At 39.9% G+C, this 126508-nt stretch overlaps 2 protein-coding genes across 2 annotated transcripts; one reads left to right on the top strand and one right to left on the bottom strand.

Annotated features, from left to right (window-relative positions):
* Nucleotides 1-7648: 7648 nt before the first annotated feature.
* baf-l.L (barrier-to-autointegration factor-like protein L homeolog) lies at nt 7649-14172 on the top strand (the record flags this gene model as incomplete). The annotated part of the gene is given in 3 exon segments (NM_001095507.1): nt 7649-7689; nt 9637-9767; nt 13375-14172. Coding segments are annotated over 2 exon segments (276 nt in total). The 3' UTR covers nt 13525-14172.
* A 15435-nt stretch (nt 14173-29607) lies between these two features.
* Nucleotides 29608-102170, bottom strand: acss1.L (acyl-CoA synthetase short chain family member 1 L homeolog). The gene is made up of 14 exons (XM_018262870.2): nt 101612-102170; nt 88288-88384; nt 68352-68551; nt 66261-66436; nt 64220-64372; nt 57254-57401; nt 55518-55655; nt 52474-52566; nt 45380-45492; nt 42048-42174; nt 41105-41232; nt 40112-40175; nt 31931-32052; nt 29608-30774 (listed from the first exon to the last, which is right to left on the bottom strand). Exons 1-14 carry the CDS (start codon nt 101982-101984, stop codon nt 30598-30600), a joined length of 2109 nt encoding a protein of 702 aa, XP_018118359.1. The 5' UTR covers nt 101985-102170; the 3' UTR covers nt 29608-30597.
* Between the last annotated feature and the right edge of the window lie 24338 nt (nt 102171-126508).

Genomic DNA, 126508 nt, shown 5'->3' with positions numbered 1-126508 from the left:
AGAGATCTGACAAAGCATTTTTTAGTTCAGTTGGTACGCAGGGGTATTCGGAGGAACACCAGGGTTAAGGATGGGCGTCGACCTTTGTCTTACGAATTGTTGGGATGCATTTTTCAGACATTGAAAACGGTCTGTGCGACAGAAGGGGAAGTGCTGCTATTTAAAGTCGCATTTGCATTAGCGTTTTTTGGTGCTTTTCGGGTCGGGGAGCTGGTTAGTGCAAGCAAAGCACGCCCAGGTGGAATTATGGTGGGTGATGTTAAGTCATTTGAGAGTCGGGTGGAGATTTGGCTGAGGAGATCGAAGACAGATCAACGAGAAAAAGGGGCGTTAGTTCCTCTGGAGGCCATCGGGGGGGAACTCTGCCCAGTTCACCTAATACGCCAATTTTCATTGAGTCGGGGGGATTCCCCGGGCCCCTTTCTTCAGCATGCGAATGGGTCCCCGCTAACCCGATACCAATTCTTTTTTATTTTGCGTAAAACCTTGGGGGAGTTGGGTCTTAATCCGATGGAGTTTGGAACTCACTCTTTTCGTATTGGGGCGGCCACGGAGGTGGCTCGACTAGGTTTGTCGAACAGCTCCATCAGGCGTATTGGTAGGTGGGAGTCTGCAAGTTTTAAGTCTTATGTGCGTTTGCATCAGCTGTGATGCTGTTTCTCCCCCTCCCCTATCCCCATTTCTTTCTTTTGTGGTTCTCGTTTCAGGTTCATCCAGAGTGTTGATCTGGATCATGGGTGATTCATACATCGCCAGGGCGTACCAGCGGCTGAAGAATCGCCGGCCAGGACCACTATTGGGTCTCCGTTCGGAGGAGGTGGTGATACAATGGATGGGGATTGGTGGCATGCGCTGGGAGCAGGTATTGCTCAAATTTTCAGGACAGGTCAGGATCGCTACACCACCGGACGTATTGGTGGTACATTGTGGGGGAAACGATCTGGGTCGTGTGTCCCAGAGGGAGCTGATTCGAGTCATGCGACGTGATTTGGAGCGGATCCTTCAACTAGCGCCCAAGGTGAAAATTGTTTTCTCTGAAATGGTGGGCAGGGTTCAGTGGAGGTTCGCACATAGTTGGGCAGCTATTGAGCAAAGTCGCAGAGTAGTTAACAAACAGACAGCTAGTGCCATTCGAAAGATGGGGGGGTTTGTGGTTCGTCATAAATGGATACCCGCTGGGGAACCAGTGTATTATTTAAAAGATGGCGTTCACTTGAGCGAGGTGGCTTTGGACATCTTTATAGTCGGCCTTCAGGATGGAATTGAGAGGGCGTTCAGCAAGTGTGTGGTGGAGCCCGGCCAGCTCAAGGGGTCAAGCGGCCCGGGCCGTGGCGGGGGAATGCTTGCCAGTGTGGGGTAATGGGGCTGTAGTACCCTATCTGTGGTGGGTTAATGCCTCTCCGGGTAAGGGCCCCGGGTGGTAAGTTAAGTGAGGCCATCTGCCACTACTTGCCCATCCAAGGGCAGCGCCCTGGTGGCCGGCATGGCAGTGGGCTCGGCCACTCAGTGGAGTAACCTGTGAGGCAAGCATTCCCATGATTTACTGTTATATTACAGTTATGTATGGTTATTTACATTTATTAATGTTTAATAAAGCTGCGGCCTTTAAATTCCATCCTGGGCTTCAAGTGTCTTTATTGTTCATGAGGAGTTGTATGTGTGGGGAAGATCAGTGGAACAGGGTAAGACGGTGGCCTTAACACTGCCCGGGTCATACCCCCGATATAGCCATGCTCATTAATGGCATATCGGGGAAAGATCCACTCGTTTGGCGATGTTGCCAAACAAGCGGATCTTTGCGTCTATGGCCACCATTACACACTGTGTAGAACCTCTGTAATAACCCTCTTTTTTCTCATTATGTGGACAGGTGACAAGTTCCTCCCAGAGCTTTAACACTTCTAACTACAATGATATGTGAAGCCTTACTGTCTGGTTCATTAGCACCACAAAGCACTCACTGGGTGCACATCACATTTTTGCACCTTTACAGAAGGTGGGAAGGAACCTTTTAAAGCAGTGAAAGCGGTTTCAGCTTAACCAACTAATTCCATACAAACTAAAACTGAGAGCAGTCACCACCCTCTAGTCAGATGCACCTGGGAGCCCCTGCATCCGATTACTGGGTATTTGGGCAGGGAGGAACACTTTGTAATGAATGAGTGGGCATAAACATTAGGGGTGCTGGTCATGTTTTCTGGCTCTGTGCCTCCAGTGTTCTGTGTTAACAGTGCCACTATCCACAGCAAGCAACATTATACATGATTCTATTATTTACCCTTAGGACCACCATTTACCCTGTGGGGATCTGTATGTGATGCTGTTACAACTACTGCTTGCATATAAAAACGTAAGCAACTGTTCAAACGGGTTCTTAAAAATAACATCAGTTTATTTTTGTTGAAGTCACATGCCATTTCTGAGTGTAAGACAGCACATATTTCCATGTATGCTATAGGTTTGGTGCAACAGTGCAGCAACGTAACAAAATAATCTTGGAATCAGCATCTGAAGCATGCAGCCATTCCAATACAGCCACATGCAGGAGTCCTTATTACTTCCTCTATCTGACCTGCCCAAGACTCCACATCAGTGTACAGCAATGTTCCCTCTAAGGTCATTATTAATACAACATTTTGTATTCTTTCTGACCTGAGCACACAGTTTTTACAAACTTTGCACAAAAAATTAAAATGTTTCCACAAAATAATTTGTTTGCGCACATAGCCGAGAAGGAATTAGAGGGAACATTGTTGTATAGGTAAATTGTTCCCAATACATGACTTTGAAGGCGTGGACCACCACCATTCAATAAACTTTTAGTATGATGGAGACATTCATATTTCTAAGACTATTTGCAATTCATTTGGTATTCATTTTTAACTTTTTTTTTTTTTTTTTAAATTATTCAGCGTTTTGTTCATTGGCTTTACAGTTTGGAATTCCAGCATCTATCTTGTTGCTACAGTCCAATTTACCCTAGCAACCAGACAGGGGTTTGAAGTAGAGAATAGGCAAGGGCCTAAATAAAAAGAGAAGTAATAAAAGGTAACAATATTAAAATTGTATTTGTTTTGGCTACAGGGGTCATTGACTCTCATCTGACAGCTGGAAAGTTAAAACAACTATAAAAACTAAAAAATGGAGATCAATTGAAAAGTTGATAAGTATAAGACATGAAGAAAGTTATCTGAGTCCTGTCTTTCTGATCACTGTCGAAATGCTGAGCAGGTGGTGCAAAATGTCAGTTATATTAGCAGTATGTTTTCTTAGTATGTTTAAATCTTCATAGCATTATGATCAACTTTACATTCATTTATTTTCAAGTTTTTCATTTTCTTTAACAGGTTTTTCTCACATAAAGATACCATCTACAGTAAAGATAAAATAAAGATACAATCTGAAGACCACTAGGGATGTCGCGGACTGTTCGCCCGCGAACTAATTCGCGCGAACATCGGCTGTTCGCGTCCGCCGAATGTTCGCGAACGTCGCGCGACGTTCGCCAATTTGGGTTCGCCTTAGCTGGCGCTTATTTTTGACCTCTCACCCCAGACCAGCAGATACATGGCAGCCAATCAGGAAGCTCTCCCTCCTGGACCACCCCCACACCCCCTGGACCACTCCCCTTCCATATATAAACTGAAGCCCTGCAGCGTTTTTTCATTCTGCCTGTGTGTGCTTGGAAGAGCGAGTGTAGGGAGAGAGCTGTTAGTGATTTGAGGGACAGTTGATAGTAACTTTGCTGGCTAGTAATCTACTTGATACTGCTCTGTATTGTAGGGACAGAACTCTGCAGGGATTTGAGGGACATTTTAGGTTAGGTAGCTTTGCTGGCTAGTAATCTACCTTCTACTGCAGTGCTCTGTATGTAGCTGCTGTGGGCACTGCTTCTGATCTCATCTGCTGACTGCTGTAATAACCCAATAGTCCTTGTAAGGACTGCTTTTATTTTCTTTTTTGTTTTTTTACTTTGCTACTATAAGAGCCCAGTGCTATTAGTCTAGCTGTGTTGGGGAGTGGGACTGGTGTGCTGCTCCTAGTAGTTCAGCACCAACCAGAGTAATTTTTTTTTTTTAATATATATATATTTTTTTTTATTTTACTTATCTTACTGTTCTTTAACGTGTCCAGTGCTGTTTGCTGTTCTTCATAGTAGTGCACCAATAGTAGTGCACTTGCAGGCATTGTTTGCCCAGTGTGTTCTTCAAACAACTGCCACCTAGCTGTGTGAGCTTTTTCACATTCTGTCTAAATATCAATAATAATACCGTCTCCAGAAACACCACCTGAGTGACCTTTTTCAAGCAGCAATAATATATTCCGTATCCACTGCTGTAGTGTATACGTTGACCTTGCAGGCATTGTTTGCCCAGTGTGTTCTTCAAACAACTGCCCCCTAGCTGTGTGAGCTTTTTCACATTTCGTGTCCAGAAACATCACCTGATTGACGTAGTGTGATTTCTGCCCTTTACAGCACAAAACGCAGCGCTGTGTCAACAATGTATTTTTCAGATACATTTTTGCCCTTGATCCCCCTCTGGCATGCCACTGTCCAGGTCATTGCACCCTTTAAACAACTTTAAAATCATTTTTCTGGCCAGAAATGTCTTTTCTAGCTTTTCTAGCTTTCTAGCTTCCCATTGAAGTCTATGGGGTTCGCGACGTTCGCGAACCGTTCGCATTTTTGGACGCAAGTTCGCGAATATGTTCGCGAACATTTTTTCCGCCGTTCGCTACATCCCTAAAGACCACCACACAAAGTGGGCAGATACTGTGTGGCAGCTGAATAACTGGGCTTTTACCACCCAAAGTGTGTAAACAGCAGCAGGAGAAAGACTTGTATCCAAAGGACAAGTAAAAGCAGCTGAGAAAAAGACAGGGGTGGTTTGTTTCCAAAGTATTGAGTAGTGGCAACCAGTTGGCAAAAACAAATTCCTTTTCTGTCTAGCATTTCAGTTAGATTTTAATTCTGCACATTAGCCTTTACCACTTCTCCAAGATGCTGTTCATCTTTAAGTTAACTTCTTAGTATGTTATAGAATAGCTCATTCTAAGAATCATTTCAATTAGTATTATTTTTTCAAATTTTGTTTTATAGTTTTTGAATTATTTGCCTTCTTCTGACCCAATCTAAAAACAAATGCTCTGTAAGGCTACAAATGTATTGTTATTGCTACTTTTTATTGCCGGTACTCATCTTTCTCTTCAGGCCCTCTCCTATTCATATTCCAGCCTCTTATTAAAATCAATGCATGATTGCTAGGGTAATTTGCTGAAACCACAAACTGGAGAGCTGCTGAATAAAATGCTAAAAAATTGAAAAAAACAACAACAAATAATAAAGCATGAAAACCAATGACAATTTATCATTCTCTACATCATACTAGAAATTATTGAATTTTTTGGCGAAAACAATTGAACTTGGTGGACATTTCCAAATAATATTTTAGACAATTTTTAACTCTGAATATAATCAATATTGCAACAACAGTGCCACCCACTGGTCATTTTGACCAGCAGTCTACAGCCAGGCAAAAACAGTCAGGGTTCTGATGCTGCTCTTACCCATATCCTTCCTCAGCAGAACAACATCGGAACACTTCTCTCTTTTCCTCCTGCTTTCCATCAGTCTCTTTGACTATACTGTTAAAGAAAGCGATTAGCAGGTGACGCTGTTGTTACAAAATGAATTATATTGGCAGTTAGTAAAAACTTAAATAGCTTTGAAACTGAAATAAATGAATGAAAATTGCAAATGTGCTTAGAAAGGCATCCTAAGCAATTTTACATTCAGTTTTTCTATTGTGATGTTGCTCTGCTTAAAAAAATAAGTTAGAAGAGTCATCTGATCTTTCACTAATCAGTATTAAGCAGATCAACATCAAAATATCTACATCAGACAGTTAGCCAAAATGACCAGCAGGCGGTGATGTTGCCACCCCAAAACTCACTATATTCACGGCAGGTCTGGACCAGACAGCCAGGCACCCTAGACAGCCCGGCAACCTTTCTCCACCCCCCTCCCCAGTGCGACCACCTGAGAGCACATGTACACACACGTGATGATGGCAGTACTGGAGGGACTCAAGGGCCTGGATTAGGGGTATATAGGCAAGAGATATGTGCCTAGTACCCCCCAGCTTTGCATTCTAGGCACGTGCCGCTTCTAGGGGATTTCCACATGACTTTAGAAGAAGCAGACTCTGCGGTCAAGCCCCCCTCCCTTGACCACAGGGTCTGCTTCCTCTTTAGTTACACTACTGTCTACTATATTGGAAATAAAAATAATTAATGTAGACTGCAAAAATACATGGCAGTAAGATCTTTGCATATTTCCCAATATTTGAAAAAATCTTTTTAAAAAACAGTGTATCTCTAACTGCTGCACTTAGCGTGGCAGCAGACGTTTTAATTTTGGACACGTCCACTTTGTGGCCAAACCAAATACCATACTAAACATTTTATACAGAAACAGTAGTGGGTCCCCAAATTAGGGATGCACCGAATCCAGGATTCGGTTCGGGATTCGGCCAGGATTCTGCCCTTTTCAGCAGGATTCGGATTCGGCCAAATCCTTCTGCTTGGCAGAAACCGAATCCGAATCCTAATTTGCATATGCAATCGTGTGACTTTTTGTCACAAAACAAAAAAGTAAAAAATGTTTCCCCTTCCCACCCCCTAATTTGCATATGCAAATAAGGATTCAGATTCGGTTCGGTATTCGGCTGAATCTTTCATGAAGGGTTCAGGGGTTCGGCCCAATTCAAAATAGTGGATTTGGTGCATCCCTACCCCAAATAGGGATTTGATTAAGGGAAGGTGTTCCCGAAACACGTAAGGCCTATGTTTTTCCACAAAGCCCAGCAATAAAAAAACCTGTTTTTTATCGGAGTGCCGTCCATCTGTTCGTGCCTACCCCATATATGTCATGAGAGACACAATGGTGGCCCCCCAAAGCATTTTATGATAGAACATGAGGTGAGCCCCAGAAATATGTCAAAACAGACACCGTGGTGCCCCCCAAACATTTTATCACATACACACAGTTGTAGCCCCAACGGTGCTCCACAAATGGCAGGAAAATGGGACATGAATGGGGAATTTGGTAGGGTCTGCACTAGGGTAAGGCAAAATATGCAGGTGCCTAAGGTACAACAGTTTGGGGCGCTAGGCATGTACCTGACTACCAAACATGATATACATATGGGTGAAATACAACTCTCAGAAACCCCAAAAGATCTTGACAGTTATAGTTTAACAGCCACAGAAGCACATATGACCCCCCCCCATATCACAAATAGTAGTACTGAGATTGAGAGGCTGTTGCTGCTGCAAAGAGCACTAGAATATGGAGTTTCTTTCTACACCAACCAGTACCGTTGCATGCTGGGTATTGTTGTTTTACATTATCCTTGGTAGCAGTCAACCTGTTAAATAAAAACTACATTACCCAGCATGCACTTGGAGAGTAGGGCCAGGCACACTAGAGAAAGTATGGGGGACTCTCAAAACTTGCCCATAACAAGCGGGAGGGGGAGTTTTTACTTTAAACACAGCCACAAACACAAACAACATAGGTTTGTGTGATGTCATCAACCTATGCTTTAAATAGGAGGTGGGGAGGCGGGGCTTATGTTGGTTTGGTGCCTGACTTATCGGTAGGGTGGAGGTATCTCATATAGACAGGTAGTTTCATGTTAGTAATATGTGGTAACCTGCTGCTAATTTTGCTGTGTTTTGTTGTTTGTGCTGTCTGTGTATGTGCCAGGGTTGCCAGGTTATCAGATTTTCCACCAAATTGGGCTTCTATTTTAAAACTGAGGTGGGTTCTCAAAGTACAAATCCACCAAGGCTAATTATGGGAGCCTCTGTATGTTTGTACTCCGGAAACTTGTCCCACGCTTTCTGTAGGGTGCCTGGTCCTGACTCTCTTCGTGCATGGTGGGTAATGTAGTTTTTCTTTAACATGGTTATATGAAACTACAATACCCAGCGTACAATGGTACTAACTGGTGTAGAAAGAAAGAGTTCTAGCCTTTCAGTCTCAGCTGCATTTGGTAAGCGATTGTACTACTACTACTTTGTAATGTGATGCAGAGGGGCTTGAATGTATTCCTGCTGCTGATCTTAAAACTGTAACTCCCAGGCTCACATGGGTTTTTTGAAAGTGGCTTAACACACCCCTATGTATATCATGTTTGGGGTTAAGGAAGTAATGTTGAATCCATTTCTGCAAGGCCATTGGATAGGATTTCAATCTCACCCCTTTAAATTAGGACGCTTCTGAAGACCCTGGCTATTATATTATATGTCTATTATATTAGACATCCAGTCACTTCAGTCTTTATACATTTTTGCCTAACTAACTATATTAGAAACTATATCCATTTACCCAGTTTTTATTTTTATACTGAACAATTCATTTAAGGTAAATCCCCCTGCCCCCTCAATGAACTGATTAGCACATTCATCATTTAAACTATTGATATGAACTACTTATTATAAAGTAAAAGTAACTGTTTATATGTAAGCTATTACTGAATAATATTAGCATCTCCTACATGAACGTTTCAGCAGTGGAATGTCTAGTTATTGAGCCCCACAGTAACTTTCTTGGGCCCTACACTTACACAATTACGTAACTTATGCAAAAAACTTATCTTCAAAGACACCAATGTAATTTACATTTAAACTCCACTGACGTCCAATTACAAGACTGATTTATTAGCACATAACTTCCATATCATGCAATGAAGGCACAGAGCAGGTGCAGGAAGGATTATAGGGTTAGTCAGTTCATTAGGTGAATTTGTCCTGACTAATTAGCACATTAAACTATTAACTTATGTCCGTAAGAATGGTTGAGTCCATGTTGATGTTAGGCAGGTAAAGTTGGGCCTGTTTAAAGATCCAATCATCCAATCCAGGAATCATAAACAATGTGGCAGAGAGGCATTATGGCCACATCCCCATAAAACTGTCAAACGGCAGATCCATTCTTAGCACATGGATAGGTTTTCTAAAGACCATAACATAACTGCTTTCTGAAAAAGGTACTTGCTTTTTAAATAACAAATAATGTTAGACATAAAAGGTTGAACTCTTTTTCAACCTTATTATATCATATTTCATGGCAGCTAGTTATATACAGTATTTGCCTTACACTTTAAAAAAAAAAATTAAGCTTAAACTCAAAAATGCAATTTATTTTCAAAAACTTGAAGTTTAGAGATTTAGTAAGCAAAAACCTGAAAACTGCGAATTTAAAAATTCGGCACTTGAAAGCTGCCAAGTTTATTTAGAGGTCAATGGGAGTTGTCCTAGGCATTATTTTTAATTAGAATTCTCACATTTGTTAAATTATTTTGAGATCTGTTAAACCCATTGAAAATTATGTTGATTTTAGATTCAATTTTCTAAATAAATAAGCAAACATTCACATTTCGGAATATTTCGAAAGAACTATATAATTCACATTAGATTTTTTATAAATAGGCCTATTGATTACTTCTAAAATTATTCATATTTGGTGTGTTTTAATTAAAATGTTATACTCCTTTTCTTCACTATATGTAGGAAAAGTACATAGCTAACTTTTTTTTTTTTCATTTTTATGCTGCTCTCCTTATACAGGCAAAATGTCTAATACTTCTCAGAAGCACAGAGACTTTGTGTCAGAGCCTATGGGTGATAAACCAATTACAGCCCTGGCCGGCATTGGGGAAGTACTTGGAGGCAAACTAGAAGAGCAAGGCTTTGATAAGGTACTCTTTTTTTTTTTTTTTTTATTGCTTAAAATTGACCCTTAAAGGGGTGGTTCCCCTTTAAGTTAACTTTTAGCATGTTATAGCGTGACCAATTATATGCAACTTTTCAAATGGTCTTCATTATATATGTTTTTTATTGTTTTTGAATTATTTGCCTTCTCCTTCAGACTCGTTCTAGCTTTCAAATGGGGATCAGTGACCCCCATCTAAAAAAAACAAATGCTCTGTCTACACATTTAGTCATTTAGTGTAGACAAAAGTCTACACATTTATTGATATTGTTACTTTTGATTACTTATCTTTCTATCCAGTCCCTCTCCTTCATATAACAGTCTCTCATTCAAAGCAATACATTTGGTAATTTGGACCCTAGCAAACAGATTACTGAAATTGCAAACTAGAGAGCTGCTGAATAGAAAACGAAATAACTCAAAAACCAAAAATTATAAAATATGAAAGCCAATTGCAAATTGTCTCAGAATATCACTCTCTACATCAGTGATCCCCAACCAGTAGCTCCTGAGCAACATGTTGCTCTCCAACCCCTTGGATGTTGCTCCCAGTGGCCTCAAAACAGGTGCTTATTTTCAAATTCCAGGTTTGGAGGCAAGTTTTGATTGTATAAACCAGGTGCACTGCCAAACAGAGGGGCAGATTTACCAAAGGGTGAAGTGGCTAATGTTAGCGGCAATTCACTAGCGTTACCGTCCGCAGGGACATCGCCAGTTTACTAACAGGCGCAGGCGACAATTTGCTAGCAAAAGAGACAGACAGCGATCATTCACACTCTATCGCCAGGCAACTCTATCGTCTGGCGCAGTGTTTTTCAACCTTTTTTGAGCCAAGGCACATTTCTTTCATTGAAAAAATCCCGCGGCACACCACCATCTGAAAATGTGAAAAAAGCTTATATTAACAATATAAGTGATATTGTTAATGTAAGCTTTTTTTTAAACATTGATGCATGAGGCAGAAAGTTGTCAGTAAGAAAGTAGAAGGAAACATATATGAAAAGGCCAATTGAACTTTATTATATCATCTGCAGTGTTTTTACCTGATAAGATTTTCCAAAGCAGGGTAGCGCTGCCCTCTATTTAAGCTGGTTGGGGCAATAGTTCTCTCACGAACACAGAGATTAAATTATTTTGTTATTGTGTTTTTTTGTAATAACACTCCCCCAAATATTTTATAATTGCTGCCAAGACCGTTGGAGTTTTATAAATAAACAATACTGATAATCAAATCTCAAATCTAACTAACTAGATCTGGTGCTTCAGCTAGCAACTGTGCAAAGGGAGAAGCAGGTCACTTATTATTATTTTGTTATTACAAAAAAACACAATAACAAAATAATTTAATCTCTGTGTTCGTGAGAGAATTCTCACATTCATCATTCAAGGCCAGGGTAAGCTTGCTATGCCGGGTACCCACGCTATTGCCCCTACCAGCTTAAATAGAGGGCAGCGCTACCCTGCTTTGGAAAATCTTATCAGGTAAAAGTTCAATTGGCCTTTTCATATATGTTTCCTTCTACTTTCTTACTGACAACCTTCTGCCTCATGCATTGCAGCCAGACAGCTAGAAATATGGTTCTCCTTATTACAGCATGGCTAAGCCGCAGGGTCTGCTTCCTTAATATTTTGATAACAGCACTAGCCGTTCACCTGTCAGTCCGTGCACTTCTGCCTTCTGCCTTCACATCGAAGCTGCGCGCAGTGCAGCCAGCGACCTCCCTGATCAGCCAACCCAGGCACGGCTCTTCTGCCCGCTCAGGTCACGTGACGTCACGTGAAAGGTCCGCGCACTTCGGCCTTCAAATTGATAGCGGCACACCTAACATTAGTTTGCGGCACACCAGTGTGCCGCGGCACACAGGTTGAAAAACACTGGTCTGGCGAATGGACGTTACTCTGCAAATTCAATAAATGCAAATTTTACTGAACGTCCCCTCTTTCGCCAGACTTGCCTTCACCAGCTCAGACCAGGCGAAGTGCACTGTAGTGAATAGATCTTCCTCAATCTTCTGTTACATATTCTGTTAGTGGAAAATGCATCAAAGTTCAAAAAACGCTGGCGTCTTTTCCTTATTTCAGAGTGATAGGCTGTAAAAGACCTTAAAACTTTTTTTTTTTGGTAACTGGTTTTCTCCATACATTTTCTAACATATGGAATATTATTATTATAACATTATTATTAATGTCTTTATTAAGGTTCCCTGGACATGTGCTTTAAAAAGTGTAATTTTTAAGTATATGTAACAATATTTAACATAAAGACGTCCATATACAACCTTAAATTTCCCGCCCTATGCAAATTGACCTGAGCGCAAGATCCCTAGTGAAGTTTCGCTAGGCAGAAATGAACGCTAACGCATCTTCACTATCAAATACTTGCATTGCCGAAGTAGCGCTAGCAAAAAGTCAACAACGTCCCGCGCCCACGACAAAACTCCGCATTTTAGTGAATTAGCATAGTCTGAGCGAATTTTCGCTTGGCGAAGTGGATGATGCCAAATTTTCACTGGATAGTAAATCTTCCCCAGAGCCTCAATGTAGGTTGCAAAATCCAATAAGGGGCTAGCAAATGGCCAATCACAGCACTTATTTGGCACCCCAAGAACATTTTTCACGCTAGTGTTGATCTCCTTTTACATCTGAATGTTGCTCACGGCTTCAAAAGGTTGGGAATCCCTGCTCTACATCATACTAAAAGTTAACTCAAATGCTCAATAAGGGAACTATCATGGCTTCTAAATTTATGGGACGTTATAGTTTTTTGTGTAAGTGCTTCTTCCGTTTTCTTCTAACATGGTTACTGTCTGTTAATCAGATATTGTTTTTAACCCTCTTTTGCATGCTTTAAATCCTTGAGCATGGTCATAATACATATTGACATGAACATTTCACTAAAGCTGCTATAGTAATTTTTTAATTTTGCATATTCTTCAAAGGGAACAGTTAAAGGGGTGGTTCATCTTTAACTAATCTTTGTTATAGAATGCCCAATTCTAATAAATTTTTGAACTGGCCTTCATTTTTATCTTTTTTGAATTATTTGTCATTTTCTTCTGACTCTTTCCAACATTCAAATGGGCGGTTACTGACCCCATCTAAAAAATAGATCCTCTGTAAGGCTACAAATTTATTGTTCTGTTTTTGGGAATTTGCTGAAATCGCAAAATGGAGAGCTGCTGAATAAAAAGCTAAATAACTCAAAAACCACAAATAAAAAAAATGAAAACCAACTGTACATTGTCCCAGAATATTTCTCTGATTATTCTCTATTACTCATACTAAAAGTTAATTTAAAAGTGAACACCCTTTTTAACAGAATAGACTTTCTCAATGCAAAGGGTTGCTGTGCACTATTTATATACATATATAAAAACTGTGGTCTTTTTGGGGAAAGCTGTGGTAGTGGCCCCTTCACTTGCAAATGGATACTCAACACATGAAATGTATAGCACCCCTATGCTCCAAGACCGCCTATTTGGTCAAAAGTTTTGATGTTTTAGTTTCTCTTTTAGAATTGTACATTGGAAATAGCTTAGTTAATATCTGAGAATAATATTAAGTGGAGAATTGTGCTGGATATTATGTTATAGGCTTATGTGCTTCTTGGGCAGTTTCTGATATTGAGGAAAGATGCAGACGACCTCTTCAAAGACTGGTTAAAGGACTCGTGTGGGGCAAATTCACGCCAAGCAGATCTGTGCTCCTCCTGTTTAAAGGAATGGTGCTCGTCCTTTTTGTGATGCAGATTATCTTTTGTCATTTGCTTGTCATTTGATTTACATACTGTCAAAATACATTTTACACACATTTGCTAATTGTTAACATTCCTGTGCAAAATAAAGTTGAAACCTCCAAGCTTATTCTTTATCTGAGAGTGGGATCTTTTCATACAGTGATCACAACTTGCATAGAAAATAATGGTCTACATTAACTTGTGTTCCCATGCTTAAAGGAAAACTATACTTTCAGAATGAATAATCAAGAGAGAGTTTATACTACAAGTGCCTCAAATAATCCTGGCACATTGGCATATACATATGGGTAAATACTGATCCTTTTACATTTTTTTCCCTTCAACCACAATTTTCAACTGATTGGATTACAGTGATGGCAATGGGCGCCGATGGAACGAGGACCACATCAACTAGCCGATGCGTTCCTCGATCAAACTAAAACAAACCTGCCCAATTGATATCTGGCCAATTTTTGGGCACATAAGGTGCCGAATTGGTCTAAAGGATCGATATTGGCAACTTAAAATCTGCAATATCGCAACATAGTTTAAAAAGTAACCACTAGGAGTTAAGCAAATGCTGCTTTCAATAGCAATTGTTATTACAAATAACTTGGAGTACTGAAAATGTTTAATAAATGTTTATTGGAAAGTTGCTTAGCGTTTTCTTTTATTAAGCATTTTTTTATTTTGGGGTTTACTTGCCCTTTGAGGTCTTTAAATGTATGTTGTATTTATCCCAAAGTGAGCGAGGAAGGGTGTCCACCAATCTACACAAAACTGTTCTAGCATATTATTCTACCCCCAGCCCAGTCTCTGAATTTGTTTTGTCTTATACATTTTCCATCAGTTACGTTTAATGATAAAATATGGGTACTGATTGTATCCCAACTGCCGTAATTACTTGAAAAGCATAAAATGATTCCCAGGTCACTGAAAAATAAATGATGATGTGAAAGTAATGGTGATTCCAGGGTGTGAAATCTCCAAAACATAGGCATTGTGTGTTGCCTTCTCTTGAAGGAATTCAGGAATAAGAAGCCAAAGCAAAGGGTTTTCCCTTGAGTTTGTTTTGTATCTACTCTCACAAGGTGACACGATTACACCAAATGGCAAATTTAAAACATTCTCAAAACATTTGAACAAAACAGGTGCACAACCTGACAAGAACACTACATACAGCTGACAGATGGTACGGCCACTTTATTGTAGCTATATTTAGTTACAGTAGTGATAATTAATAACAAACCGTTGTAAGACATGTGTGATTAGAAATCTAGTTTTCAAAATATTTATTCTATTCCAGTTAAGAGTAATGGCAAACATTGGGGCTCATTTATGAACATTTAACAGTGCAGAATGATTTGCACAGTGAACATATTTGCCCTGCGCATGTTTATATTTGTAAAGCTGGACACGATTGGTGCATTTAATGTGCAAAACATAAAATGCAAAAGTAAATGTCCTTAAGAGCTTTTTTAATATTGCATAATTGCAAATATGTATGTGCACACGCTGCATTAGAGTTACGCCACAACTTTAGTGGAGGAGAAAATATGTTCAAAACAGTTTTTGTGAATTTAAATAACTGAACGCTGTATTCGCACGCAACGACCCTGCACAGTGGCCACACTAACGCAAACACCCATCTCATTTGCCAATATTTGTGTTTAATGTGAATTTAATGCAACATTTAGGAAAAACCATGGACATTACAACCATTTGCAAATAAATGTGTTGTGCCATCTTTATAAATTGTTTTGTTGCTTGCACTTATGGGCATATTTATTAACATCGGAGACCGATATATCACAGCTGCTGCTACCCATCGCAACCTATCCGATCTTTGTTCTTGTCTTGTAGGACACTGTTGAAATCTAATTGCTGATTGGTTGCTATGGGCAACATCACCAGTGATGTTTGTCTCGAATGTTAATAAATAAGATCCTTAATCTCCTCCAATGCGGGTGAGGTGACAAATCACTAGCCACTAGTGCAGGGCGAAGCTAGACGGCCATTGACACCCGCTAGTTATTGTGCCTGTGGGGCCCTGATTGCTGTTAGTAGAAACAATCCTATCCACTGCTTGCCCTGACAGGCATGGTGTCAGTAGCTAAAGTATGCATTTTCATGCCAAAATCCACTCCATGTGTGCACATAGCCTGACACCATGCTTGTCTGTGTACTGCAGCAACGGCTTCCATTGGCTGTTACTCCATCTGTGTTTCTACACAGGCTGCTGTGCCATTAACTTAAAGGGGAAATTCAGTTTTTACACCCCTAATATCAAGAATATGTAGCGTGTGCCCCATGCTGTTTTTGTGCTCAGTGTACACATTCATTATTTTATCTGTGTCATAACTTCTCATGTAAATTGCAAAAGGGCTCCCTTGTAATGCCAAAAAAAAGAAAAAAGTTCCTGTGGGTGCATTGCAATTGGAGCACAGTAAATGCTACTTGCAGGTCAAAAAACTTCCATCAGTATAAATAAAACCTCTAGTTTACATTAACAGTCCTTGCTCCTCTAACTGCTGTGCCCATTTGCTAGAATTTAATATGCAGTTGTGGTTTAACTGGGGCTTTACTGAAAAGGGAATATTCTTCTATGCTATATAAGTAGGGTTACCTTAACCACCTGGCCAGTAAAAGTCATGCTTGATGCCAATGTTATTAATCGAAAAAAAATGCTAAAAATATACAAAGGCCGGTATTTTTTTCCAGAAAAGATGGCATCCCTAGCTATTAAGTGGTAATTGCTAGTTAACTGTCGTACTATATGTGTCAGTTGTGTGTGTTTCTAACAGGTAAATTATTTGATACCATGCAGTGTAACTAGAATTTACTGGATTCAACACTAAACGTGACATTTCATTTATGATATGTATGGAAATTGCACATTAATTACAACTCCAGTCCTCCACCAGTATGTAAGTGGAAGAAATGTTAATTGTTAAGTGATGGTTAATGTATAATTAGTGTGGCCACTATGTGTGAGTCCTACGTACAGTGTCAAATGGGTAACCGAATCATGGAGCACCAGGCAGCATTAGGGTCATATTAAAAAGTCCAATTTTATTGATAATGCATCATAAAACCATACTAGGCAACAATGTAAATCAGCCCCACGCTCATGTACAGTGTCGGACTGGGACACCAGGGGCCCACTCAAAAACTTTGACCAGGGGCCCACCAATTAATCTTAGACCAGGGGCCCACTCTACCTCTCCTTTCTTCCTCTCCTCACTCAACCTCTACTCTCCTAGTCTCTTTTATTTACATACTACACTCTTTTTCCAACTATTTAGCCTCTTTGTTCTCATAAAAATAGGGAATGGCCATAAAATAGGCCAAATGTTTAGCAGCATGAGGGCCCACTGACACCTGGGCCCACTGGGACTTTTCCTAGTATCCTGGTGGGCCAGTCCGACACTGCCTACGTAAACTGTGAAGTATAACATTGTTGGTAGTGAAAAGTGAAATGTGGCAGCCATTTTGGCAGTGATAGAGAAAGGGAAAGCAGTCTGTCAGGGAAAGCTGAGGAACCAAAATTGTGCTGCAACTGAGCTGTATGAAAGGAAAATAAGTCACTCAAAGTGGAGCTGGTTAAAAAGGAAGTCTTTAATACCTTGTGTTTTACAGCAGTGATATATTGTCTTTATTTCAAATGTTATCCTTCGTAACCAGTTCTTGTTGCCACCTACAGGTAAAATTGGTTGTAATACAAGCATTTCATTTCACATTGGTTATTTTGGACTGGGCAAGTTATCGATAGATAACGACATGATCCCAGACCTCTAAAATTCAACCATCCTAATTTTCATTTTGTACTTTACGGGCATGAAGTCAGACACAAAAGTAGTAATCTAATAAAGAGAAACCGTATCACAAAACTCTTTCTCTGTTTGTGATTGGGCTCTGCTAATTAGGCTGAAAGTATAGGAGCCTTTTCTGCACGCCTCAAGAAGCCCATTCTCCGTACTAATCTTCTTCATCTCCTCAGTCAATCTCTATTCTCCTAGTCTGTTTTCTTCATACTATAATCATTTATTCCTTTTATTTAGCTTCTTTGTCCTCATACAAATAGGGAATGGCCATGAAATGGACCAAAAGTTTAGCAGCATGAGGGCCCACTGACACCTGGGCCCACCGGGAGTTTTCCTGGTATCCCGGTGGGCCAGTCCGACACTGGTTACATTCAACTGTAAAGATGAACAGAATTTTTTTTAATGAGATGTGGGGGCCCTAGGTTACATCCACCGGCTCTTATTCTAGGCTACTGCTGGATTCAGATGTGAACAGATCCAGGAATATGGATCTCAAATTAAACAAAACAAGAAATATTAAAACATGAAATATTAAAAGAAAATGGAAATAAAAATTGAAAAAAGCTAGATCATCATCATCATTTATTTATATAGCGCCGACAAGATACACAGTGCTAGATGGGTCCCTGATCACACTGGGCCCTTAGGCTATAGCCCAGGTGAGCCTGTCTATTAATCCATTCTTTTAAGAGGTCCTTGTGCACACAGTTCTGAAAATGGGGGTGTCATCATTTAAATCAATGGTTGTCTAATTGCTTGACATAAAATTCCTCAAGCTCACTGGTGGTGGAGGGAAGAGTAAAACATCTGGTTTGCAATTGCTGCATGTGCAAACTGTACTGCACTTGTCCTGATTCCAGATGGGGCAAACTGAGGTCTGGTGCCTAGAACAGGAGCTAAATACAGCCCTGTCTTTTTTAGAGGATTGCTAATAAAGCCACACCTTGGGTGCTGCTGCGCTCTTGGGTTCAACTTTGGTAATAACATTTAACTTAAAGGGGTTGCTCACCTTTGAGTTAAAATTTAGGATAATGTAGATTCTGAGACAATTTGCAATTGGCTTTAATTTTTTTTATATTTGTGGTTCTTGAGTTATTTAGCTTTTTATTCAGTAGCTCTCCAGTTTGCAACCCTATCAACCACACATTACTTTGAATAAGAGACTGGAATATGAATAGGAGAGGCCTGAACAGATAGATGAGTAATAAAAAGTAGCAGTAACAATACGTTTGTAGCCTTAGAAAGCATTTATTTTTTAGATGGGGTCAGTGACCCCCATTTGAAAGCTGGAAAGAGTCAGAAACAGAAGGCAAATAATGCTTAAAGAATTAAAAATAAATAATAAAGACCAACAGAAAAGTTGCTTCGAACTGGCCATGCTATAACATACTAAAAGTTAACTTAAAGATGAGCCATCTCTTTAAGAACCAGTTAACGCCTCGTGCTCCGCAGTTTGACTCTGCATATAGATATGGTTCTCAGGGGTGCTGAATTTGAAAATGCCTGTATTTCCCTACAGACCCTATTGGTTTACCAGGTACAGGCCTACAGACCCTATTGGTTTACTGGGTACAGGCCTACAGACCCTATTGGTTTACCAGGTACAGGCCTACAGACCCTATTGGTTTACCGGGTACAGGCCTACAGACCCTATTGGTTTACCGGGTACAGGCCTACAGACCCTATTGGTTTACCGGGTACAGGCCTACAGACCCTATTGGTTTACCGGGTACAGGCCTACAGACCCTATTGGTTTACCGGGTACAGGCCTACAGACCCTATTGGTTTACCTATTGGTTTACCGGGTACAGGCCTACAGACCCTATTGGTTTACCGGGTACAGGCCTACAGACCCTATTGGTTTACCAGGTACAGGCCTACAGACCCTATTGGTTTACCGGGTACAGGCCTACAGACCCTATTGGTTTACCGGGTACAGGCCTACAGACCCTATTGGTTTACCGGGTACAGGCCTATAGACCCTATTGGTTTACCAGGTACAGGCCTACAGACCCTATTGGTTTACCGGGTACAGGCCTACAGACCCTATTGGTTTACCGGGTACAGGCCTACAGACCCTATTGGTTTACCGGGTACAGGCCTACAGACCCTATTGGTTTACCGGGTACAGGCCTACAGACCCTATTGGTTTACCTATTGGTTTACCGGGTACAGGCCGACAGACCCTATTGGTTTACCGGGTACAGGCCGACAGACCCTATTGGTTTACCGGGTACAGGCCTACAGATCCTATTGGTTTACCGGGTACAGGCCTACAGACCCTATTGGTTTACCGGGTACAGGCCTACAGACCCTATTGGTTTACCGGGTACAGGCCTATAGACCCTATTGGTTTACCAGGTACAGGCCTACAGACAGGACCGGATTTGTGGAGACGCCACCAAGGGCCGGGCCTAGGTGAGCAGGATTTCAGGGGGGTGTCATGTTGCCCAACCACACCCACATTGGTCAGAAACTATTCCTGTACGCCAATCCCCATTGCTCTGGTCCCGATGAAAATTTGATTGAATAAAAGGGAGGGGACGGGGCGACGAATGACATCGGGCCTAGGGTCATCTGCTATTTAAATCTGGTCCTGCCTACAGGCCTATAGACTTGTGATGTGCGGGCTGGCCCGATACCCACGAGTGGGTCAGATTCTGGCCGACCTCGCACCCCCATTTGCTGGTGGCACCACCTTACACTGCTGGCTTCCGACTTCTGGCCTCTGGTATTATAACCGCGCGCCTGCTCGACCCTTTTGTGACGTCATCGGTGGGGAGTTGGAGCCATCTATAAAAGGAACCCGGAAGTCGGGGCGGGCGAGTGTGGAAAGAGGGGGTTTTTTTGTTTTCATCCAATTTCATCCAGTATGCAACACCATGCACTTTAGCTAGTAGTTATATAAAAAAGTATATACAAACCCCCCCAGTGACTAAATAGCCTACTAACAGTTAGTCAACAGTATATTACCATAAATATTTGCCAATACACATTCTAAAACCACTAAAAAGTACAAACACATAATAAATAATTGGTTGATTCAGTTACTAAGTTCACAATTCATATTTCCTTAAAGGTTTTGTTCACCTGTGAGTTAACTTAAAGTATGTTGTAGAGATTCTGAAACAATTTGCAATTGGTTTTCAGTTTTCATTATTTGTGGTTTTTGAGTTATTAAGTTTTTTATTCTGCAGCTCTCCAGTTTGCAATAACAGCAATATAGTTGCTAGGGTCCAAATTACCGCTGCAACCGTGAATTGATTTGAATAAGAGATTGGAATATAAGAGGGCCTGAACAGAATTACGGAAAGGCTGTCTCCCATACACTCCATTTTTTCCAAATAATCCAAATGAAAAAAAAAAAATTCCTTTTTCTCTGTAGTAATAAAACGGAACCTTGTACTTGATCCCAAGATATAACTACTCTTTATTGGAGGCAAAACCAGCCTATTGGGTTTATTTAGGGGCCCATTTACTTAGAGGAAAAATAGTTTGAACTTCGAATGGTCGAGAATCGGCTACTTCGACTACGACCTTCGAATCGAACAATTCGAACTAAAAATCGTTTGACTATTCGACCATTCAATAGTCGAATATCCTTCGATCGATGGATTAAAATCCTTCGAATCGTTCGATTCGAAGGATTTAATCGTTCGATTCGAAGGATTTAATTGTTCGATCGAACGATAATTCCTTCGATCGTTCGATCATAGGAAAGGCGCAAAATCCTTCGACTTCGATATTCGAAGTCGAAGGATTTTACTTCGACCCTAGGTAAATGTCCCCCTTAATGTTTACATGATTTTCTAGTAGACTTAAGGTATAAAGATCCAAATTACGGAAAGATCCATTATCCTGAAATCCCCAGGTCCCGAGCATTCTGAATAACAGGTCCCATACCTGTATAATCTTTTAAAAATCCCATAGAAATGAATGGAGAGTGGCGGAATTTCACTCTAGAGGACTGTGGCGAACTCTAACTTCACTTTTTGATAAATATACCCCTAATTTAATTTTGTTGTGTTTTTTTTAAAAGTCACGTGATGATTTTGTGCTTGATGTGTGTTCAAAAGACAATAAAATAAAGAATTGCGTTTGGAAATTCGCAATGAAAAAAATGCATATAATCCAAATATGTATGTATAACTTTATTTATAAAGTGCTACATGAATATGCAGACCATTTTACAGAGTAGAAAAGTACATACAGGGAGGGCAAGCATCATAATAAATAAGTAATAAACATAAGTACAGGTATGGGATCAGTTATCCAGAAAGCTCTGAATTACAGTATTCCCGTCTCCTATACACTTATTTTATCCAAATAATCCAAATTATTTCCTTTTTCTCTGTAATAATAAAACAGTAGCTTGTACTTGATCCAAACTAAGATATAATAATTCCTTATTGGAAGCAAAACCAGCCTATTGGGTTTATTTAATGTTTACATGATTTTTGAGTAGATTTAAGGTATGAAGATCCAAATTACGGAAAGATCCGTTATCCGGAAAACCCCAGGTCCCAGGCATTCTGGATAACAGGTCCCATACCTGTATAAATATACAGTTCTATGTTAATTAAGACTCATTTTTATGAGCTCAGCGTGTGTTTATAAACACCTGTGTGCGAGAGTGTTAAAAGAATTATGTGTAAAAGACATATCATGATTGTGTTCTAATGGAACAGCTGATTAATAGTTCATTTTGCAGCTGATAAAAACTGATGTTATTGCAATCTAGTTTCCATCCACTAGATATCACTAGAGAACTCCTTATGTTAAAATCTAAGGGAGCAAAAATAATGAAAGCTAATGGGTCTGAGGGGAATTGGAACTGTCTGGTGGGAAGAAAGGGACCTACACTTAGGGGCAGATTTATCAAAATGTGAGTTTAGAGCTTAATAAATAAAAACTCACCCACGTTCTGTTTATTCCTATGGGACTTTTAGAACTGTATTTATCAAAAGGCGAGGTCTAACTTTCACCCATTGATCAATTCAATTCTAAAAACCCCATAAGAAAGAGTAGAACGTGGGTGGGTTTTTTATTTATTAAGCTCTAAACGCACATTTTAATAAATCTGCCCCTTATAGAAATGAGAATTGGGATATTCCTGTGCATACAAACGAAAACATATAACAACAATATGTTGTTTTATAGTATTTTGATAATATTATATAGGGGGTCTCCGAAATAGACATATGTAGGGTTGCCACCTTTCCGGTTTCGACCCGGACCATCCGGTATTTTAAAGGGCTACCCGGGTCAAAGCGTCCTGCCCAGTTTTCCTTATTAGGAAAACCATGCAGGATTCCCTTGATTGACAAGGCGATAGGTCGACCGCTGTATTACAGCCCCATCCCCTGATGACACAACCACTCCCATCAATGTCACGGCCGCGCCGATGATGTCACGGCCCCGCCTCCTGCCCGTATGGAGAGGTGGCAACCCTAGACATATAACCCTAGACGTATAACTATTTTTTGTATTGACATTTGGTCATTTGGTATGGTTTTAACTGCATAATGTGTATATAACATATCATGGGTTTTTTATGTGAACACATTGCACTTTGATATCTATGTATTTTAAAAACACATTATATTGATGAAATGGTGTTTTACATATTTATAACTGAACATTTTACCAGGATATTTTGGTATATGTGGTTATTTTAGTATATTATTTCCATTTGATGGCAAAATTATTATGTAAACATGTTCAGGTGTTTGGGGGACATTGGTTATATATTGCACTGTTCACTTTAAATTTGGAAAAAGTTTGGTCGCTTTCTGTGTGCACATCGTTGTAATGCCTTTATACAGTATATATATATATATATATATATATATATATATATATATATATATATATACTGTATATATATATATATATATATATATATATATATATATATATATATATATATATATATATATATATATACTGTATGTGTATATAAATGTATACATAATTAAAAATTTTTAAATAGGCTTAAAATGCTGTGCCATGGGTGGTAGCATCAAAGGGGGTACGGGTGTGTGTGCAGGGCCGCCATTAGAAATCACAAACATTGGCGCCAGTGCCCCCCCTTACAATTTGAAAAAAAAACATTTTTCAAAAAACTTTGGTGGCACAGGCCTATAGACTATTAAAATAATACATTGGTGGGCAGGGGTTCAATTACAGCTCCTTTCGTGACAATGGTTCTTTTCGCCGCTTCAGGACTTTAACTTCGGCTGTTTTCGTGACATCTGGTCTTTTCGCCGCTTCGGGATTTCCTTTAAGTCTTTTTGTGGCTTCGGGACTTCGGCTGTTCGCACTTCAGCCCCCCTGATGCTGGCCCTGTGTGTGTGTATATCCAATTTTTAAGCCCATAGCCTGCCACCCAACTCTTCTTGGCCTTTAGCTGTGTCAATACATGTGGTAGGGCATATTTATTAAAGAGTATAAAAGTAGAGCTTGCCACAGTTAACCAAAGTGAAACCGTGCAGCTTAGGTGTATATTAATCAAAGAGTAAAAAACAGCAATTTTGAAAAATATGTACAATAAAATACTATACTTTGATAAATGTCCTCACTTTGTGAATACAGATAAGGGATCAGTTATCTTGGAAACCTGTTGTCCTGTAGTTTATTTATTTTTTTAACCTGTCCTTTCACCAGGACTGTCATAAACTGGAGTAGTGGCTTCAATAACAGCCAGCACACTCCTGAACACGCACATACTGAAAACTGTATGCTTGTTAGATAATTGGTTATGGAATTTGTTTTGTCCTTGCAAAGGAATTTTCCTTACATTATTCACTGTTCACCAAGGTCACTTAGAATTTGTCCGGGACACGTGGCTGTCTGTCTTGCTGCCAAAGATAATATTTCAGCTCAACATTCCTGTACGTATTAAAGGGACACTCACACCTTTATAGCTGTGATTTAGGGATTCTGTCACATGAATTTAGTTAGTTATACTAATGTCATAGTTATGGGGCACCTCTCGATAGCCCTTTATTGCCATAACTTTTTTTAAAGGGCACCTATTGCCTAATTTTTATTTCCCCCCACCAGAGGTGCTGGCTAATAGAACCTGCACTCCGGTTGGGGTAAACAATAGTTTTTTTTTAAATTGCACTAGCATTGAAACACCTTTGGGTCCATTTTAGCATGTAAATGAGCCTTGGAATCTCTACTAAAGTAATTTTAAAGGGCACCTGTCACCTGATTTTTATTTCCCCAACAGAACCTGCACTTCCACTGGGGGAACCAATTTTTTTTTTTTTAAAAAAAAAAATCCCACTAGCACTAGGCCACCTACACTGGGAGGGTGCCCGCAACTCGCTTATTATGCACATGAGAGTGCTTGGGCCAAGCAAATAGCATGCTAATTATTATTATTATTATTATTATTAATGCCCTGTGCATTGATGCACTAGTTAAGTGAGACCAACCCTTTTCTTATACAACTTGCTTTGGATTTATGCAAATGCTCCTGAGTAATTGGCATGCATTTTGGTGCACCATGCTCATTTGCCGGGGATAAAACTCGGAACATGGCTGCAGTGACAGTGGAGTTCTGGGGGAAAACATTGCATTCTGGGAAAAAAACATAGGTTTGCATCCAAGTATTGTATTGCAAAGGAAATGATGCTTCGCTTGGCCACAGTGGTGCTGGAATTGTGGGGCATTGTGGGTTAAAAACATAGTTGAATTGCACTTTGCGCACTGCATTTACAGTTGGAGAACTAAACACCTGCTCTATAGTTTTCTTGCTTCTACTGTGCATGATCCTGTCCAGCAGGGTTGCCGGGTCTAATTTTCCAAAACCAGCCAAAGTCAGCTACAAAACCTGCCAAGAGGTATTTCAAAAGTATCCCAAAAATTGCACAATATGCGCAGTGAAAAAAAATTAACTTTAAATTTTCCCATGAAGCTAAATATATGTATGTATGTATATTTTTATTTGTATAGCGCTCCTTGAGGGCAAAGCACTGTACAGCAAAACAATAAATTAGTAGTAACAAACAAGGGGTCATTGAAATAAAAAGTAACAATAAGTGCATTATTAGAAATACAATTCACATAAATATAAAATATAATTACAATACAGATTAAGTGCTCAGTGTCAAGGAGACAAAAGTCTAGAGGACCCTACCCCGTAGGGCTTACAGTCTAAATGGGGAGAAATTCGCCCGTTACCAGGGGCATAACTGCAGAGGGGGGCCCAGGAGGTATAGGGGCCCCATAAGGCGCTAATACATTTATATAATTTCAATAAATATTGGTAAAACAGGTCAACCACTAGACCTTTTGATGGCTATCAGATTTTTGCCCCAAAATTATCTGAAATTGAGCAAAGTCACCGGAAAATGCAAGAATGCTTAAGAGTGACGGGAGACTGGGGTAGATAGCCCAAAATCTGGTAACTCCTGACGTCTACATAAGTCAGTCCCATTGCATGCTGGGTATTGTAGTCTTACATTAAACTTGGCAGTTGGCAAAATGTTAATCAAAAACTACATTACCCAACATGCACTGGGAGACGCAGGCTTGGCAATTAAGGGCAAGAAAAAACTTTGGCTGGTTTCCAAAGTACAAACCAGCCAAAGGCCCAAAAAGTAGCCCAAATCCATACCTTGGCTAGTTTGTACTTTCAAAACCCGCATGGGCTTTAAATTAGTAGCCCAATTTGGCAGGAAAACCAGCAACCTGGCAACCATGCTGTCCAGCGATTGCCAGAAGCAGGATATAACAAGGCAATGCAGGGGGAGTGGTGACATTTAAGTGCAGGCACAGAGGCAGTAAGGAAGCAGAGCCTCTATACAGGAGCTATTAATTAAAACATATATGGGGGGGGTTCTCCAACATGTTGTAGTATGCAAATTTTTGTTAATATTATGGGTTTCCCTCAAAACCAACAGTCATAGCACTATTCTGGGCTTGGTTTTTCATTATGCATTTGGTGGTAATGAAAACATTCTTATATATAATTTGTTTCTGTTTGCTCCTCCTTTGTTTGGATGGTGCTGTTCACCAGGGCCGGGCCATGCCGGCCAGGAGCCCCAGGCTGCGTTTGCCTACGCCATAGGACCACATCACCTCCTACGTGCGTATGCACAATGACCCACCGTGTCACCCCTCGCGTAGGTGAGCAAACAGGAGCAATGAGCGGGACTCTGAAGACCGGACTGGTCGGCAGCAGTGAAAGGTACGTGCCTTGTGCCCCGTGCCTACTCTGCCTACCCCTAGCCCTGCTGTTCACCTCTCCAATAAACTTTTCAATTGTTATACAACACCACAGCTTTAAACATTGCTGAGAGATGAGATGTATGTATATAAATATATCCACAGGCTGAAGCCTTCCCCATCACTTATGCGCTGATACATATTTTCCATTATACGTCCCATGAGTATTTTGGCTTTTGTTGCCATGGCTGCAGCCTAAAAATAGGGATACAGATCTGTGTAAACCAAAGATGTTTTGTTAATGGCAGTGCACTCTCTAATCCTTGGTTGAGACTCCAGCACACGCTTAGAAGAGCTTAGAAGAGTTTGTATGGGAACATATATCTGTTATCTGGAAACCCGTCATCCAGAAAGCTCCGAATTACAGAAAGGCTGTCTCCCATAGACTCCATTTTATCCAAAAACTCCAAATTTTTAAAAATTAATTCCTTTTTCTCTGTAATAATAAAATAGTACCGTGTACTTGATCCAAACTAAGATATAATTAATCCTTATTGCAAGCAAAACCAGCGTATTGGCTTTATTTAATGTTTAAATGATTTTCTAGTAGACTTATGGTATGAAGATCCAAATTATGGAAAGATCTGTTAACCAGAAAACCCCAAACCCCTAGCATTGTGGATAACATGTCCCATACCTGTACCATAAAAGCATTTACAGTCCACAGAATCTGGTACACTTTTCCTAGAAGCTCACAAAACAAATCCAACTGCATCCCTCCCAACTGAGCCGGATTGGCTATAATAAAAGTGAAAAGGATGTGGGCTTTCCAAAAGTAGGTGGAGTTTTGGCCAGACCAAGGATGGGTTTTAGCCTAACTGGGTATAATCAGAGCAGAGGCTGTGGCCTAAACTCTTACAAATATTGGAACTTTGGATGGTGCACACCTATTAAAGCTGAGGGAATTAGACCAAACTATACAAATTGGCAGCAATGGAGCAGGGCAAAGTTATCAATAGAGAAAGCTGCCTGCAAACCACACAGTTCAGATATTTTCATTAATAACCATGTATGATTTGTAAAAACAGACCAGTCATCTTTATTAAAACAGACAGTGGATACACCAATATTTAGAGGCAATCTAGTAAAATTAAGTTATAGGAAAGCTCAACTAATAGCTTTATCCTAAAAGGAACCAGCACAAGCTCTCTACAGGCTATTAGGCTGTATTCTTGGCTGTGCATCTAGATATGCCATATCATTTTTCTTGGTTAGGCAGTAGGCACCCAATTATATCATACTGTGCTTCTTGGCTAGGCACCAGTTATGGCATACCACACTTCTTGGCTAGGCACCCAGTTATGTCATACCATGCTTCTTGTTAGGCATCCATTCATATTACGTCTTGGCTTTGCACTAAGATATGTCATACCATTCTTCTTGGCTAGGCACCCAGTGATGTCATACTTCACTTCTTGGGTGGGCACCCGGTCAAGTTATACCATACTTCTTGGTTAAGTACCATTATTGGCTAGGTACCCGATTATAAGCCCTCTATATGTGCAAATTAACATTCAGACAAAATAAATTAAGAAAAAAAACCTTTAATCACAGAAGTGTAGTAAGCTTAGTGTATCTGCTCTGTACAATTTATTTTATAGGTAATTTTAAAATGAATCTGTATTACTTTTTGCAATATATATATATACACACACAATGTATTTGATTTTTAGAATCCTTCACTGAACAAGAATCATGGAATAATTCTAAACTGTAACATGGTGTAATTAGAACAAATAACAGTTGGTGATGAGTGAGGCAAATTGTGGGCCAAGAGTTTGGGCTGCATCTATGTTCTGCCGATTCATAACACATGTCCTGGTGGCTACCTGAGTTTAAGGACACTCTGACAATATGTATAAGTGATCATTTTAACAATACAAGTCTAATTATCAATTGATTCAGATTCACATTAAAGGGCAACAAAGAAACTATTGCATTCTGCATCACAGCTGATGAAAAATTAGCTTGGTAGCATCACAGTCTATAATAGATATAACCTCACTTTTCTGCTATTGTGTTGATGATCTCTGACAACTCTAACACTTTGTATCCCAGAGCAAAATGAGCATATGCAGTGCCACTGACACTCTAAAGATGGCTAATCACCCGCCAGTCCGATGCTGCCTACTAGTTAAGAACCAAAAGGAAACTATTTAGATTAACTCACTAGAGGTACAAACATCACTGGCTCTTTAACATTAAGGAATCAGAGAATTATTGGTGCTAACCATTTTCAAAATAATAATGTTTTGATTTAGTTTGTGCTATTTCCATTGTATATAATATTCAAATCACTCTGTTTCTGCTTAAATGAAAATGCCACTGACACAGCCAAGCAGTTAAGCTGTTGACAACCACCACAGCTTTAAACCTGAGAATTAGTTCATCTGCTCGAAAATCCTTATCTCTAAACGAGTGCCTAAAGTGCATTTATGTCCAGTATGTTATGTTAATTGATGCCCTGGTTTTCAAATTATTAATTGACTAAGGCTGATGAAACACAGGCCAGTTACTAGAAAATACAACTGATCAGTACGCTAACTGCAGTGGTGTAACTTGTATGGGCATGCAAGCAGCAACATTTTGTGCACCCCAATCTTTCTTGGCCCGAAATACTCCAACCCTCAATCTATCTGTACTCATTCTCTTTATGGGCTTTATACTCCTACCCTCCCATGTGTCAATCATACTCTCACCTCCAGTCTAAGTCTCTGACCCCCAATCTTTGTCTGCCCTTCTGCCTCGTATGTATTAGTCTTTCTCACTCCTATTTTCCTGCAGTGTCTGAGTTAAATGCAGCAATTCTTTGCACCTAGCGTTCCTTTTATGTTCTAGGCCTGTAGGCCCCAACCTTTTTTACCCAATGTAGAAAGAGTTGGGGAGCAACACAAGCATGAAAAGTGTTCCTGAGTGGTGCAAAAAAGGGCTGTGATTGGCCATTTGGTAGCCCCTATGTGGACTGGCAGCTACAGGCTCTGTGTGGCTGTACATTGTTTTTATGCAACCAAATGTTGCCTATTAACCAGGAATTAAAAATTTTGAGGCCAGCAGGAGCAACATCCATGGAGTTGGTGAGGAACATGTTGCCGGGAGCCACTGGTTGGGGATCACTGTTCTAGGCAGTCACTCAATTCCCAACAGCTTCTTTCAGTTCCTTGTCTGATAGTGCCTGAGCTCTGCTTACTGGTCACCAAACTGCAAACACACACCCCATTTCCTGCATAAAACTCAGAGAGCCCTAATTTTACAGGTTGCAGCTGTTCTGGTTCCTGGTAAATCCTACTTGTTCCAACTACTTGCTGGGGGGCACTGTATATCAAGCCCAGAGCCTTTGCTCACGCGTAAGCCCCGGTGGGGTGTTAATTCTTTTCAGCCCCTTAAGTTCCCCCTATAGTTACAATACTGCCCAGTGAAATTAAATCACAAAGGAAGCATGGTATATAGCTAGTTATCTGATTGCTGCGTTTGCTAAATTATCTCTCATTAGATAAACATGCCAGAACAACAGTTATCTGTTTTCAAATCACACACAAAATTTAGTGCAGCTGGGACACCTTCCTGAGTTACATTAAATACATTACATTCAATAAAAATCTGTGTGTGATTGGAACAAGCCATATTGCCCTGGTCTGCATATCTCCTGTGAAGTTGGCATTTTGCAGTTGGTGCTGTATATGAAATGAGTGTAGGTACACACTCTTCTAAAAGCAATTAAGTGATGAAGTTAGACCATTCAAAGGTTTTGTTTGGAGTCCCATGGATATTCATTAATAATAAATAAAAGGGGGGATTTGGTGGCCCATGTGTTGCCAGCTGATGATTAGCACTTACTGTAATGTAACATATTACAAGCCTCATCAATAAGTTAACAAAATAAACATTACAAAAATGAAGCCTCTATTGTTGGTTTAAAGGCTTTTCAAAATGGAAAAATGTTGATGAGAAACCCAGATGACCTAAAGACTTCCTACTCCTTCTGTTACAATGTGCTATAAAAGATAGCTGTGACCCCTTTACTGGGCAATCTTGGCTTCATTGTATTTTTGATAGGCCTCCAGTATTTCATCGATGACACCAGGATCCTCCAGTGTGGTTATATCCCCCAGATCCTCTGTTTGACCAGTGGCGATTTTTCTCAGCACTCGTCTCATGATTTTTCCAGAGCGGGTTTTCGGGAGACGTTTAACCATCTAAGGAAAACGGGGACATGTCCAGATACGTGTAATGAATCACATCATATAATCTATGGTACATCTGTTAACTCTAGATCTTGAGGGATGCATTCATACATGGTACAGATCAATGCACAGCTTAACCCTATACTCAAATGTATTACATCATATTAATTGTTGCTAATACAGGACACATTTTATTTAATCATTCTGTTTAATCTCCCATTAGTTAAGAACGGGTTCTGCATCTTATTTGGTCAGCCAAGGAATTGTCCAAATTGGAAACTCCTTGGCTTGGTCTGCTGGGTTGTTTTTTGGTACCACACATTGCGACTAATGGACCCTACTGCATTAAATCTGAGTATGATGCTATGTCTTTTTTTCAGACTTCAAATCAAGGATAAAAACAGAAATGAATAGACATTACCATAATATAGGTAGATATTAGGGCAAAAGCTCCAGTAGAATTAGTAGTAGTTGTTACTTTTTGATTTCCTATGTTTTGAATATGTGTTGTTGATACAGGTATAGGATCCTTTATGGAAACCCATTATCCAGAAAGCTTCAAATGACGGAAAGGCTGTCTCCCAAAGACTCCATTTTATCCAAATAATCCAAATTTTTTAAATTGTTTTCCTTTTTTTTCTGCAATAATAAAACAATCCAAACTAAGATATAATTAATCCTTATTGGAAGCAAAATCAGCCTATTGGATTTAGTCTGAAGATCCAAATTATGGAAAGATCCCTTATCCGAAATACCCCAGGATAAAATTCTGGATAAAATGTCCTATACCTGTATATTGTTGCTTTTTTAAGGCAGCAAAATTTATATCTATCCAAATCAAATGGGTGGTAATATGTATAGTCTTCAAATGCAATTCTAGCCCTCTCTTGCATTTTTGAAACCTGGAAGTTGAAGGTTCCCAGTTCCCAGTTCTGAAGCTCAAATAATTGGCAGGTTTACAAATTCATGGTTTTACTATTTCTGATCAACTTGTGAGCTTATATTTATTTGGTCCTCTCAGCTGAGAATTTTTATCATGTGCCTGAATGGCCTTGCAGTTTACAGTGCTTACACAGTGCTTACTGTTTTATTATTCATTATGATCATTTACATAGTCTATTTATGTTAATCAGCAGAATGATTCCAGTACATAGCTAAGTCTACTCACCAGAATATGGTCAGGAACAGCATATTTTGCTATTTTAGTGGCCACGATTGCTTGCAGCTCTTTTTGAATAGCTTCCTCTGCTATCTTGAGATCTTCCTTTAATACCACAAATGCGAATGCACCTAGAAGACAAGCCAAAAAACATCCTATGAGGTAAAATCAAAGGAAAAACCTCTGGATTAAAAATCAACTGTCTAATTTCCAGCTCATTAACAGACAAAGCAGGAGAGTTAGAAAATTGATACTGATTTTAGGATGAGAAATGTCAGCATTAACCATTAATTTAAAAGAGTTACAACAATGAAAAGATAAAGAAAGAGAAGTGAGACACTGAAAACATTATTTATTGCTGTGTTTTCTACTGTAGGGAAAGAAATGTTTATTATTGAGGAATAATCAGATAATACCTAGGGGACCTGTTGGATGACCAATCAATGATTCTCAACTAGATATCTTTGGGCAAAGCAGTCAAATACACTGGCCTGTTAGCTGCTAACTCGGTCTGAAGTGAGTCATATACTTTTGATTGTCCGTGTATTGCCACAATAAAAAGGTATAAGCAGTATGTTACAAGTTAGTGCTACATAGCACCTGCTACTATCAGACTGTGGTCTTTTCAACTTTCAACTTGCTGAAGGCAATAGGTTGATCATTATTATAATCATCATTATCTTCCTCAATCTATCTCCAACCAGTGGCTCACGTGCAACATATTGCTCACCAACCCATTGGATGTTGCTACCAGTGGCCTCAAAAACAGGTGCCTTCCTGACTTGAAAGCAAGCTTAAGTTGCATAAAAACCATTTTTACCACCAACCAGAACCCCCTTTAGTTTGTCAGTCAACATAGAGGCTTCCAATAACCAATCACAGTCCATATTTGTCACTCCCAGGAACTTGCATGTTGAACTTCAACATTTTTTTCATCTGAATGTGGCTCATGGGTGAAAAAGGTTGTTCAACCCCTGATCTAAATGGTTAGGGTTCATTTGAAAACAGTTGGTGGTTTACCGGTATGATAAGTTGATGTATGATCATGATCATATAACATTTGCCATTTCAGGCATACTTAGACCTTGTATCATGGGCTTACCTATGTCCTATGTTACATACTACTGTTCTACAACCACAACTTAGTTTCCATCCAAGGATGCCTGCTGTTTTACATACAAATGAGTAAAGGGTCTATTTATCAAGCTGTGTAAAGTGAGTTATGCTAAAAGAAATGGTTTAAAATAGAGGACTTATATAGTGAATAATTAGTACCCCCTATTGTAAAATATAAGGATATTATAAGTTACAGAGGAGTTCCATGATCATACATATGTGTTTTTATATAGGGCATGGAGGTGACTTCTAATATCCTTATATTTTACAATAGGGGGTACTTTATTCACTATATAAATAAGCCCTCTTATTATAATTATTATTATAATACACAAGTTTCAGTAAATTATGTGACAGAAATGATATCACTAAGCTCCGATTATAACCAATGACATCACTAAGCACCGTTTATATTAAGGATATAAATTACAGGATATTCATTGTGTATTATAAACCATTGTTTATTATCAATCAATCTGGTACTCCTGGTGAACCTAAAATCACAAGTGCAATCACGTTGCTCACCTCTTACCCCGGTTTGAATCACCTCTTGTTCAGAAAAAGTGCCATCCTTCCTTTATGCTGAGCAACACGCCATAATCTTTTTTTTCCAACCAGGTACCTCTTGTACTTCGGGCTGCAGTTTTTTTAAAGAGGAGTTCTAACCCTGGGGTAGGAGCTAAGCTACTATAATGACTATTTGTCATTTTCAGAATGAACAAAACAAATGGGAGCCTTCACCTTTACTGTGACCAGGGCTGGATTTAGTGGGCAGGCACCATGTCCGGACTGAGAATTAAAATAGGCCCTGGCATTTCAGGTGCACAGAGGCCCAATCAGCCCCCACCAGCCCACTAAATACTGACTTTCTATGGGTCCTTGTAGCAGCCCCTCTGGCATTTGCCAGAACCCACAGATTGCCAGTCCAGGCCTGGCGGGCACCCAGAGGCCGCACGGTTCTAATGCTCGCCCATATACCCCCCTCCGGTGCGAGCGCACATGCGCACCTGCACTGGAGTACTGGGGTGCTGTGCTCCCCGCTAAGCAGCTGGGCGGCATGCCGCCCCTATCATTCTGCCGCCCTAGGCCCGAGCCTTTGTGGCCTCGCCACAAATCCGGGCCTGACTGTGACATGTAATGGATGATTTGATATGTACAGGTATGAGACATATTAACCAGAATGGTTGGGACCTGGCGTTTTCCAGAAAAGGGATCTTTCTAAAATTTTAATCTCCATACCTAGTCTACTAAAAATGATTTAAACATTAATTAAACCCATTAGGATTGTTTTGCCACCAATAAGGATTAATTATATCTGAGTTAGAATCAAGTACAAGGGACTGTTTAATTATTACAGAGAAAAATTAAGTCATATTAATTATTTGATTAAAATGGAGTCTATGGGAGACGGCCTTTCCTTAATGAGGAGCTTTTTGGATAATGGGTGTCCGGATAACTGATCCTATACCTGTATATATGTATATAGACAGATACATATATATTGTATACATTATATGGTTTTGTCTCTGTCTGTAACTGACCCTACTTGTTTTAGAACTCTAGACGCTATAAAAAAACATTCTAATCGTTTTCTTATCAGGCATTTAATTACTGTGTATACAGCTAAAGAAACAATTATGAGACAATCAACATCAATTTAATGAATGTTAGTGAATGCCATAGTGTGGCTAGAATCCAGGGATCAGTAATATTTACAAAGAACTCTGATTTAGTGATAACTGGCTTATGATTAAATTGTATCCAGAATCTAATTTACAGTAAAAGTGGACGTGCATTGATATTTGCAGTCAAGTCTATTATCAGGAAAGAAAAGTAATAAAAGTATCTAGTTAAGGTCCAGGGCACACGGAGCGTTGGCGCCACTGATCTCAGACTGAGTTTTTTGGCAACCCCCACTCTGTGCTCCTTCACTCAAGCAGAAGCTGTACTTTTCAGTGCAGATCAATGGAGCTGGAGTGGATCCGCTTTTCTAAGCAGTGGAGCATGTCCCCTCAACCTAATAAGTAGCCTAATTAGTAGTTTGGCCTCTTCCCAATTGGTGCATGGCCACTATTTTTATTTACACTGTATGTATACAGGGAGGCACATTTATCAAAGGTCAAATTTCGAATTCATGTGATTTTTTAAAAACTCCCATAAATTCGACCAATTGAAATTTATTAAAAAACTAGAATTTTTAAAACTCGGATGAATTAAATCAACCAAAAATTTGCATAGAATTCAGAAAGGCTGCAAACAACTCTGAATTGATCCCTGGACCTCTCCCATTGACTCAAACAGCAATTTGGCAGGTTTTAGGTGGCGAATAGTCGAATTTGAATATGATAAATCTCGAAAATCACAATTGAATTTTTTTTAAAAACTCGAATCAAATTTGAATAACGCCATAGTTGAATTTGACAGTTTTGACCCTAAAAAAAACTTGCATTTAGAATTTTCAATTCGACCCTTTATAAATCTGCCCCTTCATGTTACAAATTTGTATTAACTTTGGTAAAAAGTACCTTAAGGTGGCCATAGACACACAGATCCGATCGTACGAATCGAGGATTCGTACGATTTTCGTACGATTTTCGGATCGTGTGTGGCGTGTCCCGACTTCTTTCGTCCGGCGGAGATCGGTCGTTTGGTCGATCGGTCAGGTTTGATTTTGACCCGACCGACATCGGCCGAACAATCAGATTACACCCGATATAGCCATGTTTGTTAATGGCATATCGGGGAAAGATCCGCTCGTTTGGCGATGTTGCCAAACGAGCAGATCTTTGCATCTATGGCCACCCTTAGGCTAATGTCAATGTAGTGTTTTGTCCACCGGCAGAGAAACCACCAATTTGGTTCCATATGTAAGCTCTGGCAGTAATGGCAACCACGTGTCAGTGTGCAAACTGCTGGTTTTGGATGGAGTGGATGGACAGGGTAGAAGGGGCCACACACATTATGGCTGCCTTAAAGAAATACTGACACCAAAATATAATCTTTTTTTATATTTATTATAACATATAACATTATATGCTATTTATAATTTTGCCATAAAAGTATTTGCCTGATGCTTTTACATTTCTTTTCTTATCCCCAATGTTCCTCTAGAAGGGGGCTGCGAAATATGTTGGCCCTCTATAAATATTTGTTTATAATAATAATAATAATAATTTATGCAGCAGCAGTCTGTTAGCATTAGAAACTCTAACTGAAAGGTTGAGAAGGGACAAGGAACTTCAAGTAACAATTAATTACAAAAGCAGAACTATAAATCAAAAAACGATCAACATGACCTATAGGTAACTTTTGATGTAGATTAATATTTTGAAAAATAAAATTTGTAGTGTCAATATCACTTTAATATTGTTACAATGATTTCTGTAGAGTGCATGTGGCTCATCTTTATTCCTCATCTGCTATTCCACCATGAACTGGCTGACATGCTGCATTGGCAGATGAAATGTCCTAACCTGCTCAGTTCTGGGAGCAGACTGATAGTAATAGTACATTGATATCAGGCAGGCTTGGCAGGGTATCGTGCATGTACTGGTATTGGTAGGTGTATCGGCAGTTTAAAGGAACAGTAACATCAAAAATTAAAATTTTAAAATTATTTTGAATTAATAAAAATATAATGCAGTGTTGCCCTGAACTGGTAAAACGAATGTGTTTGCTTCAGAAACACTACTATAGTTTATATAAATAAGCTGCTGTGTAGAAATGGTGGCAGCCATTCAAAAGAGGAAAGGCTCAGGTTATACAGCAAATAGCAAATAAGTTATGTACAACATAATGGTGTTATCTGTTATCTTTTGAAACCAATGCCCCGGTCAGGAGACACTTATACCAAGGAATGCTACTATGCAGGGAAGCACACGTCTTTTTAAAGCAGAGACATGCGCTGTGATTCGGGGAGATTAGTCGCCCGGTGACAAATCTCCTCTTCTTCGGGGCGACTAATCTCCCAAATTGCCGGTGGGATTGCACTCGGATGGCTTCGTTTTCCGAAGTCGTCCGAAGTTTCGTCTTGAGGTGACTGTGGCTGACTTTGGAAAACGAAGAGCTCCGAATGCAATCCCCATGTTTTTGTAAATACATGTACTTGCATATATACTATGAGACGGGACCAGGGAATGTGCATTGATTAATTGGCCAAATTAGTAGCACTTCCATTGTATTTAAACACATTTTTACTTATCCTTGGAGTGAACCCACAACCCCCCTGGTGTTATCTATTTAACCTGTGCATATAGCCTTTTTTCAATTTTCACCATTGCTACACAGCAGCTTGTTTATATGAACTATAGTAGTGTTTCTGAATAGATCAGTTTTACCAGTGCAGGGCAACAGTACATGTACATATATTCATTACTTTAAAACGCTCATTTTTTGGTGTCACTGTTCTTTTAATGAGAAAATTCGTGTTTTTCCTGCCTCTAAGGTGGCCATACACCTCGTTTGGCAAGTGGATCTATATTTGATATGGCCACTACTTACATTCATGAATTTACTTTCCAGATAGCTTTTCACATAACCAAAATCTAATAAGACAATAAGACAATCTGCTAATAAGCAGCATTAATGGCAGCGAGCCATTAAATGTGTGAAGTCAATGTACTGTTGTACTTTATTAGACTTCCATTGCAAAGAGTTGTGTGGAACTTGCTTGATTTAAGTCAAATATTAACAGTAAGTCCTTGCTTAGCTAACCATCATGGAAAAAGTATGCTTAGTGCTGCTGAGGTGAATATTTATATAACTTTCTTTCTGCCATTGTAACCTGAGCCCTTTACAGCAATAAATTCTGACATAATAAACATGCAAGAACACCAGAAGATAATATAGTTTGTCCACGGGCAATGGGTCACATAGCAAGATCTATAATATCAAAAAAATAACCAAAGAAAACCAGGGAAAGTAAGAAACTTTAGAGACCCTGTTAACTTCAAGCCAACCAGTTCAGATAAAGTTATAAATGCAGGAATAAAAAATAGCTTTTAATCTAGGTAATTTAAAAAACAAACAAAACAAACACACACACGCCACCGCAAACGATACCAAACAAGACTTCATTAATGAAGTGGTGGAAGTCCGAGACCGTGTCCCTAAAACACACATTTAAAAGCCAGGCAATAGGTAGAATGGTGGGCTGTAAGTGCAGTTTACAAGATCTATAACATGTCAAATGCAGAGAACTTACCATTTAGGGCAAGGGTTCACAAAGCTTCTCTCCAACTGCAGATTGGAGAGAAGCAGATAAGCTCAAATCAGAGGCTTCCTCTATCTGCTCTGGAAGTCAATGATTTGAGCAGACCTGCTTCTCTCTGCATGCCATATTCTTTGTAAGCAGCTTAGTAAAACTGCTGTATCACAGCAAATATTTTTATCTCTATCTCATCTCCTGCGCTGATGCACTCACATCGCTTCAATTTCTGAAGTCGCCTGAAGTTTCCTCGTGAGGCGACTTCGGAAATCGAAGTGCTGCTACCAGGGAGCTGTTATCTTGTGTTAGCGAGCTGCTATCTGGTTATCTTCCCATTGTTCTGTTGTTAGGCTGCTGTGTGTGTGGGGGGGTAGCAAGGGAGGGGGTGATATCACTCCAACTTGCTATATTTAGAGTGACTGAAGATTATCAGAGCATAAGTCACATGACTTGGGGCAGCTGGGAAACTGACAATATGTCTAGCCCCATGTCAGATTTCAAAATTAAATATATAAAAATCTGTTTGCTCTTTTGAGAAACAGATTTCAGTGCAGAGCACTATTAACTGATGCGTTTCGAAAAAAAACAACACATTTTCCATGACTGTATCCCTTTAAGCAAATAAATGGGCAAGGAAGCAAGTTGTCATAGATGATGTGAAACTTTAGGAGACAGTTGATGTCTATTTGTATGACTGTCTATTTATGGATGAAATCTACTTTTTGCAGAATCCGGAAAGTCCTGAGGAAAGTGTAGAAAGATGAATGATCCCGTTGAGTTCTATATGAGATCTCAACACACTGAAGCTAATCTGAAGGACATGGACACAATGTTTAGCAGAAGATTTGCTCACAGTAGTCAGATCATGGAATTCTTCCAGCTCTGGGTTCATTAAGATGGAAATGAGGAGCTGGCAAGTGAAGCATGAGAGTGTTTAGCACTAAAGAGGCAAAGACTTTGGCTGCTCCAGAGACTATAAAAGTTATATATTACTTATTTGATACTTCTCTAAGTGTGTTGTCCCTAGAGTATGTAGAAAACATAAATAGAACAATGCATGATAATGTATTATATGTGTTATTTTCAAGAAGAAAGAACATCAGTTGATTTCAATTTTACAATTTGAGTATACTAATAACAAATATGCAATGGATAGCTAGGTCAGCCCCATGATGTAAATCTTCAGATTGAAGTGTCACCTACATTAATAATTCCTCAAAAATTCAAAACACTCTGCGCACCCACCCCCAGTCCAGCATTATCCTCAGCCTCTGTCATCCCAACAATGCAAACTGTGCAGTTCCATGATTGCTGAACTGGGGGTTGCAAAATCTGTACCTCAAACTATAAGAGGACCGAGCCTCTATCAGCTTGACTGCTAGATTTGGGATTCCAGCTGAGGAAGATGTATCCGGCTATGGGAACATGGAGAGTTGTCTCCTGTAGACTGAGAGCAGTGGAGCCAGCGCTCCAAGTGCCATGGGCCTAAGAATATAACACTATCAAGTTTTCGCCTTTTAGTAATAACAAGTCTATTCCAATCACCGAATCATAGAATTCTGCACCAAACATATATAAGGGGTCATTTATTGTGACCTGGGATGCAAGTGGTAGAGCAGTGGTGCAAAGTGTTCCCCTTAGTGCTGATTTAGAAAGAACTTTAGCCCAGGATTTGGTTAACCTCTGCACCTAGTGAAGGATTGGAAAGCTGACAATAGCCACAGAGTGCAAAAATATCTCTGTAACAGCAGTAAGGTTTGTTTATGGGGGTGCTGTAAGCTGACCATTAAAGGCACAGTTACTATACATCATTTTAAGTAACAATAATTAGCAGTGTATTTCTGGCTTGTGTAAATATTAATTCTTACCTTCTCCTTTAATTTCATGTGGATACCCTATTACGGCAGTTTCTGGCACATCTGGATGTTCATCCTGTAGTGAAAATAATAAAGATTATCAGGGAAACTGAACTCCACTGTAAAGTATTCAAATATTAGAGGTCATAAGGGCTCATTAAAGCCAGATAGAGTAGCAAGTGCTTACTAAATCAACATAAAGGGATTTAAACTCCCTTGGTGCTCTAGGACTTGCCTTTGGAGCCTTTATAAATGAGGCCCCTAGTACTCAGTGCTGCACCTTGAATTGAAACACATCCATTTTTAGGCACGACTCAATTTCACACGACTTTGAATTGAGGCAATTTCTAATGTTATGCCCCCTCCCACATAACAAGAATATGTCCATGTTACAGAACACTGGTGTGCCATTACCTTATAGTAGATATTTTGGCTGATTAAATGAAAGGTGCCTGCAGGGTTTGAGAGAGCTGTGGCATAAGCCATCATCTTGTAAGTGCAATTATTACAGATATTATTTTTAATATTGAACCATATGTACGCACTGACTCCTGATTGATAAGGGATCTGGCTAAATCTCTTAACTTTCTGTAAGATATGGACAAATTCTTAATGTCATTTGTGACCCTATAGTTTAACTGCAGATTTGTTGAATATGACATTTAGGTTCTATATTGCTGCTAGTGTAGATTCTGCAGTGTGAGTCAAAGGGTTAAACATCATCTTCCCACAAATATGTATTGTGTGAATCTAATTCCTCAGCAAAGAACATGGAAAACAGAAGGAAACAAAATAAGGCTACCTGGAGAATGACTCTTTATTCAGCATTTCAATATATGTTCCTTGCTTGCAACACACACACACACTTCCCCTATTTATTTATATCACACTCTAAAAGTGCAATCTCCTCTCTGGAGTGCTACCATAAAAAAACGAATATATTTATCTGTACATAAAATAATTCTAATTTGTTTCAAAATATGTGAACAAATTGTAGATTATTACCATGGCATCTTCAATTTCTGCTGTGCCCAGGCGATGCCCGCTTATATTTATGACATCATCCATTCGGCCTGTTATTTGGTAATAACCGTCATTTGACCTGTAGGCTCCATCTCCGGTGAAATAATGGCCTGAAAGATACGGTAATATTGCTTTATATCTGTCCTGAACATACAGAAAGCAGATCCCCTTTATGAATGTATCCAGAATAATGTAAAATTATATTGCTAAATGCTGTATATACATACAAAAGTAATTACTCCCATGATCAACATTAACAAAATATATAAGGCTCGTTTTGAAAATGCATTGTCTTTTTTTAATTAAAAAAATATATTTTCTATCATAAAGCAATGAATAATTGCTTTTTATCCTTTCTAGGAAAATCATCTGGCTCCCCCCTTAAATCTGAACAGTTTGTGGATCTGATCCCAATTGCACTGAAAGGTATGGGGTCAGCATGTGCACAAAACGCAACGGGTTGCCTGGCGCAACTTCGCATCTTAGTGAATTTGCCCCATAGACTCCATTTTATCCAAATAATCCAAATTTTGAAAAATGATTTCCTTTTTCTCTGTAATAATAAAACAGTACCTTGTACTTAATACAAACTAAGATATACTGCAATTAATCCTTATTGGAAGCAAAACCAGCCTATTTTTATTGATGTTTACGTGATTTTCTAGTAGACTTAAGGTATGGAGATCCAAATTACAGAAAGATCTGTTATCCAGAAAACCCCTGGTCCCTAGCATTCTGGATAACAGATCCCATACCTGTATTACTATATTTACTTTAACCATCTCTGATAAAAAAAAATACTGAACTTAAATTTAGGTTTGTAACTATTGGCATGCCCAAGTGATATTTGGTTGGTTGTACACAGAGACTGAAACCTTTACAATTACCAACCACTTTGCAGACTTGAAGGTGTAATAATCCTTACCTGGATATGCTTTGAAGTAAGCATCAACAAATCTTTGATGATCTCCATAAATGGTTCTGGCCATTCCAGGCCATGGCTGTGCAATACACAAGGCCCCAGACACATCACCCCCTTCTATAACTTTTCCCTGCAAATCCAAATGCAGTAAACAATAAGAAACGTGTCTATGATTGTATTGCTGCTGAAGCTCTTTTATGTCTACATCAAATAAAGTTCTGCATGAGAGTGCAGTGGAAATTTAAACACAGCATGGCGTCATTTACCAACGTCCCAGATGCAAAGTTACGCCCATTAGTAAATCATTTACTCTGCACTTACATCTGGGGCATTTGTGCATTTGTATCCTTGCACTTGATTGAGTGGATTCAATGAATGCATTTCATTGTATTTGGTGCAAGGTAGCCCTGTCCTTACCATGTGCCTGCATGGTGCTCCTTAACCTGTGCATCTGAATAGTGTGCATATTAGGGGTTTGGGATTAGGGGTGCCTATATGCCCTCACAGCTTGATTCTTACACATACAGCACTACTGAATGCAGGCAGCACTGTACTCATGGGGAGATCAGAGGTCTTTGCACTCCATTTTGGAGCACAAAGGCCTGCTCCCACAGGTGCATACTGATATTGTAAAATTTATTTGCACCCAGCCCTTTATTAATAGAATGTTATGGCGTGGTTATCAATGTAACATGTCTTGAAGATGAGTCCCTCTAGAAGGTATGATGGGCCACTCACAGTATGCCACCTACTATTTTTCCGAATGTTAAAGAACCAGTAATATCAAAAAAAATGTTGTTGGCATACATTAAAAAAGACAAATTAAACTTTAAAATCGCAAAGTCTTTACTAAGAAATAACTTACCGAACTCCGCTTCCGCTCCTCTTCAGAAAAGGCGTCATGGCACCGATCCATTGTGCAGCGCTCGATTTCTCATCCCTGGCTATCTCCTATAAGGAAGGCAGGGAGGAGAAATCGAGCACCGCACGATGGATCGATCGCTTTCAGTAAGTTATTTCTTAATAAAGACTTTCAGATTTTAAAGTTTCATTTGTCTTGCTGTTTTTTAATGTATACTAACTAGTTTAAAAAAAATAAATAAATATGTTTCTGGTCCTTTAAAGGGATACTGTCATGGGAAAAAATGTTTTTTCAAAATGCATCAGTTGATAGTGCTGCTCCAGCTGAATTCTGCACTGAAATCCATTTCTCAAAAGTGAATTTTTAAATCTGACATGGGGCTAGACATGTTGTTAGTTTCCCAGCTGCCCCCAGTCATGTGACTTGTGCTCTGATAAACTTCAGTCAGGGCCGCCATCATAAATCGCAGGGCCCATATGAAAAAATTTCCTGGGCCCCCTGGGCTGAGCCCACCACAAGCCCCACCTACAGGTCCGCCCTCCACACCCCACAGGTCTACCCCCCACCACACACTAAAAAAAAAAACATTGGTGGCTATGGTTCCCACATGTTAATTAAAAAATATTGGTGGTCAGGGCCCCCCCATTGAAAAAAACATTTGTGGTCAGGGCCCCCCATTAAAAAATATTGGTGGCTAGGACCCCCATGTTATAAGAAAATTGGTGGCCAGGGCCCCCCTTAAACGTCCATGTAAAAAAAGTTGCCCCCCCAGAAGTTTAAAAAAAATTGGTGCCCAGAGCCCCACCACACAACAGGGACCACAAAGGGTTACCTTTAGGGGGCCCTGCCATGTTACACTTACTTCATTAGTGTGGCCCACCTGCTGTCAGTGAGCTGCCAACTGCAGAAGGGGAGTATAGGTGGCTTCATCTTCTACCAGTCACAGCATTTTCTTCTCTTATTGGTCACAGAATTTCAAGTCCTGGTAAAGCTGCATGGTGATTGGATGAGCTGGAGGAGAAGTTCAAACCTCAGCTATCCAATCCCTGAGCAGCTCAACCGGGACTTAAACTCAGTGACCAATAAGGAGAAGTAATGGACAGAAGATACCTCCCCTTGTGCTCCCGCCCTGCCTTCCCGAAGTCAGCAGCTCTCAGAAAGCAGGGAGCCCGGCTAATCAAGAAAGTGCGACATTGGTGGGCCCCCCTTACCCTCAAGGCCCCATACAACTCTCCCCCCTGATCCCTCCTGATGGCTGCCCTGACTTCAGTCACTCTTTACTGCTGTACTGGAGTGATATTATCCCCCCTTTCCCACCCTGCAGCTTAAAAACAGTACAATGGGAAGGTAACAGCTGCCTGGTAGATCTAAGAACAGCACTCACTCAACAACACAATAATAAAAGCCACTGGGACATATTCAGTTACATTGAGTAGGAAAAACAACAGCCTGCCAGAAAGTAGTTTCATCCTAAAGTGCTGGCTCTTTCTGAAAGCACATGACCAGGCAAAATGACCTGAGATGGCGCCTACGCACCAATATTACAACTAAATAAATGCACTTGCTGGCTCAGAAATTACATTTCATATGGTAGAGTGAATTATTTGCAGTGTAAATAGTGTAATTTAGAAATAAAAACTACATCATAAAAATCATGACAGAATCCCTTTAAGGAACATAGTGGCATATCAACTGCCGATGAACCATATATAGGCTGACATGGCACATCGGCAGATAATATTTGTAAACTTGCCCAATCCCTGGCCCAAACCAACCAATATGTACATGTATATTGTTCAGACCCCAATACACATACCAATAACTTTATAAAACATTGTTTTTAACGATATTATTGGTGTGTTTTTTGCTAGTTTGCAATCCCTGCAAGTTTGTCTTTGAATGCTGGCAATGAAGATTATTGCAATTTATTGCAAACTTCTGCCACTCAACAACTTTCTGTTGTAGACAAATACAAGAGTCCTCTGCACTCAACCCATTATCAATATATTTAAGACAGAGACATTTTGTGCATACTGCTACTGAAAAATGCCTTACCCTTTAAACAAAACAGGGATTGTTTGTCCATATATTGCAATATATTTAAGCTGGCCAACTACGTCAAAGTCATCCCATATCTGGCCAGTCCTATGCTCAATTTTCATCTGATTCATTAAGAATTCTATTGCTTCGTTATACATTTTACAAAGGGACTAAGTTTTACCTGCAATTTACTAGCTGCTTTCAAAGTAAAACAATCCCTGTTTTGTTTAAAGGGTAAGGCATTTTTCAGTAGCAGTATGCACAAAATGTCTCTGTCTTAAATATATTGATAATGGGTTGAGTGCAGAGGACTCTTGTATTTGTCTATATGTATTTTGTGGTCACAGCCACATTGCACCCCCACCTAATGGTTTTAAAAATTAGTGGTGAGCACAACTTTCCCTTGTTTGTTATAACTTTCTGTTGTACTCACTGTCTCATTTAGCAGTGTAGGCTGAATCCCAAAGAAGGGTCTCATAGCCATTGCTGGTATAACTTCAGCATCTTGCTCAGATGGGCGGGGAGCAATGCAGATTCCACCGGTTTCTACAAAACGATATAGATTCTTTTGGTAAGGGAAGCAAAATAGGCGTTTCAGATTAAATATGCAATATTATCATTTTTTTAAAAAATCTATTACTTTTTAATTCTGTTTCTTCATAAAAGTATCACAAGAATTATGAGAAGGCCATCTCTCATAGGCTCCATTTTAAACAAATAATTCAAAATTTGTAAAAAGATTTCCCTTTTCTGTCATAATAAAACAATACATTGTGCTTGATCCCAAGATATACTTTCAAATTTGAGTATTTACTTTTAGTATGTCATAGAATGGTTAAGTCTTAGCAACTATTCAATTGGCCATAATTATTTCTTTTTTTTAATGTTTTTTATTTGCCTTCTTCTTCTGACTCTTTCCAGCTTCCAAATGGGGCTTCACTGACCTCTTCTAAAAACAAATGCTCTGTAAGGCTACATATTTATTATTATTGCTATTTTTTATTATATATTTCTATTCAGACCCTCTGCTATTCATATTCAAGACACCTATTCAAATCAATGCATGGTTGCTAGGGTAATAAAAGTACAATATTATTGGTATGTGTATGACCAGCATTAGACCTAGTTTACACTTGTTTCAAAACGCAAATCACACACTTTAGATCTCAGCCTGTGGCTGTTTGCAGATGTTGAGACTTGATGTTTACCAATGGCCTGTTAATAATGAATTCATCTAATAAATGTAATAACACCTCCATTGTACTTTAATCCAATTTTTTCCTCTGAGGCAAATGCCCTCTCTGTGGTTCACTAAAAAACACCCCTGCTGATGTATTTTAGCATCACTACACACTTACTGAAGTATTTGGCTTTTCTTTTAATAAAGTGCTTTCAGTAATCCCCTGATTTAACCTCTTCCTACTGCAATGAATGACATTCACACTTAGGGGCAGATTCACTAAGGGTCGAATTTCGAAGTTAAAAATACTTCGAAATTCGACCCTCGAATTGAAATCCTTCGACTTCGAATATCGAAGTCGAAGGATTTAGCGCTAAACGTTCGTTCGATCGATCGAAGGATTTTTCGTTCGATCGAACGATTAAATCCTTCGAAACGAACGATTCGAAGGATTTTAATCCAACGATCGAAGGAAAATCCTTCGATCAAAAAAAGTTTAGCAAGCCTATGGGGACCTTCCCCATAGGCTAACATTGACTTCGGTAGGTTTTATCTGCCGAAGTAGGGGGTCGAAGTTTTTTTTAAAGGGAAAGTACTTCGACTATCGAATGGTCGAATAGTCGAACGATTTTTCGTTCGAAACGTTCGAATCGAAGTCGAAGGTCGTAGTCGAAGGTCGAAGTAGCCCATTCGATGGTCGAAGTACCCAAAAAATACTTCGAAATTCGAAGTATTTTTCATTCGAATCCTTCACTCGAGCTTAGTGAATGGGCCCCTTAATCTTTCATCTATCATTTACTTGTTAGCTTGACTCCATGAATCCACATCTCAACTAAGCCAAATAGTTTGCAGCTTGTTGTATTGTAGAACAGATCTAACTGGCCTTAGAATAGGTTGCTATCTGACATATGATATATATATATATATATATATATATATATATATATATATATATATATAAATATATAATTATTGAACAGCACAATACTGTTTATTGTTGTATTTCTTCTATTACGGCATAAAAAACACACGCAAAACTCCTTAGTGTATGGAAACATTTATCAAGAACTGAATTTTAAAAAACAAAAACTCTCTAACATTAAAAAAGTGTTAAAAGTACAGCTCAAGATGCTGGAGAGCCAAATAAAAATAGGCAACCCGGGGCAGAAGAGGTACCTGCTTGGCGCCCCTCCACTTTTGTGCCCTAGGCATGGACCTCTTCTTCCTACTCCTAGTTCCGGCCCTGACTCATGAAGTTTTGCCATCCAGTCAGGTTTGTATTCTGTTTGTTTGGGTTTATCTAAGTGGAAATAAGGAGAAACTGTGTCTCCCCTCACTTCTGCATCTGTTGATATCTCATTCATGTGCCAGCTAGAGACAACAGCAGATCAATTTCTCAGTAAATATTTAGAGCAGATGACATACTATACTAGAACTATATGAGAACTCTCCTGGCAAACGGGAACAGTCATCTGAAACAGGGCAAGCTGAAAATTGCAGAAGTAGAAATGTACCGGCCTCCATATGTGAGAGGTCCCATGATTCAATGATATGTTGGTCATGAGTGAAATGCGTAAAAATGGAATAACATTATATATCTAGTATATAGATCTAGTATCCAGCAGGTTGCAGGCCTTATCTTATGTCTTATCTTATGTTATATTGTCTATATTTTACTCCTTTTAATATTTTTACAAAACTTTTTTCTGTCCCTTCCCACTTTTGACTTCTGGTTTGCAGCAACATCACTTCCTGTTTAATGGTGGTCGGCGGGTTACGGATCGGGTTTGCGGATAAGGCAGTTGTGGGTTGGGTAGTGGATCAAAGTGGGTAAATATGCTGGTTGCACTTCGGGTCGCAGGTTGCAATTTAGGGTCGGGGTCTTATAAATTGGTTCTGTGCAGGACTCTGCCTGAAGCTACCCTTAGCTCCAGGGTTCCCACACTGCCCAATGAATTGAATGCAGATGCGATTCTTAAAGCAAGCTCCGAAAATGACACATCCCCCACTCTAAAAATGCTAGACACAACTTGCACCTATTTCACGTCAAAGTGCAATACAATTGCAGTGGGCACAACTCAGAGCATGGCCGTTTTTGCACTGGATTTATGGGGGAGTTGCACTTTGCACACAGCACCTGTGTTAGTAAATGATCCCTTATACCTTTTGCTTATAAATCATCCTTCAGATTATGACCCTGAAAGCAAAAGCACCAAGAGCAGCCATTTTTAACAACAAGCAAAGCCACAGTAATATGAATTCATTTATTTAGAGGAGGAATTATCCTTAAACTTTATCAGGAAAGAAGCAAAGTGAATGTATAAAGAGCTTTGCGAGGCTAAATTACTTTTATTACACAGCATTAAGGTATTGTGCCCATTATCTGCTTTCTGAGATTATGTTGCTCTTAAACCAAGACTCTTAATCATTTTCATCCTACGAGCTTGAGAATTAGATACATTCTGAGATTTGAACCATCTACAGTATCCGACTTAATTGATCCATTTATAAAATAAACTCTCCTGTAGCCAAAATCATCTCTACAAATCTATACGTAGTACATACGAAATCATAGTGTTCTGGCATGCCTGCAATAAAGTGCAATTGTTGTATATGGGCTGCATTTACTAAATTAAAAAAAAGCATTAGATAAATCTCTGCAAAGTAATTTGACTAAGTACATGCAAATTAGACCACACTAATTACCGTAACATAATCGTTCCAAATCTACTTATATGAAGCTCAGCTGTAATTGGTACAGTTGGAAGCCTTATGCCTATCCCCTTGCAATTAACTTTAACCCTTTTATGGTATGAGTGTAGCAATACCCAGCGGCATGTATTTTTACTGACTCTTTTCTGGTGGTGCAAATAGGAGTACTGTGCCCTGCAGGACAACCGCGTAGGAAGATGGGGAAGATAGTGATAGAAAGGTAAAATAGTGTCAGTTGTTGTTGTGCAACTTGCAGCCTTTTAGTTGATCTTACAATACAACTCCCACTGAGATTGTTCTGTGGTTGCTGCACTTTGGATGTACTCTGTAGACTAATTTAATAAATGGTAAAAGCACTATTCATCATCTAATAAGGTAAGTCTATAGTTTTATCTTCTGGTTAATGTGTAAGAGATTTTGATGGGTGGCGAGTCATTCAAGAAAAGAACAGTTATTGTGACCAAACCGTAATTGAACAGGCAGGAGCGGGACAGAGCAGGTGCAGAGACATGAGCAGATGCAGAGACAGGAGAGCGATAGAACAGACATAGAGACAGGAGTCGGATGAAGTGGGTGTAGAGACTGGAGCAGGATGGTGTGGTCATAGAGACAGAACATACGCAGAACAAGAACAGGACTGGAGAAGGACCAGAAAAAAAACAAAAGGGTGAGAGCTAAGGACTGGCCAGAGTGCTCAAGCTACCAGAAGCTAATGTTCAGGCAAGGAAGTGATGTAGGAGATGGAATTAAATAGGACTCGGCTGGTTCTGATTGGTTGACCAATAAGGTTGCTGGGATGAGATGGGAATTTGATGTGTGGTGAGTCCTTCAGGCAAACAACAGGTATTATGACAATCAGGAACTGGACAGGCAGGAGTGGAAGTAAAGACAGGAGTGGAATGGAGCAGGATGGAGTGGTTATAGAAACAGTATAGACTCAGAACAAGAACAGGACTGGAGCAGAACCGGCACAGTACTTGAGCAGAAAAAGGACAAGAGGGGCGAGAGATAGGGACTAGTTAGTACTGGCCATACCAGGGATGACTTTGACGTAGTTGGCCAGCTTAAATATATTGCAATATATGGACAAACAATCACTGTTTTGTCTAAAGGGTAAGCCATTTTTTGGTAGCTTAAGGCACAAAATGTCTCAAAGTCTTAAATGTATTGTTAATGGGTTAATGGGTAGAGTGCAGAGGACTCTTGCTCCCAGAAGCTAATGCTCAGGCAAGAAAGTGATGCATGAGATGGAATTATATAGTTATATAAAATTCCAGTGGTTTAAATAATGCACAGCTTTGTTGACCAATAAGTCTGCTAGGATGAGATAGGAAAGCCAGGTGAAGAGGTAATAATAAGAGACTACACCAGCTGCTCTCCTGGCCTAGTGGTTATGGAGAGCAGCCAGAAACCTGGAGGTTCCTGCTCGATTCCCAGCACAGACTTACATAATATCACTCAAAAAATGACTTAGAGATGATTAGGAGAGTAGCAATAGTGCAGGGGATTTGCACTAAATCTTCTTAGAATTTTTTAAATAATATATCTTAGGAGTAGCACACACACTCACAATCGCACATACACATGCTTTTCATAGCTCTGGCTGTGCTGATTACAGTATATGACATTTTAAATTAAAATAATACTTTTAGTTGCAATATCTCATCTACCCTCATTAGGCCTGGTCTTTTTTGCTGTCTGCCGTTTAAAAGAAGAAGCGCCATCTTGTATCAGTTGTTATGCTTTTCTGACTATTATGCTCACTTTCACCCTTTACCTGACCAAAATGCAAACTTGGTTTCAATCTTTCACTTATAGATCCATTGAGTTGTCACGTTATGCTGATAAAGTAGAATTCATTATGTTTACGTTACCAAGGGTGAACACCTTTGTATGTATTCAATCTGTGTGCTGCAAATACATATATTGTTCACATTAATGGCTTGAATAGTACAGTACCAGAGAGAAGTTCAGGTACGATATCCATTAGTAACATTTGCTTTTCTGCTTGGCAAGAATAATTGTAGATTTTTTACTTGTCAACTCAATGATACATCTAACATCATTCTTATTGTCCTTGTATGTCAATATACATTCAAGCCATCATTTAGATTATATAGTCTTTATTCTATGTGTTATTGCTTTCAGATGCTGCTTTACTCATTTGATTGATGGAATGGATCTTTATTTCGAATTTGCTTCATTTATTCTTATGTTTTCTATTTGTATAAAACGATGGCCCGTGGCACATTTGCACTTACATTGCTCTAGCCCTCTCAGGAACAAATATGGCAATCCAAACAGCAGAACTCCAACCCATATAAAGCTAACACACTAAAACAGAATACATTAGGCACTTTAACTGGTGGTTGAAAATAACCACTTTTGGCTCATCACACCCCAGTGACATCATGCCAATGGGTATCAAAATGAATAAAAAATTTAATGTGATAAATATGTGGCAAGCAAATAAGATTACTGAAACTGGTATATGCCCTTATGCTTTTTTCATGTGCAGTGTTTAAATGGGTGATTCACCTTTAAGTAAGTTATAAAATGACTAATTCTAAGCAACTTTTCAGTTGGTCTTCATTTTTCTTTTATTATAGTCTTTGAATTATTTGCCTTCTTCCTACTCTTTCCAGCTTTAACCCCATCTAAAAAGGAATGCCCTATAATGCTACAAATCTATTATTAATGCTACTTTTTATTACTTATCTTTCTATTCACGCCCTCGCCTATTCATATTCCAGTCTCTTATTCAAATCACTGCATGGCTGCTAGGGTAATTTTGACCCGAGCACCCAGATTGCTGAAATTGCAAACTGGAGAGTTGATAAAATAAAAGCTAATTAATAAAAAATGAAAAACAAATGCAAATTGTCTCAGAATATCACTGTCTACATGATACTAAAAAAAGTTCATTTTAAGGTGAACAACCCCTTTAAGGTTACTTGTGTATCCATGAGAAAAATGTATATATAATAGAGGGGAAAAAATACATACATACATAGATTTATTAATCTTCTAGATGTGTTTTACATGAAAATTTGAATTTTTGAGTTGGTTTTTTTGGTGAAAACTCACATTTTCTGGTTAAAAAAAACCCTCAAATTTTAAGAGATTTATTATACCACGACCGTGGAAATAACTTGAATCCAAAGATTCACCATCTAAAACTTCATGTAGGAGTCAATGACAGAGGTCCCTTGAACCATTAGAAGATGTTAACAGCCTTCACGATGTTCAAATTTTTTTGGAGAGGTTTGCATGAAAAAATGAATAATTCAAGCAATTCAAGTTTTTTTCTCACCAAAAACTCAGGTTTTGGGACTCGAACTTGCAGAATCGGGTTATTCCCATTCAAGTCTTTTCTTAAATAAGATACCATTATAAGTATAAAAAATTTTAACACTCAACCTTTAATAAATAACCCCCTAAATATGATGCTAGCACACTGGACCATTTTACTCTCATTTGTAAGCAAGAGCCCGAAACGCTCTTGATATTTCACTTCATTCTCTCTATTAAAATCTTTACATCAAAGAGGAAATGTTTGTTTCAAAATTTTAAATTCTATAAAGTGAGTTGAATCCTATATCAAGTAGTAGCCAAGTTCCTCCATATTAAATTACCTGTTTGCCACCAGGTATCCACCAGTGTACATCTCTTCTCTCCCACCACTTCATGGAACCATTCCCAAGCCTCGTGGTTTATTGGTTCACCCACTAAAACAAATCACAAAGGTAAAGTCAGCTCAGTGTCACCATATTGTCTTGATCAGTGGTTGGTATGACTAACCACATGCATAAGGGCAGCTTTTTCCACATCATGTGATGCATACCATATCCCATTGCTGGACTACTAGATTAACAATGATTTCTAGTGTTACAATAAAGCTTGCTGGGATTCCTGTACCTAACTGGCTGTGAATAGAACAGGTGTACAGGTTGTTAAACTCTGGTAACCTCCATTGTGACTTTCTCACTCAATGTTACAGAAGCCTTTGGAATTCGACAATCGTTAAACTTGTCGAACCCAGTCAGTGGATTTAACTCTTTTATTACCACTGCATCACTCTGTGTTAGCTTCATATAAACTGTTTGTCACAAGGAGAAAATAACAGCAATGTTTGTAATAAAATTTTCCCTGGCAAGAAAAGAAAAAATGTTTATAGACAGTAAAATGACACAATACAATGCTGGTTATTTTAGGCCATCTTTATGGAGAGTTGTATTTGTAGTACTGTTTATGTCAATGGATTCTATGAAGCCAAAGTCAAACACAAATGCAGCTTTCTCATGTTCAAAGAAAGGACCAGCACTATAACGTTGTGTCCTTTATTGAGACTTTTATCTAAAAAAACATGGGCTGCACTGTGATATTCAATAAATAACACTGAACGTTTATATGGCCCTTTCTATGAATAAATGCATAACTTTCAATTGTGCACCCATCATTGACTAAGTCAGAGGACAATTTGAGCTATGATAAATCTACATACTATATAGGGATGCACCGAATCCACTATTTAAAACATTTTTTACTTCCGTGTTTTGTGGCAAAAAGTCACAGGATTTCCCTTCCCTCCCCTAATTTACATATGCAAATTTGGTTTCAATTCTGCCAAGCACAAGGATTCAGCCGAATCCAAATCCTGCTGAAAAAGGCCGAATCCTGGCTGAATCCCTCTCCGTTGGGCCCTTCAGAACTCCAACAAGCATAAGATCCTCTGCATATTTGGATCGATCAATCGATCCTGAAGGTTAAAAACTCCAAAACTAAAATCACACGGTAAAAGGGCAGGGGGAGAGCACAGCTTTGCACATTTCGTGACGTAAGGCTTCTGAAGAAATGACTCGTATTAGTCACAAAACGCTTAAAGTTGTGCTCTCTCCCTGTCACACTGAAAAAGGGCAGGGACAGAGCACATCTTTATAGGAGAATTCAACCCCCCCTATAATAAAACCCACTACTCTACATAATCCCCCTCCCTGCTCCCACCCACACAGGTGATAACTCCGTTAATTGCCCCATATCCTGTAATTACCCCTCATTGCAGAGTAAGCGCAGCGGGGGTTAACAGGTGCCATCTTATTCTCTTTGCAGACAACCGTGCAAGCGCCAAAAGCAACGGAAGCAGCTGAAGATCCGGAAGAAGACCCGAAGATTAGCGTAGAGAAGAAAATGGTGCCCATGAGCTCTGCTTACTCTGCAATGTGGGGTAATTACAGGATAGGGATTATCACCTATGCGGGCGGGAGCAGGGAGGGGGTAATATGTAGGGTAGTGGTTTTTATTATATGGGGGGTTGAATTCTCTTTTAAGCAGTTCATGACTGATATTAAAGCACTGCGTATCTTGACAGCGCTATATAAATAAATGATGATGATGATGATGATGATACGAGTCATTTCAGATGCCATGAAACACATAAAGCTGTGCTCTCTCCTTGCCCTCTTTCCGTGTGATTTTATCATGTCTGAATAAAGTATTGGTATTTGTTTCCTCTGTTGCGTTGGCTATGGGAAGTTCACCTTTATTTTTTGTAGTTACACCACAAAGCAACATTCTTTCTTTCTTAGTGGCAGTAATTTGGGGAAGGCTTGTTTCAGTAGGATAACAATACTATATCTAGAAAGGATAATACAGAATGGGTTTGTTGATTTGGAAGTGGAAAAGCTTGCCTTGACTGCACAGGAACCTGACCTAAACCTAAATGAACACCTGCATGATGAACTGGAACAGCAAGTGCAAGCTAGGCCTGATCACCCAATATCAATTCTCAACCTCTTTTTATATAAATATAATAAATTGTACCAACAATGTTCTAACATCTCCTGGAAAGCCTTCCTAGTAGAGTAGAGGTTAAAGGAAAGTTAAGCAGCAAACTGAGGGCCAACTTCATATTAATACACTTGGTTTTGGAATTACACAGTAAGTGTCTCCATAATTTTGGCTATATAATGGAAGTATGGTTTGCAGATAAGCAACACAAGTTACCTTGTAGTGATTCTACAATATGACACCTAAGTTTGCACTGCACCTAACACATCATAAAAACAATAATATGAAAAAGAGCTAACCCTTCTGCATCAGTGACCACAATTTGTTAATTAATCAGTTCTGCAAAATCACTGTCCCGTGTTGTAAACTGGAGTCCACCCAAAATGCAGCAATTGGAGGGCTATTTAAGTTATATCATAGCACGGCAGAGTTCGTTCTAGCAGAGGAATGTCAGATAATATGCAGCAGTTATTTGCATATGTCTTGTGACTTGTGAAAGTGACTGGGTGACATGTTATCCTGGCCTCAGCAAGAGTGAAGACTGATTAGTAGAACATTAATCATGATACGACCCCACTCTCACTCTCACTACAGTAACGACTGGTAATTACTGCCATGCCCCCCCCATATAAATTAACATGCTAGCTAATGGAATTAGAAAATCAGCATGTATGTAAGCACTGCATTTAAATGAATAAGCAGGCATACATTCTTGATTCCCATATCCATATCACTTGACAGTGGTCAATATTTAACTGACGTTGGTTAATCTTTAACTAAAGGACATTATGAACATTTATAGTTTCCAGTTAATTCAGTATGAATGACTATAGATTGCTTGCTGCATAACCAACAAGTTGTGAGACAGTATAACATAACATGCAGTACCTACCTGATCCTAAAGTTTTCAAAGAAGATCTATCGTATTTCTTCACCCATTCATCGCCATACTTCAGCAACAGGCGAATCGCAGTCGGTGCTCCATAAAACTGGTTAATCTTTAGTCGTTCAACAGTCTCCCAGTATCGACCTGTACAGAGACCATTGACATTTATATGAAATATTAAGTCAACCCAAGGACATTGTTTGCAAGGAATATGTTAACTGGGCATCAGTCTTTTTAAGGGGAGCTTTCCTCAAACATAACTTTTTTCTTTATTATCTGTTGCATAAAAATTTCAACCCATGAAGATGTTGTTATTAACAGGTTTCCATGGGGAATAGTACCACCCTGCCCTAAACTATCATTGAACACTTAGTTTTTGAGCTAGAACATTTTCCCAAATAAACCATAAAACCATAAAATGCAAAAAAAAACCTAGTTATGAATCGTTTTTTTAATAATAAAGTTGAGTAGAGTGTTCTTGGGAAATCTGCTATGTATAATTTGCATTTTCAGCAGCAGGTACCAAACTGCATGCCATCAGAGGTAAATTTATTCTGTACAGCAGTGGCTTATGAGCAACATAACCCCAACCCCTTGGATGTGGAAGCCCCTACACATAGGGGCTTCCAGTAGTCAATAACAGCCCATAATTGGCACCCCAAGGATTTTTTTCTTGCTAGTGTTGCTCTGCAACTTTTTTTACATTTGAATGTGGCTCATTGGTAAAAAAAAGTTGGGGATCCCTGCTGTACAGGCATGAATAGAACAGCTCTCATAGGGGTATATTTATCAAAGAGTGAAGTTAATAGTGAAGTTCCGCCACTAGAGTGAAATTCTGCCACTCTCCATTCATTTCTATGGGATTTTTATAGGCGTATTTATCAAAGGGTGAACTTTCACTTTCACCCATTGATAAATACGCCTTTCAAAATCCCATAGAAATGAATTGAGAGCTGCGGAATTTCACTCTAGTGGTGGAACTTCACTCTTTGATAAATTTACCCCCTAGTGGCAATAGTTAATTTAGCCTAACAATTAAGAAGTTAAAATATGCCTTTGACAATGCAAATAAGAGAGCAGCTCTAAACTCCTCCGCTCTCTACCCACGGTCTCTTAAACCTTCCTTTGCCATGAACAGCAGTCATTGTCTGAAGTACTTCATCTCCTGACTGTAAGCTCTACTTGAAGACCTCTCCACCCAACTGGTATTTAAAGAATATTTTTCACAAATAAGCAGTCTGCACTACCTGACTCACTTACTTAATTCCAAGTGAAAGAATCTAAGCCCACCAAAGTTGGCTCTGCCTCACCCATTCTACTGGTCTATAAACATGGGTAGAAAGAAGATACCATATAGCACCACTTTCTTTTTGCCTTTTCAGGAAAACCTTAGCTAATTCTACTACACCCCAGCTTGATGCAAATAAAGTTTTACTTCCAACCAAATAATCAAATTTTCTAATTACCATATAGCACTCATTAAAGAATTTCCCTCTAGGTTTCCCTTGAATACTACTTCTTACTCACCTTACAACTAAAGAATATTCTTGGCCTATTATTATGCTAGGGACAATCTCCCTCTATAGCCTCATGTTTCCTCTACACAAATAATTTTAACCTCCTTATAAACTTACCTACAAAAAATCCCCCTATCAATTGTACCACCAGCTTTTCAAAAAAGTTTTTTTGATCTATTGGGTCTGCGTGATTGTAAGCCATTAAGAAGAATGATACATTCTTACCTGGATTTGGATATGTTGGGGTGCTCTCAAATAGCACAGTTGTAGCCCCATTGCAGAGAGGGCCGTACACAACATAGCTATGACCTGTGATCCAGCCAATGTCTGCCACGCAACCAAATATGTCTCCTTGTTTATAGTCAAACACATACTATAGAGAAATAGAAAAGGAATGTATTACTAATGAGTAATCATTTTTATGTTATACAGGTATGGAATCCATTATCCAGAAAGCTCCGAATTACTAGAAGGCCATCTCCCACCGACACCATATTAATCAAATAATTCTGATTCCCTTTTATGTGTAATAACAAAATAATACATTGTGTTTGATTCCAACTAAGATAAAATCAATCCTTATTGGAGGCAAAACAATTCTATTGGATGTATTTAATGTTTAAATTATATTTTAGTAGACTGAAAGCATGGAGATCCAAATTATGGAAACATCCCTTATCTGGAAAAGTCCCGAGCATTCTGGATAACAGGTCCCGTACCTGTACTGTGTGAGTTAGTAATCTGTGCAGAGAGGTCTTAAAACTTTGGAATGTGGGCTTAAAAGATACAGGTGATATTTATAAACCTTAAACAAAAAAACTAAAAGTTTTTAACATGGTTTTAGCATTTAAAATTCAGAAACTACAAGATCAAAATAAGTAAAGAAAATGTACTTTTGGCTAATCCTCAGCTAGGGATATACCTGGCAGGTGTTCAGGGCAATTCTGGTTTTGTGACACACAGGAGAACATGAGACTTTTGCAAGGTAATTGTTTTATGGGGTATTTCCCTGGCTCTAATTAAAGACAAGGTAGGCGTAAGTAGAGAAATATGTGCCAAACTGATTTTGTTTTATATCGAATACCTTGGTTATAAATGACATTATCTTTCCTTACATTGTACTGTTGATAAACACATAGAACAAGATATGATTCAGCATTTATGCAACTGTAACGTAAACGGACATCCTTTGTGGCTTAATACAGAGGTAAAGAAGTTAATGGGAAAGAAGAGAAAGGCATTTAAAAACTACAAATCTGTAGGGACAGAAGCTGCATTTAATGAATATAAACACTGTAATAAATGTTGTAAATCAGCAATCCGGAAGGCTAAGAAAAGAAATGAAGAGTTAATTGCGGTGGAGGTGAAAACTAACCCTAAAAAAGTTTTTTAAATATATTAATAGTAAAAAGATGCAGGTTGAGAGTGTTGCTTCATTAAATAATAGTACCAGTATGGTTGTAACAGATACAGATAAGGCAAATGTGTTAAATCAGTTCTTTTCTTCAGTGTATACAATAGAGTAGTCTGGGTTCACAGGCTCACTTAATAACTGCACGAATGGTTCAGCTCAATCTAGTCAGTGGCTGACTCAGGATATGATTCAAAAAGCTTTAATACAAATTAATGTAAACAAGGCTCCAGGGCCTGATGGCATACACCCCCGGGTTCTAAGAGAGCTTAGTTCAGTTTTAGACCAGCCCTTATTCTGATTTTCTCAGATTCACTGTCATCTGGTATGGTGCCTATGGATTGGAGAAAAGCTGATGTTGTTCCAATATTTAAAAAGGGATTACGATCTCAGACTGGCAATTATAGGCCAGTAATCTTGACATCTGTGGTAGGCAAATTATTTGAAGGCTTGTTAAGGGATCACATTCAAAATTTTGTCCTAATGAATGGCATTATGAGCAACAATCAGCATGGCTTTATGAAGGATAGGTCATGTCAGACGAATTTGATTGCATTTTATGATGTGGTAAGTAAGATTCTGGACAGTGGGGGGGGGGCAGTAGATGTGATCTATTTGGATTTTGCCAAAGCGTTTGATACTGTACCCCACAAACGACTGCTTTCTAAAATAAGGTCTGTTGGGCTTAATGAAGGCATTTGCACATGGATAGGAAACTGGCTACAGGATCGGGTACAGAGGTAGTTGTTAATGGGACATTCTCTACTTGGAGTAAGGTTCTAAGTGGGGTCCCCCAGGGCTCAGTATTGGGTCCCCTTTTTTTAACTTGTTCATTAATGACTTAGGGGAGGGTGTTGTAAGTAGTGTATCAGTGTTTGCAGATGACACAAAATTATCCAGCCCAATTAATTCCATCCAGGATGTGGCATCCTTGTAACAGGATCTTGACAAACTGGCAATCTGGGCAGCTAAGTGGCAAATGAGATTCAATGTTGATAAATGTAAAGTCATGCACCTGGGATGTAAGAATATCCAAGCCACTTATACCCTTAATGGGACTGCACTAGGCAAATCCATTATGGAAAAGGACCTTGGAGTCCTTGTAGATGATAAACTTGGCTGTAGCAAGCAATGCCAGTCAGCAGCATCAAGGGCAAATAAGGTCTTGAGCTGTATTAAAAGGGGCATAGAGTCAAGGGAGGAGGGGGTCATTCTTCCACTGTATAGAGCACTTGTAAGGCCCCATCTAGAATATGCCGTACAGTTTTGGTCTCCATCACTCACAGGACATTATTGTATTAGAGAGGGTACAGAGAAGGGCAACTAAGCTGGTAAAAGGTATTGAAAATCTTAGCTATGAGGAAAGACCGGCCAAATTGGGGATGTTCACGCTGGAGAAGAGGTGCTTAAGGGGTGATATGATGACTATGTATAAATATATAAGGGGATCATATAATAATCTCTCTAATGCTTTATTTACCAGTAGGTCTTTCCATCTGACACGAGGTCACCCATTCCGAATAGAAGAAAAGAGGTTCCGCCTAAATATTCGGAAGGGTTTTTTACAGTGAGAGCTGTGAAGATGTGGAATTCTCTCCCTGAATCAGTGGTACAGGCTGATACATTAGATAGCTTTAAGAAGGGGTTGGATAGCTTTTTAGCAAGTGAAGGAATACAGGGTTATGGGAAATAGCTCATAGTCTATGTTGATCCAGGGACTAGTCCGATTGCCATTTTGGAGTCAGGAAGGAATTTTTCCCCCTCTAAGGCAAATTGGAGAGGCTTCAGATGGGTTTTTTTTGCCTTCCTCTGGATCAACTGGCAGATAGGTAGTTAATAAAAAAAAAAAAAAGGTTGAACTCGATGGACGTGTGTCTTTTTTCAACCATACTTACTATGTTACTATGTTACTATGTTACTATGTGACATCTCATGGTCAGGGGCCTATCATTCTTAGTGCATTAGAAAACATTTTTTTGCATTTTTTGCTTATCTGCTAGAAAAACAGAGATATTACAGATTATGTCTGTTTATTATAGGATAATAGACACAACTGCACATAGTGTAATATACATAGAGGTGCACCTTAAACTTCCCTAGCTACATCCATGTAGAATATTAGAAGTCACCTCGGGAGTTTCATGACCATATAAAAACACGAGACTGAAGGCTGAGGTAACTTATAACATCCTTGTATTTTACAAGAGGGGGTACTTTATTCACTATATATATATACTGTATATATGGCCCTGGCTCACATATAGGGGCATATTTATCAAGGGTCGTTTAAAAAACTTCAAAATTCAAATTCAAAAAGACCAACCAAAATGAAGTCGAAGTTTTTTTTGGTCGAATAGGTCCGTATTCTGACCAATTCGAATCATACAAATCAAAGGAATAGTGCAGTCGATCGAATACGATTCCCAAAAATTTTTCAAAGTCCACCAAATAGATTCTAGGAGGTCCCCCATAGGGTAAAACAGCAATTCGGCAGGTTTCAGATGGCGAATGGTCGAAGTTCAATTTTGAAAGAGACAGTACATGATAAATTTGATTGTCAAATTTAAAAAAAAATTTCAAATTTAAATCGAATTTGGACTATTCCCTACTCGAAGTACACAAAAATAGCTAGGAATTCTAATTTTTTTCATTCCAAAATTCACCTCGACCTTTGATAAATCTGCCCCATAGTATTATTGCACCACAGCTTGAAGCCAATATTGAATTCAAAAGATGCAGAAGACCCTGATTAAATATAAAAATAAAAATGACCATATTTCTAGCAGAAGCCGTCCCTAAGCAGTAAAGTAAAATACTATAAACAATCTCCCCCTGTGTCACTATTATAAACCCCCTTGCACTAACATTTTTGACATGACTCAGTTGCACTAATACAGAGGTCAATGCTTGTGGGGAACAGACGTTCACATTCTCTAAGCCTACAGACAGATGTGCAACAAAGTTGTAACATACAGACTCTAAGGCTAATGCCACACGTGCGGCTTTTATAATGCATTTTTAAAATTGGTGTAATTATGTCAATAATGCATACACATTGGAATGGCAAACACTTTCTGGAGTAAAAATGCCAAACAATGCAGGCCAGTGCAATTTTTCGTGTTGGATGAAAAACATAATTAACATTCAATGAGTATTGATTGCAATGTGTGGCTGAAATACACTGCGGTTTCAAGATGGCACCGGCAATTCTCACTGCATCAGTACATGGAGAATAAGTCGTATCCTGCAATGGCTCAATGCATCATGGGAAACGAGAAGTTACTGATGATTGCAATCAATTATAGAAAAGTACAAAAAATGCCTGGTCAATGTTAGGTTCAATTATTGTGTTTATTCACTGGTGTAATTACACTGCCAGAGAGTTTTTTTGTTGTTCAAAAGACCACATGTGGCATTAGCCGTAAAAGGGGTTGTTCACATTTAAATTAACTTTTAGTATGATGTAGAGCAGTGATCCCCAACCAGTAGCTCATGAGCAACATGTTGCTCTCCAACCCCTTGGATGTTGCTCTCAGGGTCCTCAAAGCAGATATTTATTTTTGAATTCCAAGCTTGAAAGCAAGTTTTAATTGCATAAAAACTATGTACAGTATAGTGCCAAGTAGAGCCTCTTGTAGGCTGCCAGTCCACATAGGGGCTACCAAATAACCAATCACAGCCCTTATTTAGTACCCCAAGGGACTTTTTCATGATTGTGTTGCTCCCCAACTCTTTTTACATTTGAATGTGGCTCACAGGTAAAAAAGGTTTGGGAACCCCTGATGTAGAGAGATAATACTCTAAGACAATTTGCAATTGATATTTATTATTTGACTAATTTAGATTTTTATTCAGCAGCTCTGCAGTTTGCAATTTCAGCAATCTGGTTGCCAGGGTCCAAACTACCCTAGCAACCAGGCACTGATTTGAATAAGAGGCTGGAATATGAATAGGAGAGGGCCTGAATGGAAACATGTGTAATAACAATATGTTTGTAGCCTTGCAGAGCCTTTGTTTTTTAGATGGGGTCAACGACACCCATTTGAAAGCTGGAAAGAGTCAGAAGAAGAAGACGGCAAATAATTCAAAAACTATAAAAAAAAGAAGAAATGAAGACTAATAGAAAATTTGCTTAGAAAATACATGATATATATATATATATATATATATATATATATATATATATATATATATATATATATATATATATGTCAAAAGTTCTATATACATGTCAAAGTTCTTAGTGATATTAACAGAATCATCAACGGGGGGCATCAACACCCCCTCCATTATGCTGTGAGTCACCCAGATATGCCCAAATCCCATGTATATAGTACAAAAAAAGACAAAAAGGTTGACATAACTGAAAGAAACGTGTACTATACAGGTCAAAACCTATATAACTACACATTATACATATCACAGTTATAATCAACTCTTAGTGATTTTAGTAGAAACATCAACGGGGGCATCGGTACCCCCTCCATTATGCCATGATTCACCCAGACCCCCTGTATATAGTACTAAAAAAGCCAAAAGGGCTGACTTAACTGAAAGAAACCTATGGACTATACAGGTCAAAACATTTATAACTACACTGAAAGGGGAACTATCGTGAAAATTAAAAGGTAATATAAGTTTCAGCATACAGAAATAATAAAACTTTCTAAATACAATCAATTACAATTCTGTACTGTCTCTGAAATAGTCTAGTTCATCTTCACTATTCATATGTTTCTCTTCATTCTGTCTTCATTCAGGAATTGGGTGTCAGATAATCATTGACAGTTAGATCCAATATATCTTACAGGGGGACTCCTTCTGACTAGAAGATGTATTAGAGCTCACTCTATTAAAATCTCCAAACATCATGTCTCTCTACATGCAGGATTGGTGCAAAAGGCAGTTATTTTGTTAGATTTTGTTTGTATTGCAATCAGTTATTTACAGCGCCGGGCCAACCCAGCCAGACGCAATAGGCAGCCTGGCATGTAGTAGCGCCCCATCGGTGCAAGTGCGCATGCGCAGAAAACTGTGTGCACGCATGTAGGAGAAATGGTGCTAAGGGGAGAGCGCGCACACACAAGTGGGCCAGAGTTGGGACTGGGGACCGGACTAAGGGGTATCAGAGGCTGAGAAGGTATGTGCATGGCACCCCCAAAGCTTTGCACCCTGGGCACGTGCCTAATCTGCCTGCCCCTAGTTCCGGCCCTGGTTATTTGAGTGAGCTCTAATACATCTGCTAGGAAAGGAGCCTCCTAAAAGATATATTGGATCTACTGGTCAATATCTATACAACACCCAACTGCTGCATGAAGACAAAATGAAGAGAAACAGATGCTGAGAGAGGGATAGTGAAGATAAACTTGATTATTTCAGAAATTATGCAGAATATTTAATTGATTGTATTTAAAAAGTTTCTTATTTCAGTATATTACATTTTCATATTCACGTTAGTTCCCTTACAACCTTCAACCTCTTGCCTTTATATGATCAAGGAACTCCTTGGTGCCATCTAATACATGACCATGAATGACCTACAAAACATATTATGTAACTTCTGCTAAATGATCAGTCAAAATTGCTTAGTGTTGTCCCTTGTATGACATAAGCCTGTACTGTAAGAAATAATGTAATTTGCACGTTTGCAAATATAAAAATACTAACATGTAGACCTGTATAAAATAACCTTGTACAGTTTTAATGTCTACAGGCTTTTCTTTCTCTCTCTGTACACCTCTTGCATTGTCAGATACGGTGTATAAAAATGTTCTCCATACCTTATGTGTTAAAGCAGCATACAGCAGATATCCTGCCTGTGTGTGCACAATTCCCTTAGGCTTCCCAGTGCTGCCAGATGTGTACAACAGAAAAAGCATATCTTCACTGTTCATAGCTTCAGGTGCACATGTAGCATCTGCCTTGGCCATCTCCTGAAATCAACACAGGGATAGAAAAGATATTTAGATTAGCACAACAGATCCAAACTTTGATGACATTTTACGTATTATTTTGCAGTTGCGTAGTTAGAACATTTTTTTTCTCTACGATAGTTTGAGCTTCAGAGTCTTCATTGAAAGGCTAGAGTTCCAGTAACATCATTTCTTATTTACACTTTGTACTTGTCTAATAGAAATGCCAAGAAGTGAATTTTTGGCATCTTGTTATTTATCAAGCCAAACCTGGCTATGCACAGGCAATAAAAACAACTAACATGGCCTCTCTAGATGCCTGACCACATTTTATTGACCCGTGTATGACCACATATCTATCAGAAAAGTATAATATTCGGACAAGGACTTTTCCCAATGGGTTCCCTTAGGCCTGTGGTGATCTGGGGGCCATCGATGTGATCAGCCCAATTTTACTACTTGATCCAAAGTTAACTGAGGACCCCAATAAGGACCCCAATGATTTCATTGTTGGCCTCTTGGCTTAATTTGGCACCATGCATGGGTGGCCAAATTTGGCTGAATGCTTGGGATAGGGGACCTTACCCAACAAGCAGATCTTTAAAGTGATTCTGTGATGCTCCAGCAGACTTCTGCTCTGAAATCAGTTTTTCAAAAGTGCACTGATTTTTTTATATTTATTTCGAAAACTGACATGGGGCTAGACATATTGTCAGTTTCCCAGCTGCCCCCAGTCATGCGACTTGTGCTCTGATAAACTTCAGTCAATCTTTACTGCTGTACTGCAGGTTTGAGCAATATCAGCCCTCCCTTCCCCCCCAGCAGCCTTACAATGGGAAGGTAACCAGCAAGCAGCTCCCTGATACAAGATAACAGCTGCCTGGTAGATATAAGAACGGCACTCAATTGTAAAAATCCATGTTCCACTGTGACACCTTCAGCTAGGGCAGAGACACACGCTCTGATTTGGGGTGATTAATCGCCTGGCGACAAATCTCCTCTTCTTCGGGGCGACTAATCTCCCTCGTGAGGCAACATATCCGAAGTCACCCGAAGTTTCCTCGTGAGGCAACTTCGGATGACTTCGGAAAACGAAGCGATCCGAGTGCCATCCTGCCCGCGATTACATTCTAGCCAATGGGAAGGCAGGGGAGGCAGTTCGGGGAGATTAGTCGACCCGAAGAAAAGGAGATTAGTCCCACAGTCCCCGAATCTGAGCGTGTGTTTCTCTGCCCTTACAAAGAGTAGGAGAAACAATAGCCTGCCAGAAACCAGTTCCATAGTGCAGCACTGGCTATTTCTGAAAGCACATGACCAGGCAAAATGACCTGAGATGGCTGCCTAGTGCCTACACACCAATATTACAACTAAAAAAATGCACTTATTGGTTCAGGAATTACATTATATGGTAGAGTGAATTATTTGCAGTGTAAACAGTGTAATTTAGAAATAAAAACAATACCATAAAAACCATGACAGAATCCCTTTAAATATATAGCCAGCATAACTTTAAATTCTGTCAATTTAAACGGGAAATCTTCATATAAACCATGCAGAGCTAACCAGTGTGTATATACTGTACATTAAAGGGGATGTTAAAAAGAGGACATTATGAAATAATAACCCCCTCCTCTGATTCTGCTAGAAGACAAAGTGAAAACTTGGGCTGCCTTAAGCGAAGTGAACTGCCACAAACAAAAAGAAAAAAAAAGTAATGTGTGTTTTACATACACAGGTAATCAATATCACTGACTAATGGTTTTCAAAGCAGGAGTCAGATATCCTAAATACAAGTATCCGTAACCTTAGACCCGGGGTGTCATCTGAATCCAACGTTTGGAATGCAATGGCTTATAACTATGCAGATATGCTATTTTACTTTGCGCTAGTACAGATTTAAACAACGTACCTCTTCAAGTGGTATGTCAAGTTTACCCATGGGGACTTCATTTTCGGTCCTCTGTGCTACAAAGACGTGTTTTATCGAAGGGCAATTCTTGACAGCTTCATCCACAGTCTTCTTCAGTTCTGTTGTTCTTCCACCCCTCAGTCCTTGGTTGAATGTGATGACAGCTTTGCAGCAAGCTATTGAGAGAACCAATTTGCAAAGGCACTTACAAAAACTGATAGAGAAAACTCCATTCTTAATGCATGATAGAGATGAAAAAGACAGCACATGCTACAGATCAGTCTGCTCTATCGTTTACATGCAAATAGGTAGGAAACAACTACAATGTTGTCCAGGGTAGACATGTATAGTAGTATCTGCTTTGAGGGAGAAGTCTGCTGTAGAACTTAAAGGGGAACTTTGGCTTCCAAACCAAAATTTGATAGAGGCCCACATAGCAGAGAAACCCATAAAATAACCATTACAGTTACCTGTTTCTTCAAAAAGTATGAATAAATGCCATTTTCTATGCTGAAATCCAGCTGTTTAATAGTTCTCTCTCTGCATCATTTGAAATCCTGGCAGGGAAGGAGGCAGAGCCGGACCACACTGGGCAGGCACCCTAGGCAACCTGGGCCTACGCGGCGCCGGCTGAGTGTGAGCATGTGCAAGTTGACGCCATCGCGCATGCGCAAGTTTACGCTGGTGCGCATGCGCAGAAGCGTCAATCGGCGTGCGCACATGCGCAGAAGCATCAATCAGCGTGCAGGAAGACGGGGAGTGAGAGGGCTGGACATGGGGTAGGCAACAGAGCAGGTACATGCCTAGCGCCCCCCCAGCTTTGCGCCCTAGGCACGTGCCTACTCTGCCTACCCCTAGTTCCGGCCCTGGAAGGAGGGACTAAACACAAATTGTAACAACTTCTCCACATCTTACGGACAGCATGCGGGAACTACATAACCCACAGTGCACTGCATTATGATCTTCTGTTCCTTATTGAAATCACGTGTGCAGGGAATTGTGGGGTTTGGAGGATGCAGGCTAAGGACAGCTGGCTGTTGATACAAAGTAACAGTAGTCAGCCAGCTCAGCAAAGTAGTCAGAGAGATCAGCAGGAGAGCAGGGGGCTAGGCTTATGGAACTGTTCCAAAGCATTAAAAATCATGAAAAGTCTGCATATTTTTTAATTGATGTATATTGCAAAGTTGTTTGAAATTATGTTTTCTTTTCAAAAAGCTTAAATTATGTTTGTGTGGAGTTCCCCTTTAAAGTGACTTTATTTATCAATAGGTTTGAAGAGGAATTGGCACATATTGTCCTATAGTATCAGGGTAGCACTGTGAACATGTTTAAAGGGGTTGTTCTCCTTTAAATTAACTTTTAGTATGATGTAGAGATATTCTGAGGCAATTTGCAATTGGTTTTCATGTTTTATTAATTGTGGGTTTTGAGTTATTTAGCCTTTTATTGAGCAGCTTGCTAGTTTGCAGTTTCAGCAGTCTGGTTGCTAGGACCAAATTACCCTAGCAACCATGCATTGCTTTAATTAGGAGACTGGAATATGAATAGGAGGGGCCTAAATAGAAAGATACTGTAAGTAAGCCTTACAGAGCATTTGTTTTTTAGATGGGGTCAGCAGTCCCCATTTGAAAGCTGGAACGAGTCAGAAGAAGAAGGCAAATAATTCAAAAACTATAAAAAAAAAATAATGAATACCAATTGAAATGTTGCTTAGAATTAGTCATTCTATAACATACTGAAAGTTAATGTAAAGGTAAACCATCATGTTAAGAGAGGACTATCCTGCACATCAAACTTCAGCTTATTTTGAGTCATTAGGACAGATTTGTGGTGTAACCATGGTGTGACTCTAAATTACCGAATTAATAGATAAAAGACAAAAAGAGGATCATACACCAGCTGACCTAGTGTTCATAAGCCATGTAAATGTCCACTGAAGTTACCAGGGCAAGCTACCTAAAGGATCCTACAGCAAGTGTGTCATTGTAATAGGGGAAGGGATCTATGGATGAAGAGTAAAACAACCTTTTAGAGAACTGAAGATATTTTGATGCTTTATAAAAAAATAAAACATATTACATTTTTACTTACCATCATTGATCCTTCCTGCCAAAGATTCAGCACTAAATCCAGCGAAGACAACCGTATGTACAGCACCAATTCTGGTACAGGCTAACATGGCAGCCACAGCAAGAGGGGAAACAGGCATGTATATAGCCACTCGGTCTCCTCGCTGGATTCCATATTTCTTCAGTGTATTGGCGATGCGGCATGTTGTATTTAGGAGCTCTCTAAAGAGAAATGGTCATTTAACGTTACTACTAAAATAAGATCATTTAACATTCTAAGACACATATCTGTTGCAAATTGTATAGTTACAGTCATCTAATATTTTTTGAAGCAAATACATAAGGAACCAAATTTTGCTCCCCAAGATATTTGGGGTGGATATCCTAGACGTGATTTTCGAAAGTGAAATTCTGCTACAACAGATTTTATCATTTAAGATAAGTTACATACTTTTAAAAAAATGAAAACGTTTTATTTACCAAAAAGAAAAGATTACAAACCAAATCATTTGCCTTACGCGTTTCAATCACCAAATGGTCTTCATTCACGGTCGAAACGTGTAGGGCAAATGTTTTGATTTTGTAACCTTTGCTTTTTGGTAAATAAAGCTTTTTCTTATAGAGAGTGTGCAATCCAGTTTTTAATTTTTTAAGTATACACATATTGGAGACTTTGTTGGACAGCCTCCTGATATTGTGAGTTTGAGTGTGCACCTTCTGACCTTTTGTGAGTTGTATTTTTTTTTTTAATCTAAACCAATTTTTAGGTTATAAACCTAATTTCAAGACATAAGGGCAGATTTATTAATGCTGCTAAAAATGTATCAACTAAATATTGTAAAATTGTAACAGTTTAGAGTCTGCACCTGAATTACTGAGCTGCCAGACTCAAACACCAGAGACAGGAACATTCAACTTTAAACTTAGATTTTGGAAAAACAGTAAAAAATAATTACTGGAAAGTAATTGAAAAAAGTCTTTATTTCTGGGGAACTATCTGAAAACAACTGAACTGAAAAAAGTGTTTTGAACAAACACTATGGGTTTTACTTAATGTTTAAATATTTTTTTAACAGACTCAAGTTTCTAGGTATAAAGAGCCACGTTTTGAAAGATCCCTTGTTGGTAAAACCCAGGTTCTGAACATTCTGGATAACAGGTCTAATACCTGTACTGTGGATACCAGTTCTGCCAAGAATAGGCACTGCCCATCTAACACTACTTTGTATGAGCGGTACTAACTTTTTGAGGTCCATCAGAGAAAGACCATCACATATTGCTCAGGGTACTGCCCATCTAACACTACTTTGTAGGAGCGTTACTAACTTTTTGAGGTCCATCAGAGAAAGACCATCACCAGTGGCGTAACTAGATATTACTGGGCCCCACAGCAAATTATTTTTCAGGCCCCCAAAATGTTTAGAGGTTGACTTGTTTCTCCAATATTTATTTAATTTGTATATGAATTAGGGCCTCATGGGGCCCCTATACCTCCTGGGCCCCCCTGCAGCTGCAGGGTCTGCTTCCTCTATAGTTACGCCCCTGACCATCACATATTGCTCAGGGTACTGTAACAGGTATCAAAACAAGAGCTAACACAAAAAAAAATGAGATATCCTGAGCTGCTGTTAGGCCAGCACGACATAACCATATCAAGTAGACCACAGGTTGAATTCAAGGCAAACTGAGTGCAATCTATTACAATTGTTCCCAAGCAGTGGCGAAACTATATACATAACCCCATATCCCATGATAATCCTGTACAAGTTACACAGTCTTACAAAGACTCCTATGGTGATCTGTTCAACTGCATCAAAACTTGGTCCTTGCCCAGTTGGATTTGCATACCTGCTTGATCAAATTTGGATCATCAGACACCATACAAGGGTCAATAAGCTTTTTAATTCCCAACTTTAGTGTTTAAGTAAATACCCCATGATCATGTTATAAAAGATATATGACAGATTTAATTTACCAGCAAGTTAAATTGTGACCACCCAATCAGCTTTGGTCAGTGTCAGAAATGCTTGCCACTATAGTTATTTCACAAGCAGGCCTCTAATTATAAAAAGGCATTTAGCAATTGATCTCTGTTTTTAAGGGCAATTCAAGTACAGGATTATTTAATGTATTCTCTTAGGGTTTGCTCAACCAGAAATGCTGGGTCTGGAAGAACTGACTATGATCTAGCACAGAGCTGTTTAAACTACTTTTACTTTTGTGTACATTTTTGGAAAGTTTGTAGAAGATACAGGTTCAGCAAAGATGTCCGGCATGATAACGTTAATGGGAAAGTCATTTACACTTCTAAGTATACAGAGCACTTTCGGTTTCAAGGATCTGGCTGTGCTTTCTAGGAATCTGTGCTTTTAGATACAAGGGATGTGCAGTATCTGTTCTGGTTGGGATTCTGAGACTTTTGCTTTGGCAAAAGGTAGACGGTCGTAAATCAGGTAGTATATTGCTGGAAACGAAGCCCTTTATTTTTTAACATAGATATCATATCATTCCATTTAACTCCACTTCCCCTGCTCCCCTTGGTTACCAGGAATGAATTAGCATCCCAGTCACATATCATGTATCTTGCAAAGCAGGGAAAAAAAGAACTGAGGCCAAGGGTTTAAACTGAAGGGCTATAGAAATTGGATAGATCTCTTGAAGCACTTGGATAAACCCATAAACTATATTCAGGAACTGTGAGTATCATCACAAGACTAAGGACAGAAACTGAGGTAGTGATCCTGGTTATGTATACAGCTTGTTAAGAGAGAAATATAAATAAGTGTGCTTCCTATAAATACAGATAGAAATACCGCATGTACATGGTACTACTTCACTGTGCATGATCCCGGGGCACATATACAGGTCTGAACTTGAGGGAAGGTTATCAAGGCTAAAAACTAAAGGGGACAGATTTTAGGTGGTTCCTGGTCCATTTACAAACCATAAACAGCCCTCACCCATTACATTTCCAGTTAAATAAACAGTTACTGGTTTTACTAATTCACCTTGCCCCCCAGCTGAACCTGCTGTTTGATGTTAACAGGGACAGACAGACCTGCTGGCCATATATCTGCCACAGATCAGTGTTCTCTGGTCATAGATAACATCTACAATGCTGCCTCACTCATATCACTTCCATTCTTTGGTTAAAAAACATGCACCTCTGACCCCTGAGTATTCACACTTCATTTATTTGTTGTAAAAGCTTTGACCCCTAGCCCAGGGGCATAACCTCTCATATCTTACTATCTGTATACTTGTTATGGGGTTTTCTACAGCAGCACTAGGGCAAAGGTTGCAGCTTTCATGGCATCACTATCAATAAAAAGGTAAATAATCATGTAATGAATATTTCTTGCAGTGTGTGTGTGTGTATGTTTCTATGTAATGTCTTTCACTACTGTTAGGGAATAATCCAAAGACCGGAGATCACCGAGGTAAAAGGAATAATCCAGGTTTATTATTTATATAATAAACATACACGAGCTCCGTGGGTTCTGATACACAAGTAGGTCAGAACTGAGAAACAAAAGATTGACCACACATTATATACCCTTCAGGAGAGAAACTTCAATGGGAAAAGGCCTCTCTAGGGAGAAAAGGGAGTATTGCCAAGTATCTATCATAGTGTCTCAGTGTACAATTATCTAGTGTTAGCTAGCTATGTTAACGAGAAGGGAGTAACATAGTGGGAGAGCTTCAAGGCCAGGGCACCTGCTAGAAGCAAAAGGATAACATAACATACTACTGATAAGGACCTTCTCAGATGGCACACTGTCTCCTGGGTAGTCTTGAAACAGTTCATAGAAGGGCCCCATGGGCACTTTGAAACTGCTCAGTCTACCTTGGAGGGGGGCTTAGGAATGCGAGGGGCCATCTAGGGCCTGCAAGACTTTTCCTTCCACAATCCCCCGTTTTGTCAGTTCTTCTGACAACCATAATACAAAACAAACAATTAAACATAGCATACCTTATAAATGCAATGCATACAACCTATATGAGAATACATCTGGTATATAATGTTCATACACTGTGGTGGTTCATTGAAGTCAATTTTTAGACTTTTAGTGTTCTTAGGATAGAACAGAACAGGTTTAGAAGAACTTGCCTTTAGAAAAGAGTAAGACAATAAGGAGGTACAGCAAGAACAACAGCAACAAATGGTGTTAGGTAGACAATAGATGACTAGAAGTATGACACCAACACAAACGAGGACATACAGAATGGTATGGAAAATCTTAGCACTGATATCGTGGAACCATGTGGATGGGTCCAACCAGGGGAAGATGGATTGTTCCTTGTGATTGGTTAAAAAGGTGTCCTTCCTCTGCTAAACCTTTACCAGGTGCTTGTCATCAATGTAATTACAACTGTACCTAACCCTCCTTGACTAGCTGGAAGATAATCTAACACTAAACAATGCGGCAGAACTTCCTTCTTCAATTGTTGGAGTTCATGACTTACTATCTTCAAACTGTTGTCATATTCATTAGTAATGTTATCAAGCAACAACATACTAGACATAAGGCTAAAGGCTTTCGTAATGCAACATCTATTTACCTCAGGGGAAGTTAAAGAGAGCTCTTGCCTTACCTTTAAAGATGCACGCTTCATTTGGAAGTGTGCTGGAATCTGAGCTATCTTAATATCTTTAGCTTCCATATACCAGGTGGGATGAAGCAATTTAGCAATCATACATACACCATGGGAGCCTTTTGGTAGCCACGGATAGGCACATTTACCACAAACAAAGTAATAAGGTGAAGGTAAAGTGTAAGGAGGTATAGATGATTAGCGGAACTGTTGATACAAAGGCCATCAGAACATAAGTGTACCAACTTACCAATATCCTTGGGCGACACCGTTTTATGAAACTGGAGAAGTGTCAAATTACCTCAAGGCCTGTTAACTATATCCTGACAGGATAGAGATTCTGCTACGTATGTCATACTGCGAGCTGACAAAGGATAATGTGTACATATCCATCAATCAGTAATAGTGTGGATGCTGTTATAACATACATTTTAACAAAAGCATTATCATTAGGCTCAAACAGTTATGCATATAAGTCTCTTTTGACAACCTTAACCTGATCGGTTGACGACATATTAGCCTCCGAAATTTGTGAGGCTTTTACTTGTGAGTTGTCGTTGCCTGCAGGCTTTATGAGTGCTATCGTCAGCACAGCAATGAAGATAATGATGTGCAGTACGGAGACACAGATGATAAGTCTTTTATCTGGCTTTGGGCCAAAGCATCTGGCACACAGAGACATAATGGTGCTGCTGAGGATCTTCACCCGATGGGGACCTACGTCTTTTGCACTGCACGTTAGGGTCCCTGGGACTTAGGTGGTGGAGGGAAAGAGGCGTTATTATGTCCTACAATTCCCCCCCACTTACACCGCAGGTGGAAGTTGAGATTTCGGTTTCCCTTCAACCTTTACAGCTGTTTCTGTGACTAGGAGTACCTGGAATGGTCATTTTCAGCGAGGTTGAAGATCTTTGGCTCTGTGTCTCCTTATGAGGATCCAATCTCCTGGAATGAGAGCATGTGGTTCCAGAACCAGATCTGGTAATGAAGAATAAACTCGAGAACACAATTTGGTCAGTTCCTTATGTAACTGAGAAACATATTCAGTCATTCTTCCATAGTTCATGCAAAGAAGATGAGTAGAAGGAAAGTACCGAGCCATGCGTGCTTGTCTCCCAAACAATATTTCATATGGGGAGAGTTTACTTAGCCTTTGGGGAGTGTGCATGACAGACATAAGCACTATATCAAGGGCATCTGGCCACACAAGTTTAGTCTCTGCACATACTTTACTTAGCCTGCTTTTAAGAACACCCTTTAGACTTTCCCACTAGCTTGGGGATGATATGGTGTGTAACATTTGATGAATCCCAATGTCTTTGTGCAGATTAATTACATAACCTGTCCCATGAAACGTGTACCTTGATCAGAGGATAATACCTCAGGCAGTCCATAACTGTAGACAATCTCTGCAATTAACTCATTAGCTATAGCTTCATCTGAAGCTTTTACAATGGACCCAGGGAATTGGTCAACACAAACAATTACATATTCATAGGTACAACATTTAGGTAACTGTAGGAAATCTATCTGCAATATCTGAAATTGTTACATTGGTTTAGGTCAGTGTTTGATAGGAGTTGGAATAGTCTTACCTAGATTATATTGCAAACAAATAAAACATAATTATACATATGTGGCTGCAATAGAAGAGAACCCGGGGGCAAACCACATTCCTGACACTACATCACATATCCCCCCGTAAAAAGTGTGGGTGAGATTATGTGAGGCAGCAACCAAATATGGTAACAGAGCACGGGTTCAACAGGGCAATCACCTAAATGCCAAACAAAAAAAAACATCAACATTCGGAGTATGTGTACATCTGGCTTTAACACAATGTTCCTTCTCCTCAGGTTCCATTTGGTCCTGAAGGGCTGATAAAAACAGCACTAGAGGGAACAGGTAGAGTTGGTTCTTTTACAACACATGCTGTAAACATTTTATAACACAATGCTGCTTGCTTTGCAGCTACATCAGCATAGGCATTATCTTGTGCTACAGGGTCAGAGGACCCAGTGTGGGCTTAGTACTTAATGACTGCAACCTGTTTTGTTAGTCGGATTTGGCACTACCGGATGGGCTGCAATAACAACTTCGTTAACTGCTCTGAGATCCTGAACAAACCGCCACTCATTCTTGCCGGGCTTTTTTTAATTGGCAAGATGGGCATATTTACAGGGCCAATCCTATGGTTTAACACTCCCTTATCAAGTAACCCTTGAATTACGGGGCAAATCCCCTATACCTTTGCCCTGGACAGTGGGTACTGTGAGATTTTGGGCGGGGGGGGCCCTTTGGGTCTACTTGTATGGACACTGGTGGGATGGATGATATGAACCCAACATCTGTTGGTGAGAAAGCCCACAAATCACTTGAAACACATTGTAATGTAGGAGGTACAGAATCTTCCTTTCCTTTAGTGACAGAAGATTAGCAGTATCTAGTGCATTGGTCATCTCAGACACTTATGGAGGCAGGACAGGCACAAATACTGCATCCGGATTACAGTATATGGTGCACACTGGTTTAGAAAGGATGTCCCTACCTATGAAACTGTCAGGGATGGAGGCACTTAAAAGAAAGGCAGCTTTTGTGGATACAGGACCAATGGACACTTGCGATGGGCTTGTTTCTGCCATAGGGAGAGGATTTCCTCCAACTCACACTGCCGTGACTACATTACCAGATAATGGCAGGTTTGAGTGAGTCTTTAAAACTGAGCGGGCAGCACCAGTATTCAGTAAACAAAGTTAGGGTCTTTTAATTAATAAACACTTCAATTAGGAGGTCTGGATGGTGATTAGATGTGTTTGGAAATACTGGTACCGGGGCTGCGTCGCACCTTCAAGCAGGATTTATGAGGGATGCATTGGAATGTGAAGGGGCTGCATCTCCTGCAGGGAAAGGGCTTTCTTTGGGGATATGCACTTATATGCATAATGCCCTTGATTATTACAATTAACACAAACAACTGTCTTTTTGTCACGGTTATCTGACCTGTTCTGCTGTCTGTTAGTTATTGTTTCTGGAGTTTTGGGAATTATCCTGGAAGTTGTTAGACTGTTGCTGAACGAGTAACACCTGCTGGGGCTTAAGACAGGAGTTCTCAACTTGTGGCAATGGCAATTATCTTTTTTAACTTCTTATGCTTCCAGGCAAGACTATGTATGCTGAGGTTACTTTGAGGATCATTTAGTAGTCCTACCACAAAGGTAATAGCATACTGGAAAGCAGACTCTTTGGCATCTTGGTTAAATTTGAAAACTATTTCCCAAGAAGTTTCTGAAAGAAAAAAATTGGTGCTTACTGTACTTTTCAGAGCATGTAAACAGACTCCGACTTGGGCTGGGTCAACAGGGTTAGTATCTCAATACATTTTGTCTAACATTTGGTAATCCCCTGGAACACACACTTTTAGTACAAATAATATATTGGTCTAATTAGGCTTATGAGCACCATTGACACACAAGAGTTCCTGTGCAAATTTGTGTGGATTAGTATGGGTCTGTGGAACATCTTGAAAAATCCTTCTAAGATCTGTGTGTTTTTAGTTAGACGCACTTCTGCAGCGTCCCCCGTCGCCCCCCTTTTTCTCTACTTTGTATTGTACGGGCGGGGTAGAGCTTAGCTGTGGGGCTGGGGACAGCCTGCTTGTCTGTATCTGAGCTATAACTTTCAGAGAACTTATCTCTGAGCGGTTTGTCTTTTTGGTGTCAATTTTTTTTTTTTTTTTTTTCACTGTTCTCTATTATCTAACTTAACCCTTCTGCTATCAACTTTTCTTGTTCCTCTCTTTGCTTTCTAGCTTCCTTTGATTCTGAGGCACTTTCCTGACTTTCTAGGGCACATACTTGACCATTTACCTATTTTGCTGCCGCTCTCTTGCTCTTAGCTATTACGGGAAAACAACCCATCATAGAGTGGGGAGGCTGACGGCTCTATGTATGCCTTATGAGTTACAACCACTCAAGTCTGTGGGGCTAAAGCTTCTGATATATCACTGCTGTGCTGCGTATGTACTTAAATGCTTGTACTCTTGTCTGGTGATCCCATGTATCGTTGGGAGGAATGGCAAATGACTTACTCTCTGTAAGTGTACTCCACTTAGGCAAGTAAGCCACTACATCTTTGCCATATTCAACAGCAATCACACTACCTGGTGAATGCTCTACAGTCACTCTGCCTAGCGACTGTCTTGCGCTCACTCTCCTTGGTGAACGCGCAGAGGTGATCAGCCTCTGTTCACAATCCTCCCCGCTAGGGCGAGATGCTCCTAACGGAGTCTTACACTCATTCTGGCCAAATGCCTTAGTGAGCCTATTTCATCTCAACTAAAAAAAATGCCCTCTTCCCTCAAGTACGCAGACTATCTTGGGGTATACTGGGGTATGACCAGGTAAGTTAGTACAATTCTTATAAGCAGCAAGAGTATAGAAAAGTTAGAACTTATTCACTTTGCAATTAGTCCCCAATCACATGCACATTCATACAGGACACATGGTTAAGACAAACATAGATACCTCGAGTGATCACCTTGGGTCAGGCTGCTTGCACAGCAACACCCTGTCCGTTTGGAACCGGAGAAGAAAGGAGACAGAACAAGGTATGCTTACCCTGTGTGGCCACTCCTGTCCCGTTAGTTCTCCGGGTCCTCACTGTGGATGGGTGAAGTCAGCGTCTTGAGCCTGCCCGCATTATCTCCACCATTTTGTTAGGGAATAATCCAAAGACCGGAGATCACCGAGGTAAAAGGAATAATCCAGGTTTATTATTTATATAATAAACATACACGAGCTCCGTGGGTTCTGATACACAAGTAGGTCAGAACTGAGAAACAAAAGATTGACCACACATTATATACCCTTCAGGAGAGAAACTTCAATGGGAAAAGGCCTCTCTAGGGAGAAAAGGGAGTATTGCCAAGTATCTATCATAGTGTCTCAGTGTACAATTATTTAGTGTTAGCTAGCTATGTTAACGAGAAGGGAGTAACATAGTGGGAGAGCTTCAAGGCCAGGGCACCTGCTAGAAGCAAAAGGATAACATAACATACTACTAATAAGGACCTTCTCAGATGGCACACTGTCTCCTGGGTAGTCTTGAAACAGTTCATAGAAGGGCCCCATGGGCACTTTGAAACTGCTCAGTCTACCTTGGAGGGGGGCTTAGGAATGCGAGGGGCCATCTAGGGCCTGCAAGACTTTTCCTTCCACACTACAATGTGGACATATATGAGATTTAAATTTTGGCTATGAACCAGGAACTTCCCTTTGATATTAAAACTGTCTGCGCTACAATGCAGCACAATATCCATGTACAGGTGTGGGCAGGGCCGCCAATCAGGGGGGTACAGGGTGTACTGTTGTACCGGGTCCGGGCCTAAAGGGGGGCCCGGCTGTGCTGCACCTTTCTAAATAGCCGTGTCCCCCTTGACAGCGCCAAAGTCGTGCCGCACCTGCTGAAGTCCCGAAGAGCTGTAGGTACCAAAGCCACAAAAAGAGCTGAAGCCACGAAAGAAGTTGAAGTCCCGAATCCGTGAAAATGCCCGAAGCCACGAAAGGAGCCGAAGTTGAAGTCCTGAAGCCTCAAAAAGACCCGAAGCTACGAAAGGAGCCGAAGTTGAAATTCTTAAGTCACGAGTTCAGTTCTACTGCACACCAATGTGTATTTTTTAAATTTTTTTTATTAAACCAATGTATTTAAAAAAAAATATTCTCTGGGGCCCGATGTTTCTTTTTAACTTGTAAGCGGGGGACCTGGCTTCAATGTTGTTTTTAAAAACTTTTATGGGGGCCCTGGCACCAATGTTTTTTTTAACTTATAGGGGGGCCCTGGTCACCAATTATTTTTTTTAAATTGTAGGGGGGGCCCTAGCCAGTAATATATATTTTTAAAATTTTTATGGGGGGCCCTGTCGACACAGTTTTTTTTTAACCATTTTTTTTACCATTTTTAACGCAGATGTCTTGTGGTCTTTTAAATGTGGTGTGGGTGGGATCTGGGGTGGGCATGGCCCAGGGGGCCCAGTCAATTTTGTTGTACAGAGCCCCGTGATTTCTAATGGTGGTCCTGGGTGTGGGATTCGTTATCAAGAAACCTATTATCCATGAAGCTCCAAATTATGGAAAGGCCATCACGCAAACACTCCATTTTATCAAATTATTTAAATTTTTAAAAATGATTTCCTTTTTCTCTGTAACATTGCTCAGGGTACTGTGACAGCAGGTAGCAAAACAAGAGCAAACACAAGATATTCTGAACTGCTGTCAGGCCAGTACAACGTAAGCATATCAAGCAGGCCACAGTTTGATTTCAAGTGCAATCTATTACAATTGTTCCCAAGCAAAAAAATCTTCACCCACTCCACCCACTCCCTGACCAGTGACGACTTGCGTCCCCCTTCCCCACTAGGGAGGGTTTTTTTTCTTGTTAGCTATAGAGGAAGCAGACCACTGTTCCCTGGGCCCCCTGCGACTGCCAGGTCTGCTTTCTCTATAGTTACACCTATGGTTGCCACCCGGCCGGCACCTGCCAGGGCCGGTATTACAAATTTACTGGCAATGTAGCTGCCGGTAATTTGTAAAATGCTTAACAAAAGGCCTTGCACACGGGTGGAAATTTACCTTTACTTCTTCATCTTCCCCTCGCACTGTGTGGTCCGCCCATTTTACGGTGCGGCCCCCGGTCCTTTTTGTGTCATGCCCTGCCCCTTTGATTCCCGCCGCCTCCCCCGCTGGCCAGTAACATTTTTTTTACAAAGGTGGCAACTCTAGTTACACCACTGTTACCAAGAATATAAGCACTGATGGGGCCCCAAGGGTGAAAAAAAACCATATGTATACAAAACACAGAGCTTCAAACCTTTGAAGTATATTCAGTGTTTGCATTCACTACCTTGTAAAGGAAAATCATTGTATTGTGGGTTATTACAGTTCAGTGACATTTCAAGAGGAAAATCACCATAGCTTTTAATATGTTGTAGACAACACGGCTCATTTATAAGCACAAGCACAATTTCAAAAAGTAAAACTGCATTTAAATGCTATTCACAAAGTCTCGGACTGGGGGGCCCCCTCCGCTGGACTGCTGTTTCGGGCCCCCTCTGCCGTGTGTGTACGCAGGGTGCAGATATGGGCCGGCGGCTTTGTGCTTTTATATGATCACATAACTCCTTGGTGACTAATAATATCTTTATAAATTACAGTAGGGGGTACATTTATCCACTATATAATACACATAATGCCACTATAGTTTTACAAAAGCCTTTCTCTTTAATCTGATAAGCAAATCCACAGTTTCATTAGTTTTACTATGTACTTGATAAACTCTGTAAAACATTGACTTTCTCAGGACATATTCTTATCGAGGTCATTGTTTTACGTACAGAAATTTTATTGCCTGGTTAATTCCTTGCTTTCAAGTGACTTAGGGCAAGGCCAGACGTAGTGTTTTTACGTTGCGTTTTTAAAAAAGCTCCGTCTGACTTAAATACGTAGAAACTGCACTTTCACTGAAACTAATGGAATACGCACTATGGCAATTCTCACAGGGCGCTTGCAAGCTGAAATCCGCCACAGGACGCCAGTATTGGCATTTTTTAGTGGAAACGCCAATACGTCAAAAACTACCAAATCAATAGACTCCATGGGATCTGCAAGTTTGAAACTACACTTTACGTAAATACGCAGCGTATTTTAAATATGGCGTCCAAATTCTCACAAGATAAATGACGCATATACGTTTTTAGGGCCGGTGACGTAATTACGTTGCGTTCTGACGATCATTCTTGCTCCATTTTGCATGCAAATAGTTTTTCTATTCTAAATAGGTTTTCTATTTTCTATTTCCAGCCAATGGAATTATGGGGAACGAGAATAATGAGAAGAGAATGTTGGGAAAAGAAACCCACGTGCTGAAAAACGCTTGAAAAACATTTTTACGCCCGAGTAAGATTCTGAGACAATTTGCAATTAGTTTTCATTTTGTATTATTTTTTGGTTTTTGAGTTATTTAGCTTTTATTCAGCAGCTCTCAAGTTTGCAATTTTAGCAGTCTGGTTGCTAGAGTACAAATTACCCTAGCAACCATGCATTGATTTGAATAAGAGACTCTAATAAGAATAGGAGAGGCCTGAATAGAAAGATGAGTAATGAAAAGTAGCAATAACAATAAATCTTTACCCTTAAAGAGCATTTGTTTTTAGATAGGGTCAGTGACCCTCATTTCAAAGCTGGAAAAAGTCAGAAGAAGGCGAATAATTTAAAAACTATGAAAAAGAAACCATGACAACCAATTGAGAAGTTGCTTAGAACTGGCCATTCTATAACATACTAAAAGTTAACTTAAGGTAAACCACCCCTTTGAGGTATGAACACCAAATTACAAAAAGATACGCTATCTGGAAAACTCAGATTCCGGGCATTCTGGATAACATAGCAAATTGGTGTTGAAAAAACAAAAAGTAATAATGACATTTACAGTATCAAAAACTGTTACAAAAGTATCTTACGTTTGTGTTTTGGGCTCTCTGCGAAAAGCCAATTAAGTTAGAAACTTTGCATCTTTTTCTGCATGTTCAGTGCAGCAGATCAAAGAGAAACTTAGGAAATATCAGTACAAATCCGGGACTGCGGGATCAGCTGTCAAAAGCGGAACTGTCCCACTCAAAACGGAACAGTTTGGAGGTATGTAAAATGGTGCTGCCTGGTAGTGATGAAAAAGTATGAAAACCATGCACAAACCTAATAGATGTCAGTAAAGTTTGGTTCCCAGGCATGTTAATCTCCTGAGACAGGTTGACACACGCTACCACATTATTATGCAACATGTTTAAACGTGCCCTCTCATGGAAGCGCTAGGAATAATCTCGTGGTAGAGTAAATTTTTCAGACTTTGTGAATAGATGTTGCTAGTGAAGAGAGTGTATTAGTGGATAGCTTTGTGCTACTGTATATACACGTGCATGCATTATATCTACTACCACTTTAGAATATTACAATAGAGTTTTTATGACATTTTTGGTGACTTGTGTGTGTCCATCTTCAAAACGTAATTACTATCCTTCTTGTTTATTTATTTTGATCAAGCAGACAGGCAAGATATCTTGCATCACACAATGCTTCACAGAGACTATACATAACTCACCTGTGGATCTTACAATCTTACAATCGAATTCTTGATTTTTTTTTATGGTCAAAACTGTCAAATTCCACTAGGGAGTAATCCAAATTCAATTTGAGTTTTTTTAACAAAATTCTAATTCGATTTTCGCGATTTATCATACTCTGGCCCTTTAAGAATTCAAATTCGACTATTTGCCACCTAAAATCTGCCGAATTACTATTTAAGTCAACGGGAGAGGTCCAGGGATCAAATTGGAGATGTTTTCAGCCTTCCTGATATTCAAGTTTTTTTCGGAAAAAAAAAACCTTGAATCGGGTTTGATCGAATTTCATTCAAATTCGGTTCGAATTTTCGGGTCGTTTCTTCAGAGTTTAAAAAAATTTGATCGAGTCGAATTTATGAGAGTTTACGGGAGTTTAAAAAAACTCACATGAATTCGAAATTTGACCCTTGATAAATGTGCTTCTATGTGATTTTATGAGCTTTGTGTGTGTCACCTTGGTGGGTGTCAGTCTCAATAACTTGAGAACCTGTGACTGCACTGCTAATAGCTACTTACATTATACATTTTGATTTACCTACAGTTGGGCAAGGCTGCCATGAAAAGTAGGGTGGGGAGGCATATTGGAATCCTTAGGGACGCAGCAGATGTAGCTGTCAGATTTGGAAAGCAAATGGGGTTGTGTAGTAAAGGGCAGAGTTTGGGGTGGGTAGTGGGTCTTATATAGGCTCTCATTTCTTGATTGAATGGGGGTTTCAATCTACTTAGTTGGCAGAGCCCACCACTCATGCAGGCTGAGAGGGCAGTTAACTAACAACCCAGGTCATGTGGGAGGGAAGAGCTCTATTAATTGAGTAGGAAGAGGGTGCTATGATTTCCAATGTCAGCCCAGTAGATAGACAATACCATCAAAACATTGCTTCACCAAATGAATGGCAGGTTGTTTATGCAGGCTGCTCCAACTGTATTTGTATAGTCAGGTTATTTCCTTGTATGGTTAATTCAGCTGTGCCCCAGAGAACACAGTATGTAATCTCCTATGCAAAGATTAAATCCCCCCCCCCCACACACACACAATTTGGATGAACCTGCAGGTAAGCACCTTGACAGCGAGGGGCTACAATTTGGCTGAACCTGCAGGTAAGCACCTTGACAGCGAGGGGCTACACCTGTTGCCTTCTACAATTTGTAAAAAGCAATAAGAAGTCAGTAACAGATCACAACCCTCATAATTAGGTAGAAAATCCTTATTTTATTCAATAATTTCTACTGCATTTCTCATTTAATAAAGGGCTATTGCATTTGGCCTTAATGTAACTCTCCAATACAGACCATGGGGTATATTTATCAAAGAGTTAAGTTAGAGATCACCACAGTCCACTAGAGTGAAATTCCGCCACTCTCCATTCATTTTTATATTTGATTTTTAAACGTGTATTTATCAATGAGTGAAAGTGAACGTTCACCCTTTCATAATTACACCTTTAAAAATCCCATAGAAATGAATGGAGAGTGGCAGAATTTCACACTAGTGGACTGTGGCGATAGCTAACTTAACTCTTTGATAAATATACTATTTGCACATATATGTGCAAAGAACACAGGCATCAACCAAAAAAATGCCCTTGTTCTACACTAACACAGGGCACAGCCACATTTAAATATGATAAATGAAAAAACCCTAAATTTGCACGCAATTATAAACAATATCTGGTGTTGCTGTTACATGGTGCTAAAATGTATATTATCTTTAAAAATAGCCCCTTTATTAGAGCTCCCCTCTCCTCTACCCTAAATGAAAGCAGAATACTATATTATTAAACCTAAAAGACACAAGCATGGTTGGATCTCAGGAGATCAATAGCAAACCTCCAGAGATCTCAATCTGCATTCTAGTGGCAATCCTTCTCTCCTACACAAGGTCTTGTTTCCAAGCTTAACTTGACATCTACATTCCAAGCCACAGAGTGTTTTTTTTCTACAGGCTTGGAGAAGAACCCACCTATCTTAAAAGAGCCAAGTCAGAAATTCCATGTTTAAAAGAATTTATTGTTTTTACTAAATTTAGTTGTAAACACAATTGTAGTGTGCAGCCAAATCACAGTAGGAATAGTTTCTGCCTACTAACACTACCATGAAAAGTTTCACATAGATTTATAAATAAATATGATTTATAGTCATATCAGAGAGTGAACCACAGCAAACTGACTGACAATTTTAACAGCTGCAAACATATAGTTGTTAGAAAAACTCTACAAGTTTATATTTAGAATAGTAAGGGGCAAATGTATGAAGGGTTGAATATCGAGGGTTAATTAACCCTCGATATTCGACTAGGAACTAAAATCCTTCGACTTCGAATATCGAAGTCGAAGGATTTAGCGCAAATGCTGCGATCGAACAATCGAAGGATTATCTTTCGATCAAAAAAACTTAGGCAAGCCTATGGGGACCTTCCCCATAGGCTAACATTGACTTCGGTAGCTTTTAGCTGCCGAAGTAGGGGGTCGAAGTTTTTTTTAAAGAGGCAGTACTTCGACTATCGAATGGTCGAATAGTCGAACGATTTTTAGTTCGAATCGCTCGATTCGTAGTCGTAGTTGTAGTCGAAGGTCGAAGTAGCCCATTCGATGGTCGAAGTAGCCCAAAAAACACTTCGAAATTCGAAGTTTTTTTAATTCGAATCCTTCACTCGAGCTTCATGAATCGGCCCCTAACACAACCATAACTCTGATATATTATTGGGCATTGTTGGGGTCGAATGTAATAGGGTTGAGATGAAAACCAGACTATAAGGAATCATAAAGAATATCATACCTTAATAGATTGGTCATCCCAAAATATCATTCCTTTGGTCAGTGCAAGTGATTAAAGAAGAGAATACAGACATAAAAACACATTTTGCATCATTGGTGGACATTTTAAATCTCAAAGATTAGAAACATAGGCTGCATAGTTTTGGGCAAATGCAGCAAAATGGAAAGAATGGTTAGAAGGGCAGAGATGTGGGGGAGGCATAATTGAATATGTGGGAGACATTGTTAGGCACAATAATTAGACCATGCACATTATGTTATGCCCTATCTTAAGTTGCTAGAGAAATCAAAATCCAAGATGTTTAACCACATAACTGAAATAGTATGTGGCTAAATAATACTCATAAATAAACATCCTGCAATGCTATAGTTTTATTGAAGTATCCAAGATTAGTGTGCCACCAGAGGTGAAATAAGGTGAATATCATTTTTGGAAGCATATTCACTAAAGAGTGATGGCCAGCTTTATTTTACCTATTGATAAAAATGCCCCAATGGCTAGGACCACACTACACAGAATCTGCTGCCCCGCTGCTCCTCTTCTGCTGTGCTGGCTGTACCCATAATCATTACTGTAGCTTGGGTGCAGGCCGGTGCAGTGGATTTTGGTGCGAGATGCAAAATCTTGCGTTTCTGCTCCAAAATCCACCGCGTCTGCCTGCACCCGAGCGAAGTAAATGATTCCTGTACAGGCATTGCAGCAAAAGAGGAGCAGTGGGGCAGCGGAGAAACGCAGGACGATATCTGTATGGTGTGGCCCTAGCTCTACAGTGGGATGCCTGGGATAGGTAATTAAGATGCAGCTGCAGCATTACTTTTTTTCTCCCAGGCCAGCGCATTTTTTTCCTGAAAAACATAGTGACCAAATTCACTGGGGGGTTCCTAACGGTCTATTTCAGGGGTCTCCAACCTTTTTTTTACCCCTGAATAACATTCACATGTAAAATGAGTTGGGGAGCAACGCAAGCATGTTTCTGGCAATGCCAAATAAGGGCTTTGATTGGCCACTTGGTAGTCCCTTTGTGGACTGGCAACATGTTGCTCACGAGCCACTGGTTGGGGATCACTGGTCTATTTTGTCCCTGATAAGTAAATTATCCATGGAAATTTTGTAACAAAAGTACCAGTTATTTGTAAATAGTCTTTGATTATTTTATGAGATGTACCAAATCTAGTTATTGTCATTTCTGGCATATTTGTGTTTGATCCCCAGGCCCGGATTTGTGGCGAGGCCACAAAGGCCCGGGTCTAGGCATCACACATTTTTAGCCGCACTTAAACACCTCACATGTAGTGATGGGCGAATTTGCGCCGTTTCGCTTCGCCGAAAAATTAGCGAATTTCACGCGAATTTCGCGAAACGGCCCGTTTTTGACGCCGGCGCCCGTTTTTGAGGGCGGCGTCCGTTTTTTCGAAAAAACATTTTTTGACGCTGGCGAATTTTTTCGGTGAATTTTCGCGGGCGTTTCGCAAATTTATTCGCCTGCCGCGAATCACGCAAATTCGCCGCGAATTCGCGCCTGCCGAATAAATTCGCCCATCACTACTCACATGGAGAAGCAGAGTGGAGAAGCTGGTAGAACGGTAAAATGCTGCGCGTCCAACGTGTGTTCGGCGCGCATGTACATTAGGAGAGGGGTGCAAGAGGCAGCTGGAAATCTGGGGCTGTTGATCCCCAGTGTTCGGACAAAAACTAAAATCCAAACCCAGGAAGGCCCATTTATCAAAGGTCGAATTTCGAATTCATGTGAATTTTTTTTAATTCGAATGTACTCACAATTCGACTGGGAGGTTATTGAAGAAAAAAGTTGAATGTCTAATATTCGGTTGAATTTGGTTCTGACCCAAAAATCCGAATCGTATTTGATATTCAATTCTTATTAGATTTGAAAAAAACCTCAAATGTCAGGAAGTCTAACATCTTCAAATGGCTCAATGGACCGCTGCCATTGACTTGTACGTGAACTCGGCAGGTTTTAGGTGGCGAATATTCAAATTAGGACTGTTTCCATGATCGAAGTGTGATAAATCTCACATCAAGTGGGGGATTAAAATTCAAATGTGTGAATTTTGACACTCGCAAAATTCAAAATTGAATTTACTATTCGACCCCTGATAAATCTGCTCCATATTATGAGATAAATTCAATATTTGGGCAATTGAAAGGGACAAATACTTTTTCAAAGATGATGTTTTTTTTTGTTTTTTTACAGGGCAATCTCTGGAATTTTTTTTTATAAATGCTAGAATAGTATTAATTGTATTTCTCTGGAGTGAAAATGCATTTTGATGTTCAAACACCTGTGCCAAAAAGATACCTACCCAGAAATGTATCCCAAACCAACCATTGTTATTGTATGTATAAGTTTTTTCCAAGTATATACAAAGGGAGGAATATATGGGTTAATTAATTAAATGCAATCTGTACTTGGCTGAGTACAAATGAAAGTATTTAAATCTGCAATCCATTAATAACTTAAAGTTCAATTAGCAGACCATGGTAAAGGAAAGGTGGGCATACAATGGCCAAATGGCGGCATATAATGGTCAAACTGGCTTCTGACCAATCGTTTTCTGGGCCACAATAACTAGATAGTGTCCCATATGGCCATACACATAGGGGTATATTTATCAAAGCATGAAGTTAGAGATCTCCACATTCCGCTAGAGTGAAACTTCCGCCAGTCTCCATTCATTTCTTTGGGATTTTTTAAAGAGTATTTATCAATGGGTGAAAGTGATAAATATTCCTTTCAAAATCCCATAGAAATGAATGGAGTGTGGCGGAATTTCACTCCAGCGGATTGTAGCGATCTCTAACTTCACTCTTTGATTAATATGCCCCATTGATGTGTGAAATCCCTCTCACTGTGTCTGTCAATGTCATATCCATCCAATAAAGGCAGCCATACATAGGCTGATACTGTACAGTATTGAACCAAATGGTCCATGGGCCAAACAGAAGGATATTGTACGAGGGACACCTTTCTTCTGTTCTGTTTCGCAAATATTTTGGCGAAATGGACAGATTTGCCCATCACTAGCGGTCAGGAGTCCAGGCAGCACCAGGCAGAGTAACTGATGTTGAGAGCGTATGGTCAATGGCACCAAGCTACCCAAACAAATGTGCTCACCGCAAGAGATTCAGAGAAAAACAATTTCTGCTAGAATGCAGACACTGAACTGGGTCATAGAGAAAAGCTCTAGTTCATTAACCAACAACAATCAGATTTTTGCTTTTAGTATTCTAACTGCATTTGACCTGTAAAAGCTGCTGTTGGTTGGTTGATTCGTTGGTTTCATATTCCATTCTTATCAGTGATTTTTTTTTCACACCAATGGGCTTGCCAATGAATACCAACCTACATCTAGCATAATCCTTGAAAATAGAATCAATAGAGATACTATGGATGACCAACCTGTAAGTGATATTCACATGAGTCCCTGGTTCATCCCTCTCCCAGATCAAGGCGACTCTTTCTGGACACTGGTGCACATGCTTGTCAAGACAATTCACTAGGGATAGACATAAAATAATTTGTAATAAGCAAAGGTTTTTCCATAATGTGTACAGAGAATATATATATATATATATATATATACAGAGTCCCAGTATATGTATCATAGTATGAATTAGTGTCTGTTTTTAGATGTTAAACAAATGGTATGGATAATTATACAGCCATACTCTAGAATATACCACAGAATATACCATGATATTCTTCCAATAATTAGAAAGGTAGTATCTTGTATAGCCTTACATTGGTATGAGGACCTCTGCCTTGAACTCCTCTACACATTTTTGCATCCGGCTATTTGCTGTCATGTTAATCAGAACAGGACAGACAGACAGAGAAAGATTTCATATATTAAACTGATTGTCCATTTATTGCCAACCACATATTAGTGCAACTGGCCACAAATATTCATAGTCACATTGCATTGATCTCACAGACTGGCCGGATGATCAATTGGGTAACGTTTGGAAAGTTCAGGTTCTGTGCAATGCTGGACTAATCAGTGTGAGGAATCATCATTGCAGTTCTGTTTCTCACACCAGACACTAAATCTAACAAACTCTAACCTTTGATAAATAACCCCCCTAATGTACAGTTGTTCTGCACTGGTACAACTAGTGTGTTTGCTTCAGAAACTTAACTATATTGATATAAACAAGCTACTGCGTAGCCATGGGGGCAGCCATTCAAAGCTGAAAAAGGAGAAAAGGCACATGATACACAGCAGATAACAGATAAGCTCAGTAGGATTCTTCGGAACTTATCTGTTATCTCCTGTGTATCCTGTGCTTGAATGACTGCCCCCAATGGCTACACAGCAGCTTGTTTATACAAACTATAGTAGAGTTTCTAAAGCAAACAAACCAGTTTTACCAGTGCAGGGCAAAAGTACATTATATTATCACTGCTTTAAAACACTTTCACTTTTTGGTGTTATTGTTCCTTTAATTAGATTCAGTAAAGGACGGAGTGGCTAACACTAGCGACAATTCGCCAGCGTTGCCACCCGCAGGTACATTGCCAATTTACTAACAGGCATAAGTGCTAGTGAATGAGACCGTTGCTAGCGCTCGTTCGCACTCTATCGCCAGGCGATTTTGCTCTCTGGCGAAAAAGGTTGTTACGCTGCAAATTCAGTGTGGATTTTACTGAACTTTACCTCTTTTGCCAGATTTGACTTCGCCACCTCAGGCCAGGTGAATTGCTTAAAAGAAAGAATTTTACATACAATAACAAAATACACAGTCAAATTTAGCCACACGACTCTTATAATAATATATATATATATTCTGAATTCAGAAAACCAGTTGGATGACTGGTGAAACGTCTTTAAGGAAAAAAACACAGCAAGTCCAGTTTATTTGACTTATTTATATATTCTCTTGTAATGGTTTCTATTTAATCAATTGTGCATACAGTAAGTGCTATGTACCACACAGTAAACTTCTGGTAGATAAGCAGAGGAGCACCTATAGGCAAACTTGCTGTATACTATGGCACTAGAATTTACAGTATGGAAGAGGCTTGGACGTCACATTTGATAAGATAAAAGCAATGAAGGACAGTCTGACCCAGCTGGAATAAAAATATAAAATGAAGCATGATACTTGCTTGTTTCACAAAGCATACATTAGCAAGAAGGTAGCCATGATTGTTTTTACAATCCAGCAAATGTGCTTAAAATGTAAAATCTATAAGGAAACGTTGCTCCTGACTTGCTGTCCAATTTAGTTCTGGAACAAATGTAACAATTGCACTTTACTTAATTAGGTTAAATGTTAGGGTTAGATCACCTTAAAATTAACCATATGGTGTAGACAGAGGCGTTCAAAGATTATTTGCAATAAGAATATTTTTTCGTGGTTTTCCATTTAGGATTTTGAAGATTGGAATTTAAAGGAACAGTATTCCCCTTTGTTTTACATAAATTCCATGATCAGTTCTTGTGCTGAAAATAACTTTTTTCTATTGTTTAAATCATGAATTTGTTTTGTTATTGCATGAGCTAAACAGGGTTTAAAGGGAAATTTAAGATGTTTGATCCTTGCAAGGTAGATAATTAGATTGCCAGTATATAACCCCCTACTTTCACACTTTGTTGTTACTGTTTTGCAAGCAGGAGGCCCCTATGCAGGGGGATTATCTGTGTTTGGTAATCTAATTATCTACGTCACAAGGATCAAACAAGGAGTAGCTTCAGTTTTCCTGTTTTTCTTATTTATCTCAGAAAAAAACGTAGATATTTTTTATGATAAAAACAATAGACAAAATGTTTGTTCAGCATTAGGGATGAGCAAATTATTTAGCCGCGGAAATTACGCCCATATTCTTCAATCAGAGAAAAAAAATGTTGCGCCCATGGACTTTAATGCATTTCGGCAAATTTTCGCCGGTGGCGAATTTGTGGCGAACCGAAAAGGGTTAAATTTACCCATCCATATTAATCATGAACCATATTTATTGTAGTCTGACCAAGATGTTTACTCATCCTTTAAACTGCTCTCTGATTGCTAGGGCTTAAATACCTAAAACAGGCAGCAGTTTAAAACACAATTTAACATAAACAGTAGAGGGCCTGAACAGAAAGATTAGCAAAAAATATAACAATAATAACAATATAACAGTAATAAAAACATTTAAGTAAATATAAATATTAGAAAAATGGGACTTCAACTCCAAATGACCAATTCACCATTAATGGGTGAATTGGGTGAGGGCACTCCATGCGGCCTAATTCACCATTTATCTAGTTTAAAATATATCCTGTGCAAACCATTCTTAATTAAAAATCATTTAAGCCTTGCAGTCAATCTGTTTTTCTATTGGCAGGGTCAGTGACACCAACAACCAGATATCAGATTTTGTTTTCAGCTGCAGGTAAAAACAAGTCAGAATAATAAAGCTAATATTTTAAAAACCAGAATAAAATAAAAAATTGAGACCAGTTAAAAAAGTTGCTTAGAATACAATTTAGGTCCAACTATAACACATCTATATACAAACTAGTGTGGGATCTGCCACCTATGGATATACAGCTTTACTGCATTTCCCAGCATGGCATTTGTATTTCAATAACTGTCTCTATGCTAGCTGAAATCCATTATTTCTTTGACTGAAAGTTGGAGATCTCCTCACATGTCTATTTTTAGCTGTCCCCTAAGGATCTACAGTAACATCTATTCTCCAAGAGAAATTTGAATAACTCATATCTTCATAGTAAGCTGACAAGCACTTGGCTACATACCCCAGAGTAAAATTACTTTTTATAACAAAAGGAAAATTTACTTATTCACAAAAAAATGGAATGCCTCATTTACACGACATTTGCACGGCAGAGTGCAAAATATAAAGAACAGGTGCAAACCACCATGCACTTTGCAGAATAGCCACATTCCAGCAAAACTTAGTGCAACAACCTTTATGTGCCCCCAGAGCCGGAACCAGGGGTAGGCAGAGTAGGCGCGTGCCTAGGGCGCAAAGCTTGGGGGGCGCCAGGCACGTACCTTTCACTACTGTCTACCCCAGTCCGGGCTTCAGAATCCCGCTTGTTGCTGTGCACCTACGAGGTGAGTGACGCGTGGGTGCGCCGGCTCACTGGGAGGGGAGGGGGTGATACGGTGGTTCAGCGCACATGTGTGAACTCGCATATGCACACACTCACGTAGTGGCGTGCGCTGGAGGGGCGATGTGGCCGGCTGGGTTGCCTTTGGCCCTGTGTGCCCCATAAATACAGTGCTGCCTGCGTTCAGCCTCCTACCTATTCCCTAACTTGCGCTAGTGAAAGGTACAAAGTACAACAACTTAATGCCATGTGCAAGTCAGTGCTTATTGAATGAGCACTAAGGGGCCACTATAACTTGTGACTTTGTACTAACCCCATGGGGTGGTTTGGGTTAGGATCTTGAGGTTGCTAAAAGGGATGCACCGAATCCACTATTTTAGAATTCGGCCGAATCCTTTGTGAAAGATTTGGCCGTATATTGAACCGAATCCAAACCCTAACCTGCATATGTAAATTCGGGGGGAAAGGTTGAAAGAGATCCTAGTTGCAATGTGAGATTAAAAAATATTTGACTTCTTTGTTTGTGTGAATTCGGGCAAATCCTGCTGAAAAAGACTGGATCCCAAAGCAAATCCTGGATTCCACGCATTCTATCTATCTATCTATTTATCCAGTGTCGGGCCTACCAAAAAACCTTAGACCAGGGGCCCACCAAAAGTTGGAAAGCTGTTGATCTGTGATATGTAAAACTATCTATCTATCTATCTATCTATCTATCTATCTATCTATCTATCTATCTATCTATCATCTATCTATCTATCTATCTATCTATCTATCTATCATCTATCTATCTATCTATCTATCTATCTATCATCTATCTATCTATCTATCTATCTATCTATCTATCCAGTGTCGGGCCTACCAAAAAACCTTAGACCAGGGGCCCACCAAAAGTTTTTAGACAAGGGACTCATCTCTCTCTCTCTCTCTCATATATATCATAAATACCAGCTAAATAATTTCATTAGTTTTTACACTGTTTATTGATTGTATATTGCAAAATGTTTTCCATTGCCTGAATGAGTGGTTCATGTACATCATGAATTCCCAACCTGTGGCTCGTGAGCAACATGTAGCTCCCAGTGGCCTCCAAGCAGGTGTTTATTTTTCAATTCCTGGCTTGTAAACAAGTTTTAGTTCCATAAAAAAACCAAAGTTCACTGCCAAACAAAGTCTTCTGTAGGTTGCCAGTTCACATAGGAGCCACCAGTAGTTAACCACAGTTTATAACTGGCACCCCCAGGAATTTTTTGCATGAATGTGGCTCATGGGTAAAAAAAGGTTGGGGACCCCTGTGTACATATGTACATATGTACATACTGTACATAATTAATGGTTGCAAAGAATTTACTGAATCCCTGAATGTCAGCAAATAGTATTGATTTTTATAAACATTTCCCACCCTGCTATAAACATTTTTGCACATCCTTGTATGTAGGTAGGTCCCCTTGGTAAGTGTGACCTGTGCCCATGCATATGACAAGCCTGCTCACTTGACTCTCACTACTGTTTCTTGGCCCCATGATCTATGCCTGCAAAGCACTGGTCTATCAGACCTGCCCAGCTAATGCCAAAAGTAATTGTTCCGTGGAAGTATTTTATGTAATGACTGGCATTATTGAGTTATAAAGCAAGTTAATCTTGAGGGCAAAGTCCACAATATCTATTAACAATTGTTATTGTTGTCTGATTGTCGTCTGGTGCACTTGGATAATGAATAAGCATGATTCACCCATACCTAAGTTAGAAAGAGAACTTGAAATTTGTACCCGGCATTATCCATGACAGAATATCTTAAGCTGGTCTTCGGTGCATTTCGAAGGTTTCACTGTGAATGACAAATCACCCTAATTAAGATAATAAGATGCCTTAAAGGGGTGGTTCACCTTTAAGTTAACTTTTAGTATGTTATAGAATGGCTAATTCTAAGCAAGTTTTCAATTGCCCTTCATTATTTTTCTTTTTACAGTTTTTGTATTATTTGCCTTCTTCTTCTGACTCTTTCCAGCTTTAAAATGGGGGTCACTGACCCCATCTAAAAAACAGATGCTCTGCAAGGCTACACGTTTATTGTTAATACTCCTTTTTACTACTTCTTTTTATATTCAGTCTCTTATTTAAATCAATGCATGGTTGCTAGGGTAATTTGGATCCTAGCAACCAGATTGCTGAAAATGCAATAAACCACAAATAATCCAAAATGAAAACCAATTGCAAATTAACTCAGAATGTCCCGCTCTATATTATGCTAAAATTTAATTTAAGGGTGAACAATCCCTTGATGAAGTCTCTATGCTTAAACCTACAGTAAGCATCATAATGCCCAAGCAGCCATACAGAGCCTGTTTTGTATGTATGATGTCTAGATCACTCAGTTTTAGGGTTCATCCCCCTTGTGTTTAAGTAACATGTTACCTATATTGCCAATGCAGTGCTGGATGTTCATATCTGAGTTGTATGCCGAGGGAAATGTATGAACTCCTTTATTTTGGTGCCTTCATCTACAGCCAAAGCACTTCTGGCAAGAGATAGTTCCTACACCAGATATTTGCAATAAATCTGCTCCGTCCTTGTTATAAGTAATATATTATGTGTTAATGTACCTGGCAGATTTGGCAAGGCCATCCAAATTTATTTTATGCTTCTTCATGACAGCTCTCTGGCAATGGCTGATTTAATTCCCCTAATAAACTAGCTCAACTTTTCAGAATATATTTACATATTTTGTTCTGATTTACAGAATGCACTACTAAGAGCAAGGATCATCAAGAAGAACAAAGCAAGAGGGACTGCTGCTGCTCTGAATCACAATAACATTTGAGGTTTTAGACAGTTTTCTTTTATGATAGCAAATCATAACCACAGCTAGTGCCTTCCAAAATATACTGTCAACTAACTTTTGACTATGGACAGCAGGTTTTGATGAAATTCTTTTGCTTAGGACAGCTTGGTATAGTGGTTTCAACATCTGAAAAAGACATCTTGGGTGTGACTGCTCACCTGCCCCTGCTTAGGTACTGTTTTGTGGACCCCAAAGGGAGGGAACTAGCCCAAGCAGGAATTAAGGCAGATCAGGGGCATGTCTGGAATTAATTAGGCAGTTAGGATATGAGTATGGCTTAAATGGGAACTTTATTTGTAAATATAATTGACAATGAGAGTGGTATTTGTTTATGTCTTGTTGAACTCTGGGTCTGACTCTTAAAACACTCCAGGTCTGATAATCACCCAGGTTGCTTGCAATAAATAATTATTTTATATATTCGTTCATAGGCAAAAACAGTTTTTGTGTGGCATTTTCTATAACAGCACTGCAGTTTTCCATTTAGGAATCAGGGCATGTTTCATGAACTGTTTATGTAACAAACGTCTCTTTCACATCATACAGTTGAAAGGGATTTCCTTGTATTCCAGTTGGGATGATTGAGCATGTGATAACTTGTGCAGCTTGTATGATAAGATTGAAGTTGCTGCATGCAACAACACTTCCTAACAACCGCAGTCAGACTGCATACATTTGAACAAACCCAGAACCAAGCAGCAACATTGGGGATCCCAACGCCACCCACCGCTGCCAGACACAAGCCCACCCCCCCATCTCCGTTAGGTACTTTACTATTGCCTCCACCACTCCTTCTGCCAGACACGAAACAACTCCTTTTCCCACTTTTTTTTTTGCCACTTCCACCAGATCCTCTATCCCCCCCATATCATGCCTTCAAGTAGTGCCCTCAGCAGTTGCCTAACCGGCTTACACCTTGGATGACCGGGAATGCATTAGTAGCCCAGATTGCAACTAATAAGCCAAGCAGATCACATTGTGACTAGTCATATTGGCTCTGAACTAAAACCAACATTTCTCAAGCATTTAGTGCATTATTGTGCATATCTTTTAAGCAGTAATCCAGTTTTCTGCTGGGGGTCCAGGGTAGTGATGTACAGGTCAGGAAAAGCATAACCTGCACCCAGCTCTAGCCTGTAAAACCTTAACCCACACCCAACCCTAACCCACAAAATGTTGCCATTGAATGGACCCGCGTCAAACCTGTACCAGCAATTTCTTGCTATGTTTGCTATTCTGTTTGTGCCTCTGGTTCCAATACAGGAACCAGAACTGTCAGGAGCAGAGAAAGAGTATACATCCCCAGTCTGACCCACACCCAACCCTCACCCGCAGTGGTTGGCCAAATTTTAACCTCAACCTCCTAGCCGGTGGTAAACCTGTGGGTTCCTGCAAGTTTGGGGTCAAAATCAAACATCACTAGTCTAGAGATATAAGAGGTCTCGTGGCAGGTAGTTTGGTAGGTCTGGTCTATTGCATAAGCAGTCATACTACTTTACTACACTGCTTGTTGGAGATGCACTGAAACTGTATAAATATATGAGATATGAACTTCCAATGTAACTATTAAACTTATATAAAACTAAAACCTGGTGGTATAATAAAAGTTGCTACTGCCTTTAACCCCAGTGTAGAATAATGAAAAGCAGATTACTCCTACTATCACTTCTAATCTATTCGCCTTAGTACAGTGTCATATCTATATATACATATTTCACTTCAATAACCTCAAGGTTGAAATGCAGGCTTGAACTTGATGACATTCATTTCTATGCATGATATACTATATGCTGGTTAGGTGTATAATTAACTGCTGTGGAAAGGTTTGGAGGATCAGAGTTATAACGGATTGCTACTTGTTTGAAGGTCTTTACGGAATAGGGTCAAACACACTAGGGGCACTGTAAGACACTAGTGAGCTAACACACATTTGTAATTCTCTATGTATATATTCTTGTTCATTAGCAAATACACATTTAATGTGAAATAATCTGACTAAATAGAACATCCAAAGTTTATCTATGAATATGTGTGCGCAATTGTTTATTACGCTGGCCATACACGGGCCGATAAAAGCTGCCAACAGGCCTAGTCAGCCGCTCATTGGCCCATGATGGGGCCTTCTGATGGGCTACCTCAATCGATATCTGGCCAGAGTCATCTAGATCTCGATCGGGCAAGGCTAAAAATCACGTCAGATCGTGGACCGCATCAGTTCGTTGATGTGGTCCCACAATCCGATCGCCCCTATTGCTTTCATAATGATCCAATCGTTGGGCCCTTGAAGGTGGGCATATCGGGGAAAGATCTGCTTGTTTGGTGAAATTGCCAAACGAGCGGATCTCTATGTGTATGGCCACCTCTAGAAAATGGATGAGGTCTGCCACAGAAAAAATGTCTGTAGGAGTTTTGTGTAAATCTGTAGCACCTTCATGAGGCACAAAGAAACCCACTGACCTCCTAAACTAAAATAATCGACCACCTCTTAATAGTACGCGACAAGTACAAAAAAACAAACTCTTTATTTTCATATGCTTTTCTTAAAAGGGTTATTTACTTTTAGTATGATATAAAGAGTGATATTCTGAGAAATTTTGCATTTGATTTTCGTTTTCGTTTTATTATTTGTGGTTTTTAAGTTATTAAGCTTTTTATTCAGTAGCTCGCCAGTTTGCAGTGTAAGCCGTCTGGTTGCTATGGTCCAAACTCCCCTAGCAACCATGCATTGATTTGAATGAGAGACTGGAATATGCATAGGAGAGGAACTGAATAGAAAGGCGAGTGATAAAAAGTAGCAATAATAATAAATGTATAGCCTTACAGAGCATTTGTTTTTAGAGGGGGTCAGTGATCCCCATTTGAAAGCTGGAATATAAAACTATAAAAAAAAAAAATAATGAAGACCAGTTGGGAAGTTGCTTGGAATTAGCTATTCTGTAACATACTAAAAGTTGACTTAAAGGTGAACCACCCCTTTAAGAACTATCCTTTAGGTAGAAGTTAGGTAAAAAGATAATTGAACAATCTTAGATCTGTGGAGCTCTTGTGGCTCACTATTATGAGGAATCTGCCACTTCACGGTTCCTTAATTTAAAGTAATAGCAATAGAAAGGGATAGCATTAGAGGGAACTTTATTTAAATTGGCTATAGGTGGAAAATTCTTGTAAATGCATAGAGAACTGCATTCAGACAGTACACTGATTGTTACCCCATACAAGATGCAAAACAAATTACTTTGCTAACATTCTGGCTGGTTATTGATATAAACCAACATTTTTTTTTATATCCAGTTTTGGTATCTCCTACATACAGCCACATAATACCAATTTAGATGAACAGATGATGCTTTCAGATCATAGTGAAAAATAGGCCAAATAATAACAATAGCTCTAGCAGCATGGAAAATTATCTCCAGGACAACAGAAGAGAGAAGCCAAGATTCCAACTGTGCTCCAGTACGGCATGTCTGGAATCTCTGTAATGGAAAAAAAACTTTTTTGTGTGTCTGAATCTTTAGTGTTCTGTGTAACTTGGTGTTTAAAAATCAGTCTAGAGCCTCGTGCTTTGGAGGTCATGTTATACAGTTATACAGTGTCTCTTGATTTCACCTTAAAAGCAAACCATGTAGCTAATCCTGACTTTATGCCTATTCTTTTTTTAAAATGAAAAATAATATTTATAGTTATTGATATTATAAAGTATTATTTTTCTTTCACATGTATCTTAGTATTAATTAGTAGAGTTATTTTAACTAGAGATAATGAGCTCTGTATAAACAACACCCCCTCTCTTATTTTGGCTTACAGATAAGCAGAAGCATTATGCAGAGGGATTAGTAACACATTGCTAATCATATTATCTAACTTGGATGGACCAAACGTGGAGTAGCTTTGATTTCCAATAGGTACACATTCTTACAAATGGCAATACTTTGCTAAACTCAGCAGTTTTTATAAAAATGTATGAACATTCTGAAAAATCACCTCAAAATTCCCATTCTGGGCTTCTTATGTCCCACGTGTCATTACATAAGATAAAACATCCTGAATACAAATGCCAAGGGTTTACTGAACTATTTATGCATAGGATTACCAAAATATCTGGAAAGCCACAAAAAATTAATTTACCCCCAGGAAAAAATATATATTTGGAAGGTACACACATGGGACAAATTCAAAATGGGTAAAACCGTCTCTTCTACCGCTCTACTCTTTGCCTACACTAAGTTACTGAGCCGCTGGTGCATCTACTTTCACACAGGGGCGCTCCGCCAATTGGGGAAACTCGCCTCAGGCGGTAGCAAAAATGCTTTTTTTTTTTCAACCCGGAAATTCGGCTCTATTGCAGCTTGATGGTTGATCCGAATTAGGGTTGCCACCTGTCCTGTTTTGAACCAGACAGTCATGTTTTTACAACTGCTGTCCGGTCCGAAAATACCTGCCGTTTTCAGAAGTCTGAAACCGGGCAAGCCTGTTACCTGCTTTCACGGGTGTTGTGGCCAATCACGGTCTGCCATGTCACAGTCCCGCCCCCTTGTGTCACCGGCCCGCCCTTCACATCACTGGCCCCGCCCACTTCAGTCACAGACTCTGGGGCAAATTCACTAAGTGCCGAAGTGCCGAACGCTAGCGTTACTTCGCTAGCGTTTGGCATTTTCGTTACTGCGCAAATTCACTAACGAACGCTGGCATAGATTCGTTATTGTTACTTCGCACCCTTACGCCTGGTGAATTTTCGCTACAGACGTAACTACGCAAATTCACTAAAGGTACTGAACGCTACCTTTTACGCTAGACTTCCTTCGCCACCTCAGACCAGGCAAAGCGCAATAGAGTAGATAGGGATTGCTTCAAAAAAAGTTAAAAATTTTTCTAAGTCCCAAAAAACGCTGGAGTGTTTCTACATTATGGGTGATAGGCTGAAAAAGATCGAAAAAATTTTTGGGGCTCCCCTCCTTCCCCCCTACATTTCCTGACTCATGGCAACTTACCTATACAGTGGGCACATGTGTAGGGCAAAATAAAATTTTTATTTGATGTTTAGAAGGTTTCCCAGGCATTTGTAGTGATTCTACGTATTCCTCCATTGAAATTTGAATTTGGCGCCGTATGCAAATTAACCATCGCTAGCATAACTTCGCTTCGCTTAGCGAATCAACGCTAGCGCAACTTCGCAACCTTACGCTACCCCTGAGCGCAACTTCGGATTTTAGTGAATTTGCGAAGCGCTGGCGAAACTACGCCTGGCGAAGTGTGGCGAAGTGCGGCGAAGTTACGCCTGTCGCAACTACGAATCTTAGTGAATTTGCCCCTCTCTCTCTGTGCCATCCAGCATCATGTGACAACACTGTGGTTCATTCCTAGGTGAAAATAAGTTTGAGGCTTCAGATGCCTGACAAAAACCATGCGTAGTTTTCATGAGAGAGGCAGAGAATTCGCATAACGGCAGTCCCTTCGATTATGTTTAAACAGTACTGTTGGCGTGAGGACCTGTGGGCACTTATCCTGTGTGTGGGGAAAGCAAGTGACCCCTCCTCCTTAGTAAAAACTTTGGCATTAGTGATGTGCGGGCCGACCCGATACCCGCCGGTTTACCCGCAGGTTGGGCAGGTTCGGGTCGACCTCGCAGTGCTCCTCACGGGTGGCGGGTGCGAGTTGAGCTCTTCTCCTGCTCTCCCGCCCACCACCTTCAAATGCCGGCATCCGACTTCAGGGTTCCAGTTTTATAGTGTTGCGTCTGCTCGCCTGCCCCTTTTGTGACATCATTGTGACGTCATCGGCGGGGCGGGTCTAAAAAAGGACCCCCGGAAGCGAGTGCGGGCGGGCGCGGGTATTAGCAGGGCGGGTTAGGGTCGGGTGCGGGTCAGGGAAACCCTGACCCGCACATCACTACTTGGCATGTATCCAGTGGTGTAACTAGATGTTACTGGGCCCCACAGCAAATACATTTAGGGCCCCCAACAAAACAAGGGGTTGTATTTTTTTACCAATATATGTTGAAATTGCTCATTATTTAGGGCCTCATGGGACCCCTATACCTCCTGGGCCCTCCTACAGCCGCAGGGTCTGCTTCCTCTGTAGTTACACCCCTGCATGTATCTAGTCACTATAGCAGTAGGCGCCTCAGAAGAAGTCATGTGACTATGATGCTTTTGTTCTTAAGAGCGGGTTTTTCTTTCCTAACCACACCAGTATTGTGCATACTAAGGCAACACACTCCCACTCCTCACTCATCATAGCCAATCAGCAGTGCGATAGGAGCCCAACCCACGCCTCGGAGTGCAACATAAGCAAAGGAGCTGTCTGACTGCCAAGAAAAAGAGAAGAACGTATTTAACCCCTTCAGCCCAGACACAGCTGCTAAATTCATTGACTAAACGTGGAATTTAATGGTCTCTATTACGTTAGCAGTGCACTGTCTGTATAGATCCCCCCATCACATATCTGCAGCCTGAGCATGTCTTATAAGCCTTAGGGAGCCTCTCCCACCTTCAGTCACCAGGCATATGTCACACAATATATGTACACAGAGCAGGTAATTACACAGTAATTGGGGACAGACACACAGCTATGAAAATTCTGATCATACACACGGTTCCGCCTGGGGAGTGGGACTCCTGGCAGTGTGCCAGTGTTAAATATGACCCTGAATATGTCAGCATTAATATTCCTGCCACTGTGCAACTTTGTGCAGCTGTCACATAATTGTGGCAAGGAAATCACAAAGTAGTTATTTTGCAACTGTTATTTTTTAAACACTGTGGGATTTTGACGTCACTGTTCACACAGCTTTAATATCCCCCATACCATATGGTACTTACCAGATACATTCAGCTGCCCACCTAGAAACCATCTAACCCGTCCTTGTGTGAAGTCACAGTCTTTTACAGTCTGGTAAGGTTTCACCCATGTCAGCCTTTCCCTGGCAAGGACCCCCCAGAATGTCTCCGGGTCTTGCACTGAGAACTGCAGCAACTCCTGGTAGGACTGCAGACTGGACAAAGCAGCTGCTTCTGGCATGTAGGACTGGACATCCCACTGAGGGTTTGCAACTTGTGACTGCTGAATCTTCTGCTTTGGCACAGAGAAGCAATACCTGGCCTCCAGCCTTCTCCAGGGGCAGATCTTGAAGGATACATGATGCTTGTTAATGAAGTGATGCAGAAGGGCTCTGCTGGTCAATTTTGCTGCCATTATTTATTTTTGCCACCCTACTTATTTACACGGGGTTCCAATGCTGCACCTGTAGTAGAGTGGCAGGCTGATGGAGTGATTAGAAAGTTCCACCAGTCTCTCAGATGGAAAAGTTCCAGCGCTGGAGATAGCAGCAACTGTAACACCATCTGCTGTGACGGGGCTGGAAGAAATACCCTGCTCTCAGACTCCTCCTCACTTCATATCCAGGAAATAGAACTGAAAGGTTTTTTTTTAATTGTTTAAGTTATTGCAGTTCATTGTCCCCTCCTCTGATGCCTCTGAGATGGTGCCATAGAGCCAGACTGCTTTAGAGTCTTTGCACTCCAGATCATTTCAGTTTCATTGCTGCCCTGGTGCGGGGTGGGTACACACCCTCTGTACAATGCAATTGTTATCTGCCTGCAGCTGCTACACTTTTTATCATGCCTTTCTGCACTATGCACTGTATATATATTTATTGCAGAGTTTGGCAAGACATTTGAGTCAGATTGCTGAATTCATATTGCTGGTAATGGTAACTGTTGTCACTGCTGTGCCAACTAAAATTATACAGCTGGGGCATGAGCCCAGAACATTGCAGGCTTAAAGACTTCCCCTATGCTTAGATTAATTGGGACCCTTTAAAAGAGTATTCTGTGGAGCAATTGAAAGCAATAGGGCCAAAATGGTGCAGCATTTGCCTGAAATAGTTCCATCTTTTTGCACAGATAAAAGTGAGCGTATTTGCACTACATGTGCGCCTCTTTCTCTCCATGTGTCCTTTCACAGTCAAATAGCTTACTATCCCCTGACTTTCTCTTTGCAGAGATGCCTGATACACCCTGCACCCTAGGGCCAAGATTAGTCACATGTCCCAACAGCAGCCTACCCAGTGAAAAGAAATCCTTCTGCACATGCTTGGGACATTTCCAGGGACAAAAAAAATTGTAATGACAGATTAGTTGGCAGCCACGGAGTGCATTGTTTCCTATACTTTATGGCTAGATATTTGTGGAAACTATCAGCAACAGGCAAAGTGGACTCCCAACACTTCTTTTCCTTCATTCTGCTGCTGGTATATTGTTTATATTCTACCCAAGATATTCAGCCAGTGTTTTGTATTATGTAGTGTATGACAATACCACTCTATATTCATTGTACAGAAAAAGGAGAATTGTCTCTTTATGCACTGAATTGCCAAAAAGGATCAAGTACCAGGGGATGCAGGACACTAGTTGTATTACTGCACTACAACAACCTCTAAGCCCATATTGCAAGCTGTTCCCACTCGGTTAATTTAAATCAATAAGAAATATTAATTAAAGGGGAAAAAAGAAACACACTCTAGTGAAGTAAAATGATGTTTATCAGTTAATTCACAAAACACATACAATAACATGCAAACCGTGCAACACACTTGAGCAGAAAGTTGCAGTTCAACTTCCACTTTCAGTGTATGATGGGTAATACTAATTACTCCTTAAAGGAACAGTAACATCAAAAATGTAAGTGTTTTAAAGTAATGAAAATATCATGTACATATGCCCTGCACTAGTAAAACTGATCTGTTTGCTTCAGTAACACTACTATAGTTCATATAAACAAGCTGTGGAGCAATGGCGGAAATTGAAAAACGGCTATATGGCACAGGTTAACTAATGGATAACCGATAACACCATTAGACAGACAGAGCTTATTTGCTATCTGCTGTGTAACCCGAGCCTTTTCTCCTTTAAATGGCTGCCACCATTGCTACACAGCAGCTTGTATATATAAACAATAGTAGTGTTTCTTAAGCAAACACAACCGTTTTACCAGTGCAGGGCAACACTGCATTATATTTTCATTACTTTAAAACACTTTTATTTTTTGACATTACTGTTCCTTTAATACTTTTTTCATGTGCCCAAAATATTGTTGTGCTCATGATACAAATTAAAGTGAATTACGGTGAATTATAGTTCAGCCTCTTCTTTTTAACTGGGATATAAACAATGTTTCCTCAACCAAATTTGGATTGCAAAGCTCCCTAACACACAAACAAGGGAGTGTAAGGGACAGAGGGGAATGTCTGCGTACATTACCCACCACTCATGAATACAGCACTGCTGAATGCAGTCCTTAACCAAACTTGGATTGCAAAGTCTCCTAATATGCAAATTAGGCGATGGGTGGGGGAAAGGTCTGTGTGCTTTAACCCCCACACCAACCCCTCATGAATACAGCACTGCTGAATGCAGTCAGTACTGTATTCATGAGGGTAAACACAGGCCTTAGTGGTCAGAAACAAAGCACAGAGACCCATGGCAGTTCATGTCGCGAGAACCACAGGGTGCAAAGTGCTAAAAAAATTGCACCCTGCCTTCAAGTTCGTAAATGACTTTTTCTATATAACAGAACAACTTAACACCAGTATTCCTTCAGATGCTTGAGTACACAGTAATATAACAAAGCCAAACATTAAACAAGCTGCCAGGCTTGGGGGAGCACAGTACAAAAGGTTCCTTTCCTAATGCAGCAGTGACTGCAATAACATTTAGGCCCCTAGGGGACAAAACCAGTAGCTGATGCGTTTAAGACCACTGCTATATATATGAGTTTGGAAGAATGACTTTTTTATTTTATAGATACTCCAGGAGCCAATAAAACTATACCTCCCAAACAATGTAGGTCTCTTTAAAAAGATATTACATAAAACAGCTCATATATAAAACTCTGCTTCATGTAAATAAACCATTTTCATAATTATATACTTTTCTAGTAGTATGTGCCATTGGGTAATAATAAATAGAAAATCGCCATTTTAAAAAATAAGGGCCGCCCCCTGGGATCGTACGATTCAAAGTGCACACAAACATACCAACAAACTATACTTGTAAGGTCACATGAGCCAATTAACAGACAGAGTTCTGTCTTTTGCTTCCTCACTTCTTCCTGTTACAGTTAGAGTTGTAGTATTTCTGGTCAGGTGATCTCTGAGGCAGCACAGAAAAATGGTGGCTCAAGGCAGGAGATGTAAAAAGACCAGATTTACTTAAATATAAGTTTGGTAAGATTCTTTAATATTCCACTTAATATGATATATACTATCTGTTGCTTAAGTGTTCATTTTGGGGGTATAGTTTTCCTTTAAGTAGAGTGACATTTGTGGCAAAGACATATTTGTTCTCCTGCTTTTGGAAATAGTGATGGGCGAATTTGCGCCGTTTTGCCGAAAAATTTGTGCCCGTTTCGCTAATTTATTTGCTGGCGGCAAATCGCGCAAATTCTCCCTGCGAATTTGCACCTGGCGAATAAAGTCCCCATCACTAGTCGGAAACTCATTTGCTGTCTAACATGTTTTTGGAGCTATGGGTAAAAGGTTTCTCTATATTTCTATAACCTAGTGGTGAGCTACGGTGGGACTCAGGCCAACTATTAGACATGAAAGTGGGGCTTGAACCTAAAAGGTTTTGAAAACTATTGCCATAATTGATTTGGTATGTCCCCAAAAATATTTCACTAGGGCAGCCCCCACATGCGTAAGAATTGAGTAAGGCTAAGAAAACATTTAAGACTGGCTTAATGTATTATAAATGTATTTGATATATTTTATATGCTGCAAGGCAAGCTACAACCAACAGCATAAACTAATGTTCTTGTGGAATCACTGGTTATTTCAGATAAAAAATAAAATACCTCATAAGCTTGCATCAAACACCAGCATTCCCCTGTGTGCTGACAAGTTTCCCTGTTATTGCAGATCCTACAAATGAAATAATATAAACATTGAAACCTCACATGGTATTTCTGGAACACAACACATGTATCTGTTTGACAGGGAACTTTATGCATTACCTCAGAAGCAACCTCTTTTCCACTATCCAAATCTAAATGTATTTAAAAATGTTTTCCTTTGTCTTTGAATAGTTCATTGAAGATCACAGTAAGATATACTTGGTAATGAAAAAAAAAAAGTAGCTGCCCAATAATTGGCCCTTTCCTGAAACACCTGGTTGATTTTTATTAATACACATTTACAGCACTATTGTTGAAAATTAGGCAAGTTACAGGCTGCCATCTTTAATGACAACTGTTTGATTTTTTTCTATTTTTACAGAATCAGAAAAAAGGAGGTGATGTCTTCTTACATGTCAGCATTTCACAGGGAGATCATTGTACAGTTTCTGTTCTCATATTATCTATTAATAACTGATGTGGAGGTTTCTTCTGAATGCACTGTTGTGGCTTCCGTATACAGTACAGTATAAACTTGAGAGTCAGCATTGTATTCATTAATTTTAATTCCAAATGCTTTATCCAGGGAATGTTTCCCATAGCCATTGGGTTCAGGAAGGAATTTTTTCCCTCTTAAGGCATAATTGGCATTGGCTACAGGCTCGGTTTTTGCCTTCCTCTGGACCAAAAAAGTGGATATATGATAAGTATTTTCAGTTTTATTTGTCACAGCAGCAGTAGGACCTTGCCAAAATACTTTGTGTGAATACACAGTGGGTTGATTGATAGAGATGCTACTACTGCTTGTGCTAGATGACAACCTGCTTGAATTTCCTATCATCTGCAGGTTCGGAACTGGCAGCAGCGCTACTGAACTTCTCTCATGGTTGAAGATGCAGCTCCTGCTGGCAGCAGATTTTGGGCCATCTTCTCTGTAAGTAGAGGCAGCCTGATATAATGCTGATCTCAAATTTTCAGTGAGGAACAGCAGAGCATAGTAGAGATCTCTTATGGAATTCTGTCTTTGAATATTGCCTTAGGTTAGGCTGGCAAAGTCCTATTTATCTGATTAAATGTGAATAAATACTTTGCCCATTTTAGCCCATTTCTGGTATATCATTAAGGTATGTAACAATGGGGTTTAGTGGGAGGACTGAAGGCGCCGCCTGGAGCAGTTCCAGGAGCTCTGGGTCCTCCCCTACCGCGTCGCTCCGAAAATGGCGTCGCTGCCAAAATGGCGGCGCCCATGGCCGCCACGTGGGTAGCGGCGCTGGCGTGATGATGTCAGCGCGCCGGCGCAAGGACGCCAATGACGTCACTATGGCGCCAAATTCAAATATAAAAATGCTACCTAGACGCCAGAATGGCGCCCAAGTATAGGAAACATTTCCTGAGTGTATCCTGGGTTCCCTGTGAGCTGCTATTGCTGAAATCTTGTTCCTGATTGTTATCCTGACCCTTTGCCTGGACTTTGCTGTTATCTGCCTGCCCGTGAACTCTTGCCTGGATTCTGACTGCTCCTTTGATTAACCCTTTGGACACCGCGACCTTGCTCCCTCAAGAGGGCTTCCTCCTCGATCCTGACTATCTCCCTGGATCCTGACTATCTCCCTCCTCCTCCGGCTCCCTGACATTATACTTGGGCCATGGATCCTACTGAGGAAGCTACGCCTGATGTCGGACGAGCGCTCCGCAGACTGGCATCCCGCATGGAGGAATATGAAGCCCAGCAGTACCGCATAGGGCAGGCACTCGATACCCTTCTCTCTCGAGTGCCTCCAGTGCCTCCTGCTTCCCAAGCTGCTGTAAATCCTCCCATGGCGGTCGTCTCGTCTACCACAGGTTTCTCGTCTGGTGAGCCTCGTATTCCGCCTCCTCCTCGCTTCAGTGGGGACCCACAGGCCTGCAGAGGTTTCGCTACACAGTGCCAGATCCAGTTCGAGTTTCAACCCTCGCACTTCCCCAATGAACGTTCCAAGGTGGGCTATGTGTTGTCTCGTTTGGTGGGCAAACCGCTTGAGTGGGCAACATCTCTTCGGGAGAAGAATTCTCCACTGACTTTTGATGCCAAGGCTTTTCTTCAAGCATTTCGTACTGTGTTTGATGCCCCGGGTCGGGTCACTAATGCCCCTTCTCGTCTTCTGCAACTCCGGCAGGGGAACCGCAGTGTCAGTGACTATGCTATTGATTTTAGAACTTTGATGGCTGAGACTTCCTGGAATGACGATGCCTATAAGGCTGTATTCTATCAAGGTCTGTCTATTCGCATTAAAGATGATCTTGTCTCCAGGGAGTTCCCTGACCTGCTGGAAGAGCGTTGTAAAAGATTTCAACCCTTGTTGGCACCCCGCTTCCAAAGACCTCTCTTGCATACTCCAGCTACTCAAGCTTCTACTTCTCCTCCGGAGGAATCGATGCACGTTGGAATGGCTCCTCTCTCTGAACAAGAAAGGCTCCGTAGACGGGTGGCTGGCCTATGTCTGTATTGTGGCGGACAGTCTCATTTTGCGAACTCTTGTCCGGTGAAGCCCACGAGTTCTGTTCCCCGAGGTATATCTAGGGTAACTCATGTAGGGGACACTACTCCGAAGTCTCGAGAGAACACTTACAGGTTTCTCCTTCCTTTACAGATTCGCCTAGCCACTAAGACCATTGTCGGCTCAGCTTTCATTGGCTCTGGAGCTGCTGGGAACTTCATGGACGCTCTTTTTGCCAAATACATGGAAGTTCCCTTATTCCCATTGTCTACTCCTCTTCATGTCACTGCCATTGACGACAGACCCCTGGAGGCTGAATTTATCTCTATGTCGACTGGGGAATTGGCTGTGCAGGTTGGGACGCTGCATAAAGAAAGACTATCGTTCCTAATTATTTCCTGCCCATCCGTTCCAGTTGTTTTGGGTCTCCCTTGGCTGCGCCTGCATAATCCCACCATTGATTGGTCCGCAGGACAGATTTCCCGTTGGAACCCATTTTCCCAGCAGTACTGCCTTCCGGCAGAACCCCTCCAGAGGGTGAATATCTCTATGTCTGATCTGAAGACTCTACCCTCCTTTTACAGGGAATTCTCTGATGTATTCTGTAAGAAGTCTGCAGAATTCCTTCCTCCACATCGACAATACGATTGCCCTGTCGATCTTCTGCCTGGAACCATGCCCCCTAGAGGTCGTACTTATCCTCTCTCTCCAGCAGAGACTACTACCATGAAGCAATATATCCAAGAGAATCTCCAGCGGGGGTTTATTCGCCCTTCCACTTCTCCCGCCGTGGCTGGATTCTTCTTCGTGGAGAAGAAGGATGGAGGCCTACGTCCTTGTATTGACTACCGGGGTCTTAATAAAATCACCGTTAAGAACCGGTATCCCTTGCCTCTGATTGCTGAACTCTTTGACCAACTGAAGGGGGCTAAAATCTTCACTAAGTTGGATCTCCGTGGGGCGTATAACCTTATCCGCATCCGGGAAGGTGACGAATGGAAGACAGCATTCAACATTCGTGATGGGCACTATGAGTACCTCGTAATGCCCTTTGGTCTCTGCAATGCCCCCGCTGTCTTTCAAGAATTCGTGAACGACATTTTCCGGGATCTCTTGGGAAAGTTTGTGGTCGTGTACCTAGATGACATCTTGATTTTCTCCAAGGACCTTGCAAGCCATCGCTCCCAAGTGAAGGAAGTAATCTCTCATTTGAGGTAGAACTCTCTCTTTGCCAAACTGGAGAAATGTGTGTTTGAAGTGTCCAAGATTCCTTTTCTGGGCTATATCATCTCCCCAGAGGGTTTCGAGATGGATCCTGTGAAAGTGTCTGCAATTCAAGAGTGGCCCCTACCGCTGAGCACTAAGGCAATCCAGAGATTCATTGGTTTTGCCAATTACTATTGGCAATTCATTAAGGGGTTCTCTTCTCGTATTGCTCCTATCCTAGCCCTCATCCGAAAAGGGGGTAAACCCAGCTCATGGCCCCCGCCTGCTATAGAAGCTTTTCAATCCTTGAAGGATGCCTTCACTTCTGCTTCGGTTCTCCGCCATCCTGATCCGGAGTTACCTTTCTTCATCGAGGTGGATGCTTCTGAAGTTGGAGCTGGAGCTATCCTGTCCCAAAGACATCCCTCTGATGGAAAGCTGCACCCATGACCCAAAGACGAGGCGATTAGTCCCGATTAGTCTCCAGGCGACCAAATCTCCCCAGAACGCCCAGTGTGGCCTTACCCTTAAGGTGTGTAACAATCTGGTTCAGTGGGATGACTCAAGGTAAAGGCCCGATTTAGGAGTCACATTGTCAATTACAGCACATGCCTCAGTGGGAATCATTACCTCTCTTCTTGATTATATTCAGTGCTACTATATTTGTGTCTGGATCCTTTTCATCTTAAGCTACTGATTAAGCTACTGTAATGTGTGTGCATATGATAAGGGGCCTTAGATTGTACACTGGGGCAGGGATTGATACATAATCACTGTAATGCAATGCATAATGTGTTAGAGCTACATAAAGAAAAGGATTATAATAAAAACATGAAGTTATTCACAAGTAAATGACTAGTTTTACTTAGGAAAATAGAGTAGAATGCTTTGAATAATAACAGAGCTTCAAGTAATTAATGTAGAATGCTTTGAATAATAACAGAGCTTCAAGTAATTAACCTAAGGCATTATGAAATTATGTATGCTCAACACAAGCCATATTTATTGCACTCGTGTTGAAGAAAGGGTATTACTGCTTACAATCTAAAATGAGAAGGAGTAAAGTGGGACTTATTTGCTAACACATTGTAGTAATAGTAGAGAGGGAAATACAAAAGCTTCATCCTTAGAGAAGAGGACTTCTTTCTTTCTCTACTGTGCATGTCTTTAGCAGACTGAAATAGGATATTTTGTAGTTCCAATCAGTTTTCCTTTTATTTTAATAAAATGCCCAGTCCCTGCTGTTGAAAAGCAATCGTATAGCATGGTGCTAGCACCACCAATACTCCATAACATTTTTGGACAACCACATCAAGAGTTCTGTATTCCACTGGCCTCTATGGGAGCATGACACAAAATAGCCCATTACTAAAAAAGAAAATGAGCACACACATTTAGATTCCAATAAAAAAGTGACCCATCTAGGATGTGGAAAAATGTCATGTGGTCATCAGGGATGTATAGTGATCCGGTACTGCTGAACCGGACCTCTCCAAGCTTATTGGCTCACGCATGTGCTATCGAAGGAAGTAACGTGTTCCTTCCTTCGATATCACATGTGTTAGCCAATAAGCTTGGAGAGGTCTTCCTTCGTTATCACATGCATGATCCAAAAAGCTTGGAGAGGTCCGGTGCCTACGGCAGCACCGGATCGCTTTCCCCCTCCCCACCTCCACCACTAGATTTCATGGGAATGTAGGGACCTATAGGATATCCTATCCCTATAGAGTTAATCCCCTACCTTTTGTATGTAGTTCTCTTTTCCCTTGTTATTGGGCCAAGCCCTTGTAACTGGTAAAATGTAACACCCACACCTATTGGACAAAGAGTGTAATGACACTCCCCTGCCACACTGCTATAGTGTTGTGCAGGGAGTGTCCTCTTCCTCTTTGGCTCCTGGTGTCTGTGCTGCTAGGTGTTTCCCATTGAGCCTGGGATCACCATAGGCCCCAGTAAGCATTTACCCCAGAGGGACCTGACACCTTTGGTGCTAAGTCGGGAACCAGGTAACCCCGTGAACGAGGACCAGCTAAGATAGTAAGATCTTGTTATAGTCTCTCTAGGAGAGAAAGACAGAGAGGTGTAGCAGAAAGAGCAGTTGTCGCTCCAACGAGGATTGTAGAAGGAAGTAGCTTCCCACAAGGCCTGTTTGCCTTTAGAGCAGGGAACTCAGTTGATAGGCATCTAGGTGAGCAAAGGACTACCTGTACCCTACCTGATAGATCCCGATCCCCTCACTGTGCAACGTCGGTTGAACTGGGAATTGATGTACACCATTCTGCAATATCCTTTGGGAGTCGCACCTGTCTGACTGTGAACCTTGTACTGTCCAAAGTGATTCCACCTGCTGTATCCTCAGTATATTTGTAAGTAAACCTGTGGTCATCTGCCTCTGGCATTATAAATCTGTGCTCCTGCTTTACCTTTTTAAAGAACCTCCTGGCGTCCATTATTCTATTTTGCACTTATATGCCTGTGAGTTGTAGTCCAACTACAGTTTAAAGGGGAAGCTTCCATTTGGGGAAGGCTCTGCCCTGGGTGAGGATTTGCAATGTAACCCATGCTCACTACCTAGCTGGTCACCCTTAACTCCCATTTGGCAGAATAGGCCAAGAAAGTGTTACAGGAATATATCTTTTTTTTTGCAAAATAATGAATTTGCCATATAGGGATCTAAGGGCCTATATGAGATCAACACAGAGCATCTGCCCAAGATTCAAAGCAATATTTTTGCCACAAATCTCAAAAAACACCATAAAAATACTATAGCTATGTTGAAGGAAACAACATTTCAGTGTAGGCTTTGTTACTCAAGAAAATTGTTCAAGGATCTGAATATGTTTGCAATTGGACTGAACGCTATTAAGGAACCTATTTATTTATTTATTTTTCCATCTGAAAATCCATCAAAGTACTCACAATAGAAAATGTTATCAGAAAGGTTTGTTTATATGCAAACTAAATTATGTGCTTTTTGTGACCTTTTTGTTTTTGCGTTGCAGTCACCTTTACACATATCTAAATGGGTTACCCAGAGAATGGTAAACACATGACTGTGGGTTTCTTAACACACTACAGGAAAAGTACCTGGCACAATTTTAACTAGAAGTGTTGCAGTATAATTACTTGCTGGCATCCCTTTTATAATAAACAAGTTCTTCTCTTGACACATTTCAACATCTTTCCATATTTCCATCTGCATAGAATGATGTACCTAGGGCGCTACCATACAATTTTAAAGATGTTACTCCAGTACAGTGCTGCTAGGGTTGAATACACATATCTGAACCTAATGGAGATAAAACCCAAAAGTTTTTTTGAATACAAATAAATGAAGAAGACACACCATTGGTTACTTTTTATTGTTGGAACATAGACTCGTGTGGGGTGGGGCTGTTGGGTGGATAGGGGGATAACACAATACAGAGGGGAGCCCTGAAATTGTTTTTTGCAGAAGGGCCTGGAAACCTTAAAGGGCAAGTCAACCCCAAAATAAAAATTTGCCTGATAAAAGAAAATATAATTCTACTCAACTTTCCAATATACATTTATTAAAAACGTGCAGTGCTTTTAAAGTTGTTTGTAAAAACAATTGCTATTGAAAGAAGCATTTGCTTAAAGGGCATGTAAAGGCAAACTTTCTTTAATGAAAAAGAAACCTATCTCCAATATACTTTAATTAAAAAATGTGTGCCGTTTTTATAAGAAACCTGACTATATGCAGTGAAATTCTCCCTTCATTTACTGCTGTGGATAGGAATTGTCAGATGGTCCCTAACTGCTGAGCAGGGAAACAATCATACTTATGAACAGCAGGGGGAGCCCCCACCTTACTTACCAGCCATGCAGAACTCAAGCAGCTTTGTTTATGATGATCCCTAAGCAGCCCAGACCACACTGAGCATGTGCACAGTCTTAGTCTTGCAAAGATGTTTAACAAAGTTACAAGATGGATGTAGCCAACTTTGAAAGCATAAATTATTTGTTTGATTAGGCTTGTGGTGCAGTAAGTTCATGTTTATATTTAGTATACAAAATACAGCATTTCTAGCCTTATTCTATTTTAGACTTTACATGCCCTTTAAAGAGGAACTATCGCAAAAATGAAAATTTAATATAAGCTTTATCATACTGAAATAGGAAACTTTCTAAATACAATCAATTACATATTCTGCATCGTTTCTGAAATAATCAAGTGTTTGTTCACTACCCCTCTCTCACCATCTGTATCTCTTCATTCTATAGTCTTCATGCAGAGTTGGATGTCAGATAATCATTGACAGTTAGATCCAATATATCTTATAGGGGCTCTTCCTTTCCTAACAGATGTATTAGCACTCACTCAAATAACTGATTCCAGTACAAACAAAACCTAACAAAATAACTGCCTTTTGCACAAATTCTGCATGTAGAGAGACAGGATTTCTGGTGATTTTAATAGAGTGAGCTCTAATACATCTTCTAGGCAAAAGGAGCCCCCTATAAGATACATATGATCTAACTGTCAATGAGTATCTGACACCCAACTCTTGTATGAAGACATGTAATTGATTGACTTTCAGGGAATGCGCAGTGGTTCGGGACCAGAAATCTACTCCAACTGCGCATGTGCCGAAACTTCCTAAAAAGACAAAAGAAAGAAGATGGCGCCTGTGAACTCCCATGGCCATAATCTGCACAGAGGGGTAAGTAAAAAATTAGGGGCATTTGCCCAGGGGGCAGGTAGGTTGGGGGGGGGATCTAACCAGGGTAGGGGGGGATTTTTTTTTTATTAAGGGTTGAATTCTCCTTTAACCACTAGCCACAACTGCCACCAATTTATCTCACATTGAGATTGTGACCTTCTAATACCTACCTTAGTGTCATCACTGAAAGCATCTCCCCACCATCTGGTACCACTTACCTTGCTCTGACCACTTACCTTGCTCTGACTCTCACATCAAGATGGGGCCAACTGGGATGTACCTCCTTGCATGGCCAACTGGCTCCATCTTGTTATGAGAGGCACAGTAAGGTACGTGGAACCAGATGGGATCTGAATGAAAGGGGTTTTCTGTTTTTTCATAGTGCTATATTACAGCAGCATGACAGGTTTAATGGGAAAGCAATGCTGCAGAGGCTACACACAAAAATTAATTTATTATTCATAACAAAAATGCCAAGGATATTGGGAAAACCAATACTGCATATTGACTGGGTTAAACATTTTAACATTTTTCCTATTGTAATGTTCTCACTTTCACTATAGCAGCATTTTAGCATTTATCGTGAGTGCTAACTGGAGGCATGTAGCCCTGCAGTAGTCCTCAAATGGACTGACCCAGCCAGCCAGAGGGTGCCATAGACTTATTTGTATAAAATCATAATTCTAATGTAATCCAGGCATTGAATATTTGGAATGACAAATAACTGGCCCACAAGAATTTGCAATTTTCTCATAAACTGTGGTATGTTTAAACATATATTTCCTTTTATTTCATGCGATCTGTTTACCAATGAATAAATAGTGAGAACTAGAAAGGGAACTACATTTCTTCCTAGAAACCTAATACGTTTACATCTCTATGTGGTCTAATACTATTTCTAGCTAGCTATCTGACTGGAATTTACTTTTAGTATTTATAAAACGTCTACTAGTAGTGGCAATTAAAACTCCCCTTACGCCATAACGCCTAGAAAAATGTTTCTGTCTGAGCTACCCTTTCAAATTCAGGTAAGTTACTGCAGGATGTTCAGCCTAAATTCTGGGTGCAATTCCAAACCAATGGAATGGTGGAGAAACATAGGGGCAAATTTACTAAAGGGCGAATTTTCACAATACTTTATGCAACTTCATCAGATGTTATTTTGCAGTGAATATGCATATTCATCAAAGTGTGACGTTTCATCTAGGTATATGAACGCTGGCCTACTTTCGCTAGCTAAACTTCATCAGTATGAACTTCTAAGCAAATTCTTCCTAGGAAAACATAATCAACATACTTACGCTTACGTCAATTTAAATATGGCAGGTGCATACAGGTCATACTGTGTGTATATATTTAATAGTGATTGTTGGTGAATTTGCTGAAAGTGGGAACTTATTATTAAAATGTCCATAGAAGCAAATAAAGACAAAAGAGATCTTCTATTGTTCTAGACATGAGTCCATCCTAAAACAAATATGGTATGAGCTTCAAATGGTATAATAACATATATTTAACAGTTACAACTTGTAAACATAATCCCACAATAAAATATGAAAAATGCAAGAGTTTTGTCTTTTCTAAGGCTTTTTTGGCATACAGGATATGATGTCACTGACATAATGATGTTGAGGATGTAGCTACATCTTATCAATTTGCAAGGTATAACCTGGCAAAACAGACTCTGATGAAAATGGTGGCAAATAGGAAAGTTTGCACTTTGATAAATTTGTGGAGTGACAATCTTTCCCCTGAGCAAAAATTCACCTGGCAAAACAGCACAACACTTCTCTAGCGCTGAGCTTTTTCGCTAGCGAATTGTCTGCTTCTCCCTGTGAACTGTCTTTTGATGAATTTTCCATAGGAAATCCCACTTCGCCCTTTAGTAAATCTGCCCATAGAGTGAAATGCACAATGTGGAACCTGTCATACCTGAGAGATGACATGAAATTATCCTATATTTGCAGCATAGAAGGATTCCATGGACTTTCCAGTGTCCTTTTTATATTTTACTTTTTGCATGCTTCATTTATTTTATAGATTATAATATAGGTTAAACAGACAGGGTTGCCTTGAATGTCAAAGCAATAAATTATAGAGGCCAGCTTGATAAAGAGCTAAATACAGCCAAATATTTATATTCTTTAGGCGTCATGTGAAAAGCCAAGGTCAACATCAAAATGGTCTGTGTATTGCTCCTTTGGTGGAATAAGAAATGGGGAAAACTCCCCAACTGTGAGTGGGAGGCTCAGTTCAAAGTTTCACTATTTATTGCACTTTGCACATGGACAACAACTGCAATAAAAGTGAAAACAGTAAATAAAATAGTTACATTCTTATGTTTTCTTAACGCAAGGAGAATTTTATATGTTGTCTAGTTCATCGTCTGATAAAATCAAACTTCTGCAGAAACAGGTCCTTCAGTTTATATATCATCATGTATATATAAAAACAGACCAAGCCAAAACAAATATGCACTGGGGAAGAGAAGTATTATTCCTATAAAAGTATGAATTGATGTAGTCACCAAAAAGGGTCACAAACTTCTTTCATAAACAAGGGCTAAAGGACAAGGACAGGAATCTTTTAAGAGGACCTCAGCAGCATTCAGTAGGACCTCCCTTCAAAGCTTTATGGTGTCCCCAGACTTAGAAATCACTTCACATTAGCCTTGTTATATTGCTTGGAAGATATGCTGCCAAATGAGCGGATCTTTACCCAGTATGCTTGCCTTGAGGTGGGCTATATCGGGTAATCTGATATTTTGGGATGAGTGCCAAATGATCAGATCACAAAGGAATTTTTAGACCTGCACAATCAATATCTAGTCAATTTTCAGGCAGGTATCGGTTGGGCAGGTATTTGAGAGCGACCCATACAAGGGCAGATAAGTTGCCAAACCAGTCTAAAAGGAGGCAATTGGAAGCTTATATTTGCTTGTGTATGGCCACCTTTAGCGATGACACCATGGTCACGAGACACTCATGTGTATCATTACTGATCTTGGAAGGCCACCCTGTGTTCCATGTACAGCCAATCAAAAGCATAATTTTTCCATGGAGACACAATATTCCCAATACTCCGATAAAATGATCAGGGTCAAGAGGGTCGATAAAAAAAGTTGCATGCACAATGAAACACAGTTTTTCCTCTCACTAGCAAGCCCAAATAATGTTGAATAAGCTCAAAATGTACTGGTCTGCCTGCAGTTATTTTATATGTATTCTGCAGTACATCGCTGCGTATCAAAGTAGCACTATATATATATATATATATATATATATATATATATTTATATATATAAAACTATACATACATACAGACTTCTGACTTCCAACAGAGATGAAGAATGCCCATCTCACAACACTGTTCCTTTGTGGATGGATAAAAGCTCCATGGTCTGACATATACCAAAGGAATAAACCCACTTTAACTAGAGAGGGCCAGAACTAGATGGCACCATCTGAAGCTGGAGTGAGACACACAGAAGCGTATTTTTGAGAAGGGATTAAGGATAAATAGAATTGTCTTCCAGCAAATGTGGTTGGATTAAACTGGGTCACCAAAAGAACCATGAACTGGTTTATAGCAGCGAGATGATGCAGCTTGGAGACCAGTAGGTATGGGCAGAATTGGGCTTATATTTTTCCAACGGTGCTGCAGCAGATTTGCAAGCAATACGTTGCTGAAATTCAGTGGAGTGCAGTGTAAATTAGATCGGTAGCTGAAAGGGATCAGTATCAGTGGGTTATCGTGTTTCTGGTTCCTAAACAACATGACAGCTATATTTGCACTTCCAAGAATACTATCAGCAGAAAGCATGTACCTCAGTGACAAAAATATATACATGGTTATTGTCAAAGGACAATGTCAGTTCATACAGAATGTCTAAGCACCTCAGGAATAAATCTCTTAGTTACGATACCATTATTGTATTGTCTCTAAAGTAAAGGTAGCACCTGGTGGATATACAAACATTCTGACCAGAGGAAATATGGACAAAAAGAGCAGAATCTTGCTCCTATTTTGATAAAAATGAGACACAAAACTGAGAATGAGCTAAGGGGGCCCCTGAGCAAATGTTGGACCTTCAAGGGGGTCCTGGCCAAAGGACAGTCAAGTGGAGTTTGAACTGAAAGTTGTTTGCTCTAAAGGTCTCCGGTGTTGTTGAGGGGTGAATCTGACCCGTTTCGATTCTCAGAAAATTCGTGAAATGGTGAAAATTCGCTAAAATACATTTTAATTTTATGGAGGACAAATTTGATGCACAACAATGTTTTTTCACCTATTGGAGTCTATGGTCATTATTTTTGCAGCGAAACTTGGTGAAAAATGTCACTCATCACTATTCAGGTGTTGTTATACCTATGAATGTAGGGGCTGCACCCTCAATGTACTATGCACTAATGGGAAACCTTTTTCTTGTCTCACCCCTAAATTTATTTATTTTTTTTAAATTTCCAAATGGAATTCACAGTCACACACTTAAAGACGGATAAACAAAGTACGTTTTTATAGTCACTGTAGTGAGAAAATAAGCAAATGCCTCAAGTTAATCCTGTGATCATTGAGGCTTTTAATGGATTAAACTTCTTAACCCACGGTAATGGCTGTGATTTGTCTACACTTCCCCTAGATTTAATCATACCTCGTACTATTTTCATTTCTTAGTTGTCTGTAGTAAACTATCTACAGACATTTTGTGTCTGAATGAGGTAGTGCATTAGCATTCTTTTTCTAATTTAACCTAATTTAGGGATATAGCACATGGGACATTTTGTCCTGTTATATGACAATACTAATTATGCACATGTAGAGGTGACTTGTTCACACCTCTGCTTTCAGCCCTTGTTGTATAACATAAGGAACGGTAACAGAGAGGGGCATTTTGACTGCAGCTCTTCACTTTTGGAGGGCAATGTCGGTCACAATACCCATTGTATCAATACCCTTAAAAGTGCAAAGATTTAACAATAATGTTTTCATAAAACCCAATTCTTGACACTTTTAAAAAATATTTTATAACTATACCTTCTGCAGCAATAATAGCATTATGCCTTTGGTGTAAGTACATTCTAGTTGATGAAGTCAAGTGGCCAACAAGGTATGCTTACTGTTGGACCTGTGGCCCAAAAGGACATCTAGTGTATGGCGGCCATACACTGCATGGCTGCCTTTGTAATGTTCCTATTGAAACAACAGCAGCTGGGCTCCTCTCCACTCATCTGCCGGTACACCATATACTACTACATGGAAGTGCATCTGTAGATAAGATTTTCAAAGAGGCTTGATCTCTGAACCAACTTCTATCAATAGTACATGGATATTGGTAAGGATTGTCAGGCCACCAATATAATCAGTCGGTGTGGACGGCAAATGAAATCTGTTCATCCTCAGTTTTCAAGTAATGCTGCAGATTCACATTGGGGATGGTATACTGACTGGCCTATGGTAGGGAATTAATGTTTATGTCCTTGAGCCACTCAACTGTTAATGAGGCTTTGTTTTTTGTGATCCATGCACTACTGCAAGATGAACTATTGCCAAAGCAGTCTGAAACAGGTTCTATGACTTTCAGTATTTCCCTCTATATTGCAAAATGCCTAATACGTCATTGCATGCTCCATCTAGTGGAAGGATGAACATATAGGTTATGGGTTCTGTAAAAAGTAAATACATATAAAAGTAACTACAAATATTGAAGAAACAATAATCAGTGGGGGAAAAAAAATGACACATCACCCAAAGGGTTTAACACTTATTTGGCACTGAATCTGAATGCAAGGTGCATTTACTGTATGTGTGTTTGCCTGTATTTAAAAGGGCAGAATAAAACACTTGCTACAAATTAGCACGGTAAATAAATAGAAATAAATTAGCGGTGGAAATGCAACAAACAATATTTACGTTATTTTTTTTCCATTATAAAGCACTCTTTATACAAGTTTCTTTTATACATGTATGTACCAGAATGCATTTTCGTCTTGAAATTCATGGTTTGTCTGCACACAGGCTAATGTCAGTGCACATGTATAAAAGAGCAGATAGCAGTACATTGGTTTTTCTCTGCCTGCTGATCATCAGCCCTGTGTGCCACTAGTAACATTACAAATTTATTGCTAACAGTCTAAATTCACCGTGCAGTGCTGCAACCTTTTTGCCTCTCCTAGGAAGTGATGTCACTTGGAAATCACACACATATCGCTTCTGAAGTTACTGATCCCTGCCTGCACATGTGCACAAATGGTTCTCTGACATCATGGAACACTTCTGCGCTGCTGCGCATATTGGGGTATATTTATCAAAGAGTGAAGTCAGAGATCACCAGAGTCCTCTAGAGTTAAATTCTGCCACTCACCATTCATTTCTATGAGATTTTTAAAAGAGTATTTATCAATGGGTGAAAGTTCATCCTTTGATAAATACATCTTTCAAAATCCCATTGAAGTGAATGGAGAGTTGCGGAATTTCCATCTAGCAGACTGTGGCAATCTCTAACTTCATTCATTGATAAATATACCCCATTGAGTTTGGCCAGTGAAAGTGGAAAAGTACAGCTCATTATGTAAGTGATGGCAGACTGGGGGAGGGAATCCAAATGCAGTTCTGCACATGTGTCAATAGCAAAGATTTAGGTGCCCCATAGTGATGTGCGGGTCGGCTTTTTCCCGACCCTTCTGAAACCCGTCCTCCCTCCACCTGCGCCTGCCCGCAACCGCCTACCGGCTTCCTTTTATAGACCTGCGCCTACCTGCCCTGTCTATGACGTCACAAATGGGTGGGGCAAACAGGCACAGAGTCAAAAAAAGAAGAACCTGGAAGTCGGAAGCCAGTTATTACATTGTCTGTCCAGAGTGGAGTGGGGGACTGTGGCACTTGAAAGACTGTGATAGTGAGTTAGACTGACCCCACGTGTCATACAGTGCAGGGACTGTACATTTATGATTTCTGATTCTTATATAAAGTTTATCTTTGTTGCTGCAAACTGTGCGTGTTTATTTTTCCTAGTGGCATTCTCCTGAGGTGTACTCCTTAGTGCCCAGTGGGGGAGGCACTGTGCTGTAAATCCCTAGTATCTTTCATAAGCAAGGTTTGTAAAGTGAGTGTGATCCTACCAGAGTGTATGAGTGTATGTAACCAGCCCCAAGATTTCAAATATGATAAAACCAACAAACCATCCATCAGTCCATCTAAATGGTAACAACCAGGGTCAGACTGGACCAGCCCAGATCATAGCTCTAACTAGAGAACTGGTATATGCGGGGGCATAAGGGGGTTGCAGCTGGGGGGGGGGGTTGTGGTAGAGGGTCTGGAGGGATGTTGTGACTTGCTGGGGTAGGGGAGCCCAGTGCGGGGGCCCCTGTGGTGGAAGCCCCAGCATGCCTCAGACCTTCCAGTCCAACGCTGTTAACAAAACTGAAAGGGGCAGGGTGAGGGCTTTGATGCCATTGGTTAGGATAGTCCTTTCTAGATGCTTGGATTACAGCCTGCTTGGAACCCACACCTGGAGTCAGTTTGTTATCCACATCTGTGTTTTACCGGGTCTCAAGGTTTTCCTGCACATCACTAGCACCCACTAATGTTGTCTATCATCTGTCTACAGTATCTATCTATCTATCTATCTATCTATCTATCTATCTATCTATCTATCTATCTGTCCTGGGTCCATTACTATTCTCCCTCTATACTTCCTCCCTTGGCAAATTAATAAATTCATATGGTTTCCACTACCACCTCTATGCTGACGATACTCAGATCTATCTCTCATCTCCTGATCTCAACCCAGAACTCCTAACTCGCGTCTCCTCCTGCCTGTCCGCTATCTCTACCTGGATGTCGCAACGCTACCTTAAATTAAACCTCTCTAAAAACTGAAATGGTTCTCTTTCCTCCAATTAACACCAGTAGCATCCCCGAAGTATCCATCATAGTTAACAATTCCACAATCACCCCCTCTCCCCAGGCCCGGTGCCTTGGGGTTATCCTAGATTCTGCCCTGTCATTCACTCCTCATATCCAATCACTTATTAAATCATGTCACTTCCACCTAAGGAACATATCCAAAATACGATCATTTATCACCCAAGACGCTGCCAAAATTCTTATTCACTCTCTCATCATATCGCGTCTAGACTACTGCAACTCTCTTTTAATTGGCCTCCCCCTCCAGAGACTGTCACCTCTCCAGTCCATAATGAACACTGCTGCGAGGCTCATACACCTCAGCAACCGCTCCTCCTCTGCCTCGCCATTCTGTCAATCCCTGCACTGGCTTCCGTTACCTTTCAGAATCAAATTCAAATTAATGACACTGACTTTCAAAGCACTTCACAACTCTGCTCCACCCTACATCTCTGAACTCATCTCTATATACTCACCCACTCGCTTACTACGCTCCTCTACTGACCTGCTACTCAACTCTTCTCTCATTACCTCCTCACATGCTCGCATTCAAGACTTTGGAAGGGCTGCACCCCTCCTCTGGAACGCTCTCCCACGGTCTGTCCGACTTTCTCCTAACCTTTCTGCTTTCAAAAAATCCCTGAAAACGCACTTCTTTCGAGCAGCCTACCCTCACTCTGCTTAACTACCAAACGCAACACCACATACAGTACCACATTTCTCACCCACTTACTTCGATTTTGCCCACTCCCACACCTTGTGTATTACTCCCTTCCCTTTAGATTGTATGCCTATGCATAGGGCCTTCCTCACCTCTTTGTACCTGTATTGATTGTGATGTTTGTTACTCCATATATTCTATATATGTAATTCATGTGATGTAGTTGTATAATCACATTTACTTTACAGTGCTACGCAATATGTTGGCGCTATATAAATACATGTTAATAATAATAATAATATCTATCTATCTATCTATCTGTCTGTCTGTCTGTCTGTCTGTCTGTCTGTCTGTCTATCATATATCTATCTATCCATATATACATATAGAAATCTACATAGAAAGTATATTAAAAACTACCATTTTCTAACATATTTTCCATATTTTATGTTTCAGACCATAGTAGCTGGAACTGGCCTCCAGGGGTCCTCATAGTAAAACACATGTTCCTCGCCTTCAGAAGAGCTATTTCTCCACATATGCATTACATGTTATAGATCTGCTATTGCAAGGTGTATCAAGTGTATAGTGAGTGCACTACATTGCACAAATGCCCATGCACCAAAGTGAGCCACAGGACAAGCTGTTTATAAGCAGCACAATCCCCCACTCCCATGTGATGCACTCAGCTTGGCCAAGCTCCCGGAACAGTTAACGTTCATCATGTTTCCCTTTTACTTAAATTTCTCCCCCTATAATTAACTGTCCCTTGACTTTTTCAGGGAGAACTTTTCCTTTTTTAGCAGTTAAAACCCATCCCAGAAACTGAGCAAATCAAGATCCTCAACATTATTATTATCTTTTATCTATATAGCAATGACTTATCCCTTCTCACTACTACTTATATGCAATGTAGAAGTCAGCAGTTTCTGTAGGAGGGACTAGATCCATACAGAATCCCTTCATTGTATGAGAGCTGTTCTTTTCTTTTTTCATTTGCTTAGGGGATGTAATGCTTTGGGATATGCACACTGACTATAGAAACACTAAGCATACAAAATATGACAAACTATGTGCCCCTTACACTTATTTTTTCTTGCACCTAGAACTAATGTAGCCATTGTCCCTGCAATGTGGAAGAGGCAAAATGTGCAGTGCAAGAATTCAACTGTACTTCAACTTTAACAGCTGCTGACCAGGTTTAAAGCATAGTCACTCTTTGTGCATTGCACCCGAGGGGGTATGTAAATATATAACTAATGGGGTTATATAAAAAATGTCTAAAACTTGCTACTTTTCTGGTAATCCTTAGTAACCAGATTTCATACTAGGGTTGCTAGATTTGAGCAAGCTTTAGACTTGCAATGAATCAGTCAGAGAGATGATCTACCAGATTTTGGGGACAAGAATTTTCTACGGAGGCACTAACAGAGAAATTTCACTAATAAACCAAAGGTAACAATGGGAGCACCTTCCATCAGATAGAATGTTGATACAAATTACTAGTGATGGGTGAAGGCAGTGGCATACAGTGGGCTTTGTTGTCCACTTGATTTAAATTGATTTATCACCTTCTTTTGTGGTTAATTTAATTGAGGTTATTTTTAACAACAATTAACTTTCTTAAATAGAAGGGAATGAAATATGTGATCACATGTAACTTACAAAGACTTAACTTATCCGATAAACCCAAAACTCTTTTTATATTTTTCTGAAAGTAAATTGTTCTTATGTTTAACCTACAGTGATCTGAAGCCGGACAACGTATTGGTGGTTAAAGACGGCCACATAAAGATCTGTGACTTTGGCCTTGCAAAAGAGAACATCGATGGCCAGAGGAAGAACTACGGCTTAGCAGGAACCCCTGGATATCGGGCACCAGAGGTAACATAATTTATTGTAAAATATTTACAATACTGTATTTGCATAGTAGCATATATAAACCGAGAGAATAGTATCAACATCTCAGATGATCCCATTCCCATCTATCCCAATCTATCACCTAACAAATGCTGGCACAATGCCAATTCAAGCAATTTAGTTTCTTAGTATCTATTAAGGTTCAGTTTAGATGTTATAATTTTCACTGATCTGAACCTAATGTGACCTTTACATGATTGTATCCAGAAACCCTGTATCAAGAAAGCTCCAAATTACGGAAAGACTGTCTCCCATCGACTCCATTGTAGCCAATTAAGCCAGATTTTTAAAAATGACTTCCCTTTTCTCTGCAATAATACATCAGTAACTTGTATTTGATCCAAACTAAGATTTAATTGATCCTTATTGGAAGCAAAACCAACCTTTTCGGTTTATTTCATGTTTATATGATTTTCTATTAGACCTAAGATATGAAGATCCAAATTAGGGAACGATCCATTATCCAGAAAACCCCAGGTCCTGCGAATTCTGGATAACAGGTCCTATACATGTATTGAAATGAAACTGTCAGTCCCAATGTTATAATCTTTAAACCTGTATCAGAAAATAGACCAACTATGTACTATTAACATTTAAACACACTGTACTTCAATATTAAAGCAAACATATTTATTAAACAACAGGTTAACAGTACTTCCCACCTTAAAATCACTGGTGGGCATTAGGAGGCACCCCACCTTAATTAACACAAACCATTCTAAATGACATTCAAAACATTTTATACTGCACAGAAATGTCAGTTATAGCTACAAAGTCTTATATAGGATCTTAGTATTAATATTATTAGTTTGTAACTGCAGAACTATAACTCATTCAGCTGCTCAGGCTCCTACTGTGGAAACACATTAATCCACTAGTAATTCCTGTTGTACATCCAGAACTCCAGTGCAAATATATCCAAAGCTTGTGTGATTCAGTTTGTTAGTTGTCATAGAATGTTAAATTACAAATTAAATTAAAGACGACACCCCACGTGTCTTGTTCCCAGGCGCATGTGTTCCTCCTAATTACCCGCCAGTGATTTAAGGGGTGGATTCAATTTTTAGGCCTGTTGCTTAATAAATATATTTATTAAAATAACTGAGTCCGTCCCTTTTCTGATGTAGTTTAGACGTTCCAATATGTTGCAAAAAGACATCCCAGGTGTTTGGCAATGATCTTTTTGCTCGACTATAAGCAGTGTGCTTCCTACTGACAGTCATGAGAAGCAGTTTATAGCAATTCCATGGAGAAAACTGTCAATGTACCCTTGTAATTAACTTTCATTGCTTGGTTATCTTTACTAACACAGAAATAAGGAGTAAATAAAGTTGTTTGTTGGTATAATTTGTTTTATTTATTTTCTCTTTAAAGATTCTATTAAAGGAAGACTACAATACAGCCGTGGATTGGTGGTCTTTCGGGGTGACAATGTACGAAATGGCCACAGGTGAATTGCCATATTCAACATCAGGCAGCATTTTAAGTCAGATCTATGTGATTATGACGGAAACACAAAATTACCCATGTTATATGAGCGAGGAAATGCTGGACCTCCTGCCTAAGGTAAATGGATATACTGGCATACTGCTTATGTGCCTGCCAATAATGCAGGGAGTTACCTAGTATAACATCTGCAAAACTCTAACATATGACCATGTTTCTCTTTAGCTTTTGGAGATTGATAACACCAAACGAATTGGACAGAATGGGAACATCAGGGAGCATCCTTTCTACAGCACTATTAACTGGGATGATCTGGAAAATCGAAGACTGAAGACACCTTTTCAGCCAGGATTGGTAAATAAATGTGATGGAGCAATCAATGTCTTATCAATACTCTTTTTGTATACTTTAATGAAATGGTAGGGCAGAGGTCTTCTGACTTGTTATACATGTATGAATTATATGAAAACATGGTCATAACCCATTGTTCCAGTGATGGTCAGCTAAAACATCTATCATAAGCCTTTA

The sequence above is a fragment of the Xenopus laevis genome, chromosome 5L (assembly GCF_017654675.1).
Source record: "Xenopus laevis strain J_2021 chromosome 5L, Xenopus_laevis_v10.1, whole genome shotgun sequence".
Lineage (NCBI taxonomy): Eukaryota > Metazoa > Chordata > Amphibia > Anura > Pipidae > Xenopus > Xenopus laevis.
Note: the sequence above shows the minus strand (reverse complement) of the source record. Positions and strands in the feature narration are given on the sequence as shown.

Excerpts from the sequence above, each read along its gene's own strand:
- acss1.L (XM_018262870.2), bottom strand. The coding sequence starts at position 101,984 with ATGGCAGCAAAATTGACCAGCAGAGCCCTTCTGCATCACTTCATTAAC. Across the intron at positions 64,373-66,260 it reads TTGACATACCACTTGAAGAG|GAGATGGCCAAGGCAGATGC; the intron begins GTACGTTGTTTA and ends TGTTGATTTCAG. Across the intron at positions 55,656-57,253 it reads CCCAACATATCCAAATCCAG|GTCGATACTGGGAGACTGTT; the intron begins GTAAGAATGTAT and ends GTCTCTGTACAG.